Genomic DNA, 129,777 nt, shown 5'->3' on the forward strand with positions numbered 1-129,777 from the left:
AACAGACAAAGGGTGGGAGAAAGGAAGCGTCCTCCATCTGTAAAAAAGGCATACTGAGACAGAGAGATTGAGTAGGATTTTTCAAAAGTGCCTAAATTAATGGGACTTGTGCTCCTAAATCACTTGGGAGTAATGAAAATCTCATCCTAAGTGATGTGCCTAAGGTCCCACAGGAAATTCCTTGAGGCCATACACTCTTTTTGTAATTCACAGAGCAACATCTTTAATCCTGTTACTGATTATAAATTACTGTCATCCAGTCAGCAAACAGGAACAACACCATGTGACTTGTGGTGCATGAACAGAGTTCAGATTTCAAATAGCAACTTCAAATACTTGCTACTTATTGATGATTTGGAGAATAAACTATTCAGGTTTTTTTTTATGCTAAGTACAAATGGTGACAAATAACAATGCTTGAAGACATCCAAATGCAGAAAGAGGCGAAGTGCATTGAATAAATTACACTCGCATTATCAAGACTCTCCATTCCCTCTGGAATTCCAATAATCCCCAAATTATTTGTTTAATTTTGGTCTGTCAGACCATCAATTTTCTGCAGGGGTGGTTGAAGCAGTTACCATGTCAGATTGTTTTTGTCTGACTGTGGTCTGTATTCTGCAGTGCTCTGTTACTGCTCTTGGCAAGGCTGAGGCAAAGGTGGATTTATCTCCAGTTCTGGGCTATGCCAGGGGCGTGTTTGGCTCTCAGACTATTTAGAGCAGTCTTAGGGCTGCAGTAAATTAGGCTAGCTCTAGGCCTGCACTAAATTTGGTGGCTAGTAATGGCGTCTGTACTATAACATCAGCACAGTGGAGCTAGAGCTCAGTGCACTCCAGGCACACCCCAGTCTTTGGCTCCTCACCCGTCTGATGGGGGCAGGGAAGAGGCCTGACAGAGCCATTATGCCCACTAACAAGGTAAGGTCAGTAACTATTCTATAAGATTTTCTGGTACTCACATTTTTAGTCAGTTTTAGCACCTGCAGGTGTCAATTACATTGCTCTTCCATTGCCTTATTTTCTAAAGTAGCTATTTCTTTTTTAAAAAGCACTTTGCAAACTAGAATAGATTAACATTTCCTATAGGAAGTCCCTCACACTAAAGTATTGAGGCTGTTTTGGGTCATTCTCTGTACAGTGTGGGACATGAGAACAACAAGTTGGTCAGGAAGTCAAGACTTAAAAATACAAGGAAGAAGGTGCTGAATGGGGTAGGAGATACAATCAAAGTGTATGCCATCCATCTCACTTACACAGGTTCAGTGACTAAAACGCTACGGAGAATGATAGGTTGGGTTGGAGGTAGGACTGGTGATGTGTTCAAAGCCAAAAGACAGGAGAGATTTATTTATTTTTAGCAAAATGCTAAGTTTTAAAGTATTACTTATGAACATCTGGAAAAGCGGTTGTCAAATTTTCTTGTATTACAAATCACTGTTTAATATAGAGCTTCAGAGTGCAGATCACTACTTATTCAGAGATCCTCACATGAACCAAGCCTCTTATTCCTGTGATGGCTATAGCTACTGCTTACATTAAGGTAATATTAGGGAACTATAAAGAAGACGAGATGACGTTATCTGCTAGGACAGTGTTCTCTTCTCCACCTTCTGTGGGGTTGTATTCTGTAGGCTGTCCTTTACTTTAGTGTGAGGTACTTATGAGCGTAATAGGGTTCTGCAGTGAGTGTTGAGACTGCAATATATCCCCTCTGTGCCACAGAGGAATCTGTGGAGCAGCCTCAGTAGATGTACACCCTCTATTCCCAGCCAGTCCTGATGCTTCCTGTCCCCCGCAGACTGGTAGGTGCAGCCCATGCACAGCTGAGTTATGAACTGTGTAGCAGGCACACACCTAGGCAGGCAGAAAAATCTTCATTCTTCACACAGACAAACTGCACTGTTTCCGCTGCTGGGCATGGTCTGCACCCACAGAGATGAGAGCAGAATCTGCCACTTAGGGGAATTGTTTCCTTTTGCTCCCTTGCAGTGCTAATTTCATTGCCTGGATATGGGCCCCATTAAATCAGCTGGGTCCTTACATTTGGCTACAGTAATAAAGGATATTTGAATGGTGTTCTTCCCAGTCCTCTAATTGAGGACCATTTGAACATTCAAATTTGACTGCAACAGCATTTCAGTAACTGATGTATGCCATTAAATATAAACCACTTTTGTTGGTCAGAAAGGCATCTTTTAAATAGTAACCTTTTTTTTTACATATTTAAATATGCCTAATACTGAAATGTCTGCTCAGTCACTACACTGAAAATTAAATGCAAAAATGTATATTAATGGGATGTGACCACAAACATCAGGAAATGGAAAAATAAGTTTCTTATGGCAGCATTAAATGGGCAACGTTGCATATATTTTGCTTTTTAGGCTTTCTGCATGGCCAAGTTAATATTGCTAAATTAACATTAATTTTTCACTCACTGATATGTCTTAATATTTAATTTACTTGGCGTTGCATGGACCTAGGCATTGCATTCAACTCCCTTTTTGTTTTTAAATGAAATAGGCAAAATGTGCGTTACAAGATGAAAAGTCAACATTTTTCAAACAGAATGTTCATTCAAGTTGACATTTCATTTTGAAAATGTCATCTTGAAACAAAATGTCAAAACAGTTTGTTTTGAAAATGTCACAGCAATTCCACCCCTGCTTTTTTTTCATCCAAAACTATTTGCCGAATTTGACCTGAATTCATGAACACTTTCAAAGCCCCCGAAAATGCATTTTTTGGCAAAAATTTTATCTGCCAAATTTTTTTTGGCCCAGCTTTATAGCAGACACCACTGTGATCTAGTCACTTGTGTGTGACCAAAAAACACTATCAGGGTAGAGTACCACATGTATATATTTACACAGTGTCTGTCCACATATGCACTGAGGATGATTATTTTTTAAATATGGCCTTAGCCAACCTTCCCTTCTGCTCTCATAAGGGCACTCTCAGAGGAATTGCTGTCTGTGGAGGGGAATGTGAATTGCGAAGGGAAAATGCAACGCTGCGCGAATGTGGTTTTATATAAAATTAACTGTTATGCTTTTTGATAAAAAGAGAAATTGTACCATAGATACAATATTTTCATAAGTGAATACCTTTACAAGTGGCCAAAAAATTTCATATTTTGAAATGTTGACAAGGAAAGGAGAAAGGGTCAGAAGCTGCCAATAGTGCTGTGTTAATAAAATTTGCTTTCACTCACACTTGTCCAGTCCCACTGACCTTTATGTAGATGCACAGGTCTAAAAGAGTGCCCAGTTTGGGTCTGTGCTTATCTTTGGTGAATCATTTCACTCATGTGTGCTCCTTTCAGAATTTTACCATGAAAGAAGAGCGTGTGGCCCAAAATATATTCTTTCAGTTGCAACAGCTCTGAACTGCTATTTCAGAATGCAGCAGGAGATTCTAGTTGGAGAAGGGCTGATTCAGCCCCAGGGCCAGATTAAGGCAGGGGCTTTAGGGCCTGCAGTCCAGGGCCCAGCTCAAGGCAGGCAGCGATCTCCACTCCACACCGCTAAAAGTCCTGTGGCACAGCGGGGTGCTCAGGTAGGCTGCCTGCCTGCTGTGGCCCCATGCTGCTTCCAGAAGCGGCTGGCTGCTAGCACGTCTCTGCGGCCCCTGGTGGGGTGGGGCAGAGGGTGGTGGCTCTGCATGCTGCCCCCACCCCCAGCACTGTCCCCAGTTCCTGGCCAATGGGATCTACGGGGACAGTGCTTGCGGGTGTGGGTGGTGTACAGAGACACTCTGTCCCCCTCCTCCCACGGGTCACAGAGATGTGCTAGCAGCCAGCCGCTTCCTGGAGGCGCATGGAGCTATGGCAGGCACCCTGCCTGAGCTCTACTGAGCCACCTGTGGTAAGCGCATCCCAGCCGCAGCCTGCACCTCGCACCCCGGCCCACTGCCCCAGATCAGATCCCCTCCTGCACCCAAACCCCCTCCCAGATCCTGCGTCCCCTCCTGCACCAAACTCCCTCCCAGAGCCCACACCTCTCACCCTCTTCTACACCCCAAAACTCTGCACCAGCCCGGAGCTCCCTCCTACACCCAAATTTCCTCCCACACCCTGCACCCCAACCCCCTGCCCCAGCCCCCTCCTGCACCAAACTCCCTCCCAGGAAAAAGACTTGTATACAGGGGCCCCACAAAATCTAATAGACCCTGGCCTACAGGAGAGTTAATCCGGCCCTGTTTAGCCCTCCCATGGACAAGAATGGCTCAGATACAGCAGCATAAGTAAAGAGGGTGAGTTTTACACACACACACATTCAAAATGTGAGAAGAGTCAGAAGAATTGATCTTATTAACTTAGCTTTACCTGTCTAAAAGATTCAAATAGCGTGACACATGCTAAATCATATTAGATGCTTATCTGACTAGTGTCTAGAATACATTTACCATTATCCTATCTTATACCCTGCTTTTGAAAATATTAAAGGATGCTATGAATATATTGTTCATACTGTATTTTCTAAAGCTGCATAATTTGCTGCCAGCTACCTATTGGTGCCACGTTTAATTCGTTGTGCTAATGAAGTACTTCAGGAAATGCACTCTGCACATTGCAACTGGCAAAGAAATTTTTTTTTAGCATTTTATCTGAACAGCACCTTGGTATGAAAATCCTCATGGCAAAGCACAAGTCTTTGCTTCTAGCGAAAAGCCAGGCAGGAGTCCTGCTATGCTAATGACTGAAAATAATCAGACATTTGCAGGCAAATGAGAAGTATTTCTAATATTTTCTCAGCTGCTCATTTTGCAGCTATTTTATTTTATCCTTGTTTGCACTTTCCTTTTTTCAGATGAGGCTTTCATTTTAGGTACCTCTCTACCTTCAGCGTATTTGACAAATCACAGAGCACTGCTATCTGCTACTGATATTCAGTTTGTGCAAATTCAAATTATTGACCATTCCACCCATCTGCTTATGTTAAAGAGGTCTTGTGACTCAGAAGTAGAGCGTTGCAAATATATATGTGGATATTTCTTCAAATTTTATAACAATCTGCTTTGACTTTATGTTCAGTTTCCAACATATATATATCTCATATTATATGTTATATATATATATCTCATATGTATCATGATATGAGCTATATTATATCTCATATTTCATATTTGCTTTTACTTTTATGTTCAGTTTCCAATGTGTCATATATATCATATCTCATATTTAATTACCAGTAGGATAATTGCGAAAACAGCATATTGAAAGGAAATAATGGTGTAAGCAAATTTCAGATTCTTAGCCTGATGAGTTAGTCACCCAATCAGGAAATAGAAACATACTGTGTGACATACCCAATCAAAATGAGCTGAATTTCAGATTTCATACACTCACAATGAACTGCCTGTGAACAAGCTATGGACCAAGAATTAGTGATAGAGATTTTTTTACCATTTAAAAGAATTAATATATTTGAAAAAAAATCACAATCTGTTCAGACAGTCCACTAATAAAAAGGTATCTAGATTTGTAAAACAATTATATAAGAACTCTTCATCCTGATCTGCTCAGAAGTCATTCCTTCGTTAAAAAGAAAAATAAATCCCCGTAGCTACGACATCAGTAAAAACTAAATATGTTAATGTAGTAAATATTTTGTATGGTATTTAGAAGGTTATATGCCTAACACCATCCTCCATAGTAATTAGTCAACTTCTCAAAGAAGGTGAGGAATATAAGAATGAAACAGTAAAAACAAAATGAATAAATTTTTCTTCACTGTTGGAGAACCCCAGTGTGGAATATAAAAGACTAATTACTACTTCTAATTACAAAGAAGTTTAATTCTTGCCTTCAGTACATTTGAACCTAGCTCTCTAGAAACATAGCTCTCAGATTTAAATCTCACAGTAGGCAGGAACATAGCAAAAGGTAATTTCTTTAAACATAATTAAAAATAAGTTAGAGGAAGATGGCACCTTGGCAGACTATATACTAGAATAAAGAGAGTGTATGTGAATGTATGGGAAAGTAGGGACTTGCACTGTTGGTGCAAAGGTAAATTCTCTTAGGTATTTTTAAAGATTCATTTAAATTAATGAAGTTGTTAACAATGGTAACTGACCTTATTATATCTGAAAATCCTAGCTCTTATCATGCATTCAAACAGGAAATGAATTGTGTGTGCCTAGTCCAGGCTGGAATCTGGTAGTTACAATCCATAAAGCTACGAACACCAGAAAGTGCAAATTTTTATGCCAGAAATTGCACCCATCATTGTCTTCATAGGGTGAGACCTGACTCCATCTGCACAGCAGTGTCTTCTCAACCTGGGCATCTTATAAGGAGTTGTCATTTTGGTGGGATTGTTTGGAGGCAACATAGCTTCTGTAAATTATATGGCAAGTGTCCAGAGCAGACCATCCTGCAAACAGGATCTAGAGGCGGTAGTCAATCTTTTTGGCTATTCCTTTTGAATAAGTCTCCCATAGGTACAGATTTGACTCTTCAAACATCCTAAATCTCTGTGAGGAGTTTGAGAATGTGGAGAGTCACACACATTGGACCCTCTCTTTATTTATGGTGCCCATAATCACCACGGCTCTGGGATTTCTGGCAACAGGATCCTGTCAGGGGCCAACCCAGGGTTCAGTCAGTCTTCCAGCTCCATTGGGCAGCTTCTGTATGTTTTTCTCAGGAAGGTTAATAAATCTATTGACTTCTCCTGAGACTAACACCACCAATAGCAGATCACAATAAACCTAGAATATTGCCCCCTTCCTGTCACCCTTGAGTGCTGTAATTCTTATTCCACTAGGCTGCCATCAAGTGGATCTTTGATCTATAGACTAGTACAGGCTTGGTTAAAGCTGATGGGTGTGCTATGTACCCTTCTTTCAGACTAAATGGAAGAAGCACTTAAATGTCCCATTATGTAGTGATAAATAAAAAGGAATTCACTGAAAAATATACCTGCTTTCAATAATCCATTTTTCTTCCTAATGGAAATAATCCTGCAGGGCCCTGTATATTGGCCAAAGGGACAATATGCTAATGAATATTGGCAATATTGGAAACTGCCTATATTCTCACTAGCTGATTTTCCAAGAGAAGCTTTGTCAGTTGTCTAGCTGAATATTTGTGTGTCACGAGGACTTATACTTTTTGTTCTTTTTTTAAAATCAGTGATTTACCAACATGGGACCCATGGCCGGGGGCCCCCGGCTTCCACCACCTGACGGGTGCATCGGGGATAGCCCCTGCATCCATCCCCGGCAGAAGCCACAGGACAGGGGAAACCTCGGCAGCACCCCCCAACCCCATCTCCGGAAGAAGCCATGGGATGGGGGATCCCTCCCCCAGCAGTAGCCTCCACTAGCCTGTGCCCGGTAGAAGCCATGGGACAGGGCGGAAGCTGCCCAGCAACCCCCCTGACATGGTCCTGGGCACAAGCCATGGGATGGGGAAGCCCCACCCAATGGCTTCCCCCACCACATCCTGGGCAGAAACTGCAGGGCAGGGAAGCCCTCCCAGCGGCTCCCCAACCCCTTTCCTGGCAGAGGAAGCCCCCAGTGCCACAACCCATCTCCGGCAGAAGCCATGGGGCAGCAGGGAAAGCCCCCGTGCCTGACCCCACTCTCTGGCAGAAGCACCAGGCAGGTGAGGTGGGAGAATCCCCAGTGCTCCAATCCTGGTCCCCTGCAGAAGCGCAGCGGGTGGTAGGGAACGTGGTATTAGCCAGACCCCCACTGAGGCCCTGGGACTGGAGAAGCTTTCACTCCTTGCTGTAGCCCCGGGGCCGCGGCACCGGAACAGAGCTGCTGTGGTCTTGGGGCCACAGTGGCAGTGGTGGGGAGGGCAGAAAGGAGCAAATAGGTTGTGGGGGGGGGACTCCGGGTGGAACAGGGCAGGGCCCAGAGGAAGTGTCAAAAAGAGGTGGGGTTGTGGGCAGGGCCATAGGTGAAAGGGGCAGAATGGGAGCGGTACCGCAGGTTGAAGGGGTGGGGAGGGGTCCTCTACTTGCTCTGGCCCAGGGCCCCAGGAAAACTTAATCCACCTCTGGAGCTAGTAAATAATGTATAGAATACTTCCTTTTATGAAATGAAGTTAGGGGGCTATTGCCTGTGGAACATGCCTGCTGTCAGCAGCTTTGGAAACCTGTATTTTTGTGGCCCCAAGAAATTATTCTGAAACCGTAGCACTTTGTATAGGTCACTAGTGAGCTGGTTGTATTCCCTGGCATCTTTTCGTAGGTTGTATATTTACAGAGACAGAAATTGTATGTATGGCAGGAGATTGCTGCCACACACAGTCACCCTACTGTTAAAGCATTTTTGCAGTCCCTTAAAAGTAACAGATTTGGGTTTCATTTCTTTTCCTTTTTTAAACTGTCACTTTTATAAGTAACCACTTTAAGCATTCTCCCACGGTGGGAGGGAACTTGTTTTCATATTCACGCCATATAATTTTGTGGTAACCCTGCTGCATACATCCACAGAAGCATGCACATCAATCAGACTGTAGGTGCTGTTGCCTGGAGGATGTGGACGGTGAGGTGAGGGGGAACAAGCTCTGTATGCTAAATGCTGTATGTATTGTCTATACATTCTGGGAGCTATTTCTTTGGTCACATTGAAGATGTGTTAGCAACCATTGGAATTCATGACATGTTTGCGCTGGAAATGTGTGAGGTTGGGATAGCTGAGTGAGGATATAAGGAGTTCTTTATTTAAAACATGAAACACTTAGTGAGCTGTGAGAATTTGCTTTTGTAATTAAATTATGTAATAAGTTCCTTAGCAATTATATCACATATGAGCATTAAATGTTATAGCCCACAGCACCCATCTGGAGCAAGGCATCGGTCTGTCCCTTCCAGCTGTGCCAGAGGTCTACAGGGCAAGACTTCCCTCGATATTCTACCCAGGCCATTGTACAGGAAATTAACTGTACCTATAATCACCAACTACAGAATTAAAAGCTCTTCCAGTTATTTACTCACAAATAAATACACAGATTCTGGGATGGTGCTAGCTGCTGCCTGGTTACAGTTGAAGCTAACTTTTCCTTAGACACTTGTCCGCTACCAGCTTTCACAAGGAGAACCAAATCTCACCCTGAAATTTCACATGCCATCTCTCATGCCATCTTAGAATTTTCTGGAAAACTCAGAGGAAATCCGAAAATGAGTTTTTGAAAGCTGTGGTGTTTAAAAGGTTTTCCTACCGTTGGGTTTTTTAACACTTTCTAATGGGGGCAGTTGGGGAAAAAGGGAACTCCTCGTATCTCCAAAATCACTAGGCTCACTTGAACACCTCTGCACTCTCGTGATCCTTGGTTGCTGGAGCAGCTCCTTGTGGTTGTGCGCAGGTAGCACAACTTAGAGCAGCCCTGAAGCACCTCTCTGTTGCTCTTCAGGAGCTCATCGGGCACAGAAAGCTCAGGCCTGAGGATCTGGCCCCTTAACTTTGTCCCATAATAGAGAGCCTCTAAGCTACCTAAAGAAACAAACCATAAACCCAAATGTACCAATACACCCTGCACACATACTGGTGTGTCACCATAGTGTGTCCCATGCCTCTCTATCATCCAATCCAAGTAACTACTGAACACCATCACAACAGCCAGTCTTTAAATTCAAGAGTTCAATACTCAGCTAGCTAGCAAGAAGGTTCTCATGACTCTCACAGGTTGTTTCAGAAACAGGTGTTGGATGCACTTTCTGGCTGTTAAGGAGAGGCAGAGTATCATAGTGGAACTGGTACAATATTGTGTTTACCTTGGAAATTAAGTGACGTTGGTTTGTAAGAGTGTAGCAGGGCCATCACCCCACTCTGGCCTTGAAAGGGTTAAGAGCTAGCCCTTGGAGAGGGCTGAGGCTGAGAGCCAATAAGAAAAGGCTGGAAGGCAGCCAATCAGGGCCAGGCTGGGCCCTATAAAACAGCTGCCAGGCCAGAAGGCAAACAGCCTCTCTAGCCTTGGAGGCAGAAGGGACTAGTTGCCTGGGAGCATAGGGTAGCTGAAGCAGTGCGGTAGTGGGGAAGGGTAATAGGAGCTGGGGAGCTCCAGCCTGGCAACTCTCTAGGCTGAGGCCTTGTTTGAGGCCTAAGGAGGTTCTGGGACTGCAGAGGTGCAGCCTGGGAAGAGGCAGAGGCAGCTAGTCCAACCCCCTTGCCAATGATGAATGGTCATTACAGACTGCAGAGAAAGGGGGGTAGATGATGACTGGCAGTAGCCCCTGAGGCAAGGTGGGTGTAGGGGGTTGGGGTTCCCCTGGGAGGGGAGACCCAGAGTGTGGGGGTACTGCTGTGGGCAGAACCCCAAGGTGGAGGGGCACAGGGCCTGAGGCAGGAGGTGCTCCGGGGCTAGAAAAGAGCTAATTCCCAGATGACTAGCAGGAGGCACTGCAGCGGTAAGTGCTCAGTCTGCTACCGAGAGCTTAGCTTGTCTGATGAGCATTGTCTGGATAAGGTCCAGAGTGTACTGTGATCTCCACTGAGAGCTCAAGATCTGTGCTGTTCTTGCCACGCAGGCCAAACACAAGTGTTATTTTGTTTCTTGGCCATTTCTGTGGAATCATTTACTTTAACTGGCTTATTTGTGTCTTTGTGGTTTTGCAACTGCTTTGCTTTATGCTACAGGTAGCTGTCACTTTGGGTTGTCACTGAGTGTGATGGGCGACTCTCAGGAAACAGTAACTCACAGAAGCCGCTACGTTCACTGACATGATGCCAGCTGCTTACCTGGGATGAAAATTCCCAGGAGTGGCTGTGCGCAGGGCAGTGGCTGCTGGCTGGCTGCCTCCCTGGAAGCAAAGAGGGTTTCCATTACTGTGTTTGATGTGTTATGTTAAACAGCAGATTACTGATCTCTGAGGGCCTCTGGCCAGTACGTGGCTGACTGCCCCTTGTCCCACAGAGCCATATCGAGGGTGAGGAGAGGGCTTAGTAGATGCTGCTTGCTAAGAACAGAATCAGCTCAATTTCTTGCAGCTTGCTCCACGCTGTGCACTCCCTGACAGTGGATGGGAGCTTTCATCATGATAGAGCCATGGCCATCTGCTGTCTTATCCATTCTGCATTAGCCTATATCTTCAACATGTTTCTGATTTGGGGTTCAACAAATATTTAACTGATACTAAAATGTTTACTTGTGTAGATGTCTGGCTTGCTTACAGACCCTGTCCATCACAGATGTGTAACCATGATGCTATGTGGTGTAGTGGATAGGACACACAGTTGGGAATAGGATCCAGGTATCCTGATTCCCATCTCTTCAACTGACCTACTGTGTAATCTTGAACAATGCCCTTCACCTCTTTCCTCTCCCACCCTTTGCTATCTGGTCTGTTTAGACTATAAGCTCTTCAGAGCAGGGATTGTCTCACTGTATATTTGCAGTGTCTCCATAATGAGACCCCAGTCTCAGACAGGCCCTCTAAGCATTAGTGTAATACAAAAAATGATCTGACTAGGGACACTTCACACAACTCCTGCTGTTGGTGGCATTTCTTGTGTACCATCTGAACAGTTAATTTCATATGCACTGGAAAAATTTCTTTTAATATAGGTCATGGTTGTGTGCTACCAGTACAGTCTGCTTAAGTTCCATACAGTTGTCAAGCTGTATATCCACATTTTCAGAATATCTATCTGTTCATTTTGTGCATTTTGGCTCATCTGCAGAGTAACATAGACATGATCATCCTGCTTAATATATTGTTTTCAAATGATATGGCTGTTAATGCACCAGTAATATTTTAGCCTATGCACACATCTACAAAGGCAGCTTTGTACGTTGAAGCATGGAGCCTTAAGCATTTACTCTCCAGTGATCTGTCATAACACATTGTGGTTTTCGTTTAAATGCAGCTTTCTGGAGGGAAGACAAAGCAGTTTGATTAACCATTGATTTCTGTGATTTATTACATGCTCTGTCTGATTTCATTTAAGTAAAAGCTCAGTCTAGGCATAACACATACGGCACTTGTCACACACAGCTTCACAAAGCACTTCTCAACAAGAACATACATCTTTGAGTAAATAGAATGAAGTACACCCCAACAGAAAAACAATAAAGACACAAACTCTCGCACGCCGCCAGGGACACAGCGGGGATGGATCATCAGGAGAGGTCACAGACTGCTCAGTGTTCACAGGATTGTTAGGCAGCCATCTTTCACACGCTCTCCCTAGAGAGGTAGGGAACTTGAGTCTTGTCTTGAAGCTCTGATTGGCTAGTGACATGGCATGAGGAGTAAGGATGGAACTTAGTGCTTCAGGCTCTTTTCAGTGTAAGGGAAGCTAACTTTTTATTTTGCCTATTCTGTGTTCATTTGTGATTAAAAGTGACTTTGTATCTTGGTTTCATTCCTGCTTCCATTCCCCCTCCTTGCATATGGAACTCCTTCCCTCATGGTGGCTGTGATTCACCATCTAGCCTTTTCAGGAAGACACTTAAACACATGTTAAGTCCCATTGGCCTCAGTGGCCTTTGAGCAAGTGCTTAAATGCTTTGATCAATAGAAATGGTTTTAAGCACGTTCTAAACATTCTGATCAGCTGGAGCCATTGTGCTCCAGCTACTTTCCTTAAACTGCAACACTTCTCTGAACCTAACCAGTGGTTATTCAACAGAGCAAATAATTCATAACTGAACAATTGAAAGGGGAAATTATACCACTGCTTTGGGATGTCATCACTATCTAAAGTATTGAGTCCTGTTATGTCAAAGGTGCAGCTTCACTGCTATTGTTGTTTGATCTAGCAGGTTCAAATAATAGCCAAGAAGCTGCAGCAGCAACAAGCCTACCCCAGACCTTCACTGCTATTGGTAGAGATAGCTAGATCAAAGCTAGGTTGGGTATGTCTACACATGCTGCAGTCACAGCTCTGATTGCAGTGTAGACATACCCTGAGTCTCAAAATGCAGAAAATATTCTAATCCAAAGTGAAACCTCCCCAGAGTTCAAATTCAGTGTAGTGGTTTAATTCCTCTCTGTACCATAGGAGTCACAATAAAAAGGTAGCACAACTAAGGGCTAATCTACACTACAAAGGCTTTGCCACTATAGCTATATAGGTATAGCTATAGCAGAGGTCCCTAATGGAGACTCAGCTTATAGTGAGATAAGGAGTTATTTTGCCTGTATAGTTAAACTACCTCCCCAAATGACACATGCTACACTGTCAAAAGGACTCTTGCCAGTATTAGCTGCTTCTACAGTGGGGATGTTGCTAGCATAGCTATATTGATTATGGGGTGTGATTTTGACAATCATTTTAGTGTAGACCTGGCTTGAGTAGCTAGCAAAGGATTGGTTGTATTAGTCACAGAGCAGATCCAAAAATTGAGGTAAAAAAGCAACAGCTCACCAAAGAGAAACTCAGCATGTACATAATATAGCATGTAATGACTGAATTCCACAGACCAGAGGAGTGTAATGGCAAAGCTCAGTTTCTTTCCATATCAGTACTGACAGGGATTATATTTGAGGATGATATGGGACCAACAAATCACTTATATAGGAAGAAGCTCTAGAAGTTTAACAATTGACAGTATATATAATTGCTAGCCAGTGCAATGCTTTCAAAGGCAAAGTAAAATTACCAAGTTAAAGTATCAGCGTTTTGTTCTGCCTCTAACTGGTCAAACTGGTTTTTAGTACATGAAACTTCACTGTCTCACAAGCTAAACAGTTAGGAAGGCTGTATCTGTCTTTTTTTACTGCTCATATAAGCAGAAACTACTGGAAGCCAAGACATTTTTCAAAGAAGTGTGTGAGGCCTTGAGTTTTCCTTTCTTAACTTCATGGCTTCCATGACTAGGAGATAGATATATAGATATAGTTATAGCTTATGATACAGAAAGTCCCCCTTAAATAAGGCATGCTAAGGGGTTATGACACTGGTGCAGACATATTAACATTAACAGCAAAATGAAGCATTTGAGTTGCGTAGACTAGGGATACCCATAGCTGCTTTTGTTCACCGGGAGTGTAGAAATATTATTACACAAGCTTGTCACTCCTGAAGAATATCATCAGGATGAACAACCTACTGGTTTCCTTGGCGCTAAAGGTACTGGGAATGAAATTCAGTCCTGTTCTTGGTGAGATCTGCTTACCATCCAATGTGTACTCAAAGTACCACACTAAGGGCTGTTAGTGGGAAGGTGAAAGAGTAAGGAACACTGTGTTGTGCATCCATTGAATAGCTTGGTTTCTTGAAGGCTAACTTGGAAAAGTTCCTAGGTAATACAGCTCTGCCTCTAATGTAATCTGCAGAGGGTCAAGCTGAATAAGAACAAATTGAGCATTAGTGGATAACTGTGACAGACTCCGTGGTGGTCCCTTTGCCCACTCCACACCCACATAAAATGTATTTTTTTGCCTACCAGGCTAATGTGAATTAATGCTCTGCAAGTTTATATGTAGCTATCAATTAAACTGAAGAACAAGCCAGATGCTTTCTTGGGGACCCACAGGGGAAACAGTGAATAGTACATTTAAGAACCAACATAATGTTCTTACTCCTTCCCTTTGAACGTCTCTTCTTCTAAAATTGGTGACCCATAACTTTAACAAAAGACTTAGTTCAACTGCAGCCTTCCATTCTGACCTGATTTTGTTAGGGTACTAGGTGGGAAGATATCTGAGGGTAATTTACGTACAGGTCTAGCTTTGAACATAGGAATTGCCTCAGTGGATCAGAGACAGGGTTCTTCTAATTACATATTATCTATCATCCTCTTATCATTTGTTTACCTTAGAAAAGAAGCAAATAAGAGGGGACCTCATAAGAAGTATATAAATCAACAATCAGTTTTTTACAGTCCTTCATGTGAGACTGTCATTGCCCTTAATCAGTATTCTCATCACCCTTCTGTGAACTCTCTCTCATTCTACAATATCCTTTTTAAATGGGTCAACCAGTATTGCACACAATAAATTCCAGATGAGGCAGCACCATTGATTTATATAAAGGCTTTAAAATATTTTCTCTATTTTCCATCTCATTCCCTATGTATCCTAAACTCCCCTTTGTTTTTCTGACTGCAGCTGCATATTCAATCGAGGTCTTCATTGAACTTTAAGCACAAAGCAAGTGACAGTTGGGGCATGGTTTGTTTGCTTTTTTTAAACCCTTCATCTCATGCAAATGTCTAATCTCACTGTCTAAACTACTTTTACTCTCTGGTCAAGGGACTAGAAGGGGAAGAAGTAATTCCTTTATTGTTCTCTTATCCTTCAAAGGCAACTAATAGCAAGATATTCACTTCCAATAACTTAAGACCAACCATGTTGAGTTCCATGTGCATGTTAAGTATTTTAAGCTCTGGCCCATCTGTTTACTTTTGATAAAACTTATTTATTAAATTAACTACTGGAAAAGGTGACAATACATTAGATAGGGTTTTTCATGCCAGTGATATGTGATGTGACAATTCTTTCAAGTGCACCATTTACTTTTTGGAAAGAACTGAAGCAAATGCCAGTATTTCAATGTACCGGATGTTATAAGAAATGTAAATCTTAACAATATCCTTATTCCCTTCCCCTTCATTTGAGACACAAGCCACATATTAAGTTAATTGATTTTCTAAAAAGGATCCCTAAAAGCACCAACAAGGTACATGCTTAACTGGCATATTTAATAACTATTGCCAAAGGTGGTGGCGGTTTTATTTATTGTATTCATGTAGGTCTGCCGAGTCCTAGTGGTGGATCAAGATTTCATCGAAGCCGCCTTATTTTTTCTCTTCATGTATTGTCATCTCCTGCTAGGCTAAGTCTAAATTCAACTATAAGTTTGAATTCAACTGTAAGTTTGGGGGAGGTTTGAGCACTGGCCTGCTAAAGCCAGGGTTGTGAGTTCAATCCTTGAGAGGGCCATTTAGGGATCTGGGGCAAAAATTGGAGATTGGCCCTGCTTTGAGCAAGGGGTTGGACTAGACGACCTCCTGAGGTCCCTTCCAACCTTGATATTCTATGATTTTTGTAAGGCAGAATCTGACATTTTATTTATTTTAAAATACTGCACACAGCTATCCTGCATTTTGTTATTTGTTTCATAGCCTATCATTTTGCACTTGAGATTTTACCTGGACTATGTTTTCTTCATTCCAGTTCCAACTTTACAATCTTCCATTTGTATTGTACAAACTATCAGTGCTCAGAAAACTGTCTTTGAAAGTTCTTTATTGTTTCTATTTAAGCTCCTAGGCTACAAAATGTTGCACTTTTTTGGCCATCTGAGTGCAGTAACAAAAGCAATAGTTCTCAAACCGTGGGTCATGACCCCAAAGTAGTTCATGACCCCATTTTAATGGGGTTGCCAGGGTTGGCATTAGACTTGTTGGGGCCCTGGGCCAAAGCCCAACCCCCCCTGCCCAGGGCAGTAAGGCTCGGGCTTTGGCTTCGGTCCCCCCTGTCTGGGGTGATGGTGTTTGGGCAAGCTCAGGCTTCGGTCTCCCCTCCTGGAGTCGTGTAGTAATTTTTGTTGTCAGAAGGTGGTCGTGGTGCAATGAAGTTTGAGAACCCCTGAACTAAAGGAGTGCCTAATAGCATCTGAGTGAGCCTGTCTTAGCAAGGAAAACAGATGTAGTTTCACAAGTGTGAACATTTTACTGTATGTTTAAACTTGCCCATATCCTACTCTGCATTCACCTAGATCTTTTTCATTTCTTTCTTTTCATTCTGAGCCCACATACAAAGCTGAACAAATTCAGGCATGGTTAAAAGAAAAAGTCATGATTTTCTCAGGATAGTGTGAGTGAATCGGGCGCTGTAAAACTAAAAGGTTCAAAATAGAACTAAGTAAATTCGTGGCGGATAGGTCCATCAATGGCCATTAGCCAGGATGGGCAGGGATAGTGTCTCTAGCCTCTGTTTGCCAGAAGCTGGGAATGAGCAACACGGGATGGATCACTTGATGATTACATGTTCTGTTCATTCCCTCTGGGGCACCTGGCATTGGCCACTGTTGGAAGACAGGATACTAGATGGACCTGTGGTCTGACCCAGTATGGCCTGGCCATTCTTCTGTTCTTACGTTCTTAAAGGAGTGGAAGCCCCTTTCCCCTGTCCTTTGGTTTGTACTCCATACATAGAGAGAGATAGGAAGACATGGGGCATTTCACATACGGTATATTAATGTATTTAGGGTTCAAAGACACTTGTCAGGTAGGGAAATTCTACAAACCCCACTTGCAGATGGGTAGCAGACTTTGGCCTAGTCTGCACTTAAAAGTTAGGTCAATATAGCTATGTACTCATGGATGTGGAAAATTCACACCCTTGAGGGCCGTGGTTAAACCAACCTAACCCGTACAGGAGACATGGCTAGATCAATGGAAGAATTCTGCCATTGTCCGAGCTACCGCTGCTCAGAGAAATGGATTACCAATAGTGATGGAAAAACCCCTTCTGTCACTGTGGGAAGCATCTGCACTATGGTGCCAAAGCAACACAGTTACTGTAGTGATTAGTTCAAGTTCACACAGGTAGGTTAGCATGATTGGAAACTGCATCTAAATATTCTGAGTCGCAATGCAGTGCCTTAAACACAATCTGATCTGTCCACCAGTACCTCCTCTCAGAGGTGGTGATAGGAGGTCAGCTGAGCTTCTGAACTGCACTCCATCATGAATTAAGAGTGGTAGAAGAAGGAAGCCACTGAGGGAACAAAAGTTGGTTGGCTAAAGGGAATGAAGCATTTAGAGGAGCTAAGGCAGGAGTCAGAGTTGGAAGGGAGCGAGAGTACTCTGCTCTCAGGCCCCTATTACAACCCAATCTCTTCATTCATCTTTGAACAGTGTTGGCGCAAAGCCCTAAGTACTCAGAAACTAGCTTTTGGATCTAAATGTTGTGTCAGGACCCCTTTATTTCCATTAAATTTTGGTGCAGTAATCTGAAAAATCTGCTGCAGGTTTAGCTATAACTTTAAAATTTGAGGCACTCAGAATTCAGTATGAAGTTTAACAACCATTTCATAGTCCCTTGTGCTGAAATTCCATTTATTTTTAACCTGCCCCCACATTATCAATTTTCAATGGGCCACAGCTTTTTATTCTGAAAGTAAAGAGCTGCATTGTAGAAGTTGCTGGAGGATTGAAGACCTGCATCGGGAGCAGCTGCGGCTTTTGGTTCCCAGGAAGGTGTGGGAAGTTTGTCTTTGTGACACCCAAAAGACAGTGGGGTATACATGTAACATCGACAGACCCCAATCATCGTTGGGTGGGATTGGACTTGGGGCCTCTGGAGCTTAGTGTATGAGCTAAAAGCCAACTGGCTGTTAGCTAAGTCTGTAGAGCACACTCAATAGCTCTCGCTCTCTCTAAGTGGTCTCAGTGCCACTGGATGGGACAGACCACCACACCCAGGAGGTGTGCGGGTTACATACTTCCCCCTAGCTGAGGAAGCGCGTCCCAAGCTTCAGACTGCCCAGTTGAAATCCTGGATGAGCTTCCACTTGTAACACCGTTAGACCCTGGTTGTTGGCAGATGGGATCAAACCTGGGGTCTCTGGAGCTTAGTGCATGAGCTACCACGTGAGCTAAAAGCTCTCTCTCTCCCTCCCCCACTATGGGACAGAACATCACACCCAGGAGGTGTGTGGGTTAAATATAGTTTTGCAAAATATGACAACAAAGAGCTACCCCACTATACCCCATCTCAACATCTGCCTCTTCATCTTGAAGTGATGGCTAAACAATTTAATTTGATTCAATTAAATATGATCAGCAGAGGGATCATGAATGCTGCTGATATTTAGATTGTCAACATTAGGGTGAATAGGGCCAGTTTACACCTCTCTTAGAACTATTATTTCAGGCTACCTGAAGATTTATGAAGGCATTATGACATCATTCACTTGGATCACATTTTGAAGTCTTTCTGCAAGACCATAAATGGCCTAATCTACTTCAAACCAGCTTGAGTCAATCCTTGGTGTCTATTCTCCCAGCCAGCCATGTTTCCTCAGTAGAATAGAGGTAGATAATATTGGGAAACAGGTGTATTTAAGTTCTGGATGACCTCACCTTTGTTACTGCACATTTAGGTAACATGGGATGTTCCATAAACACTACATTGACAATAACCAAATAGACTAGAGGAGAGGCGGTCTGCATGTCTGGGGAAGAAATAATATTTAGGACAAAACCACAACAAAATATCAGATGTCTACATGATCCATAATCTATTTAAATAAAATGCCCATGTACTGTTCCTTTAGAACAGCTAGTGAATAGTGAAATTCATCTGACCACTGTGATTTACTGGTCTTTCTGTAGTTTTTGAGTCCCCAATTCAAGCAAGCTGCCTTATCCAGGGCACTTAATTTCAATTGGATTTGGGGCCTAACTGCCTTAGCTGCCTTTAAAAATCCTAGCCTTCATTTTCGTAGGGCTTCATGGAAGAATGAGAAGTTACTGGTAGCGTCTGGCTGTCGTTCTAATTTATTCTGCAACCCGAGAGTGCTGAAAAACTGATCATTTACCTTCAGAAATTACCTAGAGGGTCACATGTACTTAGACAACGCTAATAAGATGCCATGTGCATAGAAAAACTATTTTATCATTCACTTTTACCTTAACGCTCAATTTGGAATGTACTTCTCTATTTGCAGGGTTTATGTACCCACTAGCAGCATTTCCGTATGGGAATTCATTATTAAATGAGGCAACCCACTGAATTCCACAGAAAGATCATCAAAACAAGCAATTTAAGTGTTTGTCATGTTGGTGTCCCAAAATGTAATAACAGTGAGCAGGATTACATTTATTTATTTATCCTTTCTAGGTGCTGTATGATGTAGAAAGGTACAGTCACTCTTTGGAAAAACTTAAAATCTAATGCTCCAATCTTGTAATCATGTCTGCAATGGTGGACCCCAGAGACCAGCCAGCATCCCACTTCAGTGGGATTCTGGACAGCACAGGGGTCAGGCCATGCACATCTGGTTGCAGGATTTGAGGCCCAGGAGCTTGATCTTTCACTGCTGGTTTCTGTGGAAATAAAGCTGATCCTTAAATAGCTTTTACAGCCTAATAGTTTTAGATGTAACTGTCAAGGCTTGTCCTACAAGGTGTCTGGGAAATCTCAGTTTGTCATTTTGCATGACTTTTTTATTTTACATCATTGATACAAGAAGATTTAAAAGGTAGACAGAAATTGAATTATTTAGGGCTCAAAGGCTTTCCACTGAGAAAGAAGAGAAAAATCTGTCCCTAATGCTAAGGACTGGTATTTGGACATGAGAGTAGTAGCCAGATTTGATTAATAAAATGCAAGGTAACTTGAACAACAGATGAGACTTTAATTTAATGAATTAATGCCAAATTGCTCTCTTTCATTCAAGTTGGGCTAATTAGTAGATCAGAGGGATGATCTGTATTCAGGTTCCATAGTTTTTCTCCATTCTGTTATAGTGTCTATTTATTTGGAGTATTGTTGCCTTCTTTTGTTTGACCATCTTTTTCCTCTTCTCTTTTTGTGAGCTTGAATCCTTGGTTCACAATGTAGGCAGGCAGAATAAATATCTAAGCCAGCAGCTCTCTAATTGGGTTGTGGTTATAAATAGCAATGACACTATCTGATGCACAACCATGCCAGTTAAAGGTTTATTGAAATGTGTTACTAATGGCTACAGATTAATACAAAATATAATTTTCAATATTTGAGGAGCTGGAGAAGATTCATAAAGACTCGAGCTTTGGAGTAGGTTATTTAGGAGAGGGCAGTTTTTTTCTCCTACCATCACCTTGGAGTCTGAGCAACTAGATACTACATAGGCATGGCTTCCAGACCTCCGGCCAGTGACTTTCTTTAATAAACACACCTTTAGAAAGTCAGCATAAACCCTCTAAGGCCCTGCTTCTGTCACTGATAGTTCACTGGCAGATCACACACAAATTCCCACTGAAGTTGATGGAGTGGGGGCAGGCATAGCACTCCTCCTGGATGCTATCAGTTGTAGGACTGGAATCCAATCCATGAGGATTCCCACCAAATCATGTAAAAATGCATATATTTGGCTCTCTTTGGGGATTGTTTGAGCATCTCTACAAATTCTATGAGGAGTCCTTGTGGCACCTTAGACTAACAAATGTATTTGGGCATAAGTTTTTGTGGGCTAGAACCCACTTCATCAGATGCATGGAGTAGAAAATACAGTAGAAGGTATACATCGTACATGAAAAGATGGGAGTTGCCTTACCAAGTGGGGGGGTCAGTGCTAATGAGACAATTCAATTAACAGTAGAATACCAAGGAAGGAAAAATCACTTTTGTAGTGGTAATGCGGTTTGAAATGTCATTTCAAACAGTTGACAAGAAGGTGTTGAGTAACAGTATGGGGAAATTAGTTTTTGTAATGATCTATCCACTCCCAGTCTTTATTCAGGCCTAATTTGATGGTGTCCAGTTTGCAAATTAATTCCAGTTCTGCAGTTTCTAATTGGAGGCTGTTTTAGAAGGTTTTTGGTTGTTAAAGAATTGCCACTTTTAAGTCTATTATTGAGTGTCCAGGGAGATTGAAGTGTTCTACTGGTTTTTGAATGTCATAATTCCTGATGTCAGATTTGTGTCCATTTATTCTTTTGCATCTGATGAAGTGGGTTTTAGCCCATGAAAGCTTATGCCCAAATAATGTGTTAGTTTCTAAGGTGCCACAAGGACTCCTCACTGTTTTTGCTGATACAGACTAACACAGCTACCACTCTGAAACCTGTCTTCAAATTCTAATGTACTTTCTTCCATCACAAGGAGCATAAGAACAGTTATGCAAATTGTTTGAAAAGTTTTGTTCATTACAGAGACAAGCGATTTCTGGCAGCTTAAATGCTTCTCATCCATATTTCATGGAATGATTTTATGACTTTTTTAATCTGTGGAAAAATGGGCATACAGCATTACATTAAAAATAGGGGGAAAGCAAGATAAAGCAACTCTTTTGCATTAGGTGACTTAACTTTTTTACTATTCAGGAGAAGATGTACATCTGGAAATAAACTGTTACGTAGTATTAATGCTTTTAAGTCTTATCTGAAAATACAAGCACACAAATAAAAATAGCAGTGTACTTAAACCATGGTGCCAGATTTAGATGCTTGGTGTGGTAAGCACATGACAAAACTGTTTCATGTATTTTTCCTGTGATGAACTCTACATTACCCAAAAATGGAAATCAAAGAGGGCCATCAGCAAGAGAATAGGTGAGGAAGAATCCTAATACAAATCATGTGAGAGATTGGAGTATAAAATGAGAAATAGTTTTAAGACTCTAGGAAAAATCTGGTATCCCTGGAAAGACCTTATGTCATACACACAAAGAGGAAGCATAGTCCAGCAGGCAGAACACAACTCTGATTCAGGAGACATGGGTTCTAGTTTTGGTTCTGCCACTGACCTGTTGTATGACCTTGGGCATGTCACTTCACCTTCTGTACTACTTTTTAAATTCCCATCCTTGATCTGCCCTGTCTGTTTAGAGTGTAAGCTATTCTAGGCAGGGATTGTCTTTTTCTATGTGTTTGTACAGTGTCTTGCACCATGGGGCTCTAGGCATTCTGTACAATGGTAACACGCTGCTGGGGATATCTAGAGCAGTTAGTCACTGTGATACCTCACTAACTCAATAAGAGTGAGTTTGCTGGCAACAAGAAGGTGTGTCAGCTCCCTGCCACACCAACCTGTCTTCCTCACTAGCATATTCCTGAAAGCTCTCCCAGTCCAAATTTTGGCCAAAAGGTAATCATCAGTGAACAGAGCCCTTACCACTGGACATTCACAGAAGATCATAAGTTCGCTGCTCTGTTAAAGAGTCAGTACGTCATAGCTTACTAATGTAACGGGGCAAATACAGGGCCGAATTTCCAAGTAGGCACATGCCTTAAGTTAAAAAAAAAAAAAAAGACAAACAGGAATACACATTCCATTCAGTACTGTGTATTTACCAGCCATTAAACAAAAGGAAATTTAATGCATTTCTAGCTAGATTACTTACTAACTTAAGAGTTTGAGACTGCATTCCTGATCTGTTCCCAGCAAAAGCATCACACAGACCCTTTGTTCCCCCCATCCCGATTTGAAAGTATCTTGTCCCCTGTCATAAATATAAAGGGAAAGGTAACCACCTTTCTGTATACAGAGCTATAAAATACCTCCTGGCCAGAGGCAAAACCCTTTAACCTGTAAAGGGTTAAGAAGCTAAGATAACCTCGCTGGCACCTGACCAAAACGACCAATGAGGAGACAAGATACATTCAAAGCTGGAGTGCGGGGGGAGGAACAACGGGTCTGTCTGTCTGTGTGATGCTTTTGCTGGGAACAGATCAGGAATGCTCTTTAGAACTTCTGTTTAGTTAGTAAGTAATCTAGCTAGAAATGCATTAGATTTCCTTTTGTTAAATGGCTGGTAAAATAGGTTGTGCTGAATGAATGGAATGTATATTCCTGTTTTTGTGTCTTTTTGTAACTTAAGGTTTTGCCTAGAGGGATTCTCCGTTTTGAATCTGATTACCCTGTAAGGTATTTACCATCCTGATTTTACAGAGGTGATTCTTTTACTTTTTTCTTCAATTAAAATTCTTCTTTTAAGAACCTGATTGCTTTTTCATTGTTCTTAAGTTCCCTTGGGTCTGTGCTCACCTATGCAAATTGAGGATTTTTATCAAGCCTTCCCCAGGAGAGGGGGTGTAGGGCTTGGGGGGGATATTTTGGGGGAAGAAGTCTCCAAGTGGGCTCTTTCCCTGTTCTTTGTTTAACACGCTTGGTGGTGGCAGCATAGGGTTCAAGGACAAAGCAAAGTTTGTACCTTGGGGAAGTTTTCAACCTAAGCTGGTAAGAATAAGCTTAGGGGGTCTTTCATGCAGGTCCCCACAACTGTACCCTAGAGTTCAGAGTGGGGAAGGAACCTTGCCATCTCCTCATTGGTCATTTTGGTTAGGTGCCAAAGAGGTTCTCTTAGCTTCTTAACCCTTTACAGGTGAAAGAGTTTTGCCTCTGGAGGCAGGAGGGATTTTATAGCACTGTATACGGAGAGGTTCCCTTTATTTTTATGACTATTTTGAAATGTGCTAGACAAACATGGACTTTTGGGACAATACATATTAAGTGGGCTTCCTGGGAAATCCCTGGATAGTGAGTAATGTGACAACTATGTCATGCCAAAAAACAAAACACCCAACCTTTTTGAAGCTACACCCTGAGGAGAGGCTACACCCTGAGAGGAACATTGACTGGTGATTATCTGCTCTCAGAGATTGGACATCAAAAGCCCAAACTAAAAGAAAGGGCCACTCTACCCAGCTTTCCTTCTGGTTCCCGATCTAAAGACTGATATGAATGTCTAACCACAAGAAAAACCCATTTGTGGGGTTTGAAGGACTGACACCTACCAGAGCCCTTCGTTGGAGTTGTGGGTGACCTTTGGTGAACTTTTGAGCATGTGTGTAAGTTCGTTCTTTGTTTTATATGTATATGCTTTCTCTGTGTGGCTTTTACCTTAAGAATAAATAGGTGTTCTTAAAAGGAGCTGTGTGATGATTTGTAACTGCTGGCAATACACTCTTCATAGCTCTCAGAGAAAAAGCAAAGCACAGACTCTGGCTTTTAGGCAGACTGGCTTGATGGGAACCTCGCAATGTAAGGCAGAGAGCTGTGCAGCTTTCAAAACCCCAGTCAAAAGGCTGTGAGATACGTGTCCCCTCCCAAGAGAGGGGATGTCTGGGAGCTGGAAACCTTTAAGTGGGTGCTCTTGAGACCACAGAAGGGGAAATACAGGTGCACTTAACCTGAAACTATGACACACACCTTCCTAGTGGGTACTCCTCAAAGGAACTGCAGAGATACTCTTGGGAAAGGTGTATCTTAATTTGCTATATCCTGTTTGCTAAACTCACATTTATCCCCAAACGTGTTTAGGCAAGTACTTCTAGAGATCCTAACCTCTGGACTATAGCAACAATGGCTTCAGAGTCTCCAGACACCATTTCTCAGCCAGCTTATGGTCCAGGGTGGGGACATTATGGAGTGGAAACTTTGGATGGAGTGATTTATATAGACAGTTTGCTGAGCCAATGAGGCGCTAGGACTGCTCAGTGGCAGGGGACAGGCTGCTGCAGAGACAAAGGGGTTAGTTTTGGTTTCACTTTGGGGCTGTTTGACTGACCGAGTTTGGAGCTGAGAGAGGAGCTGCACAGTCCGTGGAGTCTCTAATCAACTCCCACTCACTGCACACAGAGATTTTGAACTATTGTGGGATTTAGTATGTGATCAGGGAGACAGAGAACCAGCCCAGTGCTGGCTGCCTACAGCCAGCCGAGACCTGCACAAAAGGTATCTTTTTAAATTAAAAAATGAAAATGTTCACAATATTTTGAATGAAAGAAAAAACTTTTTCTCAATTTGCTTTTACAAAACATTCTTACCATTTTTGTCCAGCTCTGTTCACAGCCTGCTATACCAATATATAAATATGTTAAATTGCTTTTGGGAATTTTGAGTAGAGGATAATCCATCATTTTAATAAAGTAATTATTTTCACACATTATTTCTCATCAGCTTTGCCCTCTTAAGTATAAGGCAGAATGAATCTAAGACAGTTTAGAGACTGTTAATGTTAGTGTGATGTACACCACCTTCTGGCTGCCTGAGTATACATGTTAAACCAACTAAGGCTTTGTCTACACTAGCGCTTTTGTTGGCAAAACTTTTGTCAGGCAAGGGTGTGGGGGGAAAAAAACAAAAGTGCTGGTGTGGACAGTGCTATGTTGGCAAGAGAGGCTCATTGGGGGTGATTTAATTACGACAGCAGGAAAGCGCTCTCCCACCAGCAAAAAGTGGCTATGCAGGAGACCTTACAGCAGTAAGTGCCGCTGTAAGGGCCGTAGTGGAGACATAACCTTAGAGTATGTTTACATTTACGGCTTATGAACACTTAAAACTGTATAGCTCTTCAATGAAGAGGCTATGCCAACAGGAGGGGATCTCCCATCAGAGGAGATCCCCACCAGAGAGGCAGCAGCTAGGTAGACAGGAGAATTCTCCCAGTCACATAGAGTTAGGTCAATTTAACTGCATTGCTTGGGGAGGTGGATTTTTCACACCTCTGAGCGACCTAGTTATATTGACCTAATTTACAACTATAAACTGGGCCTTAAAATGCTACAGCAGTATAGCTACAGTGCTGTAACGCTGCTGCTGTAGCACTTCAGTGTAGACAATACCTACCCCAAGAGGAGGGTGTCGGTTCTCCCATTGGTGTAGGTAATCCACTTCCCCGAGAGGCAGCAGCTGAGTCAACAGAAGAATTCATCAACTGAGCACTGTCTACACCAGGGGTGGGCGAACTTTGTGGCCCGAGGGCCACATCTGGGTTGGGAAATTGTATGCAGGGCCATGAATTTTGGGCTGGGGCAGGGGGTTGGGGTGCAGGAGAGGTGCAGCAGGAGGCTCAAGGTAGGAGGTTAGGGCACTCAAGGCAGGGGGGTTGGGATGTGGGGTGCAGGGAGGGGTTTGGGGTGCAGGCTCCAGCCTAGCACCACTTACCTTGAGCGGCTCCAGGGTAGCAGCAGCGTGCAGTGGGGCTAAGGTAGGCTCCCTGCCTGCCCTTGCTGCGTGCCACTCACAGAAGTGGCTCCTGGGGGTAGGGTGGGGCAGGCGGCTCCACTGCACGCTGCCCTCACCTGCAGGTACCACCCCGAAGTTCCCATTGGCCATGGTTCCCCATCCCCAGCCAATGGGACCTGCTGGGGGCAGTGCCTGCAGGCGAGGGCAATGCATGGAGCCCTCTGCCCTCCTCTCCCCTAGGGGCCACAGGGACATGGTGCCGGCTGGTTCCGGGAGTGGTGCAGGGCCAGGGCAGGCAGGGAGCCTGCCTTAGCCCTGCTGTGCCACAGGGCTGGCAATTGATGGCAATTGAAAGCCCTGATGGCTGGATCCGGCCCGTGGGCCATAGTTTGCCCTCCCCTGGTCTAAACCCAGGGTTAGGTCAGTATATCTACGTCTTTCAGGAATGTGGATGAGAGCTGAACCTGTACTGATGTAAGTTTCTAGTGTAGACCAGCCATTAGAATCTCTCTGAGTTGCCTTAGACCAACTGAGTTAGACTCACTTGATCTTACCAACATGAAACTCGCACCCACTCTTTGCCATCATTGCTGAGCAATGCAGTTATATTGACCTAACCTCCGGTGTAGACAGTTCTATGCCAACAGGAGAGCTTCTCCCATGACATAGCGACTACCTCTCACGGAGGTGGATTACGCCAATGGGGGAAGCTCTCCCATTCGTGTAGTAGCATCTTCACTAAGACCTGGTCTACACTACAGAGTTAGGTTGATGTAAGCTGCCTTTCATCAACCTAAGTGTTTACACTAAAATTTGGCTCCTACCAACGTAGCTGCCTCACTATGCCAATTTAGGCCTGGTCTACACTACAGTTAGATTGACATAAGGCAGCTTACGTCAACGGAACTCTAAGGCCTGGGCTACAGTGGGGGCGGGGGTTCGAACTAAGATATGCAACTTCAGCTACGCTATTCGCGTAGCTGAAGTTGAAGTAGCTTAGTTCAACATACCTGGCAGGCCTCACGGTGGCGAGTCGACCGCGGCGGCTCCCCCATCCACTCAGTTTACTCCTCCTGTTGAGGTGGAGTACAGGCGTCAATTCGGGGATCAATTTATTGCGACTAGACAAGAAGTGATAAATCGATCCCCGATAGATCGATCACTACCCGCTGATCTGATGGGTAGTGAAGACGTAGCCTAAGTGTCTACACTAAACCGTAGCTCCCACCGATGTAACTCACCCACTACACTGACAATAACTCCATCTCCGTGAGAGGCATAGCACTTAGGTTGATGTATTTAGGTCAGTGCAGTGTCAGTATAGACCCTGCGTTGCTTACGTTGACTATTACTGGTTTTCAGAAGCTTCCCACCATGCTTCACACTGACAGTTAAATTGGTGGAAGTGCTACTGGTGAGGATGCACACCGCTGACACAAGGAGCATAGTGTGGACACACACAAGTGATTTAATTACTGCAGCACCTGTATGCAGACATAACTTGTACATAATATAACATAATTTTTAGTGTAGACATGCCCTGAAGCACGATAGCAGTGCAGCTGCATCACTGCAGCTTTTTAAGTGTAGATCCGCCCTAAGTGTGAAGGATTCTAGACTGGTGTAATTCAGCTTTTCTTGCTGGTATAGCAAGAAAAGCAACTAAAATGATGTTGCGAGAATGTGTAAATTAAATTAGGCCGCTGCTGCTTCCATTTGCATCTTCTTCAAGTTTCTTGAAGACTAATTACACTGGCTTAAACTACCTTACAATCATTTACATATCAATAAGTGGGTATAAAATGGCCTATGTATAACTAGATAGAGATGTATAACTAAGCGTATTGGAATATGAATGACAAGGTGGCTAAGGTAATTTTTTAATAGACAACTTCCCTTGGTGAGAGAGAAGCTTACACAGAGCTCCTCTTTGGGTCTGGAAAAGGTACTCAGTGTCATAGCTAAATACAAGGCAGAAAAGATTGGTAAGCGTAAGGAGTTAACATGTTGCAAGAGAACATTCACAATGCGGTGGGCAGTTAACACCTTCGCAGCTGTAGGACAAAGGTGGGCTACTGGGTTACAGACTGCTGTAATGAGCCATAAATTCAGTCTTTACTGAGTCCATGATTTTTAGTTTCTCGCAAAGTTATGAGTTTAGCTCCAGATACATCTTTTGAAGGTGTTTGTGCAGGTTTCCTTTGAGGCTGAGAACTGAGGACAGATATGGAGTCATCCTTTTGTGAAAAGTGTTCGCCTCTGGGTGATATGGTGCTTTTATCTTTTATTTTTCTGTGTGAATTCACTGGGGAGTGCAGTGATTGTGACGTTGGCAGGCAGATGCCCGCTCATGCCAAAGTACCCATGTCTCAAATGAACACTGACAAATACATCCAAGTGAACCAGATTGTGTTAGTATTGTTGAAATAGGTATTCAAATTATAAGAATGTTGTGTTGTGTTGTAGCCATGTTTGGTCCCAGGATATTAGAGATACAATGTGGGTGAGGGAATAGCTTTCTTTGGGTCAAATTCTGTCCATATATTAGCTCACCCACCTTGTCTCTTTAGTGTGTAGACTTTATTTAATGCTTGTGAGTTGCTCCATGCATTAGTCTTACTTATAATATCTATATGCCACACTATAAGGTTATATTTGAGTGGTTGTATTGTGAGCCTCTGAGACTCTGTAAATCACCAGAGAGAAGAGAGACGTTAAATAGTGTGAACTGCTGACCTGCAACAGAGTCTTATATCCTTCTCAACAGGAAAGGCCATTCAACACTAGATGGACTCCTGGGGGAATTCTGCGCCAAAAAAATAAATTCTGTACGCAATATTTTAAAATTCTGCAAATATTCTTTGTCAAAAGAATACTACATAATCATTCCAGTTCCAATTATTCTGGTAATGTATTACAAAATACCTGTAAGCAAGTATGTCTGTAACAATACAGACACACACAAATTCCCCCAGGAGTAGAGAGTTAAAGAAACCCTTATGACAATCCAGTTCCTGTTTCTCTGCCCTCCCCAGAGCCCAGCTAGGGGACCAGACACCCACAACCCTTCCCCCCAAGTCCAGCTGTGGGGGCCCCCCTAGCCCAGATACCTGCACTCCCTCCCCTCCAGAGCCCAGTGGTACCCCACCAGCCCCCTCCCTCCCAGAACCCAGCCATGCCCCCCCAGCCCAGACACCTGTCACCCTACTGGCCAGGGATCCAGAAGGAGAAACAGCCTGCTTCTGTGTCCCAGGCTTGTGTGGAGTTCCCTGCACACCACTGTCTCCTTCCGTCAGGGCGTGCTGGGAACTGCAACTGTGAGGAACCCTCTAGCTCCCTCTGCCCCACCCCCCCTCACAGTGTCCTCTATGTGTGAGCTGGGCTCTGCCAGGTCCAGCAGCCCCTAGTGGCAGCTAGCAGTACTGCAGCCCATTTCTGTGGGAGGAAAGGAAATTATGCAAAAAATTAATTTCTGCAAAATTCTCCATTGCACAGTGATGCAGAATTCCCCCAGGAGTAAAAAGACTTTGTTGTTCTGCGCTTCTCACGATGAAGATTAGTCATGCAAATGGATTCCTCCCATCAGCTGAGTTTGCATCTCAGAGCATGTGGCAAGAGGGGGATAAAAATCCCACACAAAAGGAACTAGGAAGCTCTAAGCTGCTTGGACTCTGGGGACAAGATTTTCTAGACATACGCAAGAGATCTCCAGCTGCTTATCCTGGGTTAGCCCTAAAGGACAGATAAAGCTTCCTTTATTATAAAAGCTTCTATTACCATTTGAAAATTAAGATTGTGACTTACTTGTGTATATGTTTACATGCTTTAACCTTCTAAATAACTCTCGTTTCCCTTTCCTATTAAATTTCTATAGAATTTCCTATAGAATTGGCTACAACTGTTGTCTTTGGAGTGAGGTTTAAGGTGCAATTGACCTAGGGTAATCATTCTTTGGGACTCGGAGTAAACTTAATATTGCTTCAATCTTGGTGTAAAGGACAGACCAGGGAGCCAGGAGAGGACTCTGCCCCACACAGGGGTGAAGACCTCATAAGGGAACTCCTCTTTTTGTTTACACTGGCCGGCGTTCACAGCCCTGCAGCATTCATTGCGGGACTTATACTCAGAGTCCCATCTGCAAGGAAGGGTGCTGGGAGTTGTGTGCAGTGCTGAATGTAGGGAGGTGAGGAGCATGTTTTATTGTTGATGTTTTAGTATTTTTGTTAATCTTAATCCTTTCCTTCCCTAGAGCCTCTGTGTCCTGTCCCCAGCTAAATTCCCTGTGTAATGTTATTCTGTGTGTGGCACTTCATTGGTTGGGGCTGGTATTAATCTGTTGTGGTGTTCATGTACTGGGTTATATTCCTGGCAAATAGGATAGTAGTATTGGTCATTTTCCCAAGGGAGGGCACCCCTTTTGTCCCAGGCACACAGAGGAGTCACTTTGGCTGTGGGCACCAGGTGCCAAAATAAAGAACCAAGGACTCAACCCTGTGAGGTGGGGAGAGAAGCCACAGGTTTCTGATTAGCAAGCACTGGGGGAGAAGGCTTGAGGAATGCCTGGGGAGAGTGGTTACATTTAAATTACAGAACAACATGAATTCATGCTGCAGCAAGTGGGAGGCTGAAACAAATGACAGCCTGAAGAATGGATTGTTAACCTGTGCATTGTCCATTTTAAGGTGTATAGATTATCACATTCTTTTTTCTAAAAATCACTTTGTTGGTTATTTTATTTTTAATAGAATGCCCTAGACACACAGGAAATTGCAGCTATTACTCTCCCTTTATTTAATATTAATTTATATTAATTAGGCTGTAGGGATTTACAGAATGCCTCTTTTGCCAGCCTTTCTCTTCTGCATTCCCTCTCTGTTTTCTCCCTCTTCCACAATATATTTTATTTGAGGACAGCCCGCTGCTTCTCAGAAACTGCTCAGTGCTGCTGCCAAAGAAGCAGTGGGATCTGTTTGACGCATCTCTTAAAGATAAATGCTACCAGTGGTACTTCCTTGCAGCTTGGCCATGGTGTTAAATGGCAACTGCAAAACAGGCAGGCTATTGAGAGGTGTATATAGAGTAGGAGAAGAGGGTGAAATTAGAGCAGATTTCCATGGCTACCTTCACTGTGGTCCCAATTCAGCAGTCCATCCTTATTCAGCAGCACAAGCTTAAGTGCTTTGCTGAATCGGGATGGACCTAAACACATGTTCAGATGCTTTGCTGAATTGGTGTCCATAAGCTCATATGATCTTTAAGCAGTAGTTTGTGGACTTCTAACAAGTTGAAACTTGCTTTCTGTTGTGAAAAATCAAATCTGGTGCCTCATTCAGTATGCTGTCAAGTTAGTGCAGAACTAAATCTTTCAGTTCTTTGTCATATAGATTTAAAAATGAAGAGGCTGATCTGTAATGTAGGAAGAGATGTTGCTTATTTGTGTGATAAATATGTCTGCCATAAAATGTATACTAGCAGGGGGAAAATGTACTTTGAAAAAAAAACAACTGGACTCTGAATTGGGGCTATATTGTCTTATCTCCCAGTGAACGATGGCAATGTCTTTGAGATATCAGAAGCTATAAAACAAAAATTAATCTGGATTCATATTTATATGGTGTAATATATTGTGTGCGTAACATCATAAACTGAAAGATACAAGGCATTTTACTAGGAATGATAGATTTATTTCAATATTGGTGGAAATTTAAATTAATGGTTATAGGTTAGGTTTGCATAAATCAGTCTCTTTTTTTTTTCTTTCACCTAAATGAAGTACCAGACATTTTCCTCAATGGGGGAAATGGTTGACAGATATAAATGGGAATTTCTGCTTCTTAATGCAGATTTGATATATTCTCTGTAGGCTTATAAATCTGGAAATATCACTTGTTACAGAAGTTTCGTACTGATAAATAAGAAACTGAGAGTTAAATGCATTGGGCATTTACAGTTCACATGCATGTACAAGAATAGGGTTTAAATCACATTAGTCTTGATAGAAATGGTGTAATAAAATATATAAACATGCAAATGCAGCGGGTTAAGCTATTATGCTGATATGATTTGGGAATGTCCTAAAATGTAATAACTAGAGCTAGTTTAAAAAAGTGTTTCCACTACCCGCTTCCCCCCCCCCCCCCCGCCGACTACTGAAATGAAAACTAACAATGAAAATTAACAACTTTCTGTGGAAAATTTCAGTAGGACAACATATATTAAATAAATTTTCCTGGGGATTGGGTAATTCTACAATTTCAGGTATGTGAAAAATCCAGTCTTTTTAAGCTACACCTCGAGGAGGTGCTACAGCCTGATGGAGCCATTGTCTGATGAATACCATTTAGGAACTGGAGTCAAACTGTGAGATTGGATTGAAGTGTCTGACCAGCATGCTGAGACAACAGATGTAACTGATTGGAAGTTTCATGGGTGGATGAAAAGCAAGTTTAATGAGGTAAGGATACCAAGCTTACTCTTGTCCAAGTCAGTGCAATTAAAATGACCCGGGCCTTGTCCATGAAATAAGGAAGGTACCCCTTAGTGCTAGACTGAACTGGTTTTATAGCCCCTACATGTAGAAGAGTAGTGACTTCCGATCTCAGCAAATGATTGTTAGAGGAATCCCTGACAAGGGACATGGAAAGGGGTTGGGTGGGAGAGATGGAGGCAAAATGAATGAATAACAGGATGTGTTTACTTCCAAAGCCCATTTGTTGGATGTTGTTCTCTCCCATGCAGGCTGTATCCAGAGTGGTGGAGGAGGGGAGGATAGTGCAGAAGATGGTTCAGGCTCTCAACCAAGCCATCAAAATTGTCATTTAGCTGACATGGATGGCTGGGATAAAGTAGCTGTGGCAGCTGGTTGGCTTCTTTGAGTATCTTGGTCTCTTGGCTGGTTGTTCATGTGGCCTGTGGAAATTCGAGAAATGAATTGGCAAGATCAATGGGATATTTGAGACTTGCTAAATTTTCTTTTATTTGCAGGTGTATACATTTTGAGGGATCTAAGGGTAGCCCTCGAGTCCTTCAAAATTTGAAGCAACTCATCAGTTGATTTAGAGAATACTTGTGGCCATCCAAAGGGAGGTCCTCAGCAGTATTCTGCGATTCCCAAAAGAAACTGGACACCTAGCGCCAAGATGGTTGTCACATCGTGATCATGGTGGAAATGGACCAGGCTGCCATATCAGCTGCATATAAGGAGGACTGTAATAATGTTCTCATTAAGAGTTGCCCTTCATTGATGTCCTTAAATTGTTTGCAGTGTTCCTCTGGCAAATGCACAATAAAGGTGTTGAATTTATTGTAATTCAGATATGTCAAAACAAGGCTGAGCACTTGGTGGTTTGAAATGCAATGTTACAGATGAGTAACTCTTGCGACTGAAGAGATGAAGTCACTTCTGCTCCTTGCTGTAATGAGAGGACTTTGTTTTGTGCTGTCTATCACACTTATCTACTGTTTCCACAAGCAGAGAATTCAGTAAAAACTCTGAGTACTTGGCTAGAACATAATATTTTTGTTGGCACGTTTACAGGTAGTGGATGCTGTAGCCAGAGTCTGCCAGATAGTCTTAGCAAGTTCTAATAAAGCCAGATTCACAAGAAGGGCTGAAGGTGCAGAAGCTGAAGCATGTAAAATGTCCAGGAGCTTATGATGAGTCTTGGACCTTCGCTATAGTGATTTGAAACATATATCCACTATGCACTTCATCAGCTCCTGAAATTATCTAGTTATTTGCCATGGATGGTGGTGGAGGCATTAGACTCATCCATCAATGAGGAGAGATTCATGTGAGGTGTTACCTCCTTGTCTGCCCTTGCCTCCTGCTCCTCAAAATTTTTCTCTGGTTGGTGGGGTGTGAGTGAGGGCTCAGGGGAATGGATCTGCCTATTTGCCCTAAAAAAGTGACTCAGAACATTTAGGAATTGTTGGCAGTACATGACCCAGGGGTCCCAATAAGGACACCTGGGAGAGCCCATAAGGTGAAGGAGGAGCCGTCCACCATTAGTAACACCAGGGAGACAGAGAACAAGGTCATCAGAATAGGTAAAAGAATGGTGTCTTGCAGACTATACCATTGAATTGAAATCTGAGAATCAGAAAACTCATCAACGTTTTCGGGGAAGGGATGATAACTGTTTGCTCTGGATTGTCAACACTGGGGTAAAAGGAGGTCTTAAAGAAAAGTGTGGAGTCTGGGACCTAGATCTCCATTACTGCTGGGGGAATTCTGCACCACTGTGCAATGCAGAATTTTGGAGAAATTAATGGGTTTTGCGCATAATTTTCTTTCCCCTATAGAAATGGGCTTCAGTGCTCCTGGCTGCCACTAGGGGCCACTGGACCCAGCAGAGCCCAGCTTGCACATAGACACGACTGAGGGGAGATGGAGAGTGTAGAGAGTTCTAGGCAGTTGCAATTCCCCGCACGCCCTGAGGGAAGGAGATGGCGGTGCACCAGGAAACTCCATACAAGCCTGGGTCCCAGAAGCAGACTGTTTCTCCTTCTGGATCCCTGGGCAGTAAGGGGGCAGGTGTCTGGGCTGGGCGGGGGGCAGTGGCTGGGTTTAGGGAGCGAGGGCATGGGTGTCTGGACTAGGGGAGGCCACAGCTGGCATCTGGAGAGGAGGAGGGTGGATATCTGGGCTGGGGGGCCCTCACAGCTGGACTTGGGGAGAGGGGTTGTGGGTGTCTGGACCCCTAGCTGGATTCTGGGTGGTGAAGGGGGCAGAGAGTTTCTTTAACTCTCTACTGCTGGGGGAATTTTCATGTGTGTCTGTATTGTTACCTGTCAGCACGTCTGTATTTTTAAATTACCAAAATAGTCGAAACTGGTGTGATTGTGGCTGTGATTATGTGATTATTTTGACAAAAAAACATTTGCAGCATTTTAAAATATTGTGTGCAGAATTTTTAATTTTTTTGGCACAGAATTCCCCCAGGAGTACTCAGTGCACATAAGTCATGGAAATTCTGGCTGATCGGCACAAGATCCTTTAGAAAATCTAAACTTCTGTGATACTGATGCATAAGTAAGAGTTGGACACAATCCTGTGGAGGCGAACATTGGTACTGAGGTAGGGACCTTTCCTGGATGTGTTGGTGCAGCAGATGAGTGAGTACATCCAGACTCTGACAATATCAATGTAATGGTCCAGCTCACTGGGATGGGTAGAATCATAGGACTAGAAGAGACATTGAGAGGTCATCTAGTCCAGTCCCCTGCCTCGTGGACTAAGTATTATCTAGACCAGGGATTGGCAACCTTTGGTATGCAGCCTGTTAGGGAAATCTGCTGGCGGGCCAGGCCTGGCTGGTTTGTTTTCCTGCAGCATCTGCAGGTTCGGCTGATCGAAGCTCCCACTGGCTGCGGTTTGCCATTCCAGGCCCACAGGGACTGCGGGAAACAGTGGCCAGCACATCCCTCGGCCCACGCCACTTCCTGCATAGGTCATGTTTTCTAGACCTTTAATCATTTTTGTTGCTCTTCTCTGGACTTTCCAATTTGTCCACATCCTTCCTGAAATGAGGCACCCAGAACTGGACACAATACTTCATTTGAGGCCTAATCAGCGCAGAGTAGAGCGGAAGAATTACTACTTGTGTCTGCTTAGAACATGCTTGCTAATATATCTCAGAATGATGTTCACGCTTTTTTTTTTTTTTTGCAAGAGCATTACATTGACTCATATTTACACTTGTGGTCCACTATGGCCCCCAGATCCCTTTTCACAATGCTCCTTCCTAGGCAGTCATGTCCCATTTTGTATGTGTGCAACTGATTGTTCCTTCCTAAATGGAGTACTTTGCATTTGTCTTTATTGAATTTCATCCTATTTACTTCAAAATGGTCTGAATTTTAATCCTATCCTTCAAAGCACTTGCACCCCCTTCCAGCTTGGTATCATCTGCAAATTTTATAAGTGTACGCTATGCCATTATCTAAATTATTGATGAAGATATTGAACTGAACCAACCCGAACTGATCCCTGTGGGACCCCACTCATTACGTGCTTCCAGCATGACTCTGAACCACTGATAACTACTCTCTGAACAGTTTTTTCCAACCAGTTTTGCACCTACCTTATAGAGTAGTAGTTCCATCTCAGTTGCATTTCCCTAGTTTGTTTATGAGAAGGTCATGTGAGACAGTATCAGAAGCTTTACTAAAGTCAAGATATACCATGTCTATCGCTTCCCCCACCCCACCATCCACAAGACTTGTTACCCTGTCAAAGAAAGCTATCAGGTTGGTTTGATAGGATTTGTTCTTGACAAATCCATGCTGACTTTTACTTATCACTTTATTATCTTCTAGATGTTTGCAAATTGATTGCTTAATTGTTTGCTCCATTATCTTTCCAGGTACAGAAGTTCAGCTGACTGCTCTGTAATTCCCTGGATTGTCCTTATTTCCCTTTTTATAGATTGGCACTAGATTTTTCCCCTTTTCTGGTCTTCTGGAATCTCTCCCAGTACCACAGCTACCAAAGAGTCTGGCGTTCTAGACCTTTTTGAAGTAGAATGTCAGCTCATATAGAAATAAACACTTGAAGCAGAAGAGGTCTTCATCATTGAGCCTCATTTGGCAGAAACGAGGCTCTTGGAGAGCCTTACACATTTTCCCAGTACTAGAATCACTTGGAGCCTCGCTATTACTCCCTTTGGTACCTGATGTCTCCAGAACCTTCTTCATAATCAGCAATCCAGACTTCTTGGAAGGAGATAGATCATGCCTGCTCCTTTTGTTGGTACCCATACACTTAGAGTACTGGGCTTTTGGTACTTCCAGCATGGACATAGGTGCCACATCTCCCAATGCTTTTGTGACTGAGACCCAGAGGTGGATAGGGTACCAGTCTACATACCTCTCAAGGGTCTTGGTGAACAGGATCTGGAGGTAGACTGAGCACTATATATGCTCAGATGCTGGTGGCCAGGGGGGTCCTTGGATCCTGGATCAGAAGCCAATCCTAGAGCTTGCTCCATCGTCAATGGTTTGACTTTATTTCCCTGTTTATGAAATCTGCTGTTGAATGGGGAGCAGATCTTACACTTAACCGGTATGTGTATGTCTCCTAAACACCAAAGGTGTCCAATGCTAGCTGGGATAGCCTCCTATCAGGAAAAACAGCACTTTAAGCATGGGGATCCCAGGGTACCCCAGATAGTAAAAACGTCCAGAACAAACCCTCAAAAGGTAGAAACAACAAATCCCAACTAAACTAACTATGACTAGGCAAAAGGGAAGTAGGCATGATCAACATTCCATCTCAGGCTGAAGGCAGTTGAGGGTGGTTCACTTGTGCAATCCTATATATCCTTGGTATGAGGCATGAGGATATGTAGGATTGCATGCACAGGCTGAACGGGCACTGCTATCAAAATCTCAGATCAAAGATGCAGGAACACATGTGCCTCTGAAGTAGAGCACCCATTGGGACACTATGCAAAGAAGATTTCCACATCTACTTTAGCCGCTTACCCAGCAGGACTTGAAGGGCTTTCCGAGTCACCAGCCACTGATTTCAATAGCTCCCCCGATTCCATCTCATCTGCTGCTGCTCTTTTTTCTCCAAAATTGAAGTTTTAGTGATGTTTAAAGCTGGAACAGGACAGGGGAGACGTGGTGGGGGTACAGAGAGCAGACTGCTAGGGAAACTTGGGAAGAAAGAAAACTGGGGTCACAGAAAGGGGCATGAGAGGAGGGACAGTAGCATAAGGAAGGGTCTGTGGAGCTAGGGAGGGCAGTTTTGGAGCATCAAGGACAGGTGTAAATGTATGTCTAAGGATTCCTAAATGTGAGACACACATTGCATGAGCACACTTGTATATACGGGCAGTGAGGCAAGTGCACTCTTACTTACAGGTTGGATCACATATACTCTCACATTTGGAAGCAAACTGCCCGCTTCTCCTTCTCCCCCCAAGGATTTACTGTGTATTGCAGATTCTGTGCCAGAATGATGCATTTGTAAGCATATGCTGTACCGGCTCCTGTGTCACTGCAGCCTCTGATGCCAAGTCCTCATTCCCTCTCCCAGAGCTGCTGTATGTGCATCTTTGCTGGGAAGCTGCAAAGGTAGTAGGAGAAGTTGCAGAGTAAAAGGCTTGGTCATCATTGGCTCTAACTTTTTTCATTCTTTTTCTTCTTTTCATTACACATCACCAGTGTAAATGGATGGGCTTCACAGAAGCTTGAAGTACTGAGAGGTTTTGATCCAGACCCAAGCTACAACCAGTGATGTCTGAGACCAAACTGGATGATCCCCCTTCTTGTAGGAACTGGTCTTCTGTTCCAGAACTGAATGATACTCAGGAGCGTTTTTCAATCCCCTCTGTTGACTACGATGATGAGGAATTTCTGCGATACCTTTGGAAGGAATATTTACATCCCAAAGAATATGAATGGGTCCTGATTGCAGGGTATATTGTTGTATTCATTGTGGCTCTCATTGGAAACATCCTGGGTGAGTATTGCTCTACATTCCTCCCCAGAAGAGTTGTAATATAACCTGTTTGGATTGTTTTTCAAACTGCTTAAACTGTGAATAAAGAACAGCAGTGTAGTGGTGGCATTTGGGAACATTGTTTTTTGCATCTGAGAGTGAAAGTTAGATTTAGACAAACAGATGAGATGAATGTGTGTGTACCTGACAGTTTATTTTGAAATGAAAATTGCTAACTCTTCATGCCATTTGTCATGATTGTGGTATTTAACAGGCTGGTAGCATCATGTGCTACAGTCTTTTGAGACTGCTAAAAGCAGCTTTTGAGTGTTTTAATTTAGAGAGCAACATTAAGACATCCAGGTTTTTTAGCTGTTTACTAACAATTAGTTGCAGTTGTAATTAGAATCCCTAAGTAATCCTAGTATCCAAGCTAGGAAGGTTGTGTCAATGAAATGTTAATTTTCTAATCTCTGTCCAGGTGTCAGAGGTGCTGAAATTCTCCAGCCCCATTCAAATCTTTACAGATAGATGTTTTCCCTCATACAGTGCTGACAGCTGCTCTTCGACAGCACTTCTCTGCCTGGTCGTCATGCTTTTTTCATTCAGATATTCTCAACCGAGTTGGTAGAGTTTAACTTTCACATTTAAATGCATAGGCGGTCATTACTCACCTGACAGGAGCTACTCTTGGCATTGATAAATGTAGAAAACGGATCGAGAACTTGGTCTCATATCTTCAGGTTGAATCGATTTCTGTGCATAGAATGAATGCTAGGATCCAAGGGTGTAACTATGGAGAATAGGGCACTCCCAACTTTCAGTCCAGGAGGGAGAGGAGACAGAAATATCTGTCTCTCCACACATCCCCACTCATATTTCATTCATCTGTGAAGGAGGAGGGGAGGTAGCACAGCAGAAAGCAAAGAACAGTGGCTGCAGCTTCATGCAGAATTGCTGAGCAGACCCCTATCAGGGAAAAAGTGAAGGGGGTGCTGTTCAAGGGGGACTTGGAGGCAGGTACCATGGGTAATTTATGGGAGGTGAACTGCGGGGCAGGGGAAGGCAGAGAAAGAGGGGGAAGATATAGGGATCTAGAGGAGTAGGAAGGTAAGGCAGAGCAAAGGGGGAGGTTGGAGGTACTATAGTAGACCAACTGAGGGAGAGAATGTCAGAGTGACTGAGGGAGGCAAGGAGGATGTGAAGAAGGGGATGGAGCAAAGCAACATCACAAATGAAAGTTTTAGTGAAACCTTAGGGCACAGAGTTATTGGGACCTTAAAAGAGTAAAGACGGGAATCTGGGGAGGGAGGAAAAACGGTGAGTGGAATAACTAGGGGAGAGAATGGCCTTTGGGAGGAGGTGACCAAAGGGATGTGGAAAGAGGAGGAGGTATGGGAATAAGAAGAGGTTTTGAGGTAGGGAGGGGAGAAGAGGGGTTTGAGGAGAGAAGTGGATATTTGAGAGAATGAGGAAGAGTTTGGGAAAAGATGCTGAAAAAGTGAAGTGCAGAAAGAGGGGAAGGTTGACTGAAGGATATGGAGGTTGGGCAGAGTTTGGTGAGAAGTTTGAGATAATATGGGTTTGGGAAAGAGGAGAGATTGGAGATTTGGAAGTAGAGGGAATATTCAGGGAGAGGGAGGGAGGTTTTACAGAGCAATTGGGAGGAGGACAGTGTAAGGTGTTTGAGACAGATGGGTATTGTGGAGCAGTGGGTAGGGCAGGAAGCTTTGTGGAAAGGTACTAAAGTGAGATTCAAAGACTTGGATGTGTCAAGAGGAGAGTAAAGAGCCTGGGAAATGAGGAGGTTGGGGGAAGAGGTAGCACAAGCTGATAAATTTGAGGTGGAGGATGGTAGGAGAAGTGCAGAGCCATGGTGTGGAAGGAGCAGACAGTAAGGACAGGCAGGAGTCTGGAGGTAGAGAGAACAGCGAAAGTGGTTGGACAGTAAAGGCAGAGGAAACTTGGGGGGGATAGGAAGGATGGAGGAAGAGGAGCTTGTGCATAGGTAGCAGATTTGAAGATAGAGGAGAGAGAAGAATGATGGGGGAGAAGGAAAATGCCTTTAAAATAAGGAGAAGAAGCTGGGGAGCATGAGGAGGCTTAGGGGGAGCTGGTAGTGACTGAAGAGAGAGAATGTGAAGGGATTAATGAGGAGCCAACATCCTTGGAAACTAAAAGTACCAGCCAAAGGGTAGCTCTCAGGAGAAATAATTGAGTAATATCAAGGAAAAATATATATAACTCTTTAGAATCTAATGTAAGCATAGGTTTATAAAGAAATGTTCCAGCAGTTATGTCCAGGGCTTAAATGCTAGGACAAGTAAATCATGCCACACAATTGGAGGAGAATTAAGGATGCATTCAGGGACCGATTCTCCAAGTACTTGAAACCACAGGATACTGGACTCCTGGGGGGAATTAAAATACCCAGATGTCTGTTGGGTGTTGGTTACAACCAAACATACACCATCAGCAAGTATCCTGAGTTACACACAGGAAAGGGTTATAATCCATGAGCTAAAAAATGCAGCCGCAAGAGAAATCATCTTGGACTGACTTGCTACTGATCAGGAGGAACGGATTGAAAATGTGAGGCAAATAGAGGCACGATAAGGAGTGTTCACAAGCTACTTGATTTTAACAGAGTATCAAAGGGTTAATAAAAGCTAGCACTACAGAGGGATTAGATTTCAAAAAAAGCACTTAAAATTTCTATTGAACAGAATGAAATGGGAGGAATTATTCAAATCTTGACTGTGGAAAAAGGCAGAACACTCTAAACATACCGCAATAAAGGCTTCTCAGGTGGGGAGTGGGGGAAGAGAAGAAAGGACGACTGCCAGAAACAAGAAGTGGCTAGTGTAGTGAGACTTGGAAAGGGGAGGAAGCCACCCAAACAAGACTGCATAATTAAGAGTTGTAGGAAAAAATTTATGGACACAAAACATAGTGCTAGGCATAGGAATCCAGAATCTGAAAGGCTTTTGTATTGTTACAAATATATTAGAGATAGTGTAACGGGGAGAAAATTTCCATACTGAATCTTTTAATTTCTCCTCATGGTTTCAATTTTTCTAGGTCCCTTTGTGTAATTTCTCATGATAATTCACATAACATGGTAAATTTTAAGTAACTTCCATTCTAAGTATGGGAAATTCCATCATGGATAATTGACTTTTGTTTTCATTCTGTAGTCCACTTTATAAAATAAATCCTTTTATGGATTCAGTGCATTTCCCAATAGCTTCATCCCCTCACATGTGGTATCCACTAAAAAAACCCACTAAGATGTTCCTGCATTAATCTTTAAAATGATGTCCTATATCAGTAGTTCTCAAACTTTTGTACTGGTGACCCCTTTCACAAGCCTTCGAGTGCAACCCCTCTTATAAATTTAAAAACACCTTTTAATATATTTAATACCATTAGAAATGCTGGATGCAAAGCAGTGTTTGGGGTGGAGACGGACAGCTTGCGACCCCCTCCATGTAATAACCTCGCAACCCCCTAAGGGGTCCCGACCCCCAGTTTGAGAACCCCTCTTCTATATTCATCCTGTATTGTAGCTGCCAGTGGTAAGCAAACTTCTGCATAAGTAGCTTGGCCTTCTGGCATTTCAAATTGTTTTTCCTCATCTTAGCATTAGTGTCTCTTGGCCCATTGCATAAGGACATAAGATGTCATTGACAGAAATGTTTTGTAGTGGGAATTGGAGAATTGCAGCAACAACTGAAGAGACACTGGATCTCTGGCAAGGGTGCTGGAAAGCTGTGTGAGACCCAGATTAATAACCAGGAAGTGTTAGAAAGTTTGAATAGTAATATACAGACTTAAGGGTGTAAATTACACCATTTGAAGGTATGCCAATAATGCGTTCATGTTCTTTTCTGTTTCTTTAACAATCCTCTTAACCTGAATAGAAACCCAATAAAATTTCAGTTGAACTTTTTGGTCATGGTGTTAGCCATGGAGATAGGAGTGGCAGAGAACGAGCAGCTTGGAAGACTCCTAAGATCTGATTCCCCTCTCACCTAAACTACTTTTACATTGATTTAACTCTTTGGGCGTCAGGGGAATTACCTTGGTGCCCGTGAGATCAAAATCTGGCCCATAAGCTTGGGATTTGATGTATTTAGCCATAGCTAGACCCACAGTTTGAATTAAAGCTTTTGAGATGCAGTGCTGACAAAGACTCCTGCGTATCTCCTGAATAGAAAAAAAGACAAGTACCTATGTTAGAAATATTGTTGGAGAGAAGCAGACCCTGATGTTGGAAATCGGCAGACATAAACTTATGTACTTTGGCTATGCTAGGTGCAGAGATGGAAATGCCCTGGAGAAAATTACTATAGAAGAAACGGTGGAGGGTCATCGTAGTAGGGGATGACCAGTGATGAAATGGGTGGATGGTGTGCAGCAGATCACTGGAAGATCAGCTGCTGAGTGCTCAAAGTTAGTGATGGATCGTGAAGGTTTTAGAATATTCTACTATCATGTCACTGATATTCAGACATGAATAAATGGATTTATTTACTAGAGCCAGAGTGGCAACATGAATACAAAGGGTATCCTACTATGAAGCACATTTCAGACAGCTCTAGCACTGTTATTTATATTGCAGTTGTGCTCAGAGGACCCAACCAAGATCAGGGACCCACAGTGCTAGGTGCTGTACAAACACACATGAAAGTTCAGCCCTGGTCCTAAAAGGACAAGTAACATGAAAACGGAGAGGGAAGGGCAATACAATCAAACATACAATTTGTTTATGCGTCTGCATTTTATAATTTTTATAATGAAGAATTAGTTGCAGATGTCCCCTTTTGCCCCTCAATCTAGCCATCATTAACTACCAGTTTTTTTTGTAGTGCTGTAGTGTGAAGTGGGTCTTGAGGGAAATTTGGAGAAGAAGGTAGTGGATTTATAATGCTATAGGACTGTTTTCAACTCCTACACCAAATTTCCATGGGTACTGATCACTGCTACAGCTAGACTGTTCCCTGCCATTGAGTTTAAAAAGTTCATCTTCTGTATGATACGTTTAAATTGAGCAGACTGTCTGCGAAGGACATTCTGGTCATGCTGTGGTGTTGTATTTCTGTAGCCCACCCCCAATGTGGCATGAGTCTCCTCCCTGGTGCTTGCTACTTGGAGTTGCTTCTCCCTTCTCCTCCCATGGATGTGTCAGGAATCGGAGCCTGCAGCAGAGCCAGTCTCTGGGAAAACTGTCAAGTGCAGCTAGCCTGTAGTAGGCTGCCTAATTGGCTACACCACCTGATTGGCTGGAAGAGTCGGAAGATCAGCTCTGAAGCCAGCAGTCGTGGCAGTGGAGCAGCTGCTCGAAGCAGTTTCCCGCTTTGTTCCAGCCTTGGCCCCAGCCCTGCACCCGTCTTGCCTCACTCCCAGTGACCCGGTTCTTACTCTCAGCTCTGATTCCTGACTTCTGACTTCGGCTCTGACCTCTGACTCTGGCACTGATCCTAAACTCCACCTCCTGACTCCAACTCTGCCCCGGGCTCCAATCTCTGGCTGCCTGATGCCTGCTTCGACCACTACACATCACCACCCACAACCCGGTCCCTGGCTCTTTTTTGTGACGCTTGGTGGCTCCATGCAAGGTGACTCTTCCCTGTGCCCGAGACACAAGGGGTGCTACCCACTGGGGAAATGAATAATGCTACCATTGATGGCAAGGAATATTAAACCAGTACATATGAAACAACAAAAATACATTAACACAAATCCCATCAAAGAAATGACACACCCAAAACCAACAATATTACAAAGGGAGATTTTTATTGGGAGCAGGAAAATAGGATCCGAGGAAGGAAAGGGTTATGGTTAACTAAGTACTAAAACATCCACAAATTTCCCACCTCCCTTCAATCACAGCTCTTCCCCAGCTCCCTCCCTGCCCCTTTGCCAGGCTGGAGATGAGTGCGGCAGCACTGCAAATGCTGGCTGGCTTAAACAAAACCTCTTACAGTGGGTTTCCCCTGGGTGGGGCAGGGTCCTCTCCTGGCTCCATGGTCTGGAGTCCTGTGCAAATTTCAGCTGGCTCTTGGTAGTCTTTGCCTGGTCAGTTCTCTGCCTCTCTGAACACTGGTCTCCTCAGGGCTGGAACTGCCTGATGCACCAGATCCCACCGCAGTTCAAAGACTGCCTTTGTGGGAAGGGGAGTTAATCGGGGGCTCCCTGAGATGTTCTGCTTCTCTCTCAGCTCTCAAATTCAAAACTCTAAAATGAGCCTCTTTCTCTTTCAGCTAGGCTGGCCCCTCCCCCGGGGGTATGTCTGCACTGCATCTGGAAGTGAGCCTCCCAGCCTGGGTAGACAGACTTGTGCTCACAGGGCTCATGCTAGTGCACTGAAAATAGCTGTATAGACACAGGGGCTTTGGCTGGAACTCAGGCTCTCAAGCTTTCTGGAGCTGCAACAACAAAGCAACATCCACACTGCTATTTCTAGTGCACTAGCGTGAGCCTTGCTAACACAAATCCATGGCCCCAGGCTGGGAGGCTCGCTCCCAGATGCACTGTAGACATACCCTGAGGGGCTGAAAAGCCCTGGTTCATCGCTGGGCCAGTATACTGGTTGTCCATATCAACCCATGCAGTAGCCTCCCTATTGGCCTCAGCAGTAGTTTCTATTCCATTTTGTTGCCATCTGTTACACCAAGTGGGCTGGGAAATGTCAGAGGACTCTGGTAGCTGTTATTATCGTAATTCATAGGGTAGGGGCCCCTAGAGGCTCAGTCCAGAATTCCAGAAGCTGGCAAACTCCATGTGGGGTTACATTTGAAGGCCAACAAGTTTGTGATTCAAATAACTTAATAACTTTTCCCCATATTTTTCTTCTAAGGAGTAAGGCCTTGCATTCTTCGTTCATTGACTGATACCATGATCGTTTTCTATCTTCTGCTACTGTAGTTCAGATCAGAGACATAATTAAATTCATGTTTCACCATCAAATTCACTACCAATTTGATTATTTCTCAGGGATTGTAATAATTTATACATGCTCCCTAGGGCATCTGTGTCTTGATTAATTGTTCTTCAGTAGTTTACACTCCATTTTACTTTTACAGTTAGATCAACTAATAATTAATTAAGACTAATTTATTATATATTTCTAAATGAGCAGAGATGCAACATGAATGCCAGAGACCCAGTTAGGCTCTGAGGATCAATTCACTTTGAGGCATGTCTGTCTGGATTTTCATTTACTTGACAGAAGCAGTATTAGGGAGCAGTGGAGCAGTAGAGCAGTAGTTTATCTTTTTGACTCTTCTTACATTTTGCGTGTGACTTCTTTTTCAGGTCTGCTTTGTAGGGATTTGTGTGTCACCATTGTTTAGTGTCATTGTGATATACCATCCTATGTAGATTTATCTAGCGTGGGTTGCATGGATAAATCCAAAAGCAGAATTTGGCTCTGAATTTTTTTAATTGACTGGTATGGCTGTTAATTGGTTTCTAATACTGTATGTTTATCATGTGCTAATTATTGATGATTCCGCAGTCATACTGATGTGAACAATGATTCTTTAGCCAAAAAGTTTGCATTAAACCTACTTAGCAGTATCTGAAGTCTGGTTACCTCACCTGTTGCTCATTGTTAAGTTGGCAGATAGAGCAAAAATTATATATAACCCTTCTCAAAGACTAAATATCATCTACCCTGATCCTGAGCAATAAGGGACTAGGAGTGTTGTGTGTGATATATGATTCTTCTGCACTTTCACATGCTTTCTAGAAAAGGTGTCCATAGCCTTCTGAAAGGGAGAGCTGATCATGGCCGAATCCTATGCATTATATTGCAGGATGTTTTTCTCTGAAACCGGTGTCAAAAATAGCGTTGCCCCTTTCTGCACATAAGAGTGCAGCTTATGTTGGTGCCAGTGTGGGGTTGTTGCTCTTTGCTATTTTACAGGGCATGAAAGGGATGCATGATGGGATTCCCACTGTCCAGCCATCTTCTACCCTTGTACCATGAGTGTCTGCTCCTGCTGATGTGGTTTGCTGCTTTATGCTTTCTCTGTGTTTGGCGTAACAGGAACCTCACACACCAGAACTGATTGCTGTTTACAGGCAATAAGCTCTTGGTTGGCTCTCCTGTTAAAGCATCTGCACCTGTAATTAGATAATCATTGCCTCAGCTTTATGTGACACATCCATATACAAGATGCATCTTTACGAATTACAGACTTGCATGGTTTTTAAATTGATTTTACTGAAACCTCGATGGGCAGAAACTCTCAATTCTAGGGGGAGCTCCAAAATCCCCCAGTGCTTTAGGGTGCCATCTTAAAGGAACCATCCATTAGGATGTTATAGTGAGCCCCCTCTACCTGTGCCTAGCTGGTGTTGCTGGGCTAGCATGGAGGAGCAGGAAGATCAAAGCTTTGGTCCCACTTCCCTCCACCCATTCAGGCTTGTATGCATCCCCTAGGGTATCATGAGAGAGCTCTCCCTGCTATCCCTGGAGTTCAGGGATTAAAGTTCTCAAGAGTGCAAAGTGGTTCATTGTACCTACCTCAGCAACACTTGTACAAGTAGAAGGCACAATGTATCCCTCAGAGATTAGCACTAAAGTGGATTGAATAATCCTCATGGTTAGTTACCAATCAAGTGTAGAGTCAGAGACTTGAACTGTGATTGACTTCTACTGGGTTCCTTGCTCACCTGTGCCACGGTTCTTGGACTTCTCCTCTTTAACATCAGAACAGGACATAGTCTGCGTTACCATTCATCGCTAATCCTAATAAGGAAGGAAGATAAAGACATTCCACAGTACTGAAAATACTAAATCCTTCAAAACTGCCATCAAGTCATTATGTTGGAATGCAAATCTGGTTATGACATTTAAATGATTGAATCTACTAAAGCACAGAACTCCAAGAATGTGAAGCTAACATGTTGCGTATTAACTTCTTATTTTCACCTCCAGGCAGTTACTGTTTATCACCTGCTGCCTTTTAGAGGCTGGAGAACAATTTTAATACAATCCGTTAGGACCCCTGAATTCTATAAGTTGCCAAGGAAAGCATAACAAAACCAGTAGGGCAATTCTACCCTATCAGATGCCTATCCTGCATTGTACTAGAGAATGTAGGCTTATTTCTATGATGATTCAGTCTGGTGAGTTAGGTGGTTATCTGCAGGAGAATGAAACTTGGGTCTTCATTTAAAGCATGATTTTCTAGTATTTGAGCTAAAGGAGCAGACTCATAAACCCTCAATATGTGGTGTAGGCATTACAAAGGGACACAGTCATACAGTGGTAGTATGGTCAGACAAGATTTCCAGTAGAGGAGAAGATTCAGGGCACTTTGTAATAATTGTTGCATCTTACAGTGGTAGAGAACAAAACTGGGTCACGGTATTAAATGTTGACAATACTTGGGAATACTTTTAGCAGAAGTTGTCATTGTTGTTCACCACTGGCCCTGGCTGTCGGATGCAGAGAAGGGCTCAGTCTCCTGAATGGGGAGTCCCTATATTTATGCCCCCCAGTCAACTTTCCCCAATGCCATTTCACCCTAAACCCTTCTTCCTGCAGCAAATGGATGAGTCTCATTAGGCTTACCAGGTGTTAGTGATACTTGGGAAGGACACCAGGAGGAATGGGGTGTGTGTGTGTGAGACAGAGAGAGTGAATGAGTGAGTTAGGACTTTCACTCAAAACCTCAATAGTGACTTCAACAATGTCAAAGCTGAATCACTTTCCAAATGAATCCATTAACATTAAGGTGTGTCAAAACTGTTGATGCTAAAGAATGTGATGTCACCATCAGGGTTTTGCATTTGGGATTGTCAAGGTTCCTCCCCCACTCTGAACTCTAGGGTACAGATGTGGGGACCTGCATGAAAAACCTCCTAAGCTTATCTTTACCAGCTTAGGTCAAAACTTCCCCAAGGTAACAAATATTACCCCCGTTATCCTTGGAATGGCCGCTACCACCACCAAACTAATACTGGTTACTGGGGAAGAGCTGTTTGGACGCGTCCTTCCCCCCAAAATACTTCACAAAACCTTGCACCCCACTTCCTGGACAAGGTTTGGTAAAAAGCCTCACCAATTTGCATAGGTGACCACAGACCCAGACCCTTGGATCTTAAGAACAATGAACAATCCTCCCAACACTTGCACCCCCCCTTTCCTGGGAAATGTTGGATAAAAAGCCTCACCAATTTGCATAGGTGACCACAAACCCAAACCCTTGGATCTGAGAACAATGAAAAAGCATTCAGTGTTTTACAAGAAGACTTTTAATAAAAAATAGAAGTAAATAGAAATAAAGAAATCCCCCCTGTAAAATCAGGATGGTATATATCTTACAGGGTAATTAGATTAAAAAAACATAGAGAACCCCTCTAGGCAAAACCTTAAGTTACAAAAAAGATACACAGACAGAAATAGTTATTCTATTCAGCACAATTCTTTTCTCAGCCATTTAAAGAAATCATAATCTAACACATACCTAGCTAGATTACTTACTAAAAGTTCTAAGACTCCATTCCTGTTCTGTCCCCGGCCAAGACGACTACAGACAGACCCTTTGTTCCTCTCCCTCCTCCCAGCTTTTGAAAGTATCTTGTCTCCTCATTGGTCATTTTGGTCAGGTGCCAGCGAGGTTACCTTTAGCTTCTTAACCCTTTACAGGTGAGAGGAGCTTTCCCCTGGCCAGGAGGGATTTCAAAGGGGTTTACCCTTCCCTTTATATTTATGACACGCCCCCCAAATCTCAGCTAGGGTGAAACACTGGCTGGGATTTCTTCCTGGAGCTCTAGGAAAACAGAGTTAATAAGACACATGCATCTCTAAATATACTACCAAGTACATAAAGACTAACAATATTTTCCACATCTCAAGGACGATTTTAACCAGTTGATTCTGGGAAACTTTCACGGGAGAGTGCATCAGCCACTTTGTTAGAAGCTCCTGAGATGTGTTGGATGTCGAAATCAAAATCTTGGAGAGCTAACCTCCACAGAAGAAGTTTTTTGTTAGTTTCTTTGACGGTGTGAAGCCACTTTAGTGCAGCATGGTCGGTTTGCAGGTGGAAACGCCGTCCCCAAACATATGGGCGTAGCTTTTCCAGAGCGTAGACAATGGCATAACATTCTTTTTCAGTGACTGACCAGTTGCTTTCCCTCTCAGACAGTTTTTTGCTGAGAAACACTACAGGGTGGAATTCTTGATCAGGTCCTTTCTGCATTAAAACTGCTCCCACACCACGCTCGGATGCATCTGTGGTTACTAGGAACGGTTTGTCAAAGTCTGGGGCCCTTAGTACAGGGTCAGACATGAGTGTCGCTTTAAGCTTGTTAAAGGCCTTCTGACACTTTTCGGTCCACTGAACAGCATTTGGCTGTTTCTTTTTGGTTAGGTCTGTCAGTGGGGCAGCGATTTGGCTGTAGTGCGGTACAAATCGTCTGTAATAACCGGCCAAGCCTAAGAAGGATTGAACCTGTTTCTTTGACTTTGGGACAGGCCACTTTTGGATAGCATCCACTTTGGCCTGTAGGGGGCTGATAGTTCCTTGACCCACCTGGTGTCCAAGGTAAGTCACTCTGTTTAGGCCTATTTGACACTTCTTAGCCTTAACAGTTAGTCCTGCCTCCCTTATGCGCTCAAGGACTTTTTGTAGATGTTCCAGGTGGTCTGCCCAGGAATCCGAAAATATGGCCACATCGTCAAGGTAGGCGACTGCATATTCTCCTAATCCCGCTAGGAGACCATCTACAAGTCTTTGGAAAGTGGCGGGTGCATTTCGCAGCCCGAAAGGGAGTACATTAAATTCATACAGCCCGAGATGTGTGATGAAGGCTGACCTTTCCTTGGCAGATTCATCTAGCGGTACCTGCCAGTACCCCTTGGTTAAGTCCAAGGTAGAGATGAACTGGGCCCTTCCCAGTTTCTCTAATAGTTCATCTGTGCGTGGCATGGGATAGTTGTCTGGGCGAGTTACAGCATTTAGCTTACGGTAGTCCACGCAAAAACGTATTTCCCCATCTGGTTTGGGAACTAGAACCACTGGAGATGCCCATGCACTTTCAGAGGGGCGGATTACACCCATCTGTAACATATCCTGGATCTCCCGTTCTATAGCAGTTTTAGCTTGAGGAGACACCCGGTAAGGTTGGACCCTAATTGGGTGAGCATTACCTGTGTCAATGGAGTGGTATGCCCGTTCAGTCAGTCCTGGGGTGGCTGAGAACGTTGGCGCGTAGCTAGTGCACAGCTCCTGGATCTGCTGTCGCTGCATACGCCCAAGGGTCATGGAGAGGTTCACCTCTTCCACACCACCAGCACATTTCCCTTCGTAGTAAACACCTTCAGGCCACTCAGCGTCGTCTCCTCCCTGGGCTGTAAACTGACAAACCTTTAATTCTCTGGAATAAAAGGGCTTTAGAGAATTAATATGGTACACCTTAGGCTTTCGGTTGGAGGTGGGGAATGCTATGAGATAATTAACAGCTCCCAGGCGCTCCTGGACCGTGAATGGCCCTTCCCATGATGCTTCCATTTTATGGGCCTGGAGTGCCTTTAAGACCATGACCTGGTCTCCTACTTTGAAGGAACGCTCTCTGGCATGTTTATCATACCAGGCTTTTTGCTCTTTTTGAGCATCCTGTAAGTTTTCTCTAGCAAGGGCTAAAGAGGTTCGGAGGGTGTTTTGTAGGTTGGTTACAAAGTCCAGAATGTTAGTTCCTGGAGAAGGTGTAAATCCCTCCCATTGCTGCTTCACCAACTGCAATGGCCCCTTAACCTCACGGCCATATACAAGTTCAAATGGGGAAAACCCTAAACTGGGATGTGGTACAGCTCTGTAGGCAAAGAGCAACTGCTGCAATACTAGGTCCCAATCATTGGAGTGCTCCTTTACGAATTTACGTATCATGGCCCCCAAAGTTCCACTAAACTTCTCCACCATGCCATTTGTTTGCTGATGGTAAGGAGTGGCAACCAAGTGATTTACCCCATGAGCTTCCCAAAGGTTTTTCATAGTTCCTGCCAGGAAACTAGTCCCTGCATCTGTGAGGATGTCGGAGGGCCAACCTACCCTGGCAAAAATGTCTGCTAGTGCCTGGCACACACTTTTAGCCCTGGTGTTGCTTAGAGCTACTGCTTCCGGCCATTGGGTGGCAAAATCCATGAAAGTCAGTATGTACTGCTTTCCTCTGGGTGTCTTTTTCGGAAAAGGACCCAGAATATCCACAGCTACTCGCTGAAATGGAACTTCAATGATGGGGAGTGACTGGAGAGGAGCTTTGACCTGGTCTTGGGGTTTTCCCACTCTTTGGCACACCTCACAAGACTGGACATAGGTAGAAACATCCTTGCCCATTCCCTCCCAGTGGAATGACCCCCCCAAACGGTCTTTGGTCCTGTTCACCCCAGCATGGCCACTAGGGTGATCATGGGCTAAGCTCAAGAGCTTGGCCCGGTATTTAGTTGGAACTACCAACTGTCTCTGAGGATGCCAGTCTTCCTGGTGTCCCCCAGAAAGAGTTTCCTTGTATAAAAGTCCTCTTTCTACAACAAACCTGGATCGATTAGAAGAGCTGAGAGGCGGTGGGTTGCTCCGTGCCGCCGTCCAAGCTCTCTGGAGGCTTTCATCTGCTTCCTGTTCGGTCTGGAACTGTTCCCTTGATGCTGGAGACATCAGTTCCTCATGGGATTGTGGACCTAGGCTTGGTCCCTCTGGAAGCGATATAGGGGATGGAGCTGTTTCTGTTGACTGTGAACCGCTCTCCGCTGGTGTACTATGTTGGGATTCAGGCTCCGGCTGAGCCTCTTGTGTAGGGTTATCGGCTGCTGCCAGTTCAGGTTCGGTGGGGCCCTCTGGTGTTGAGGTTGCAAGTACTGGATTCAGTGCTGACACGGGGTCTGGTGTTGGTTGTTCGGCTGGTTCCGGTTCTGGGACTGGTTCCGTCTGGGTCTCTGGGACTGGATCCACTACTGCTGTTGCAGACATTGGCCTGGGGTCCAGGTCCATCACCTCTGACTGGGTCCTGATAGAAGTTTCCGGAACAGAGCTAGGCCTCACGGCTTGTTTAGCCTGGTTGCGGGTGACCATTCCCACCCTCTTGGCCTGCTTCACATGATTGGCCAAGTCTTCCCCCAACAGCATGGGGATGGGATAATCATCATAGACTGCAAAAGTCCACATTCCTGACCAGCCCTTGTACTGGACAGGCAACTTGGCTGTAGGCAAATTGAAAGAGTTGGACTTGAAGGGTTGAATCGTCACTTGGATCTCTGGGTTGATTAAATTGGGGTCCACTAAGGAAGCATGGATAGCTGACACTTGTGCTCCGGTGTCCCTCCACGCGGTGACCTTCTTCCCGCCCACACTCACAGTTTCCCTCCGCTCCAAGGGTATCTGGGAGGTATCTGGGCCTGTGGACCTCTGGTGTGATTCCGGTGCAATGAACTGTAATCTGTTGGGGTTCTTGGGGCAGTTGGCCTTTACATGCCCCAGCTCGTTACACTTAAAACATCGTCCAGCTGACGGGTCACTGGGGCGAGGAGGGTTGCTGGAGAACGGGGTGGTGGGACGATAAGGGGTCCAGAGGGTTCTTTGGGAGGTAGGTGGGGCTTTGGGCGGCCCCCGGTAATAGGGTGTGGTCTGGGGTGGTCCCTTCTGGTCTCCGCTCCAACTGCGACCAGTTTTCTTCTTCTCTGCCACCTCCACCCATCTGGCTCCAATCTCTCCTGCCTCAATTACAGTTTTGGGTTTCCCATCTAGGATGTATCTTTCTATTTCCTCAGGAACACCCTCTAAGAATTGTTCCATTTGCATTAGGAAGGGCAAATTTACTGGAGATTCAACACTTGCTCCTGATATCCAGGCATCCCAATGTTTTACAATGTGGTAGGCATGTCGGGTAAATGACATGTCTGGTTTCCACCTTAGGGCTCTGAACCTCCGACGAGACTGCTCGGGTGTTATCCCCATTCTGACTCTCGCCTTGGATTTAAACAGTTCATACTTGTTCATGTGTTCTTTAGGCATTTCAGCTGCCACCTCAGCTAAGGGTCCACTGAGCTGCGGCCTCAGCTCTACCATGTATTGGTCAGTAGAGATGTTGTACCCAAGGCAGGCCCTTTCGAAGTTTTCTAAGAAGGCCTCAGTATCATCACCTGCCTTGTAGGTGGGGAACTTTCTGGGATGGGAAGTGGTACCTGGAGAAGGATTGCTAGGGTTTGTTGGTATATTCTGCTGGGCCTTTATCCTCTCCATCTCCTCCACATGCTTCCTCTCTTTTTCCTTCTCCTCCTCCTTCAGCCGCATGAGTTCTATCTGTCTTTCATGTTCCCTTTGTTTTTCCTCAGCCTGCAATTTGGCTAATTCCAGCTGTAGTCGAGCTGAGGATTTGGCCATTCTAACCTCTCTGTTTTTAACTAACTTTACACCCGAGGTTTAGAAATAAACAAACAAAACTTGGCTGTAAAATTTTGCTGTGCTGGAATAGAATACCTATTCTCTGATAGTGATTGTCAGCCTACAGAAAAAGACAATTCCCTTGTCTCTGCTCTGGGCCCAAATTAAAGCAAAAAACCTCCAACTACTTGGAAAACTGCTTACCCAGCCCAAAGAAAAAAAAAATTTCTTTTCAAACCTGTGCTCCTTGTAAAACAAAAAAAAATCAAAATCCTAAAAAAACCCTGCCACTTTTGTCTCCAGGCAAATGGGTAGAGCACACACCCCCTATTTACTTTTAGGAAGAAAAGAAAAAAAAACCTCTGGGTTGGAAGACTGTGAATTTCCCTGCAGGAGTTAAGTACCCTGCCTCTAGGCAAAGAAAACCTGCAATTCACAAGATAATCCCCTTTTGTCTCTGCTTGGCCACAAAGCAGAGAGAAACCAAGCTGCTTTCAGTTTCAAAGCTGCCTTCTGGACTTCCTAAAAATTCCTTTTTAAAATCTGTATTTCTAGTTCAAAAAATCTCAACTGGATCTCAAAATGATTTCAGGTTAATCCCACCACTGTGCCACCATGTCAAGGTTCCTCCCCCACTCTGAACTCTAGGGTACAGATGTGGGGACCTGCATGAAAAACCTCCTAAGCTTATCTTTACCAGCTTAGGTCAAAACTTCCCCAAGGTAACAAATATTACCCCCGTTATCCTTGGAATGGCCGCTACCACCACCAAACTAATACTGGTTACTGGGGAAGAGCTGTTTGGACGCGTCCTTCCCCCCAAAATACTTCACAAAACCTTGCACCCCACTTCCTGGACAAGGTTTGGTAAAAAGCCTCACCAATTTGCATAGGTGACCACAGACCCAGACCCTTGGATCTTAAGAACAATGAACAATCCTCCCAACACTTGCACCCCCCCTTTCCTGGGAAATGTTGGATAAAAAGCCTCACCAATTTGCATAGGTGACCACAAACCCAAACCCTTGGATCTGAGAACAATGAAAAAGCATTCAGTGTTTTACAAGAAGACTTTTAATAAAAAATAGAAGTAAATAGAAATAAAGAAATCCCCCCTGTAAAATCAGGATGGTATATATCTTACAGGGTAATTAGATTAAAAAAACATAGAGAACCCCTCTAGGCAAAACCTTAAGTTACAAAAAAGATACACAGACAGAAATAGTTATTCTATTCAGCACAATTCTTTTCTCAGCCATTTAAAGAAATCATAATCTAACACATACCTAGCTAGATTACTTACTAAAAGTTCTAAGACTCCATTCCTGTTCTGTCCCCGGCCAAGACGACTACAGACAGACCCTTTGTTCCTCTCCCTCCTCCCAGCTTTTGAAAGTATCTTGTCTCCTCATTGGTCATTTTGGTCAGGTGCCAGCGAGGTTACCTTTAGCTTCTTAACCCTTTACAGGTGAGAGGAGCTTTCCCCTGGCCAGGAGGGATTTCAAAGGGGTTTACCCTTCCCTTTATATTTATGACAGGGATGAATTGCTTTTTGGTATGTGTGGGAGATGGAACTAAATGTTCTTTTATCCAATGGCAGATGCAGTATCCATCACACATCAAAAGTCCAATTTGAAAAGTAAGGGCTATGTGACCAGGTGCTTGGAATGGACCATACTGAGAGAGCCACCTCAGGGCAGACAATCCCCCCCAAACAAGTGGTTTATTCTATAATTAGGGTCAGTAACAAGCCAGTAACAAGAGAGTTTTTATAGCAGCACACTGGTTAACAAGAAGCCAAACAGAGCTCCATTTAGGTATTCCAGCCCTTGGTTCTCATCCAGACAAATTGATCTAATATAGTGAGAAGTTACTGAAAACCCAATTCATCGTACGTGAGGTTCTAGTGATCCCAAAGGATCAGACACTTAACCCCCCCGGTCAATATGTACTTCAGATCTTACCCAAATATCACGCGGTCAGCCAATCCTGATAGTAAATTAACTAAAGATTTATTAAGAAAAGAAGAGCATTATTGAATGATTAAGATATTATATACATTACAAATGCTTGCAAGGTCCTTGTAGCAGATTTGTAGCAGTGATGGATGTGTCTGCTGGCTTACAAAAGTCTCTCTGGAATCATCCCAAAAGGTTAGAATTCAAATGCAGCTTAGATGTAGAGTCTGTTAGAGTCTTTCCTTGCATTTTCCAGGGTAACTACATGGAGATTCTAGTCCTACAGTTTGAATCTTTCCCTTTGTAGACTTCAGCAGACTAGAGATGCAAGATCAGACCTTAGGTTTCACTTTTATAGCTGAAGCAGGTGGTCAACTGTTTTGAGCATAGCATGTGAGTGAGGATTCTTCTACGTTGAGCACCCACTGACCCACCACTTTGAAGTTAACATTAAATTTCCTATGCATACAGTATCCGAGGGGTAGCCATGTTTAGTCTATATCCACAAAAACGGCGAGGAGTCTGGTGGCACCTTAAAGACTAACACGGGTTCTCAAACTGGGGGTTGGGACCCCTCAGGCGATCGCAAAGTTATTACATGGGGGGTTGCAAGTTGTCAGCCTCCACCCTAAACTTGGCTTTGGCTCCAGCATTTATAATGGTGTTAAATATATTAAAAAGTGCTTTTAATTTATAAGTGGGGTCACACTCAGAGGCTTGCTATGTGAAAGGGGTCATCAGTACAAAAGTTTGAGAACCACTGGACTAACAGATTTATTTCAGCATAAGCTTTCGTGGGTAACCCCCCACACTTCTTCAGATGCATGTGTAATCCCTTGGGGTTTAGAGAGTATGGCCCCTTTAAGTCTTTTTTCCTTGTGGGGAGGGGGAGCAGTGAGAGAAAGGAGGGAAACTGGGGTGTGTGGCTGGGGAGCCGGGAGAAAGAAGGGCTGCAGCCGGGAAGCCCTGGACAGAAAGTGAAACCCAGAGAACCTGCCTGAAGTCTGGGAAGGACAGGGCAGCCAGTCAGGGACACCGCAGGACAGGAGCCAGGAGGAGCACTGTGCCAGGGAGGAATCACCCAAAAAGGACAGGCTGGAGCTGGACCCAGTATAACTGCCTCCCAGAGTTGCATGGGGCTGTGAGTACTGGGGCTTGTGACTCTGCACTGGGAATAGGGAGGGAGGCTCCTAGTTAGTTAAGTGGGGAGGTTGTTGCTCTGTGTGGCTTTGCAGAGAGCGGCAGAAGAGGGCACCGGAGGGGTTTGTTGGGCAAAGTTCACTGGCACTGAAGACGACCAGGAGCACCCAAGACTCAGCACTGAACTGGAACTCTGTGCTCAGACACATTGCTCGGTGTCTGCCCTTTCAGACTGTGCTGCCACGGGGCCTTGGTTTGGATGCAACCTTTTTCTACTGCTCCCCCTATACTTCCCCTTGTTTTCTCCTCTCATCCCTCTGTAAATAAATATCTCCCTTTATTATATCCATTTTACTTTTCCTGTGGATGTGTGTGTTCACTCGGGGGGTTTGGAACAGGTGCCCCTGGGGAGGAGGGAATTTTTCCTGCTGCATTCCTGCGCGCGCAGTCTCTTGGCCAGAGCTGCCTGCAGAGCAGACTCCATCTTGGCCACGAGGGTGCTAAAGTTACACATGGAGTGAATATTACAGATACAGACATAAATATACTGGCACATGAAGAGAAGGGAGTTACCTTACAAGTGGAGAACCAGAGCTGACAAGGCCAATTCAGTCAGGGTGGATGGGTCCACTCCCAATAATTGAGGAGGAGGTGTCAATACCAAGAAAGGGAAAATTGCTTTTGTAGTGAGCCAGCGACTCCCAGTCCCTATTCAAGCCCAAATTAATGTTGTTAAGTTTGCAAATGCATTGTAGCTCTGCAGTTTGTCTTCGAAGAATGGCTACTTTTAAATCTGTTATTGAATGTCCAGGGAGATTGAAGTGTTCTCCTACTGGCTTTTGTATGTTACCATTCCTGATGTCTGATTTGTGTCAATTTATCCTTTTACATAGAGACTGCCCAGTTTGGCCAGTGTACATGGCAGAGGGGTGTTCAGAGTACATGCACTGTGCATTGCAGAAGGGTACATGGCAGAGGGGCATTGCCAGTATATTTACACCTGTATCTGTAATTTTCACTCCATGCATCTGAAGAAGTGGGGTTTTTTTCATGCCCAAATAAATCTGTTAGTCTTTAAGGTGCCACCGGACTCCTCATTGTTTTTATGCATACACAGGTAATCTAGTTCATACTCAGAAGGCAACAGCCAGTCATTAATGGTAACAGGGAAAGATAAACTGAAGACATAGATAATATTATTAGTTTCCTGCAGTATCTCACATCTTTGACCTTAAGGTTAACAGAACATAGTTGCATACCTAATGTAAGGCAATTAAGACCTGAAAAGGATTTAGCATCTAAAAGCTAATTTGGTTACACTGGTAAATTTCTAACAGGATACAAATACAAACACATTTAGCATCTACCCTTGATTTCTATTACTAAAATGAATGGGTTAGTGATTGCTGGTCTAGTATATCTTTGATATTCACATACAAGTGAATTGTCCTGATACAATTGTAATGCCTCTTGTTGTCATGGGTCATACACAGGTTAGCTGGTTTTCCAGTGTCACAAGCTGTACATTAGTTAAATTTTTGGTCTATTACTTCTGCAACAGATGTGTCCTATCTGAAAGTAGGGTGCAGGAAAACAGAATTGTAAACACACCGACTGTATTTTCATATGTTTACATCTGAAACCTATTAAAACATTTGTGAATTTCAGCACATTTTTCAGTGCTGCAGAAGGCATAATAATAGGTGAGGTATAATCTGCCTGCTCGTGTACCTGCAAAATAAAATATTTGTGTATGGAAAATACCAGTTCTTCCACAGCAATTAGACACTGCCTATAGCTGCATTTTTTTTCTGGGACACTACTTTAAGCCGTGGTCCAGAAGGTAGGTTAATGTACAGTCCTGCCTTTTTATTGGGTGTTTGGTGTGAGATCATATCACAAAAATGTCAGTTTATGAAAATCACTGTAAATAAACATGTCACTTCCCACATTTGTAAATAACACCATTTGAAGATGGTATAGGTCCACCTGTCTACCCAAATAAGCAAGCGGATTTTGTGACTTTGACAGTGGTTGCTAGTGTTATTAAACTGAAAGTGAAATGTCAGAAGAGACAAGCATGCATTCAACTACTGCAGTGAACGGTTCTTGCAAAAGAAAATGACTATATCGTAACAGGATTCCTTTTTATAGGAGTAGGATGGTAAACAATTTGGCTAGTCATCCTCTAATGTCATTCTGAAAGTCATTAGTTCTGCTGGAAATATGGTCAGTGTCAAAAGAAGAAAATTGAATCCTGAACAAGTGGGAAAGATCACATTCCTAAAGATTACAAGTCTATGGGCTACAATTAGATTTTGACTCTTCTCATAGTTTGGGTTACATATATGTAACCCACTCTTTAGCAATGTAGGACTTCTCTGACAGACCCTCTTTCTCCTCCCCTTAACACTGCTGAAGATGAAATATTTCTTACTGACAAATAGTGAGCACTTACTTGCAGGCTATCTATGCAGCAGTTCCTGTACAACATAGGTGTGTGTTTGGTGTTCAGCTGGAAGTGAACTTCAAAAGGGATCTTACTGTGACAGGGGAAAATGCACTGCATGTGTCCTTAGCTTCATCTACTTGATAGGTTACCCAGAAGGCAAATACCAAATTTTCAGCTAGATTTGTTTTTTGATGCTCACATTTAATTAGTTATACTTCTGAAATTTAGGGGGGATTATGTAAACAGAACCTGTCCTTTCTGAATTAGTTTAGTACTGGTGAAAAGTGTTGGAGTAACAATTCTAGTAATCAAATCCTCCATTTACCCCCTGAACAGATACAGCATTGACACAGGCACTGTAATGTCCCCCATACCAGCTTTATGGTGTACCTGAACCTTGTACCTTGTTCTGGAGGAACCACTTCTGCTGGGAACAAGGTAGCTAAATCTCCATGTCTCTTCAGTCATTCGGCCCCTCTGCTGAGATTGCTGAAACAATTATTTGCTGGTGGCTTTGTGGTGTGGATCATTGTTCAACAGGAACTGAACAGAAACTCCCCTCTCTATCCAGACTCATCAGCTTTTCAAAATATACCTTGGTTCTAGATCCTTGTACAGTTCTTACCGCCTATACCACTTTTTGAAATCAAGTGAAACAAGACTTTTTTGTTGGGTAGTAGTTAGCTGTTCGTTTACACCCCTTCATTTTCTATGCTTCTCAGATCTGGAATAGCCTTCTGGGTGCTGCTTCCCAAGGAGGGGCACGGTCAGGGTTTTCAATCTAATTCTGGGAGCGTGGATTTGTTTAATCTTCATTGTCAGAGCAGTAGTCATGATGTTGAACAGTGATGTGGTTTGTGATTCATAGCTTGAAATACTTTATGCAAAGCTTTGTGCATGCATATATCTGCAGTAGCACTCAGCTTGTATGGAGAAGTGTACCTTCCTTTGTATGGTCCTTCTGTCTGCACTTAAATACGCATTTGAGTATTGCCCCATTATCCGCCTCCTATGCCTCTACATAGATGTGTATTGAAGGATACGGTTTCAAAGGTGCACAGCATTTCAGCCCCAGAATTCCCCTTGACTTTATTATGAGTTGTGCAGATAAAACCTCGCAGTGTTTTAAGCATGTAGGGCTTGAATGTGTGTGTTACATTGTGATGTGTACTGTGATGTTCTATTTAAAGATCCCTACAGATCTAACATCAAATTGTGCATCAGGATGCATTGGGCTCTTGCACCGACATCTTTTTATTGTTTAAATCTAAATAAATACATTAAATGTAATGATATCTGTGTCCACTTGGTACTTGTCAGCTCTGCAGAGATGACCAATAACTGTCAGTTAGTACTGGTTGTAATTGTTTTTGTGTATGTGATGTGGAGATGAGAAACTGAACAACTGAGTTGTCCTCCATCATTCTTCCCAAGGCCTCAGGCGCAGAAGTCAAATGGTACCAATCATCCCTACCTTGGGCTCGGTTTTTCTGGTGTTTTTTATCGATATGAAATAATGCTACTACATTTATTATTATTATTTATTTATTATTATGCTATGGAGTGTGCCTCTAGGTCAGCCTCTCCATCACTGATTCCATCCCTGGAATCAACAAAGAAACCCTTGTTTAGGTAGCCTATTATTGGGTATTCTTAAAAGGTGTCCCAGATATGTCCATCTCTTCTTCTATACTACTTGTATTGTTGTAGGTAGTTGTGCCTTTTCTATGACTTCTTAATTACTTATTTTATCAGTCCATTTTACTTTGATTATTCTAGGCAGACACCTGCATTGAAAGCTATTCAGTTTGCATACCATAGACTTACTATTTTCCTAGGACACTACTCTATATAGGAAGATACTGAGGACATTGCTTCCAAAGATCTTAAGTTTTGGTGTTTTTGCTAATCACGTTGAATGTCCATAAATATTGAGGTTTTTTTTTTTTTTAAATACAGCACTTACTTTTTCTATTCTGGACTTTATGTCAAACATAATCATCAGTATCATGAATGACCTGAGATAAGTGAAATTAATAATTGTTTTTAAAGCTTTACCTTCCGAGTAGATACAATCAGCGGCAGGTAAATTAATTTTCATAACTTCCAGCTTTGATTTATTGATAAGACCAGTTTGCTTGTCAGAATTTGCAAAAACATCTGTTTTTCTGCTTGTCTTCAACTGATTTATTTATACGACAGATATTGTCTGCAAATCAGTCTCCAAGCTCACCATCTATCTGTTAATACCTGTTGCCATGCTTATGGTCTGTCACATAACAAAATGGGGACAAGATACTAGCTTCCCTGACACAAGTGTAAACATTAAGCCAATTGATTAGCTCTTAGTTTATCTGAACTGCACATTGAGTGTTCTGATGCCATTTTTTTTATAACCTGAATGATTTTACTGGGGACTCCACAGACTTGTATTATCTGCCACAGTGATTCTCTAGCTGCATTATCAAACACCTTTTGGAAATTCACAGAATTCAGGACTACTGACGGTTACCATATGTTACTTTGCTTTACAATATTGCACAGGTTGAAGTTCTGGTTTACACAATATTGATTTGGGCAAAAACCATCTGGTTGTCCTCTGTCTGTTATCTATATGACCACTCTAATTCTATTTAGGTGGGTGATTACACAGAAAGCTTTCCCTGGAATTGAAAGCAGCAAAATCCCATGCTACTTATTACAATCACTCTTATCGCTTCCTTTGGGGAGTTTGATTATAATCCCTCTCTTCATTCTTCTGGGGTGTGTTCCTTCCCTCCTGCCAAATTCGAAGAGGCATAGCAGGATTTTGATGTTGACTTCTCCACTTACATTAAGCAGTTCTTCTGTGATTTGATCTTCACCTGGTTATGTATTGTTCTTTAATCTTACAATGGCTACTTTCAATTAATCCACTTTCATCTTCTCTCCCTTGTCAAAGTCAAATATTATTCCTGAAGGAGGGGGGGTTCTGTTAAGGATACCATGGAAATGTTCTGTCCATCTTTTGCTCTGCTAAGTTAAGGGTTTTCCCTTGTTTATCTTTATTGGACTTTCCCCATTGCAGCTAAAATCTCCAAGTCATTTAGTAGTTTGATAAAGAGCTTACATCTCCTTATCATAGTTGCCATTTCTGCTTCCAATATCTGTCTATTGATATATGCTCTTTTTATCCTTTCTGGCTGATTGATTTTTTTTAAACCATTTCCTCTTTATCCTCTTTATTCCTTGTTTATCTTCTTCTGGACATAAGTAAGGCTGCGAGTCTGTCACGTAGGTTACGGAAGTCAGAGTCCATGACTTTCTGTGAACTCCATGACTTCTGCAGCAGCCAATGCTGGCTTAGGGGCTTCTGGAGCCAGGCAGCCCATGGGCCAGCAGCAGTAGTTTGGGTGTGTGGGAGGGGGCTAGGAGCGGGGGATTGAGCAGCGTGTGGTGGGGGCCTCCCCTTACCTTGGGGTGGGGGCCTCGCCAGCTCCCACTGGCATGGCTCTGCAGCTCCTAGGCGGAGGGGTCAGGGGCTCTGCACGCTGCCTGCCCTCACAACTCCCATTGGCTGCAGTTCCTGGCCAATGGAAGCTGAGCAGCTGGCATTTGTGGTGGGAGCAGCGCGCGCAGTCCCCTGGCCCTTCCACCACCCAGGACCTTCAGGGACACACAGTCAAGTAGGGAGTCCCTGTCAGCCCTGCCTAGCCTCACCCCGCAAGCACCAGCAAGGGTGCCGGGCCATGTGCTGCAGCCCCCCAACCCCAGTTTCAGTTAGGAATATATAGTAAATGTCATGGACAGGTCTTGGCCCATGAATTTTTGTTTACCGCCCATGTCCTGTCCATGACATTTACTAAAAACACCCATGACTAAAACGTAGTCTTAGCCATAAGGAATTGAGTAGATTTAATTTAGCCAGTTTTCATTCTACAGCAGGTTTCACGTGCCATTACTAATCTGCCATTAACCTTCCTACCTTTGCTAAATCCAAGGATAATCGTTGTTGTATTTATACAAGATTGTTTCCATACTATTTCTTTATCTTAAAAGACTGCCTTCACCGTATTTGAGAACTTGTTTGAAAGCTGAAATTCAACATCTGAGTGCACCAACTCATTTCATGGAAGTCTCTGAACAACAGTGAAATGGTAACAACTTTCAGTTCCTACAAACCTGACCATCCTATGAATCTTTGGCAGGCTCCATATTGCATAGCCAATCCCCTGATATATTCAGCCCCCCTAGCTTGCTCATGGCCAAAGATTATCCAGTTGACCAATTTAATGAACAAGTTTTATGCAGAAAGATCATTATCCCACTACTCTAATTTCTAATTAACAGAGGAGGACTTCCACCCTCTAGAATTTGTTTTTTGTCTCTAAGCTCTCACGTACCATACTCCTGAGGCACTATATATGAACCTAGATATGCTCGATAAGAGAACATCAGAGCAGCTAGCAACATCTCAAATCATGGATTTCTTTAAAAGTTAGAGATTTATACACATTAGTTGATGGAAAACAGTGAAGTAGTTGTCTTGCCCATGACTACCAATGCAGGATTGTTCCCGCATGTATATTTTTGAATGCAAGTGGGAATTACAGTGTGTAACATCGGGGACTATTCCACACTAATAAATTTCAGTTAGCTTGGCAATCAAGAGTAGATCCCTAAATTTTCCTTCATTCATTTTAATTCAGTCTTAGTTTCTTATAGGATTAATGGAATGGTATCAAGCACCAGAAGCAGGCAGTGGTTCCTTCAGATCTGGACTTGACTGAGAATTCGTGGGAATACCTATATTAAAATATGTTTTAATGTTCTGTATGGCGCAAAGGGAGCATAATCTAGCTACTTACTCCTTTTGTCACTCTTCTATGAATTTGTTCCAATTTGTTGACATTTTTCTAGTGTTGAAAACCCCAGAGCAGGATGTGCCCATATAAAAGAGTGATCACCTCCATGGTGGTTGATGTGATGCTTTTGTATATGTAGCCCAAAATTGCATCAACCTTTTTTGCCAGCATGTCATATTACAAGGTTATCATATCCTGTCTATTGTGGATTTCAGCATTATTGTTTTTCAACTATCTTATTTCTTTTGCATCTCTGTTTTTATTACTTTTCTGAGTTGTATCTCATTTTATTTTGCTGTCCTATTTTTAGATAAGTTTAGTTTAAAAGTTGAGTGCTCATTACTCATAAAAGTTGCCAGATTGACAGCCCCAGAAGCTCATATCCTTTTTCTCCTTAGTAGAGGTCTCTTTGTGTTCTCTTTTGTCCCCAGTGCTGTTTGCAAAACCTCCCAATTTACTGTCCTCTGCCTATTTAATTAACATGCTCCTCCTCCTTTTTTTCATATCATTAGTAAAAATCACTGATGTCTTTCCTGAAATAAACATAGAGTGAAACTGCTCTTTACTGACCTTATCATGCTACTGATACTTCATAACCCATTTTCAACTTCTTTTATTCCATTATTTTAGGAAGGAAAATTGTTCACTGATACCCCATCAACAAAATGAGAGAAGTTGAAATGGGTTATGAAATATTAATAGCATTACAAGCTCAAGAAAGAGCAGACACTGGTTTTGGTTTTTGGCCTTTTGTTGGATAAAAAAATCTTTAGATTCATAAAATGCTGGACCTCAATTACACCTACCCCTTCATCGTCTTCCCTTGCCCCAAGTTCCCTCTTTCCTTCCTCTGCCTATTCATGTATTTCTTCTCCTTTTTTATTACTGTTACCCCCCCACTCTAATATGTTATCTCTATAAAGCATTGTCTGTTTTTGCAGTGGCTGGTTTTTCAACTTTGACAAGTTGTTAAATTGTGTAATTGCATAATTCTGTCAGCGCCTGTGAAACATGCAATATTTGGAGACATATACAGGCTGTAAGATATTTACCTTTTTTTGTACTTTTCATTGTCTGTTTCTTTTTGAAAATCAATAAAAATGTACTGTGACATGTTCAGTCACAGAAACCCGCCTTGGGACTTTCAACTGAGGTGCTGAAATTACCTCTGAGCCCATTTTCCCTGCCAGCTTGAGACTTTCAGAACCCTGTCTTGATGAGCCAGACACACTAACCTGCTGCAACACAGACCTAGGGTCTGGTCCATGCCCCTAAAGCTGCAAACTAAACTGAAAACAGTTCAGCAGGTTACCTGTCTCCAGCACCCAGACAGTCAGTTCCCAATGAGATCCAAACCCCAAATAAATCTGTTTTACTCTGTATAAAGCTTACACAGGGTAAATTTGTAAATTGTCCACCCTCTATAACACATAGAGAGAGAGAGATGCACAGCTGTTTGCTCCCCCAGATATGAATCACTTATTGTGGGTTTATTAATAAACAAAAGTGACTTTATTAAGTATAAAAAGTAGAATTTAAGTGGTTTCAAGCAATAACAGACAGAACAAAGTAAGTCACCAAAGTAAAATAAAGCAAAAATATGCAAGTCTAAGCCTAATACATTAAAAAAGTAATTACAGGTAATATCTCACCCTCAGAGATGTTCAGTAAGCTTCTTTCATAGACTGGACTCCTTCCTAGTCTGGGGCCAATCCTTTCCCTGGTACAGTCCTTGTTAGTTCTAGCAGACATCTCAGGTGGTAAGCAGGGGTTTTCTCATGACTGGCAGCCCCTTTGTCCTGCTCCACCCCCTTTTTATAGCTTTTGCACAAGGTGGGAGTCCTTTGTCTGTGCTTGGCACCCACCACTCCCTCTGAATGGAAAAGTACAAGGATAGATTCCAGTATCAGGTGACATGGTCACATGTCCCGTGAGACCCCAGCCTCCATTCATAGAGTTAATCATAGAATATCAGGGTTGGATGGGACCTCATAAGGTTATCTAGTCCAACCTCCTGCTCAAAGCAGGAAAAATCCCCAACTAAATCACCCCAGCCAGGGCTTTGTCAAGCCTCACCTTAAAAACCTCTAAGGAAGGAGATTTCACCACCTCCCTAGGTAACCCATTCCAGTGCTTCACCACCCTCCTAGTGTAAAAGTTTTTCCTAATATCCAACCTAAACCTTCCCCACTGCAACTTGAGACCATTACTCCTTGTTCTGTCATCTGCTACCACTGAGAACAGTCTAGATCAGGGGTCGGCAACCTATGGCATGCGTGCCAATTTTTAATGGCATGCTGCTGTCTGCCGGACCCAGGCAGACAGCAGCGTGCACTAAAAATCCTGCCCGGCCAGCTCTTTTCTGCCCACCGCTCTCTCCTTGAAGAGTAGATAAGCTTCCCCCTCCCCCTGCCTCTTCCCCGAGCGTGCTGGATTCCTGCCCCTCTTTCTCTCCCTCCCTGCGGCCGATCAGCTGATGGCTCTTGCTATGGAGGGGGAGAGGTAAAAGTGGAATTGCAGTGTGCTCTTTGCTTTGGGGACCTTGGGGAAGGGGGTGGAATCAGGATATATCCCCTCCAGCTCCCTGCCGTGAGCCGCTCACACACCCCAGCCCTCTGCCCTGACCCCTGCACCCCCCTCACATACACCCAGCCCTCTGCCCTCACCCCTGAACTCCCCACACACCCCAGCCCTGACTCTGACACTCCCCACACATACCCAGCCCCCTGCCCTGGCTCCTGCACCTTCCCCACACACCCCCAGCCCCTACACAGCCTATATCCTGACTCTTGCACCCACCAAATACCCACTCCCACCCTGAGCACCAAACAGGAGGTCTGGGACACACACACACACACACACACCATTCCCACCTGCACCTCTCGCACCAAATGGGAGCTGCCCAGGTAAGCGCTCCACACTCAAACCTCCTGCCCCAACTCTGAGCCCCCTCCCTCATTCTAGCTCCTGGCCAGACCCTGCACCCCAACCCCCAGCCTGCTCCTTCACCCCCAGCCCTGTTCTCAGCGCACTCCCACCCTCATCTCTGTACAGAGAGAAGAAGAGAAAAGCTAGAACCAGGGAGAAGGTAGGTACCTACTCTATGTGGACAGGGCCGGGACTCCAGACCGGCAGCGGGCTGAGCGGGCCCGGCAGCTGGGTCCCTGGCTGGCAGGAGCTGGCGGACAGCACCCCAGACCAACAGGGCTGAGCAGCAGGCCCCGCTCAGCCTGCTTCCGACCTAGGTGAATGGAACCCCAGGCTGGCAGTTGGCTGAGTGGGCCGGAGGCGTAAGATCAGCATTTTAATTTAATTTTAAATGAAGCTTCTTAAACATGTATGTAAACAAGGTTTTCAAAGACAATAGTTTAGTTATATATAGACTTATAGAGAGAGACCTTCTAAAAAATGTTAAAAAGTATTATTGGCACGCGAAACCTTAAATTTAAGTGAATAAATGAAGACTCGGCACACCACTTCTAAAAGGTTGCCGACCCCTGGTCTAGATCCATCCTCTTTGGAACCCCCTTTCAGGTAGTTGAAAGCAGCTATCAAATCCCCCCCTCATTCTTCTCTTCCTCAGACTAAATAATCCCAGTTCCCTCAGCCTCTCCTCATAAGTCATGTGCTCCAGCCCCCTAATTATTTTTGTTGCCCTCCGCTGGACTCTCTCCAATTTTTCCACATCCTCCTTGTACTGGGGGGACCCAAAACTGGACACAGTACTCCAGATGAGGCCTCACCAGTATTGAATAGAGGAGAATGATCGCGTTGCTTGATCTGCTGGCAATGCCCCTACTTATACATCCCAAAATGCTGTTATCCGTCTTGGCAACAAGGACACTCTGTTGAGTCATATCTCGCTTCTAGTCCACTGTAACCCCTAAGTCCTTTTCTGCATCTTCCTTCTTCCATTCTTCCTGGTTTGGCGCACACACACACAGGAAGGTTTGCAAGTAAACAGAGCCATTTACAGGTCATTGATTCAGAAGCACCCTTAATAGCTTCCACTTAATATGTTTACATCAGTAATATAAGTTTATAGCTTATTCTTCTAACTCCAGACATAGAAATAATACATGCAAACAAATAGGATGAACACACTCAGTAGATTATAAGCTTTGTAATGATACCTTACAAGAGACCTTTTGCATAAAGCATATTCCATTTACATCATATTCACATTCATAAGCATATATTCATAAAGCATATGGAGTGCAACGTCACATGTACGTCACAAAAAACCATCATGATGTATTTAGAAATGTATGTGGCCTCATCAATGTAGAAACTCACTTGGTTATGAGATATATAGAAGATATCTAATTAACTTTTATAAGATATACAGAATGGAGCTATTAAGTTATCTGAATGTTTGGAATAATTAAGAAAGGGATAGATAATAAGACAGAAAATATCATGTTGCCTCTATATAAATCCATGGTACGCCCACATCTTGACTACTTTGTGCAGATCTCATCACCCCATCTCAAAAAAAATAAATTGGAATTAGAAAAGGTACAAAAAAGGACAACAAAAATTATTAGGCGTCTTGAACAGCTTCCATCTGAGGAGAGATTAATAAGACTAGGACTTTTCAGCTTAGAAAAGAGATGACTAAGGGGAAATAAGATAGAGGCCTATAAAATCATCACTGGTGTGGAGAAAGTAAATAAGGAAGTGTTATTGACTCCTTCTCATAACACAAGAACTAGGGGCCACAAATTAAATTAATAGACAGCAGGCTTAAAACAAAGAAAAGGAAGTATTTCTTCATACAACACACAGTCAACCTGTGGAACACTTTGCCAGAGGATGTTGTGAAAGCCAAGACTATAACAGGGTTCAAAAAAGAACGAGATAAATTCATGGAAGATCGGTCCATCAATGGCTATTAGCCAGGGTAGGCAGGGATAGTGTTCTTAGCCTGCTTTTGCCAGAAGCTGGGAATGGGCAACTGTTCTGTTCATTCCCTCTGAAGCACCTGGCATTGGCCACTGTCAGAAGACAGGTTACTGGGCTGGACGGACCGTTGGTCTGACCCAGTATGGCCATTCTTACGTTCAAGTCCACCTCCTCGCTAATGCCCATTCAAATGACATGCAGCTTTGAGGGAAAATTTGTACGGTTCATTTCACTGTGTCTTTAAAGCTTTGTTAATAAACACTGATATGATGTGCCCAAATAGAGAGAGGCTGGTTGAGACACTGGAACTGAGAAGATCTGAATCCAGGTGTTTGGTTCTGTCACATACTTCCTGTGCAATTTTTTTAAGTGACTTAGGGAACTGAATCACAAAGAAACTATCTGTAAACTAGTTTAATAGTTTTGTGTTTCTTCCACCAGGCATCTGTCTTGTCTATTTAGATTGTAAGCTCTTGAGTGTAGGATCTGTTTTTTTACTCGATGTTTGGATAATATCTAGAACAATGGGGCCCCAATTATCACCGGGTCTTTTGTACATTGACCAAACTGGACAGTCTCTACGTAAAAGGATAAATGGACCCAAATCAGACATCCGGAACAGTAACATACAAAAGCCAATAGGAGCACACTCCCTGGACATTCAATAACAGATTTAAAAGTAGCTATTCTTCAACAAAAAAACCTTCAAAAACACAAGAACTAGGGGCCACAAATGAAATTAATAGACAGCAGGCTTAAAACAAAGAAAAGGAAGTATTTCTTCATACAACACACAGTCAACCTGTGGAACACTTTGCCAGACTTCAAAGAGAAACTGCAGAGCTACAATTCATTTTCAAACTTAACACCATCAATTTGGGCTTGAATAGGGACTGGGAGTAGCTAGCTTTTTACAAAAGCAATTTTCCCTCTCTTGGAATTGACACCTCCTCATCAGTTATTGGGAGTGGACCACATCCACCCTGACTGAATTGGCCTTCAACACTGGTTCTCCACTGGTAAGGTAACTCCCTTCTCTTCATGTGCCAATATATATTTATGCCTGTATCTGTAATTTTCACTCCATGCATCTGAAGTAGTGGGGGGTTTTTTACCCATGAAAGCTTATGCCCAAATAAATCAGTTAATCTTTAAGGTGCCACCGGACTCCAAAGAATATAGGCCACACATACAGGTTGGGGGACTATACCTGGGAAGCAGCAACTCTGAAAAAGATTTAGGGGTTGTGGTGGATAATCAGTTGAACATGAGCTCTCAGTGTGATGCTGTGGCCAAAAGAGCAAATGTGATCTTGGAATGCAAAAACAGGGGAATCTCAAGTAGGACTAGAGAGATCTATTTACCGCTGTATTTGGCACTGGTGTGATAGCTACTGGGATACTCTGTCCAGTTCTAGTGTTCTAAAGTTCAACATGGGTGTTCATAAATTGGAGATGGTTTAGAGAAGAGTCATGGGAATGATTAAAAGATTAAAAAACATATTTTACTGTGATAGACTCCAGGAGCTCAATCTATTTTGCGTAACAAAGAGAAGATTAAGAAGTGACTTGATGAGTCCATAAGTACCTACAGAGGGAACAAATATTTAATAATGGGCTTGTCAGGCTGACAGAGAAAGGTATAACCTGATCCAATGACTGGAAGTAGAAGCTGCACAAATTTAGGCTGAAAATAAGGCATACATTTTTAACAGAGAACGTAATTAACCATTGGAACAATTTACCATGGGTTGTGGTGGATTCTCCATCATTGACTGTTTTTAAATCAAGGTTGGATATTTTTGTAAAAGATCTGCTCTAGGAATTATTTTGGGGAAGTTCTCTGGGGTGTGTTATACAGCAGGTCATACTAGATGATTACAGTGGTACCTTCTGGCCTTGGAATCAGTGAATCTGCAAATGTCTGTGTGCCATTTGGCTGTTTAATTAGCACACAGTTTAGCACACACTGTTTAATTAGCACACAGTATTTCTTTTTATATCGCTTTGGATGAGATGCTCAAATTTTGTAAAATGAGCTTTTGTAATATCTGACTCTGGCACCAGCTCCAGATATAACAATCTTGTTCTTACTGCCCCCAAGGTATTTTTGGATACCTTTATTTAAACATGCCTTTATTTTTCATTATTTGTACTTCTTTGCTTACATAAATTGGACTACATGTTTCATCCCTTTTAAGTTCATGGATATGTCATGAAGTGGCGTGACTAGCCGTATGTCTACACAGCAATGTAAGCTTCAGGTTAGTGGGACTCGAGTCAGCTGACCTGTGTCAGGGAACCCTGGGCTTGAGAATCTACATTGCATTTTAATCCTAAAGGATTAAAGGATTTCTGACCCGTGCTTGAACCTAGGGCTCTGGCGTCCACGCTGCAGTGCACAGACCCAAGTCAAAGTAAACATATCCCAAAGTGCCTAGCGCCTCCCACCAATGTTTACACTCTAGCCCTAGGATCATGGTGCACTGTGGAAAAGCTCTGCTGTCCACCTGCTTCCTAACTGAGTCAGTGCTATTGATGGGACTCATGTGTCCATAAGGAGCACATGAGAACATAAACTGCATAATTGGCTCCATTGATGGCAGTCTCAGAACGACTGTGGTTTGAGAAGGCTTTATACTGAACTACCATCTAATCCAGTGGTGGGCTACCTGTGACCCAGCACGTGGCCCGTCCGGTTAATCCACTGGTGGGCCGCAAGACAGTGTTTACATTGACCATCTGCAGGCACAGCCACCCGCAGCTCCCAGTGGCCACTGTTCACCATTCCCGGCCAATGGGACCTGCGGGAAGTGGCGCAGGCTGATCTAATCTGAGAATTGGGCTCTGCACCTCTAGGATGAGTCACATTGGCAGGAAGATGCCCCTGTGCACCTGTTCTGAGGACAGTCAGGACGTTAGTGTCCAGGGGTGTCAAACTATTAAAATGAACCTTTGCAATTCTTCATTTTTAAAATGGGACCTTCAGTGAAGGAGTTTTTATTTGGCTGCTTTTTTATTTGTTTTTGTCCATCTGTTTTGAAGTGTGACATAAAATATAGGTTTCAGAGGAAAAACACACGCACTCCCCAGCCTGGCTGTACTGGATGCAGAGCGGTGAAGTGCACCCCCAGGGCTTAGGGTGCAGTGTACACCAGCCACCCACAAAGATCACTTATCTCTGCACTATAGCAACCCAGGAGGTTGTGGGGAAGTTTTGCCCATGCACCTCTGCACACGCAGCCGCGGCCTGCCTAGGAGCAAGGGACAGAGAATGGAGTGTGGAATCAAGTGGCTGCCCAGCAGGAAGGGGAAGCAGCAGAGTTCCTGGCTCAGCATGGGTGGGGGGAGGGATGATCACCAACATCCTTGCAGTAGGGAGCCACCTCCTGCCTGTCAACTTTATTCCATGGTCTGGGCAAGCTCTGTATAGCAGTAACAAAGAGCTGGAGCCACCAGCACAGGAGGCTGTGGGGAGGTTTTGGGGATGGTTCCCGCTCCTTGCCCCGACATTGCACGCTACCCTGGAACCCCTGCACATGTAGCCCAAGGGAAGAGAGCAGAGTGGAGACCAAGTGGCTGCCTTGCAGAAAGGGGCAGCAGCTGGCATGCTGGGGGCCACCCTTGCTCAGCCATGCTAAGCCAGGAGCTCTGCTGCTCCCCCTCCTTGCAGGGCAGCTGCTTAGTTCTGGCTTTGCTCTCTGTCCCTTGCTCCAGCCCTGCCTGGGGCTGCATGTCCAGGGGCACCTGAGCCGCATGCACCAAAATCAGGCTGTTCTTTTGTGACCAGGAAGCAGCTCTCTTTGCAAAAAGTTTCTTCTGATCAGTCTCAGTTGAAAACCCTGCAGGCTCTCTGAGAGTGTGCTTGCAGACCCGTGTTCAGCAGACAATGGGCTCACACTGATCTGAGCTGCTGCTGTTTGCAATTAGAGTGCAACAGTCTTCACCACAGATTGTTAGCATAGAGAGGACTAAGGAAATTGACCCAAGGAATTCTGGGATACAAGACTTCCAGGACTTGAGTCAAGCTGGGGTTGTGTGCACACACGAAAGCAATAGGGCTCAGACCTTAGGTCCCAGCTTAACATGGTCTTGGACTCTCCAGCCCTGCTGGTCCTGGAACCCTAGGTTCAAGCCTTAGGTTAACACAATTGTTGTGTAGACTCAAGGGGGGTTAGGCTTGGGTCCAGGCTCAAGCCTACACTTACATTGCTGTGTAGACATATGTTAGGTGGTATTTGTCTCAACTGGATTTCTTGGTGCCAGAGTGTAAGGCTCCTGCTGTAGTACATTCACTTGGCTAGTATGGTGAGTACTCCACCCTCCCCTTCCTTGTGAGCAGTGGGTTATCTTACAAGTGAAGATGGGGTGCTGTCAAGGGGTCGACTACTCACTACTCCGTTGAGCCTCCTTGTGGCTCACCTGGGGAATTAGCTTGCCCCTCTTTGCACCCTGTCTGGCAGTTGTTCACCCTCTTGCCCCAGAAACTTGTTCTGCAGCTGCTCTCTCGCTCGTCCAGAGCTGCAGCACCTCTTCTTCATGGCTTAAACCTCCAACCGAGTCACAGTCGTCTTCCTCTTCCTGGGTCTCAGCAGAGTCTCTTTCCACAAAGTTTCAGGCAGTCTCCATCTCCACTGTGCCACTCCCGCAGTAGCTGCTAGGGGAACCCGAGCCCACCCTCTACATGGGGTTCCAGTCCAAACCAGCAGTTCAGGTCTGTTCCTCTCAGACCTGACTGCTTCCTACGCTGCCTTTTTTAGGCGCCACCTCTCCCCCTTGTACCAGGGTGTGTGACTGCAAGCTCACCTCACTGCAGCCCCCTCTACTGCAAACCTTCACTCTTTATAAACCCCACCCAGCTCCTCTCCCAGGTGGATTTCATCAACAATTAGGCCTTAGCACTCCCTGGCTTTCCTCCAAGTGCAGGGCTTGTGTGGGGTGGACACGCCATCACAAGTACCGAATACAACTCACTTCAACAGAATTTTCTAGTGTTAAGGACCAGAATTGGGCCAAATATCTTTAACCGTGACCAAGGGCCCTCTGTATATTGTGATTCTTGGAGCACAAACGTTGCCGTATAGTCTGTCCCTTGCCATAGAATTGTCTAGTATCTAAACTTTCATTTTTTAAAGTTTCTCACCTTTAAAACATGAGCCAAATGTTACCACAGCAGTATTATCTCTGTGCAGACAGCCTCACAATGCACTGGGAAAGAAGGGACAGGTTAGAGTTGCATTGGCTCCCTGTGACTTGTGATCCTTTTACTTCCTTTCCTGACTTGCATGAAAGCATGCATCACAGGGAATTTGGCCCTGACCACACCTCTCTTATTTCCAGCATCAAGCCTGCTTTTGTTGTGATATAGTGCATATACAACTGCTTCTGCATGTCATCACAGTCCACTGCAGTGTAATATCACACAATTTTTGTTGTACTTTATAGCGCTTTGCATCTTAAGACATAGAATCATAGGACTGGAAGGGACCTTTACACTCATGGTAGGACTAAGTATTACCTAGACCATTCCTGATAGGTGTTTGTCTAACTAGCTCTTAAAAACTCTAGTGATGGAGCTTCCACAACCTCCCTAGGCAATTTATTCCAGTGCTTAACCACCCTGACAATTAGGAAGTTTTTCCTAATGTCCAACCTAAACCGCCCGTGCCGTAATTAAAGCTCATTGCTTTTCTTGTCCTATCCTAAACCTCCCTTGCTGCAATTAAAGCTCATTGCTTTTCTTGTCCTATCCTCAGAAGTTGAGAAGAACAATTTTTCTCTCTCCTCCTGTAACTTTTGCTCCCTCACATGTAACTTTTGATTCTTTTTTTCCTGTTGTGTCATTGTATGGGATGAAAAGGCCATAGAAATTATTTTTAGAAGAGAATATAAGCATTTTAAAGCTTGGTAATGTGTGGGTGTGTCTCATGCTCGCTCGCTCTCTCTCTCTCTCTGTCTTCATACATTCTACTACAGGAACATGAATGTTCTTTACATTGTAGCACTTTATGTATATCTGATGATTTCATTGGGGGGAAAAATGACATTTTGTAAAGTTAACCTAAAGATGATGATGAGCATACCTTTGCTGGTAAAACTACCAAATCATTCACATGGAAATCTCATTGGAGAAGACTTTCTTGCAGTATTTCTAGTGCTGCTTGATTCAACTTGTTTTGATAAACTGTGAGAGTGACATTCTGCTATCATCCCAACCCACATCAGGAAATGCAAAAACTTAGTTTTTACAGTTCACCAAATGTTTGTGAATAAACGTGGCTTTGGTCTGTTTTCAGCTATGGTTTTCAACTGAATGCTATTTTTTTCCTTTATAATTTTGTATCAGAAAGAAGCATTTCATAGTCACTGATTCTTATTACAGTAAATGGTAAGGGTTCTTTCCTAAAAACAACCCCTACTAATTAACTGCTGTTTGAATACTCTTTTAGATAACAAGTGAAACGATGAAAGATGAAAGGGGCCTCAATCCAGAATCTCATTTTGTTTTTGTAATCAGTTTCAGAAACACTTAGTATAATTTAGACAGCTAACTAACTTGTGCTGTCTAAAAACAATCATTTGCACCTATAATTATGCCCCCAGTGTATAATGGGCACAATATTATAGACTTTTTAAAAATGTATGCTGATTTATGCTGAGCTGTTTTTATATAAATATGTGCACACAATTATATAGTGTTGTGTAAGAATCTGAAAAATCATACTACAGTTATCGAAAAAGGTTGTAAAATCATGTATGTATGAGATATATGCACTAAGGACACAAAATCATTTTAGGTAATGATACAATCTTTCAATATAATCTTTCCTAAGTAACATTACCTCGGTAGTAGCAGTGTTCCCTATATCCTACAAATACTGACAGTGTTATTTAGTTACTACAGCAGATGACCAGTTAAGTATGACCATTGTTAAAGCTTGTGGGTTGTTTTTTAATTAAGCATTGCCTAGACTGCAGCCATGCCACCTTCTGATGTGATTCGTTAGATCTCACAAGCAGAACAAGGTTGAGCTTACAAGGGGCCCCTAGAGTAGAGCACCAGGAAATGGTATGGTGGTAATATATCAGTAAAGGCATTTTTCCTCTAACAGAATTCATTTATCTCATTGTTGCTGATTATCAGATTGTGCGTGTGTAAAATTGAAGCTTTTTCCTCTTTTCTTCCTAACTGATACATTTGGAGATGCCACCAACCCGTGTTTGTAACATAAGAATCACTTCCATGGGAGTTTGTTGTAACATTTCAACCAGTGAATTGTGATGTCATTGAATAAATTGGAGAGGAGGAAGTAAAGGAAGCATGTGATAAAGAAAGAAGAAAATAATAATTCTTTGTATGTATCCAGATTTGTACATAGTATCTGTCAACAAAATAACTCAGCATTGCACCTTTCACAATATATACTATGACAATTATGGTAAAAATATGCCAAAGAGTTACAGTTTTATTTGGGTTTAGAGGTCAAATTGGAAGGAAACACATTGAATGAGAGATTAGTTGGACCCTTCTGAAGTGTTACTGAACAGGTTTAGGATTAGTGTCTAAGAGTATGTCTACATGTGTAGAGTTTTTGCACTGTAAATTTCACTGGTGATAGGGAACCAGTGAAAGTAAAGCACTGGTTTGTGTACTCACTTACTTCTTCAGGCGGCAGAGTATTTACATGAGCAGCACACTGAGGGCCGCTATCCCACAGTACAGCTCTCTCCAGTTTGACGATGAGTCTTGTGGGGGGGTGATCACGGGGCATCCTGGGTCCGTGCACAGCCTCCTCTCTCCAAACACTGATCACCTCCAGTAGCTCAGCATTGCTCCAGGCAGGAGATTGTTGGCTCCGTGGAACAGCCATTGTCACCTGGCCAGATGATAAGTGAGCACTTGCCAAGAAAACAGGAAGGGGAGTTTCAAAGTTCCCAGGGCTTTACAGGGGGAGAGGTGGATGTCTGTTTACCTGGCAACAGAGCAGCAGAGCTGCTGGCCAGAGTGGTCACCTAGGCACTGTGGGATGTCCTGTGGAGGCTAAAAGCTGTGTAAACAGGAAGAACGTGTCTTCACTTGCACATCACCACAAAAGCATCACCAGTAAGAGCTGTACGCCTCTCGTTTTCTTTTTGTGGTGACGCTTCTGTGCTTCACCGCAAAAAGTCATTGGCAAGTGTAGATGCTCCCATGGATTTTGCTCAAAAAAGGTACTTTTTCTGCTTTAAATGGCAGGTGTCGACATGGCCTAGATCACAGATTAACAGCAGAAGCATAGTAGAAGTCAATGGAAGGACTATAGCACATAATCTGTGTACTGATAGCAGCCTAAATCTTGGAGGAGGTAGGCAGCTGCATTTTACATTAACCTGGAGTCTTCATGTTGTTTTCATATTCAACTTCATATACAATGTACTACAGTGATCAAATATGTAGCATTGCACAACTATAATGAAAATATCCCAGGACATTTAAAACCACTGGGAGCACGTCTCTTGTTGCAGAACACAGGATCTAAAAGCCCCAATATACTGTCACATCTGAGGTTTTGTAATAGAATGTAATGAGGTAGCTAAAGCCTTTTTTACTCACACAATATGGACTTCAGACTATCTTTCTTAAATTTAATCTTTGGTATGGATTTGTTGTGCACTTGTAAATTCTAGTCAAATCCCTCATGAGATTTCCCTGTAAGCCATTTTCTCTGTACTCATAAATATTTTCTGGCAAAAGTTGCATTCTTCCACAGTAATCTATTTCCCTTCATTGTGCTCCCCTTGAAGAGAGTGAAGTTTTCTGCATTCTGTGTGAATAATGGCCAGAAACCACAATTGTATCTTCTCACCAAACTTCAAACTCAATGCAATCAACTCTCTGAGAAACAGTCTTACAGATGGATTCATTTGTTAGAGCTGCAACGCATCTTCTAAACAGGGCACAGCATGGTAACTCATTTTAGTTTCCAAGCTTTTACTGACACTATGTGGCAAAGATAAGAATAGCAGTCACTTTGAGGAAGGATTGAGTTCCTTTTTTATCTTGTTTCTTGTTGTAAAATCAAAACGAAAATGGGGGCGGAATTGCAGAGGAGATTCGAGTAGAGTATTATTGCAGTGAGATGTTTACAGTTTGGATAGGATTGTGGTTTCAAAGGGAACTTCTCTCTCTTACTTATTCCTTTCCCGACCTTTTTTCTCTCCTTTTTGAATCTCTTCTCCTCTCGTCTTTTTCCCCATCTTAAACTCTCTTCCTTCTCCACTTTCTGTGTCTCTCTCAACTCTTTCTTTTGCACTACCATGTGTCTAGGGCTGTGTGAAAGGCTTGTATCAAACATTAAATCATGGTTTGTTCAGGGATCCTTTTATTGTTTCAGTCATCATCAGGGATCCTTGTTTTGCATGACAAAAAAACCAAAATTCTCTGATTAAAAACCCCATAAAAATCTGTGTTTTTTCTGTGATTAAAATGAAATGCTTAACTTTAGTTTCCCTAGACACAGTATATATAGGTATAAATTGAACACAATGTTTTATTGATAAACAGTAGAACCCCATTTAGCCGAGCCTCCATAATCCTGCTTTCAGTATTGACCAAACCACCTGCTGCCTGGGTACTCACAGTGGCTGGGGCTCAAGTAGTCAGCCCCAGGCTGCTGGGTCTGACTGCCTGAGCCCCCTTGCCCTGCAATCTTAACATAAGGAATAAAAAGCTTTTTGCCAGTTCTCTGGATTATCCCAATTTTTGACTGTCTGATCTGACCCTGATCCCAATTCAACTGGATAATGGGGCTCCACTGTAAATGTAAAGGACATTCAAAAACAACCTCAAGAGGAGGAGGATACATGCATTGAATAAGTGTAAATTTCAGTAAAATTTAGTTAATAATTAATAAATGTAAAAATGAAAGATTCTCTGTAAAAATGCAAATTCCACGATTTTCAATGGCAAATGGATTTCTAGGATCCCTGATCATCATCAGCCAAAGTCCAAACAAGTTTGGTGGAGTTGGACAGATTCTTATTGCATAGCTGGTACCCTCGTCTCCTGAAACATGACCCTTCCAAATCTTCATTCATCTACAGGGCCCATATACCTTTCATCTTCATACTATTTAGCTTGGTGCTATGTGCCACTCCCTAGAGATTCCTTGTCCAGGGTTTTCAGGGAGGCCAGATGGCCACTTTGCCTGTCTTGTACTTTGAGGTTGCTATAGAGTAAGATCCATTCTCTTTCAACGCCAGAATCCTTGGGGACAGAAGCCACTGTTTTCCCCACCCCACTCCCCAGCTGGGAGGGGTAACAAAGATATACTCTCTCAGCTGTGCAGCTAGCTATACATTGCAGTAAGGACAGATAGCATTACCTAATTCATACCATTTTTGCTGGGTTACTTTTATTTTTGTTTAAGGGAAATAACAAAAGTAAAAATCATATAGTCTGGAGCAGGAGTTCACAACCTGTTTCTTTCTGGGCCCCCCGCAACATGCTATAAAAACTCCATGGCCCACCTATGCCACAACAACTGATTTTCTGCCACAACAAAAGGCAGGGCCAGCATTAGTGGGTAGCAAGCAGAGCAATTGCCTGGGATCACATGCCACAGGGCCCCCTGTGAAGCTATGTTGCTCAGGCTTTGGCTTCAGCCCCGGGTGGCAGAGCTCAGGGCCTCATGTGGTGGGACTTCAGCTTTCTGCCCTGGGCTGCAGCGAGTCTAATGCTGGCCATACTTGGAGGACCCTCTGAAACCTGCTTGCGGCCCCCCCCCCCGGGGGACCCCAGACCCTTGATTGGGAACCGCTGACCTAGAATACCTTGAGCTTCGGTGTTAACACCAGTTAATCTGAAGTGGTGTCAGCAACAATCTTATAAATTTGCATCATTTCTCTAGTGTGAATAAGGCTCATGAGAGAGCATAGTGTGCATCTCTGTAACCTGCTGAATCTCCTCTGCCATAATCTTCATGGTTACCAGCTACAGATCCCACAACTACATTGGTATTATGCATCAAGTAAAAATAGTAGGGTTAAAAACAGTTATTTTTGTAACTTAACTCACCGAAGTAAGAAATACTCTCACTCAAGACTGTGTTCTCCTTAAACCTGAGGTCTGAACGCTGTGTTTTAGTGAGCTCAGGACCAGAGCTGTCTCCAGACTAAAACTCTGAAACCCTGCTTTGATTATTGGGAGAGTTCAGATTCAGATCTGCACTTCTCATCTAGCTAATATATCTAAATTGGACCAAACACCAAGTCCCTGAAATTAAGGAAAGTTTGGATCCAGCCTGAGATTTGAAGACATGACCCATCTCTGCTCAGGACAGAAGGACATTCTGTGTACAAAGGATTAATAAATTTGCTGTTGCGGTAAAATTGTTGAGATGGTAGATTGGGGTATTGTAGGAGTCAGTTTTAAAAGAGGGAATGGAAATCTTTCTAACACCTGAGAAGTCAAAATATTCAGAAACCTAGTCTCTTAAGGTTTTATGTCCTAGGTTATTACACAAAGCTATTTTTTCTCAAGTTGGTTTCCACAACCTCAGTTTTTACTTTGCTAGCTTACTGACTTATTGATTTACTGCACTCAGATGTAGTGATTTGCCTGGTTTATAAAGCTTTACAGCTTGGATCAATAGGAAAAACAAACTAATTTATACGAGCCTTATACTGTATAAAATTTACTGCATGCTGTTGTACCTGTAATAAAATAGACTGATCTACGTATCAAACCAACAATGCCTAAACTGTAGTCTGTGGAGAATTGATTAGTCACATGACTTTGTCTCCTCCTTGTTTCTAGCTGTTTCTCCATGCTTCCAGGCTGTTCACTGTAAAAGAAAATTAACTGTCCCTACATATTTACATTATACTACATATTTAAAACCTTCTTCAGAAAATGTTTCTGCATCCTCCAATTACTAGTTGCTCCTATAAAGTGTTGTCCCATTGAAGTGTTCCTTCCACATGTTGTTTCAAATGTACTAACCCTTCTTTGTAAATTCAGTTTGTATTGCAGTGTGGAAGAACCATCACATGCGGACAGTTACCAACTACTTCATAGTAAACCTCTCCCTGGCTGATGTTCTTGTCACAATCACTTGTCTTCCAGCCACGTTAGTAGTGGATATCACAGAAACTTGGTTCTTTGGGCAGACCCTCTGCAAGGTGATCCCCTATTTACAGGTATTGTTCTCCATACCACTGCTGTTGTCAAAAAGGAACAGTACGGTAGAATCTGCTTAATTGGAACTTCCTAATGGAAGGGGTAGACATTGTGATTTAAGTGCTTCTCCACTTCCAAATGCCCAACTACATAACATTAAGTAAAATTCTTAGCTGAATAAGTATTATTCTAAGTATTTTTTCTCTTTTTTTTTTTTTAGGCAATAAACACATGGGACAGATTCTGTGATACTCTTCACCTTGTGTAGTCATTTACATCAATAAAGTGGACATAAAGCATTAAAATATCAGAACAGTGATATTTTGTGCCCACTTTGCTTGGACATAATGACTACCCAAGGTGCCGGGTGACAGAGCATCGGGCCCTCTGTAGTTAGAAAGTGGAGTTCAGAATTCCATATGCCTTACTAAGTGCTATGTAGAAATAACCAAAGATCCCCACAAGCAGCAGAAATTGTTCATACTCTCCCAGTTAAGCCTCAGTTATTGCCATTCGTAATTATTAAGTTAAATCAGTTCTGAAGCCCTTTCCAGTGAAGTGATTAACAACTGTGCCTTCCTTTCCTTATCAGACTAGATGGGCCAGTGGGGCATTCCAGTATGGTAAATCTTTGGACCTTTTCACTGGTGTAAATCCAAAGTACCTCAGTTGAAATCTGGGTTTACAGTGGTGTAACTGAGGTCAGAATCAAGGCCCCCAGTGCACACAAATTTCAAAGGGAGCAGCATGGGCCATAGTATTGGTTGGGTATAATAATTCCATGAATTGATCTGTGGATATGTGTTGCCCTCTGCTCCAGTGCATTGAATCAGAATGGCCCAACTTATTTCAGAGGCACAACACTGCTACAGGAGATTTTTGTTGGTACGTTAACTGTTGGCCTGTACCTGGTTCGGAAGACCCCACTGAATGCAGAAAGGACATGAAACTGTCACCCAGTGTATTGAATGGAAGAAAATGAACAATGAGTTTATTGTTTGTAGCCAGTGGAAAAATCCAATGATCCTATTTTTATCAACTGCAAGCGGATTTTTTTTTAATGTGACTGTGATTTCCCCTTGCCTTTGTGAAAATTGGGAAGACACAATGATGATATATGTTCGTAGCACATCAAATGAGATAATGTCTCCTACAAAGCAAGATGTAGTTAGTGGGTTTAAAGCTTTATTTTCATATTGTAAAAATATACACTTTTATAAATAATGCTTACAAAGTCTAAAATGGATGAGTTTATTCTTATGAGGCCTGATTCTGCCACACTTATTCAAACTGAGTGGTCTGTGAGTTGTCCTGTTGATTCAAGTGGGATTACGCATAGATTGGCTCATTAGCATTGACCCCCCACTTGGTAAGGCAACTCCCATCTTTTCATCTGATGTGTATTTATACCTCTCTACTGTATTTTCCATGCATCTGATGAAGTGGGTTTCAGCCCACGAAAGCTTATGCCCTAATAAATTTGTTAGTCTCTAAGGTGCCACAAGGACTCCTCATTGCTTTTTTTTCTGAGAATGAGTTAGGCTAGCAGACTCAGACCTATGAGAATTTTGTGACAAGTGATATAAAAAGGAATTTGTTTTTCTTGGAAGAATCACTATTTAACAGCCCTTGATCATGGAATATCAACTCTAAATAGATTTCTGATCGTGTTGAAAATATAAATTGTATTCAAAGTTAAAAATCAGAAAAGTTTACACAATGTTTCCTTCTTTCCTTAGACTGTGTCAGTCTCTGTGTCTGTACTAACACTTAGCTGCATCGCTTTGGATCGCTGGTATGCAATTTGTCACCCTTTGATGTTTAAAAGCACAGCCAAGAGGGCAAGGAATAGCATTATCGTTATCTGGATTGTATCCTGCGTTATAATGATTCCTCAGGCTGTTGTTATGGAATGCAGCAGTGTGTTCCCAGGATTAGCTAACAAAACAATCTTATTCACAGTTTGTGATGAGCACTGGGGAGGTAAGTGTGTTATTGATCATAAGAATGGAACTTATACTGCCAGGATATAATGAAAATAGCTTGGCATGTTAATTATATGGTGGTTCTTGAAACTACTAGTTTTCAGAAACTGTTACATTCCATCTTCCTCTGCCTTGCTAATGTTCAAAGTCAATTGGAAGCCAAGTTCAGATGGATGTGCAATAAGAGGCTCTCTGTGTCTTGGTCATCTTAATGTTCTCCATTGGAACAAATGTTCCCATCCTGTAATGCTTATACTTATACAACACCTATTGATCAAAGGAAGGTAGAGGTGTACAAGGACTGCAGAAATCAGGCCTGTGGAATTTATCTCCAGAGAATAGACCATTGGTCCATTTTCCTGGGACCCTGAATTTGACAGTTGTCTGCATTATATAAATTCCTCAGAAATCTCCCAGATTTACAATTCAAATTGCATACAACTACAGAATTTATAAACCTGCCAGCAATATCGGAAGCAGTTCATTCCACAGATTGAAATTTGGCCTGGACAGCATTACTAACGTTATTTGGAAAACATGATCTATTACAAATGATTGCATCCAAAAAGTACAAATCAGTCCTTCCAGATTACTTCTGCACTGTGCAGTTTTGGAATTTGGGCTACTTTCATGTAGTCTGACTTCCTGTTGCAGTTAGTCCTGGCCACTTCCTTGAACTATTGGGGCTCAACTCTGGTGGGCCCTGGAATAATTCCAGCACTAATAGTGCATGTGAGTTGCGCACTGGGATTCTGACAATGTGTACAATCAACACCTTAATAATACTTAATGATATGTAGTAATCATTCATACTCGGGAAAGTAATGCCAGGATTGCCAAGACATGTAGCTAAAAGGAACGTGGTTAACAGCTTCAAGTTAATAGACTAAAATACAATCAGATCCTTTCTCAAGGTTGTATTTTTTTTTAAAAGCAGTCCAATCGCTGCGATCAGTTTTGTTGCATTGTAATCAGGTTGTGTTTTCATGTATTATTGTAATTGGTTACTTTACGCAACCTTGGGCATTAACTGATGAGGGCTCTTTGATGTGATGTTTTGAAGGTTCCATCTTGGTCCTGGTATAATAATTGAGCCTACAAATTTATCCTAATTGTAAACTCAATTGTAAAAAGTATGTAACAATTCATAAGATATCACAGTAACCTATAACAATAAATACAAGGAGTACTTGTGGCACCTTAGAGACTAACCAATTTATTTGAGCATGAGCTTTCGTGAGCTAAATTGGTTAGTCTCTAAGGTGCCACTAGTACTCCTTTTCTTTTTGCAAATACAGACTAACACGGCTGTTACTCTGAAACCTATAACAATAACTGTTAATGGAAAATATGCGAAAGGATGTCTCAAAGACTGGATTAGTCTAGACCAGTGGCAGGTAACGAGCAGGCCGCATGCAGCCCATCAGGGTAAGCTGATTTTGGGCCGTGAGACATTTTGCTGACATTGACCGTCCGCAGACACGGCCCCTCACAGCTCCCGGTGGCCACAGTTTGCTGTTCCCGGCCAATGGGAGCTGTGGGAAGTGGTGGGCTGCAGGGATGTGCTTGTTGCCACTTCCCACAGCTCCCATTGGCTGGGGACGGCGAGCCGTGGCCAAAGAGAAATACCCAGATGACATCACAACCTCCACCAGCTCCAGCTAAATCCCAACACCACTGGGATGTGGGATTTTGTCATCCCTGTCCCTTGTGTGTCCATTTCCTTCCCCACCTTATTTCTTCTCTTTCCTTTCCCTCTCTGCCTTCTGGTTGGTAAGTGTGTAGCTTAGTTGACCAAGATTGCACATTGTGCCACATCGCTGTAATCCTGTGACCAGAAAGATGCCTAGAAGTAATGCCCTAAATAGCCAAATGCTGCTACAAGTTGGCCAGATCTTGGAGTGCTGCTAAGACCACGTGCTGTGCCTGTGTTCCTCTAGCAATGAGGTTGCAAGTAAGTCAGTGCCAAAGACAGGCGCTGCACTTGTCCTCCTTTCTCTCCCCTTCTGTGTGCATCTGTCTTGTTTTGTCTTCAGAAAATCAGGATGGGACTTTGTCAACAACAGCAATGACTGCTCCAGCCCATCTCAACTAACTTCTTCCCTTTCCTCCATTAGGACAGTTATTACCGTCTTTAACACTGTCTGAAAGACTCTCAAACAGGGTGGAGGTGTTTCATGTGCCTTATGAACATTCTCTACAGCTAAGGGAAGAGGGAACAAGGGGCACTGCTAAAATAAAAGCCTTATTCAACACTTCACATTTACAACTGTTTTTCTATCCTTTCTGGATCTTTAATTAAAGGCTTAAAGATATTTAATGGCATGTTTGCCATGGTACTAAGCAGGGTGAGGTCTCTGTATACCAAACCCTGCACCTTGTTTGAAACCTTTTAATGCTGGACAGTGGCAGGGTCAAGTTAACACCTTTGACTCTTTGGGCCCATTCATTCCATCAAAATTAATACAATGGTCCCTGCTTCTTGTGTATGCAGGCCCATGGTGTTTTCAGTATGTAGATGATATGAACTCCTGTTCTCTATCTCCTCCAACCCAGCCACTCCTCTTTAACGCCTTATCCAGAGGGGCAGAGATGGGAGCTGGTTGGCTCAATCCAGATAAAACTGCAGTGAGTTTCATAGGAGGAGGGAGATGTCCTGCAGATGTGGCATGAATGATACCAGCACTTTTAACTGAGGGAGCAGGTCTATCATTTGTTACTAGCTTTCTCCATCTGAGGACATTGCTGGAAATATTCATCTCACCTGGAGATTCTAATTTCTGTTTATAATTGCAGACCTGACCATCATAATCATGAATTTCTCTCTTCAAGTTTAGATTTACATGTTAAATCGACCCAGAAATAGAAAATGATTAAAGAAAAGATCAGCAGCTCAATAATTACATAGGGTATCTTGCCAACAGCTTGCGATGCCAGTGTTCCAGGACCTGCGCTGGCAGCTTGTTGGTTTACAAGAGAAATGTAAAGTGTTGATATTAATCTGTAGGGCCCTAAATGGCTCAGGAGCAGCCTATTCTAGAGACTGCTTCTCACCCCATGCCTGGCTGCTGCGCTGCAGATGTAATCCACAGAGGCTCAGGAGCTGGAGCCCCCTCAGTATAAACGATAGGGAGCTGCCTGGAGAGCATTCTCCAGAAAGGGCCCATAGTATGTAATGAACTCCCTCCTTTGGTCCAAGATAGCCAGAATCTGCTGACCTTCATGGTATGTTACAAAGGCTGCCACATTTCACAGGCTTTGTGGAAGGTAGGAAGGGACTTGACAAAGGCTGGTATTTGTGCATAGAACAAGGTTTGGTTTGTGTCTGAATAATTTCTGATAGTTGTTTTCAGGTTTGGGGTGAGGGGAAGCCGTTATCTTTATTTCTTATGTGATTGTACTGTTAATGACGTCAAAGGTGCCTCATCTCCAAGATAGATATTTTATTCTGGGTATAAAATATAAAACATGCCTGGAAGTTTTTTTTGAAACCAGAAGCTTTTTTCACTCCACTTAAAGATCATACAGTCCTAGTTTGTACTGCTGGCTTTTCCATTAAATTATGCATCTAACCATAGGACATTCACTTCCATCAAACAGAATTCATACACAATTGAAATTTGATGATGTCACCTCAGTGCTAATTAGTCTACTGGCAAATGGTAGATGCACCTAAAATAATAATCCTCTATTTCAAATTGCTCTATTTTGGTCAGCACCTTCCCACCATGGCTTGGACTCCTTCACAATGAACAAAGAGTGGCAACCTCTATTAATAGATATCTGTGTGTGCCTATTGGAGTTATTGCTAGTAACTGCAAGGGGTGCAGTTGCTCAGCCTCTGTCAACATCCAAGTTCTTTCTAACTGCTTCAGGCTTTCACTCCAGAACAGGAGGAACATTCATGGCCAATTCTAGGCTGAGGATTTTTCAGTCCTAGCCCAGACTAATAATAATAATTTATTTGGGAATGCAAGAGAGTCCCACCTATGAACTGTGTGGAGTCACTTAAGGAACCTGTTTTTACCATGGGTTTTATCATAGTCCATAGTTATCATATGATGAATGTGATGATAAAGACCCACAATTAAAGAAATGTAAATTAAAATGGCTGCATCATGTGTCCAAATCAGCTAACCACACTCTTTTGGTACGGTTGATTAAAAAGGTTAGCAACCAATGTATACTAACCAAACCCACTCCAAGCACTCAAGAGAATATGGAGAGAATCCTCACTTCCACTGCATGGGTGAAGGGAAGACTTTGTGTTCCTTTTCCTCCTAGGTTACTCACAGTAAAGGGCAGCATTCTGCCCTCCAAATCTGAACACTGTAACAAAATTGGAAGTCACTAGATGGCGCCATTAAAGATAAGGTTATAAATTCTGCTTTATGTGAATGTTTAGCAGTTAACACTTAAAATAAATGCTTATTGTCCACTGTGGTGCAGGGTTAGGGGTTTTGTTTTTTGATTCTGAGAATTGTCCAGTAAAGCTTGTTCCCTGGCTAAGCCCGCTCATATTAACTTTCTCAGCAGCTGCCTACAGCGCAAGCAAAACATTGCTTTACATGGGGTAGCATCAAGAAGTTTGCTAGAATTCTGATGTCCAAAGTGAAATTGGCAAAAATGAATCCGAGGAGTGGAAAAGTTCCAGCAACATTCACCGCTTGTTTTCAAGGGACCCTGAAATGCAAAAATGAGGAGGAACAATAATGTTACATGTTGATATGGATTGAAGAGAGAGGTTTATATATGTATTTGTATGTATAAGTGTGTGTCTATGTACACACACGCACATGCATGCACGGCCGGCTCTAGGTTTTTTGCTGCCCCAAGCTCCGAAAGCGCAACTGCCCAAGCAAAAAAAAAAAGGGGGGGGGGGTGGCCGGAACGCCGCCCCTGGCATTGTGCCGCCCCAAGCACGTGCTTGCTTTGCTGGTGCCTAGAGCCGGTCCTGCATGTCAGCTGAGGGCACACCTCTGTCACTGATCTGCTGCAATTATGAATACGCAGCAAGGGCACATTACTTTAGATTTGAATATGTCCCCTCTATATTTGCATTCTGTAAATTCTGCAGTGGAGTACAAGGTGCATGTGAACCCCTAGAATTATGTGTGTCAGAGTTAAAGTTGTTGGCTAAAGACTATATGTTTAATAATTCCAGAAATGATAATGTGTGGGGCAAACTTACCAAAAGTCCATGAAAAGCTGATAAATTAGAGAGCTGAGCCGCATCCTCTGTCATTTCACCCCTTGATCATCGCCATTTCTATGCCACTACTTTTGTTCTAACCTGTCCTTTCAGACCCTTCCTCCATTCCCATCCAACAGACTCTCCATCCCTCATTCCTCAAATCCAAACACCTTTTATTCCATTTCTCCCTCCCCCGCAACACCAGTTGAGCGGTAGGTGGAGTGGGGTGAGACTCTGCATCTGTCATCAAGGATCTCAAGTGTGGGATAAGCACATTGGCAAGTACCATCTCCTCATTCTACCCCCATGAATCCTTTTGAGTTTTCTCCCCTCTTTTCAGCAAAGGGGATTAGACATGGAGATCTTCCCTTTCTTCTTGAAGCAGGGACCACCACACCTGTGTGTCCCCCCTTCCTATCTGAAAGCCCAGGTAGTGGTCCATCTAAGATAAGGACTTTTCTCTCCCCCTCGCCATTCCCCACCCCTGGCTTGTGTGGGACGGGCCGAAGGATTGGGGTTTTCGGTTAGGCAGCTGAAATGTCATTGCTGATCTTTATGCAGAACACTGATGGATGTTCCCACTCAGCACCAGTCTGAGTATGGTGGCAGGGACGAAACCATCTGATAAATGACCAGCATCCCAGACCAGTCCCTCCTCCTGCCTGCTGCAGTAATTACTAAGCAGCTTGAAAGCTTTCTTTTAGCTTGAGAAGCTAAACAGATTCAAGCTTCTTAAGTAAAAGTTCTGCAAAGCTCATTGCCCTGGGTGGAGGAGGGACACAGGTTTCCTTTGATGTTCAGCTGCTAGCACTTTGCAGGTGGCTGAACTTCAAAGGAGAACGCTGGCTTCTTCCTCCAACGTGGCCCATCAGCACTTTGTACTTAGCTGGCCTGCTTTAATGTTTCCATTTTACTCAGACTGCTAAATTGGAAGCCATAAACTCCTGATGATGCCTTGCTGCCTGCAGAGCTCTGCTGGGGCAGGTGACAATGCCTCGGGAGCAGGAAGAATCTGGTCTCAGCTTTCTCATTGACCTCCTCTGGTCTCAATAAATCACATAAACTTAATTTCGCCAGCTGTGAAAGGTGAATGACGGTATTTCCCTGTCTCACAGGAGTATTGTGAGGCTTAATTCATTTAAATTCATCGTGTGTAAAACATTTTTGAGATCATGGCAGCTAAACAAGTGCAACATCATTAACAATAAAATAAATGTTCCAACTACTAGAGAAAAGGTGTTGATGGTATAATTGATGTGAGCTCCACAAACCAAAACATGCAGGGTATACTTACGGGACTTGGCAGCTGGTAATAACGGATACTCAAGAAGGGGTGTGCAGCATTAAAGTGGATAAATTAAGCACTCAAAGGTCAGGAAACTCCAGAAATTAAGATGACCACTCATCCTTAACTCTGCCTCATTTAGAGCAGTATCTTGAACCTGGGTCTTCCACCACCCAGATAAGTGTGCAATCACCAACTTATACAACCAATGTCACTCGTGTTCTCTCCCAATAGTTCCAGCAGAGGGACGATTTCTCTTTCTTTATATAGTTATTCATGAAACAATGCAACAGGTCTCATTTTCATTCCACGTTAGAATGAAAACAAATTTGGAAATCCCGAAATCTTTTGCAAAACAGAAGTCTTGTTTTCCCGCCTGCCCTACAGTGTAACTTCCTTTACTAATATCTGAAAAGAGTACAGTGTATCTATGTAAACATGCATTACTTGTCCCAAAAATACATTCTAAAAGAAACACCATTTTTCATAGTTTTTCAACCACCAAAACTTCACCCTTTTCACACATTATAGACACTGATACTTTGTAAATAATATATTGTGGGTTTTTTTAAAAGTGCACTAGGTCCTCTTGTGGGGGAAAAAACAACTAGTCCTTTGTTTCTAAACCATTTGAAAGCTCTGGACAGAGATGAGAACTCTTGAACCCTACAACTGCTTGCCAGGCGTGCCCAATGTGGAGCACAAATGTATTTACTTCTCTGAAACCTTCTAATACTGTCTTATTCTTCCTCTGACTAAAACCTAAACTAACTTACTTATCAGCTGAGACACACAATCAGTTGCATGGTAAAGTGGAAGGGCACATGGGCACAATTTCTGGAATAAATTCAATTTTGGTAGTATATTACATATCGAATAATCTGACAAGCAATATATAATCTAAAGAGGAAATATTGTAATGTATATACTAAGGGACAGAGTTAAGGTAAGAGGCCAAAATTACTTGGGGGAATTTCCTGACTTCTGAGTCTCTGATTTTGTTAATTCTAACTGAATTAAAGGAACAAAAAACATTCCAGCTTGTGTTTTATAGTGGCTCCATTATATACTTCACTCCCAATCGCCACCATTCAGAGTACATCTTATACATTTATCTCAGGAGCAGAAAGACATCTTTATCTGTCTGCCTTAGGTACTTATATGGCCCTCATTGCTATCTCAGTACCAGAACACCTTACAGTCTTGAATGTATTTATCCTCACAACATGCCTGTGTAGTAGGGAAATTCTGTTATCCCCATTTTCCAGTTGGAGAACTGTGACAGAGAGACTATGAGGTGTACTATTGCACTCAAGGGGGGTGCGATTTCTAAAGCATGCTAACATGTCAGTGCATTAAGTGGCCTGTGGAAACCCTGCTGGTGCTGTTTGAAAAAATGCTATGTTAAAGAGCACAAGGGAGCCTTTGGTGTGTACCATCAGGAGCTACACAGACCAGTTAATACACAACATGTTAGTGCATTTTAGAAACCACACGACCATAGGGTGTGTAGATAAGCCCTAAGTGGTCGCACATGATGTCTATGGCAGCACAGAGACTTGAGCATGGGTCTCCCATGGCCTAGGCTGGCACCCGAGTATTAGACCATGCTTCCTCTCAGTGATGTATTAAATTACAATATTCAGTGCAGACAGAGCGTTTGAATACCTGGATAACAGCTTTTAGATAATAATTTTTAATCAGTACACAATGCTAACACACATGTAACAAAGGAGTGTGACATAGCACTTCACACACCAATGTGGCATACTACTATGAAGCAAAAGCCTGTTTAAAATGTATGAACAGAATGAATCTAAAAGCAATGGACTAATTTCTGCCATCAGATGCATGTATATATCTCCCATTATAATCAATGAGCCCTACATTTGAGTATCTGCAGGTATAATGTGACTTAAAGTAATTTTTAAACTATATTTGTATGTACATTCTTTTTCTATTTTGATTCTCTTTCCAGGTGAGGTCTACCCCAAAATGTACCACATGTGTTTTTTTCTGGTGACGTACATGGCACCATTGTGTCTTATGGTGTTGGCCTATTTACAAATATTTCGAAAACTATGGTGCCATCAGGTAAGTCATTGATTTATATTGGCTTACTATGTTTTTCTATTTGAATGGACAACGTTTTTCTCCAGAAACTCCATAATGCCACACAGGACCTGATCAATACAACCTTTTGTACCCAACAAACTTCAGTAGCAGTTTTGGGTGTGAAATTATAGTCTGCATCCTAGTCTCCTATTTCAGAAACGATGGCAGCCAAGCAGAATGAAAAACAATTTGTGCTCCAGTCTAGGGCAGCCATTTAGGAGATGGAGGATTTCGGGGACAGAGGAAGCAAAAAGATCAATTAAGGGAAGAAGATGGATCCCCAGTTGTCCTGGTTGAAGGTTCCTATTGAGAGAGAATAACTGAGCTCCGAGGATGATGTTACACAGATATTTTATATCGCCCTGGAGCTGCAGAGGTGTATGAAAGTTGACATTTTTTTTTCATTTTGTTACAAAAATTTCAGCTCAGTTTTGAGTTTGTAACAGCTCGTGTATTTGTTGCTGAAATATGTGCCACCATTTTCCAGCAATAATGGGCCCAGTCTGAGAAAAGGTTGCCTTACAAATCTAAAGTTCTGTTTGGAAATGTGGCCATTTTCTCAAATTTTGCACTGCAGTGATAGGAAAACAAAATAACAGCAACAAAATCACCTGAGATGGGTCATAGACTATCAGAGTTGGAAGGGACCTCAGGAGGTCATCTAGTCCAATCCCCCTGCTCAAAGCAGGACCAATCCCTAATATTTGTCCCAGATCCCTAAATCGCCCCCTCAAAGATTGAACTCACAACCCTGGGTTTAGCAGGCCAATGCTCAAACTACTGAGCTATCCCTCCCCACTAAAAATTTTTTGGCCCAGATCCCTAAATGTTTCTGAAAATGTTCACACCATTATTCAGTGCTGGGTCATCATCAGAGACTGCTGTAACATTAAGTATATGGCAGAATGTGGGTAAAACAGGGCTCGGGATATAGAATTCTCCCCCCGAGGAGTTCAGTCACAAATTTAATGAATGCAATGTAATGTAAATACCTTGCAATGCTGGTTACAAAAGTGCCATGCGAACACCTGTTCTCACTGTCAGGTGAAATTGTAAATAAGAAGTGGGTAGCAATATATCCTGTAAATGTAAACAAACTTTGTCAGAGCGATTGGCTGTGTTGTAATTAAAATCAATATTTTTGAAAATGTAGAAAAACATCCACAAATATTTAATAAATTTCAATTGGTATTCTAAACAGTGCAATTAAAGCTGCAATTAATTACAATTAATTTTTTGAGTTAATCACGTGAGTTAACTGCAATTAATCAACAGTCCTATTCTGAATCTTTGGTAATAACCCCAAGTAAGGAATCATGCTGTTTATCAGAATGCCATCTAAATATTCTGCTGCTGCAATGTACCAATGATCTTGCTAGACATACATGATGATGAAATCCAAAGTACTAACAGCCAAGGCATTCCCAGGCCTTGACAGAAAACTTCTTGAAGCAGTTTGTTTTAAAATGAGGGCTGTTTCTAAAGTGAATCTTCAGGTGATTAAAAGTTAGCCTCCATGACTCACTCACAAGACATCCCTATTGTGTTTTACTCTCTGTCTGCTCTCCAAACTTATTGATCATGTCTTTGCTTTGCAAAGTCTTTGCAAACATGGTTTTATCATCTCAGAATTAGGAGCTTTATGGAAGCAAAGGGCAACAGCATCAGCCGCCTGGCTTTTAGAGTAACCTATGTTGTTTACTAATAGGCAGGGATCCCTCCTGTTCACAAGGATTTTGTTCCTTTATGAATCATGGAGAAGAGATAAAGCAAGAGCTGAACAATCTCCTTAGGACTGAATGGCTTTATGCTGGACATGCTGACACACATTCAATAATTAAGAGAGTCACATACATGTGCTTAAATGTTTTGGGCCCATTGTGGTTTTGTTTTCAAAATTTTTCCGAGTTTTAAAAGCAAGATTATGATGCTTGGCTTTCCAGCTTGATACACGTGGGGGTGAAAACAGCCCACAACTTCTAGTGCCAGTTCTAACCATTCTAAATGCTGATGTAAAGCATCTGAGGATTTTAGAGAGCTTATTTGTGTTCTACAAATCGTCTCAGCTAAATGTGTCCGTATAATTCAGTTGATAGTAATAATTGGTAAAAGTGTGTGTTGTGCTGGTATGTATGTGATTAAAATATGCATCAGTAGTACATATGTAAGCCAAGCTTTATTCTCTTCAGGCTATAGTACTTTAGCAGCCTGACTGTGAGTATGTATTAAAAATTTTTTTTGCCTGCAACATCTTATGAATTATTTGCTTATTGGCTTAAGGAGGCAAATTCTTGCAATTCTTATAATGCCTCCAAAATGGAGATAGAACAGAAACAGGTTTCTTTAGATAAGTTCTCAGCAGTAACTCCTACAACACTGGGCAGCTTTATAGGATGTACAAGGAGATCAACATTGTACCACAATCTGTATCTGTGATCCGCTCTTGCTATTAGAAGCATTTGAAAAGCAGATTGGTCATCTCTAACCACAGACTCATCAATCATGTCTCGTGTTTCATTAGAAATAAGCCATACAAAGTCTTGAGGCAAGATTCCATTTCTTTGTACCCAAATTGGATGCAAATATCAATAAAGCTTGTCAGAAAAATTTTGTTGAAATGAAATTCTAACAAAATCAAGAGGAGAGGAAATTGTCAACATATTTGGGAGGGGGTTGTTTTCTGATCAGTTCTTGCTACTAATATGGTAACTCAGAAAACAAGATCAGATCGAAATAGAAGGAAAAGCTTCAGTTTTGGCATTAGAAGAACAGAACATCAAAATACTTCCTAGAGCCCAAATTCAGGTTTTTGTGTAGCACCTCTCTGTGTAGTTTCTCAGCAGTGAGATGGAAAAGACCCAATACCATAAATCAGAGTCAATTCTGCCATTAGAGTAGGATAAATCCCCGAGAATAGGACATACTGATTTCAGATACTAAATTGACAAGACTATGGATCTTGGCCAAAAGGCTGTGAATCCTCAGTGGTGTGATGTCAGAGTTCAGATTTTATTTCTTGTGTTTATAAAAACACCTGAAATATACTAAATGTTATCCTGTGTCCCGCGGTTCCCTACAACCCAACTTCACTGATTTCCTGTTTGTCATTATGGATCTTCACTGGAAGGTTACAGTGAACTTGAATCAAGTTTTTTTAAAAAAAATCCTAAATTAAGAGCTTGTCTACACAGGCAAATTTTTCCAGAGTAAGGTCGGGTGCCAATTTGAAGCATGACAGCTATTCCTCAAAACTCCCCCCATGGATTTATTAGAAGTGGATTAAACTGAACTGGAAAAAAGGCTCTTTGATTCCAGAATAAGTATGTCCATACAGGGAGCTATTCTTAAATAATTATTGCAGAATAATGATGCTGGGCACTTTCCCTGTGTAGAAAAAATGTGTATAACGAAGGACTGGATCTTGCAAGCTCTTATACATGTGCATAACTTTATTCATGTCACTAGTCCTGTTGAAGCCAATGGCACTGCTCACAAGTAAAGCCATGCACATGCATAACTGTTTGCAGAACCAGGGCCTAATATTGCCCTCATATTATAAACGCTCACAGTTCTCAGAAAAAGTAGATCTTTTCACATGTAGCCTTTCATACTTGTTCTCACCCCTGAAGTATTTTGGGGAAGTTGAAGCAAAATCCTTTTATGTGTTTGAATTATGGGAGGGTGGGGGAAAAAAAGTCTTTTGGTACATGACAAATTAACTAGTTGGGGGAAATAAACCCAGAAACTCCCTTGCTGAACTTTACAGAATTAGTTGAAACTTTTCAAGTGACCAGTGCTTTAAACAGATTTAAAATGGAGATATAAACAGTGGGAAAATACTGAAGATAGAAACAATTGTTCCTGCACAGTTTGACGTTTTCATTATATTTGTGCTCATGAGATTCTCTGTGAGTGAAGTTCACCTGTAGTTCCGAGGGCCAGCATAAAACCTCTTGGGAGGGGCAGTGAAGGAGATGGAGAGAAAATAGTCCCTGCTTTAGAGATAAATGTAAAAACACCTGCTTTTCAGCCTGGCCTCAGACAGTCCCTTTGTGTGCTGTCCCACAGCATGTATACTTACTGAAAAGAAAACCAAAGCCTGTCTCCTGCAAACAGGGGAGTCAAAGTTTTTAGTCATGGGGGGATCAGAGAGGGAGAATGTGAGGGGCAGGAGGCTATAAAGAGCGAGAAGTATGGAAGCAAGTGTTGGAAAGGACACTATGGGGAAGCAGAGAGGAAGAATGGGAGAGGGCCTGAGCAGCTGGAAGCTGGAGAGTAGCCATGCTTTGTGTGTGTTTTTCAGGTTGAATTTTCAACCCAGAAGGATGACACACAAATAGGGAGTGGGGACTAGCTTTGCCTTAAGTCTCAGAAAGGGGAAGGCCGACACAAACAAGGATTTTTTAATCTCATGCTCAGCCCAGTTTTATGATTTTTAGAGTCCACCTCATGGATATGTAATGCTTTTGGTGAATTCTTCTTCTAGGTAGGGACTAGCACCTCCTCCACAGGAGACATTAACAAATGCTGAGGAGTTTCTGGTGCCCTGCTGCAGGAAATTAAAGCAATGAGACATGTGAGCTGCCTGGGCTGAAGGAGAACTGGGGAAATAGCGAACGTGAGTGCTAGGCAGCAGTGGGGAATTGACCCCATGTACTGTGACAGAGGCCCTGACCAGTGTAGCTGTGTCTCTGCAAGAGCACAGGCTTCCTTTGCAGTTAGTCAGCTGCTTACCCAGAACGTAGATGTCCAAGCTCAACCTGGCACAGCACCAGCTCCTGAGGGATCCAGTGAGTCCATGTCTGCACTGGTGTTGGGACCACAGACCCCTGGCTAGCTGCTCTGACTAAGGAAATGCAATCTTTTCCAACCACAGGAAGTGAGAGAGCAGAGCTCTCCCATTCAGTCTCGATGGGGTGTCTGTGCATGATGAGGTGCCCAACAGATGCACTTTCAGTTAGTCCCACTGAGGCATCAGTCAGAATGCTGAGGAGGCAAAAATGAGCATCTCTTGCCCCACAGGTCACCTTTATACTAATTGAGAAGACTTTAACCTGGTGCCCCTTTCCTTTATTCTGTAACCCTGTCTTAGCTAAAATGTCCTTTTTTCTCCATACTGTCTGGGTTTTCTACCACTGGCCCTCCTTCCTCCATGAGCAGCTTCTCCAACAGCAGGCTCTTGGTGCTTACCAATCTCCAGAGAGCAAAGTGAGCCAGCACCTACTCATTTAGACATGTCGTTGGATAGGCTAACTAGTCATACATCCTGTTATGATTCCCTCTCTCCGCCCAACACGCACACACCATTTGCAAATCTCTGTTAGGAATACCCTGGGCAACGACCACAATGCAGAAAAAATAAGTTCACTCCCCCCAATAAATAGGGAAAGCACAGCTGCCTTATGGACCCTTAGGACACATATTTGAAAATGCAATGAGCATATAAAGCCGTGGATGCACACAGTTATGTGCATAGTTCTGTTCTTACTAAGTCATAGCTGGGATTGTCTGTATAATACCTTTGAAACCCTGTTTCTCTTAAATGAACAGCAGTGTTGGATTAAAGTGTTTGTTTGACAAGCTACTAAACTGTACTGTGTTATCATGGAGCTTTATTTCAGCCTGTCTGTCTTTTTTGTATTAACTTCCTACGATGCTTCTTTTTACGTGGTGATGAATTTCCCTTAGAGAAACAGCATTAACGAAGATTCCATTTACTGTTTAATCTTTTAGATCCCAGGAACTTCATCAGTAGTTCAAAGAAAATGGAAGCCTCTGCCCTCTTTAGCACAGCCCCGGAAACTGGGACAATCAACCAAGTCAAGGATTAGTGGGGTAGCAGCTGAAATAAAACAGATTCGAGCCAGGAGGAAAACAGCACGAATGCTAATGGTGGTTCTCTTGGTTTTTGCACTTTGCTATCTACCAATTAGTATCCTCAATGTCTTAAAAAGGTAAAGTTTGTTCACAAGCAGTAAAGAGTTTGGGGGAAGTTTTCTGTCTAAAAGCATTTCTCTATGATGTGGTTTGCTATATTCTTTTTTTTAGTTTTGAAATAGATACCCACATATTTTACAATAAAGAAACTGAAGCTCAGCGAGCAGCTGTAAGCAAATTGTTAGCTAAACAATTATAAGGGCAGAAATTTGGGGTCAGATTGTAAAACCCGTGTTCACGTTGGCGGTCACTTACTCATGCAAGAAATCTCATTGACCTACACATTCAAACTTATTTTTGCGTGAATGGACTCCGGGAGTGTAGTATCTGATGGAGAACACTGGGTAGGGTAGTATTCAGTAGGACTGCCCTGGTGTATGGCTTGACTCCATGTGAGCATGTGTAGCAGAATTAAGCCCAAACGATTTTGTTCTGGTGTTTCAAATATTAAAATTAATAACTGATCTGTATATAACTATGCAGAAATTTACCAAAATCAGGGAAGCAAGCAAGCTTTTATTGTTTAACGAAAGCAAAAATATAAAGTGTTCCAATTCTTCCAAGCTCGGAAGATGCTCCCAGAATATAATAAAAGTCAAAGGAGAATTTTTATGAAGACTTATTATATTGATATCAGAGTAATCAATGAATCAGTAAATAATAGGCAAATCAATGAATTTTATGTGTGGCTATTTTTGCCAAACAGTATATTCAGTAAACACTCTGTTCTATCAGTTCATTGTCTCTCTCTCACACTCACACACACACACACACACTGACAAACTGGGGAGAAATTATACTGTCTGACCTCCAATGACATTTATAGCTGCGAAGGTGATGAGCATAGTGTCACTGTCTTGGCACGATTACATTAAGTAAAATGTAACAAAAAGAACTTAATTGTATTGCCCTGATGAAAGATAGACATACAAGGTGGATATCTTTTATGGGACCAACCTCTGTTGGTGAGAGGGACAAATTTTCGATCTTACACAGAACTCTTCTTCAGCTCTGTGGAAGCTCAAAAGCTTGTCTCTCTCACCAAAAGAAGTTGATCCAATAACAGATATTACCTCACCCATCTTGTCTCTCTAATATCCTGAGATCAACACAGCTACAACAACACTGCCTACCTGAAAGTCCTCTGGCAAATGTCAGATGCATGGGTGCCACTTCTCTATTTTCTGTGTATTCATATTGTCAAACTGGAGGGAAGCTTGTAATCAGAGAGTTAACATGAACATTTCTGCTATAATCCATAGTGATTAAATGCAGCAGCCTCCTGCACAAGGACATGAGGGGATGCTGCTGGAGCCACTGCAGTCCAGCTATTTTGGGCCAGCAGAGAATCCACAGGCAGCCAGTCAGTGCCACCCTAACTCTACAGCAGCCTCGTTGCGCTAGGAGCTGGGCCCAGAATTGAGAGGCTGGATCCAGAATTGGGAGATTGTCGTATTGGCTTAAAGACACATTTTCCCCCCTTGCCTTGGATGGTATAAATTACCCTTTTGTTATCTAGCTGGGTGCCATGTGTGCATTGAAGACAAAACTGCTTGTGGCTTCTGCGCTGTGCAAAACCATCATGGAAGCTGGTTGTTGGGTGGGAAGAGGTTTTGTATTTTCTTGGGAAAGCTGGATGTGTTGGGCTTTATATGATACCGCAGATAGAATAAAAGTACAGCATTTATATTTAGTCTTATACGCTGTCTTTCAGGCTGGCTTTTTCCTCTTTATTTTGCAGGGTTTGGGGGATGTTTAACTATGCTGATGACAGAGAGACTGTGTATGCCTGGTTTACATTCTCGCACTGGTTAGTGTATGCCAACAGTGCAGTGAACCCTATCATTTATAACTTTCTCAGTGGTGAGTTTCCAGATGATCACTGTGTTACATATTGAAAATGTAGTTAAAGTGTAATGCATAGTAATCAGTTAGGTTAAAGACTGACCTGAAAATTGAGCAGCAGCACAACTGAACCGCTGGGATCTAGGTGCAGGTCCTGATAAGTCCCTCTATCCTCACGGTCTGCTACACTTGTTGAGTAGCACCTTGCCTTCTCAAGTATCCCCATTAATTTTATAGGGAGTGCTCATCTGAATCAGGGTGGGTCTAAATTTCAAGCTGAAGGTGTCACCCCAGCACTAGCTCTAATAGAACTAGCAAGCTAAAAATGGAGCATAGCCACAGCAGTGGGAGCAATGGGAAGGACTAGCCGCTTCAAGTATGTACCCATCCAAGACTCTAGGCACACAGACAGGGTGGCTGTCCCCTCCTGCTGCTCATGCTATTTTTAGCACGCGAGCTTGATCAGAGCTAAGGCGACTATGTCTCCTCAAGCTGGAATTACCCCACTAGCTTGAAGTGTAGATTTTGGGGTGCAATGATAAGGGTTGGAGGCAGGGCCCTAGCCCTCCCACCTTTGGTGCCTGTTGGAGCTGGAAATTTGGCCCAGCTTCCCCCATATGACGGGAGGCAGACATGCCAAATTTGAATGGTGTTGCAACCCCATGCACTGCATTGCAATGCCACTCACTCAAATTTGGCCTGGCCACCTCCCTGTCAGGATGGCAGGTCACTGGGGCCAAATTTGAGCAGAGCTGTGACGCCATGCAGAGGGGAGAGCTAGAAGGTGGGTGTGGGGGAATACCATAGGACTAGGGGCATCAGGAGGGCAGGGGGGAGAGCGCTGGTCAGGGTACAGAGCAGTGGGTAATGTGTGGGTTTGGAAGCAGCAGGAGAGTGGCGGGGAGAGCTTGGGGCTGGGTTCAGGACAGAGGAGGGTGCCTAAGGGTGGCAGAATCTGGCCCTGAGTAAGGGCTACAAGTATTGTGAGGACCTCATAATTAAGGGGGAAATTTTATGTTACTTTCAGTTAATCCTTTCCAGGACTTAAATGGCAGGAATCCCCCTTGGGTGAGGGGAGAAAGGAGGGGAGGTTGCTGAATCTCAGAAGATTCTCTACCTAGATGAAAGAAAAAGGACCTATGTGTTCTTATAGTTTTACTGCTGGGGATTTTTGAAGCTGTGGTGAAAGAGATATTTTCTAAAGATAAATGAAGCAGTAGAAAAATATTACAAAATACAATTTTATATTTTAGTATCTACCTGCTTGTTAGTGTAACAATACTGTGCCTTTGTAAAAATAATATAATGTAGAAATAGTCTTAAAATATTCCTAACTGACATTTATTTACCATTCTCTCTTCTATTACCTTTGATCCTTCTCTATTATTTGTATGAGACTGTTTTCAGTAGAAATATAGTATGTAAAAAAAAAATCACCAAACATTTCTTCAGTCCTCTTACCATTTAGTTTGGTTTGTTGCAGGCTTGATCACAACTAGTGATAGATGAAGTTTAGAGGTGTAGTTCAGATAAGGTTTGGATAAACTTTTGGATGCTCATCTGGGTATCCAAGGTTTGCAAAACTATCCAGGAAATCTAATGAGAATAGGATTTGCTGTTCTTATTATTTCCAGTCAATTCAGCGATATCTAGCAAACAATGACCTGTTAACCAAGATTTCTGGCTACTGTTGTGGCCGTTGGGCCTACAGATTTACCCTAATTGTGAGCTCAATTGTGAAAAGGAAATGGAAGTTCATAAACTGTCACAATAACCTAGAACAACAACTGTTAATGTGGAAAGGTGCAAATGGGAGACAGAGTGAATTAGTACAAAAGAAAAAGACCAACTGAAATAATTCAAGGATGGTGTTAAGATCATGTCTGGTAAGCTAGAGAAGTGAGGGACTAGAAATCAGTGAGCCAAAATTGTTAGAGTTTAGGCCCAATTGGTGGACAGAATAATGAAGGGATGAGCAATTCCATCCATCACTCACTTGGGGTCCATAAAAGAAGAGACTTTGAGAGAAAGTCAATGCTGGCTGACCAAAAGCAGGGAATGTGAATGCTTGCTGACAGAAAAACAAGAGAAGGGGAAGGAGTGAGCTTCACCACCATGCTGCCACCCCCACCGTCTCTTGGGACCTAATCCTGAGGTGGACCAGGCCAGAGAGAGGGTCCCAAAGGACACCTCCACCAGCTTTGGCTAAATCCCAAACACCACCCGGGATGTGAGACTTCCTCCCCTCCCCACACCCCAACTTGTCCTTTTCCTTCCCTACCTTATTTTTCTTTCCTATCCATTTCCTTATTCTTTCTGTCTAATAAGGGTCTGGCTTAGCCAGCCAAAACTGTCTTTTCTGCAACAATGCTGTAACTGTGACCAGAAAGGTGGCTAAAAGCAATGTCCTAAACAGCTCAATGCTGGTAAAAATTTGCCAGGCCTTGGAGTGGCCAATAAGACATGCTGTGCCTGCACTGAGGTTGCAAGCAGTTTTCCAGCAGTGAGGGGGATGCATGTGTGGTTTTGTCCTTTTAGGAAACAGAATCAGACTTTAACAACAGCAGCAATAGCTCTATCCCATCTCTAGTAACCTCTTCTTTTTTTCCAGAAAGGACAATTATTACCATCTCAAAAACAGTCAAACAGGCGTTTTCCTTCTAAAACTCATTACAGCCAAAAGGAAAGGAAATAAGGGATGCTGTAAAAATGAAAGCCTTACTTAAGACTTCACATTTCAAATTATTTAATTTGTTTCCCCCTGCATCTTTTAAATAAAAGATTAAAAACATTTTAAAGGTGTCTTTGCCCTGGCACTAAGGAGGCTGAGGTCTCTATATACCAAATGCCAAACCTTGTTTTAAACCTTTTAATGTTGGACAGTTTTAGGGTCATGGTAACACCTTATCTCTCAGGGTCATTTATTCAATCTAAATGAACACAACATCAGTTATTGGTTCAAGACTCAAAATTTGGATCTAGAGCCTTAGAACACTAAAATTCAGGGTATTTGGATGTGGGACACTCTTATTGCAACACATCTGTTTCTTCTCCCAGCTTAAACTTATTAACACAGAGGCAACATCAAAGAAAAAGGTGTACAAGAGTTAGCCAAACTTTTCTGAATGTGTTTGGTGTTTAATTTAAAGTTTTTACATGGAAATCTGGGGGCTCTTATGCTATCCAAAAGGCTTCATACCAAGCGTCTGTTCTGTTTCTCCTGGTGTTTACTTATATTGTACCATCTCTTTGGTACCTGAACACAAACATTCATTCATTTAGCCTGTTAGGAAAGTAAGTTTTAATATCCCCTCTTTACAGATGAGAAAACTGAGACATAGAGAGATTAAGGGTGTGATTCTGATCTCATTTTACATGGGTGTAAATCAAGTCACCATTGAAGCGACTGTGAAACTGGTGGGAGATGTGAATAATTTGTCCAAGGAAACCTGTGGCAGAATGGGGAATAGAACTTAGGACTCCTGACTTCCAGCCCTGTTCTTTAAATACACACCATCTTTCCTGTAATGAAATTCATTGTAGTAACAATTTCAGTGTGTCCCCAATTATTTCAAAGGTCCTGAAAATGGACAGAATAGGAGCTTCTTTAAATGACCACTGTAATATACAGAAAATCAGATATTTCTTTATCTTTTTAATCCGGTTTCCTTTGTAAAATGTGCAAGGTAAAACAGAAATTAGTTTTGTCCTCGCATTTCACGTCAAGTAATAGCCCAATCATTTCAACCTACTCAAGTTCAATTATTTGTTTTCATAAAATGTGTTTTATTTACTCAACAAACAAACTGGAACATTACCTTAAGAGCCAGTCTAGTCTGCCATGTAAAAATTAATTTAGTATTCCTACTACACCTACTATAAATCCTTATTAAAAGGTGGAATTTTGTTGCCTTTTCCTGAATCACTAAAACTGTTCTTGCCTGCTTTTGTCGTGTTAGACGAGTACTTGATTATTTTGGATTCACTTTGGCACTAGCTAACCATGTCTCTTCCATATGCTAGCTTTATTAAAACACCATTTGTATAATAATGTTTTTGTGCATTCTTTTTTGATTGACAGGAAAATTTAGAGAAGAATTTAAAGCAGCTTTTTCTTGTTGCTGGCTTCGCATTCACCATCACCAGGATGAACGACTCACCAGAGGTCATGCAAGCACTGAAAGTCGGAAATCCTTGACCACCCAGATCAGCAATTTTGATAATGTTTCAAAACTTTCAGAACATGTTGTGCTGACCAACATGAGCACACTCCCAGCAAATGGTACTGGACCTATTCACAACTGGTAGTATACTTGTCCCTGTCTTTTGATGCCTTTGTAAATTAAAATTTGATCTTACATCCAACAGTCTTTTAACCAGTGACCACAAGATTGCAGGGCAAAGAGTGTAGAACTGTGAACTGACAGCAAGTAATATCATTTTACAAAATGTGTTTTATAAATTCACCCACAACTTTGTTTATAAACTTAGAGAGTTATAATTTCATATAATTTGCTTTGAAGCTGTATACATTGGAATTTCAGGGGAGGGTAGTATGTTGTTTAAATATTTTCATTGGATTTCTACTTGTTTTGATCTTGCAGTAAAGAGCAAGTATCTGGAGATGTATACAATATTTGACTTTAAGTCAGAATGTGTGTATGAAATCAGCCAGTATTCAGCTTTGTGTTGATTCTCCGACTGTGCCACGATATAGCAGAAATTTTTTAGAACAGACATTCTCTCCAAACTTGGATGCAAACCTTTTGCATTCCCTGAATGTCAATGAAAATTTCAAAGTATCTTTTCATAAACAGCTTTGAATCTGAGCTGTCTTAGTCATGTGGAGAAGTCATATGATATTTTCTTCTCTTTCTCACATTGTCTGAGACTAACCTAGGTGCTGAGGAGGAGTGGCAAAGCCATTATCATTCAGTTTCTCAGAAAGAGGGTGCTTTTAGATGTGCCCTAATTCTCTCACACAGTGGGCTCTGCTATATATTCTGTTATTTGTCTTATATCCCAATGTAACTTTGCAAGGGAAATCAGGTGTCTAGCTCTGTGGAATAAGGTTTAAGGAAGGCCTTTTGTCCAGTCGTCTAAAAGTCCTACTGGTAGGCATCACTGTTGTTTGTACTTGGACACTGCATTATAGATTTTACTTTAATGGAACTATCTAAGCCTCACATGATTAGGTTTTGTTCAGCAAAGGGATATTACATTGCAAAAAAATCAGAATTCTTCTCTGGAGTCACACTCAGATTCATGTCGGCTCCTACAAAAACTCCTCAAACTATCAGACCTACTGTCTGAAATTATTTTAGTGCCTGATACTGCATCCGTTGAAGACATCAGGTATAGGATGAAGCCTTTAGCTGTTACTGCCTGGGATATATTTTGTTGTTTGATATTATCTTAATCTGTGCTATATAGGTTTTTATACTGTGCTCCTCTTCGTGGTATCTGAGCACCTTCCAGTAATGCATTAAGCAATGTGCCATGTGTCGTTTGTTCCCGTGTCATGTTGGTTTTGATATCAGACATCCTCAAAAATGGAAGAGCAGAGTTGATTTCTTATTTCAGAACAAAGCTCCAAACACGATGAGGCAGTAGCATCAAGAAGAGGGATATAGTCCCGTGATCCCATACATAGGCATAGCATGAGCTATGTATATCCATACCACCTGCAAGCATTACAAACCTATTGCGCACATGTATATCATGAATTTCCCAGACCTACCTAGTACCAACCAACATGTAGGGTGGTGGTGACTCAAACACTGGTCCTCTGGAAAAAGATTGCTGTATTCTCAAGGGAAAGCAGACATGGAAAAGGCTAGTTTATTTGTTGCTCCTACCAGAGTTTATTATTTGATTAAACTTTAATTTGCTCATCTTCCGTCCTGTGGCTGTTTCTGTGTATGTGGCACAGGTGGGGTTCATCGATACTACACATTTACACCAGTGAGAAGGGATTCTGGTTGGGGAAGCCTCTCTAACTGTGTCGCTGCAGATGCTGCTCCTGCTCGAGTTCATTATTTTTCATAATTCTCAACTCTGTGCCTGTGTCTGAGCGCCATACAATTAATAAAAGTCAGAAGTGCTTTGGGTACACGATGGAATCCTGATAAGGACCAGGCCAGTGTATCTACTGATGAATCTACTCATTGGCTGAATGTTAAATAAGTAGCAACTAAAATGTAACAGTTGGGAGAGTGGCTGGTTTGAGCAAAGGTAATATTCCATCCTACCTTTTTAAAGTTCTTACATTACACCCATCTTCAGGGGCTCTGAGTATTGGATATTTTCAGGTAAAATATAACACTGTAAGACTAAATCAGGGTTCTAAATTAACAGCCATTGCGTGTAAATATCATTCAAATGTTTGAAAATATGAAAATTCAGAGAGAAATATTGTGACATGAGGTTTTTTTTTTTTTTTTTAAGCAGAATTCCCCATAGCCTTCAGTGGAGGATTCTGCTGAAAAAATGATGGCAGTGTTTAGAAACTTTTCTCCTAGGTGATGTCAATAGACCTTTGATACTATCGACAGAAGACTCCAGTCTGGCCCCATTTGTAAGCAGTAAAATCCATATTATATGTTACAGGTGTCACGGCCAAACTCAGCCCATTGAAGTCAGTGGAATTGCACCTGCGTACATCAGGGATGAACATGACTTCAAGTTTAGATGAAGCAGAAAGAGTTTCTGTGGAAGACAGTGGCACAACAGAGAATACAAAGTGGGCCAAATTCATCCCTGGTGTAACCAAACTGACCTTACTGGAGTTACACCAGGGATGAGGTTTGCCCTGTACATTTAAAACAACCTGTGAATGGCATTCCAGTAACAACACAACAGTTGGACAAAGGGATTCCCCCAAAATGACTGCTTCTTCAATTCCCAGTCTCATGGAAACTTACTTACCTCCTCATGAGCTAAACATACAGAATTCACGTCCTTGTAAGACGTTTTAAAGAATATATTGCATCATGCTTTGTACATACTGGATATATTTATTTTTAATGTGTTCCAGATGCCATGTAACATTCTCAAATGCATCATGTAAAGAACTCAGTATTTCAAAGCAAGGAGTCATTAACATTTATATTATGTACTGATACCATTAATGACAGTTTATCCTCCTATGCATTAGTGGAATTTTGGAATTACTTTTACATGTGATACACAAATGCATGGAGTCTGGGCAATAAAATGAAAGATCTGGAATACTAGTGCAGGAGGGCAAACCAGACACAGGGATTACAGAAACATGGTGAAACAGCACTCATGACTGGTATTGAAAGGTATGTCTGTTTAGGAGAGCTAGAAATAAAGATGTGCATCTATGAAAACTGTAAAGAAAAAAGAAGTAGCAGTATAGACAAAACAGAAGCTATTTGGGTCAAAATCACCTTGGGGAAGGATTGCAAAAGAGGTTCTATTGGGACAGCTATAAGGGTCTGCTATAGATCCCCAGGGTCGGACTCCGATATGGATAGTAGTATTTATCTTTCTAATAATATTACCATTTTTGAGGATGACAATAAATATTAGAGAGGAAAACACTACTGTGAATTGTGTCATAATAGGAGATTTTATCTTCCCAGATATAGATTAGAGAATAAATGCTTCTTAATACTGGTAGGGCCCAGTTGTTCCTGGATATGATAGATGGCAGTTTTCCTCATCAAATTGTTGCTGAACCAGCTAGGTGTGATGCAGTTTTAAACTTGGTTTTTGTAAGCAGTGAGGAAATCATAGATAAGATGGTCGTAGGAAATTACCTTGGACTGAGTGATCATGAGTTTAAATTAAATGCAAAGGTAAACAAAACCAAGTTGTCAGCTATGTCTTTTTATTTCAAAAGGGTAACCTTTGGGAAATCAAGGGAATTAGTTAAAGAAGTCAACTGGCTTGGAATTTCTTTAAATCAGCCATACAAAAACTATCTGTAACTTGAAAAGGAGTACTTGTGGCACCTTAGAGACTAACCAATTTATTTGAGCATGAGCTTTCGTGAGCTACAGCTCACTTCATCGGATGCATGCCATGGAAACTGCAGCAGACTTTATTTATACACAGAGAATATGAAAAAATACCTCCTCCCACCCCACTGTCCTGCTGGTAATAGCTTATCTAATAGCTTATCTAAAGTGATCATCAGGTGGGCCATTTCCAGCACAAATCCAGGTTTTCTCACCCTCCACCCCCCCACACAAATTCACTCTCCTGCTGGTGATAGCCCATCCAAAGTGACAACACAATGTGCATGATAATAAAGTTGGGCCATTTCCTGCACAAATCCAGGTTCTCTCACCCCCTCACCCCCCCTCCCAAAAACCACACACACAAATTCACTATCCTGCTGGTAATAGCTCATCCAAAGTGACCATTCTCCCTACAATGTGCATAATTAAGGTGGGCCATTTCCAGCACAAATCCAGGTTTTCTCACATCCCCCCACCCCCATACACACACAAACTCACTCTCCTGCTGGTAATAGCTCATCCAAACTGACCATTCTCCAAGTTTAAATCCAAGTTAAACCAGAACATCTGGGGAGGGGGGTAATTTGCATCCCACTGAAGGACAAAAAATTCATAGGGAAAAACTCCAGCCCCAGCTGAATGACTAACCACCTCAAAAAGGTTATTAGGAGTAAGCAGAGAGCCTATAAGGAATGGTAAAAGGGATAGATGAGCAAAGAAAGGTACATCTTGGAGGTTAGACAATGCAGAAATTGCTAAACGTCAAACTGAATTAGCTCTTTCCAAGGAAATTAAAAATAGATCATATGAGTTTTTTAGTTACATAAATAAGAAATAAGGAAGGATGAGGTTGGATGCAATGAGTGAGGCTATAAGAGGAGGAGATTCAAACTAATTTAGGTATGGCCCAAAAACTAAATGAATACTTTGCCTTGGTTTTCAATAAGCATGATAATATGGAACATGGGCATGAAGGCAGGATGGCTGGTGGAAATGAGCATAGAAATGGAAATTACCACATTTCAGATGGATGAAAAACTCAAGAGTTTAATGCATTCAAATGGGGAGGAACAGATAATTTTCATCCCAGAATACTGAAAGATCTGGCACATGAGATTGCTAGTCCAATAGCAAGGATTTTTAATTAATCCATCTATTTTGGGGTAATGACTGGAGAATAGTTAACTTTATACCTATATTTAGGAAAGGGGTGAGGAAAAGTCATTTGGTCAATTACAGACCTAACCTCAGTAGTGTGCAAGACTTCAGAAGGAAAATTAAAATTCATTGTGGGTAAATGGTAAAGGATATGTAAGGCAACATGGGTTTACCAAATGTAGATCATGCCAGATTAACCTGATTTCTTTCTTTGAGAAAATAACTGATTTTTTTAGATAAGGGAAATGCAACCATGCTAATATATTTAGACTTCAGAAAAGCATTTGACATGATACCACATGAGAAATAATTAGTTAAATTAGGCCTGGTCTACACTACGAGTTTGTCGGATTTAGCAGCATTAAATCGAATTAACCCTGCACCCGTCCACACAACGAAGCCATTTTTTTCAACATAAAGGGCTCTTAAAACCGATTTCTGTACTCCTCCCCAATGAGGGAATTAGTGCTGAAATTGACATCGCCATTTTGAATTAGGGTTAGTGTGGACGCAATTCAAAGGTATTGGCCTCCAGGAACTATCCCACAGTGCACCATTTTGACCGCTCTGGACAGCACTCTGAACTCAGATGCACTGGCCAGGCATACAGGAAAAGCCCTGGGAACTTTTGAATCTCATTTCCTGTTTCGCCAGGTGAGCTCATCAACACAGGTGACCATGCAGAGCTCATCAGCACAGGTGACCATGCAGTCCCAGAATCAAAAAAGAGCTCCAGCATGGACTGAACGGGAGGTACTGGATCTGATCGCTGTATGGGGAGAGGAATCCATGCTATCAGAACTACGTTCCAAAAGATGAAATGCCAAAACATTTCAAAAAATCTCCGAGCCCATGAGGAACAGAGGCTACAGCAGGGACGCAACACAGTGCTGCATGAAACTTAAGGAGCTCAGACAAACGTACCAGAAAACCAAAGAATCAAACAGACACTCCGGAACAGAGCCCCAGACATGCCACTTCTACACTGAGCTGCATGCAATTCTGGGGGGGGGCGCCACCACTACCCCACCCCTGTCCATGGACTCCGATGATGGGGTACTCTCCGCGATGCCTGAGGATTTTGCAGACGGAGAAGATGAGGAGGAGGAGGACGAGCTTGAGGAGAGCACACAGCACACTGTTCTCCCCGACAGCCAGGATCTTTTTATCACCCTGACTGAAATACCCTCCCAAGCCAGAGAAGGGACCTCTGGTGAGTGTACCTTTTTAAATATAATACATATTATAAAAGCAAGCATTTTTTAATGATTAAGTAGCCCTGAGGACTTGGGATGTGTTCGTGGCCAGTACAGCTACTGGAAAAGTCTGTTAATGTGTCTGGGGATGGAGCGGAAATCCTCCAGGGACATCTCCATGAAGCTCTTCTGGAGGTACTCTAAAAGCCTTTGCAGAAGGTTTCTGGGGAGAGCAGCCTTATTCCGTCCTCCATGGTAGGACACTATACCACGCCATGCTAGTAGCAAGTAATCTGATATCATTGCATGACAAAACCTGGCAGCATATGGTCCCGGTGTTTGCTGGCATTCAAGCAACATCCGTTCTTTATCTCTCTGTGTTATCCTCAGGAGAATGATATCATTCGTGGTAGCCTGGTTGAAATAGGGGAATTTAATTAAAGGGATATTCAGAGGTGGCCGTTTCTACTCGGCTGTTTGCCTGTGGCTGAAAAGAAATCCTCCCCACAGTTAGCCACTCCGGGGGGGGGGGGCATTGGCGCTGAGCTGTTTGCGTTTGGCTAGCAGGGATCTTGCCTGATGCCAGCCACGCGGTGGGGTGAGGGGTAAAACAATCATCCCAGAGAATTAGATGGGGGGAAGGGTTAGTTTGGTTTCTGCTGCTGCACGTTAACAGGAAAACCGCAGCACTAAATGGCCAACTCAACGTGCTTTGCTTGGTATGGGAGAGGAGGGCGCTGCTGATATGAAGGTTGCAGAAGCCGAAATACTATGGCTTACCCTGGCCGCCTGCAAGCCGAATTCTGTTGCCCGGCACTGCGTGTGTGAGCTCTAACACCAAAGCCGCAGGCACTCAATATAAGATGCAAAATGCGACCTTATACCAAAATCACATGTGCTATGTAATGTGACTAGTGTTGTTCACCATGAAAGAGTATAGCCATTGTTCTGTAAAATGTATCTTTTTAAATACTTCACTCCCTTTTTTTCCTCCAGTAGTTGCAAATGTTTCAAGCCTCCCTCCTCTGTTCCAAAGGCTATCTCAGATAAGGTGGCGAAAAAAATGCACGCACGATGACATGTTCTCTGAGCTCATGCAGTTTTCCGGCACTGACAGAGCTCAGCAGAATGTCTGGAGGGACACAATAGCAGAGTACAGGAAAGTGGCCGATGAACGTGAGGAGAGGTGGCAGCAGGAAGATCAGAGGAGGCATGAGGCAATGCTGGGGCTACTGTGGGATCAAACAGATGTGCTCCGGTGTCTGGTGGAGGTTCATGAATGGCAGCAGGATCACAGACTGCCGCTGCAGCCCCTGTTTAACTGCCCTCCCTCCTCCCCAAGTTCCATACCCTCCTCACCCAGACGCCCAAGAACATGGCGGGCGGGAGAAGGGGAGGCACCCAACCACTCCATCCCAGTGGACAGCCCAAGCAACAGAAGGCTGTCATTCAACAAGTTTTAAAGTGGCCTTTTCCTTCCCTCCTAACCTCCTCCCACATCCCACACGGACTATCTTGTGAGTTCTCTCTATTTTTATAATCAATTAATAAAGAATACATGTTTTTTAAACAATAGAGACTTTATTTCCTTTGCAAGCAAGCTGTGATTGAAGTGGGGAGGGAGGGAGGCTTACAGGGAATTTAGAGTCAACCAAGGGGGCAGGTTTTCATCAAGGAGAAACAAACAGAAGTGTCACACAGTACCCTGGCCAGTTATGAAACTGGTTTTCAAAGCTTCTCTGATGCGCAGTGCTTCCTGCTGTGTTCTTCTAACCGCCCTGGTGTCTGGCTGCACGTATTCAGTGGCCAGGTGATTTGCTTCAACCTCCCACCCCGCCATAAATGTCTCCCCCTTACTCTCACAGATATTGTGGAGCACACAGCAAGCAGCAATAACAATGGGAATATTGGTTTCACTGGCGTCTGAGCAAGTCAGTAAACTGCGCCAACAACCCTTTAAACATCCAAATGCACACTCTACCACGATTCTGCATTTGCTCAGCTTATAGTTGAACAGCTCCTTATTACTGTCCAGGGTTCCTGTGTACAGCTTCATGAGCCAGGGCATTAAGGGGTAGGCTGGGACCCCAAGGAAAACTATAGGCTTTTCAACATCCCCAACAGTTATTTTCTAGTCTGGGAAGTAAATCCCTTCCTGCAGCCATTTAAACAGACCAGAGTTCCTGAAGATGCGAGCGTCATGAACCTTTTCCAGCCATCCCACATTAATGTTGGTGAAACGTCCCTTGTGATCCACCAGTGCTTGCAGCACCATTGAAAAGTAACCCTTGCGGTTTATGTACTGGCTGCCCTGGTGGTCCGGTCCCAAGATAGGGATATGCGTTCTGTCTATAGCCCCACCACAGTTAGGGAATCCCATTGCAGCAAAGCCATCTAGTATGACCTGCACATTCCCCAGGGTCACTACCCTTGATATCAGCAGATCTTTGATTGCATTGGCTACTTGCATCACAGCAACCCCCCGCAGTAAATTTGCCCACTCCAAATTGATTCCCGACTGACCGGTAGCTGTCTGGCGTTGCAAGCTTCCACAGGGTTATTGCCACTCGCTTGTGAACTGTGAGGGCTGCTCTCATCTTGGTATTCTTGTGCTTCAGGGCAGGGGAAAGCAAGTCACAAAGTTCCATGAAAGTGCCCTTATGCATGCGAAAGTTTCGGAGCCACTGGGAATCATCCCAAACCTGCAACACTATGCGGTCCCACCACTCTGTGCTTGTTTCCTGGGCCCAGAATCAGCGTTCCATAGCATGAGCCTGCCACAGTAACACTATGATCTCCAAATTGCTGGGGACCGCGGTTTTAGAGAAATCTGTGTTCGAGTCCTCATCACCGCGCTGCCATCGCCTCCTTGCCTGGTTTTTCAGGTGCTGGTTCTGCATAAACTGCACGCTAATGTGCGAGGTGTTTACAGTGGTCATAACTGCTGCGGTGAACTGAACGGGCTCCAGGCTTGTCATGCTATGGCATCTGCTCGGACAATCCAGGGGAAAGGGTGTGAAATGATTGTTTGCGGTTGCTTTCACAGAGGGAGGGAGGAATGACTGACGACATTTACCCATAACCACCTGCGACAATTTTTTGGCCCCATCAGGCATTGAGAGCTCAGCCCAGAATTCTGATGGGCAGCGGGGACTGCAGGAACTGTGGGATAGCTACCCACAGTGCACCGCTCCGAATGTCAATGCTTGCCACGGTACTGTGGATGCACACCACCGAATTAATGTGCTTAGTGTGGACACATGCACTCTACTTTATACAATCTGTTCCCAAAAATCAACTTCTGTAAAATTGGAGTTCTTTTGTAGTGTAGACATGACCGTAGAGAAAATGGGGATTAGAACAAGAATTATAAAGTGGATAAAAAACTGGCTAAAGGGATGAAAGCTGAAAAGTTCTGTTCAGAAGTGAACTATCTGACTGGAGGGAAGTTACTAGTGGAGTTCTTCAGGACTCGGTCTTGGGACCAATCTTATTCAATATTTTTTTAATGACATTGGGACAAAAAGTTGAAGTCTGCTAATGAAATTTGCTATTTATGCAAAGATGGCAAGCATCATCAATTCAAAGAAGGAACAGACTATTGTACAGGAAGAACTGGATCACCTTGAAGTCTGGAATAATAGAAAGAGGATGAAAGTCAATAGTGCAAAGTGTAAGGTCATGCTCTAATCTATAAGAATTTCTGCTACAAAGTGGAGGTTCATCAATTGGAAACAACAGAGGAGGAGATAGACCTGGGGTTGATCACAGGATGATGATAAACCACTGATGTGATGGTGGCTGCAAAAAAGGTAAATGCAATCCTAGGATGTAGCAGGTGAGGTATTTCCAGCAGAGAGAGGGAAGTATTAATGCCATTGTACAAGGCATTTGGAATACTGTTTACAATTCTGGTCACCCATGTGCAAGAAAGATGAATTCAAACTGGAATGGGTCTAGAGAAGAGCTACCGGGATGATTAGGGGAATGGAGGGCCTGTCTTATGAAAGGACAGTGGAAGAGATTGGCTTCCTTGATCTTGCAAAAAGAAAGATAAGAGGGGATATGGTTGTTCTTTATAAATACATCAAGGGGAAAACATCAGGGAGGGAGAAGAACTATTTAAGATAAAGGACAATGTTGGCACAAGAACCAATTGGTATGTACTGGCCATGAACAATTCAGGCTGGAAATTAGAAGAAGATTTCTGACCACCAGAGGAGTGAGGTTCTGGAACAGCCTCCCAATAGGAGTTGTGGGGGCAAACAACTTAATTAGTTTTAAGAGACAACTCAATAAATTTGAATGGGATTTTATGACTCAGTTGCTTGTGATGGTAGGGAGTAGGGTTCGGCAGCACTGGATCATCCCTTCTGGTTTATGTCTTGTGTTCCTAAAGCTCATGCTTCAGGACCTCAGCCAGGCACTTGCAGGGGTCAGGAAGAGATTATTTTACCCCCAATGTATTCTGCCATCTTTTTGGTCTCCTTCCTTTGAAGTATCAGGGATGGTCACAGCTAGCAAACTGGATGGGTAGGCCAGTGCTCTGAGATGGTACCAAGTATTCTCTCTCTCATGTGTTTAGCTGGCTGGTTCTTGCTTAGGGTTCCAGCTAATTTTCTAGACAGAAGACCTGCAGTAAATCTAATCTAGCTGGATATAAGTAAAGTATCTGATACAGTTTCACATTGGAAATTATTAGTTAAATTGGAGAAGATGTGGATTTATACGAGAATTAAAAGGCAGATAAGGAACTGTTTAAAGAGGAGACTACAGTAGGTCATGCTGAAAGGTGAACTGTCAGGCTGGAGAGAGGTTAGTGGTGGAGTTCCTCTGGATTTGGCTTTTGGACCAATTTTATTTAACATTTTCATTAATGACCTTGGCACAAAAAATGGGAGTGTACTAATAAAATTTGCAGATTTCAGAATGTTGGGAGTTATTGCCAGTATGCAGGAGGCCTGCAATATCATACTGGAAGATCTGGACATCCTTGAAAACTGGAGTAATAGAAATGGGATGAATTTTAATAGTATTTTTAGGGGCTCACAAGAATATTTGCTATAAGGAAGGGACTTAGCAGTTGGAAGTGACAGAGGAGGAGAAAGCAATTGGTGTACTGGTCGACCACAGCATGACTATGAGCCACCAATGAGACACAGTCATGAAAAAGGCTAATGCAATCTTAAAATGCATCACGAGCGGTGTTTTCAGTAGAGATAAGGAAGTGATATTACTGTATACAAGGCACTGGTGAGACCTCATCTGGAATACTGTGTGAAATTCTTGTTTCCCATGTTTAAGAAATATGAAATCAAACTGGAAAAGCTGCAGAGAGGGGTTTCTGATGATCCAGAAGAATGGAGAACATACCTTACGACAGGGGACTTAAGGAGCTTGGCTTCTTTAGCATAACAAAATGGAGGGAAGATATGGTTGCTCTCTATAAATACATCAGAGGGATAAACACTAGGATGGGAGAGGAGCTATTTAAGATAAGGGCCAATGCTGACACAAGAACAAATGTGTATAAACTGTACATCAATAAGTTTAGGCTTGAAATTAGATTAAGGCATCTTAACATCAGAGGAGTGAAGTTCTGGACCACCCTTCTGAAGACAAGTAGTGGGGACAAAAACCCTAACTTGTTTCAAGACTGAGTTTGATAAGTTTATGGAGGGGATATCATGATTAGGTTGTCTACAATGGCATATGGCCCATCCATGACTGCAATTAACAAATATCTCCATATCAGCCTAAGATGGGACACAAGCTGGGGAGGACTCCAAGAGAATTCTTTCCCAGGTGTCTGGCTAGTGGGTCTCACCTATATGCTCAGTGTCTAACTGATCACCATATTTGGGGTCAGGAAAGAATTCCCTCCCCCAGCTCAGGTTGGCAGAGACCCTGGTGGGGGAGGTTGGGTAGCCTTCTTCTGCAGCATGGGGCATAGGTCACTTGCTGGTTAGAACTAGAGTAAATGGTGGATTCTCTGTAACTTGAAGTCTTTAAATCAAGGTTTGAGGACTTCAGTAACTGAGCCAGAGGTTATGGACCTATTATAGGACTGGGTTAATGAGGTTGAGTGGTAAGAGGTTTGCAGGAGGTCAGACCAGATGATCATGATGGTCCCTTCTAGCCTTAAAGTCTATGAAGTCTGTGATCACTATATGCAGGGTCAGGAAGGAATTTCCCCCCAGGTCAAATTAGCAGTGACTTTGGGGGTTTGGTCTTCCTCTGGAGCAGTGAGTGTGGGTCACTCTCTGGGATTATTTGAGGTATATCTCACTTAATAAGTACCCTGCCATTGCAGGAGCTTCAGGCATCAATACACCTCTGTCCCACTTATTGTCTGCCTGTGGCCTGTAAAACTTTGGTCTGGTTTTGGTTGTTGGCTTTAGTGTTGGTATTGAGTGGTGTTGGGAGCCTGTGATACAGAGGAGGTCAGACTAGATGATCTGGTGGTCCCTTCTGGCTTTAAACTCGGATGTCGTTTTCTGCTGTTACAACCAGGATCAATTCTGTTTCGCATTTTTGCAATTTCTGTTCAGATTGTGATATGTTCAGTTATGTTTCCAAGCATGGCTAAGTTCCTCAATCATGAACCCAAAGTGCAGTATGTGATGCTTGCTTTTGCAATGTAATTCTAAATTGAGAATTTGGGGCCAGATTTTTCAAACTTGAGTGCGTAACGTTGGTGACCCCAATAAAAGTGACCTGATTTTCAGAAGTACTGACAACTCCCATGCAAGTCGAGGGAAGCTGCAAGGGCTCAGTGCTCTGAAAATCAGGCTGCTTTAATTTCAGTGGCTAACTTTAGTCAACAATGCTTGAAAATACTGGCCTTCATCGGGTCTTCTGTGGTCTTACAATTAAGTTTAAAATGTTGGTTGGCTTGTTTGTTTGTTTTTTTACAATTTGCTGTCTTTTACTACTGTTTAGGACTTAGGTCTTAGTAGTCATAGAACCGGACAGGAAAAAAAAAATCATGGAAAATTTTGGTTTCAGCAAAAATCAAAAACCAAAACCTAAATATTTCAGTTTTGAAATGCTGATGAGGTATTTGATGTGCATTGTAGCTCAGGTGCCTTGAGCTCCCATTCTCACCTCTGGGATGGGCTCACTGGTCTGATGTCTCCCTGCTTGGTCTGAGAACATAGTGCATCAAGGAAGATTTTGTCTAGCTGGGGAGTCTGGCCCACAGAGGAGGATGGGAGTACAGACACCCCGCTCCCCCGACTTACGCAATCATTCCATTCCGGAAAGCCTTGCGTAACTCGAATTTTGCATAAGTCGGAAACGTATGCCCATACATTACACACAAATTTCCACAACTCGAAAATCCTATTTCTGGCTTATGGAACTTTTTCCATAAGTGGGAATTTGTGTTTGTCAGGTGTTGCATAACCTGGGGAGCGTCTGTACCAGACACCCAAACTACAATGTCCGTAAAACACCATGGCAGCATTTCAGAATCAAAATATTTCAGTTGTCAGATGAAAACTGATTTTGTTGTTTTGTTTTATTTGGGGGCATTCAGGTTTTCAGTAAAATCAAAATTGAACAGAGAAAGCAGACACTTTTCACAGAAACATTCATTTTGTCAAAAACCTAGGGAGGTGGTGGAATCTCCTTCCTTAGAGGTTTTTAAGGTCAGGCTTGACAAAGCCCTGGCTGGGATGATTTAGTTGGTGATTGGTCCTGTTTTGAGCAGGAGGTTGGACTAGATGACCTCCTGAGGTCCCTTCCAACCCGTGTGTGTGTATTTATAAAGCGCCTGTCACTTTGGGCTTGACCCTCCTCTTATTTACATCAGTGCTACAATTGTGTAAATCAGTTGTCTTCAGTGCAGTTACTCCTGATTTACACTGCAAGTCCTGATTTACACTTGCAACTCCACCATAACTTAAAGCCAATACACTCTCTCTCTCTCTCTCTCTCTTTTCTCTCCCTTCCAGTCCCCCACATAGATTACAGCCTGATCGTGGGAATACTCCCAGTGCTGAATACTCCCAATAGATGAGAAGTGTGCTGAGCTCGTTGTGCTGCTCAGCACCTGGCAGGACCAGTGTTAATATTTTGATATTGCTTTATTGGATCACATTTTGCTCCATGCAGATATGCCACTGTGTATATAGGCTTGTAATCATCAGTGCGTGCAGTGGTAACACGAAACTGTAATATGCAGGATACTCTTCTAAGAGTTGCTTAGATATAGAAAACATGAGTGGCAACATAATAAATCCAAAAAAAGATAGAAAGCTGGGAATATTTCCCTACAAACATATGCTGAACTTGGAGTTTAAAATACAATCGGTAATAAAATCTCTATAAAGATAAATCAGAATGAGTAGAGTGAAGAGATTAAATATAATCTGGAGTTCTCAAGTGCATACAAAATGGATGAACTCTTGGTCCCATTGAAGTCAATGGGAAAATGCCCATTGATTTCGATGGGAACTGTACATCTACATCTGCTCTAGGTGTTTTAAAGCATCCTTTATCATAGCATCTGAGCACCAAATTCAATCAAAACGTCATAGAACAAGCAGTGTAGGAAAACTAGACTGACCTCATGCGTCAATACTGTGATTGGAACTATGTCATAAATTTACAAATTTAGCATTTTACTTTGATGTCCTTTGGATGCATTGCCAAATGGCTATGTTGTCGGAGGATTGTTCAGCAACAAGAATGAACTCAACATGCAGCTGTGTGTGTGTTGTGTTGTAATGTTACTTTGACCCAGTCTTTTCAGGGAATACATTAAACACAGGAAGAGGAAAACCTCTTTTGTTTTGTACCTAGTCAACATTGGAAGAGGAAAACATCTTTTGTCGACCTCTTTCTTTACACCTGTATTCATCTACAGGAAAACTGCCTGGACTAATGTGTTGTCAGTAACGTGTTTGTCTTTGTACTCTAGGAAAACCTTAGTTAGGCCAAATTCATTCCTGGTGTAACTCCATCAAACCTCACACTAATGTCAAATTGGTTTAATTTGTTTATATCTGCTCATAATGCTGCCCTTTAACTCCTGTTATTCACTCGTGGTTGATAGGCCAAGAGGGCTATTCCAGATCCAAGATGCTGAGAACAGATTTCAGTTCCTAACATATGCAAATTGCTGACAGAAGATTAACAAAGACAATATTCAGACAGGAGTGGAGGGTTGGAGGGACTTCTACAAATTACATGATGTGAAAGAAGACCCTGTTCTAATAATATCATATGAAAGGACTATGGAAAACTAATCAGAGATTTTCCAAATGTGACTAAACACAGGTAAGAACCGCTCCCCCCAATTCGTCACCCCTCCAGGATAAAAATCAAATTAAAGGGCTGTGGAAGAAAGGAGCACGAAAGTAGTAACAAAAAAAATGGGAAAATGAATAAAGAATGGATCAGGTTAACAAAGGGGGAAATGAGAAGACAAAAATCCTAAGGCAAGACATAAGACTTTAGCAAAGCTCTTGTGTATCGCTGTAGACTGGTCTAAGGATCTGCAGAGCCCCAGAGCTACTCGACCAGGGGAAAGAGCAGGAAACTAGGCTAGGCTGTGAATTGCCTCCCTCTCTTATGCTGCAGCTATTGGGAAGATCTGGGAGCAAGTACCCAGCCTACAGCTGTCAGAGAAGGAAACTTCTGTTGTGCAGAGGATTTCAAAATTTGGGTTTTGTTCTGATTCACAACAAAATTTCCATGAAAGAAAAATCAGTGTGTGTGTGAAGCATTGGATTTAGACAGAACTGCATTCTTGGATGGAAAATGGTTCCATGAGAGGTTTTCTTCCCGTTCTAATCCAATTTCTCCTGTCCCATTGTTCCATGGGAAGATCGGGAACCTCCCATGCATTAAAGAGGCTCTCTTAAGTATGGGGCTGGTGGTATGTGCCCAGGGACAACCCAAGAGAGCTCAGCTACAAGAGCTGCCATAGCACTGGGGTTAGCGGGCACGTGTTGCGCTGCATTAGATTTAAGACTGGTCTTATTTGGTGCATTAACTGGCTTTTCACTGTTAATTTGTCTCCTTGACATCGGATGTGTTGCCTGAAAGTGTATCCAGTGCATTTCAAGTCTTATCAGTACAGCACACTAACTTAAGGGGAAACTAACCAAGCTAAACTATCATTCTTTTCCCTCTTCCTCTTTTCCAGGTCCCTTCCTTCACGGTCGGATGTTCTTTGTACAAATGTTAAAGAAAAGCAGACGTAAAGTAAAAGATGAACGCTTTATAGCCAAGCCCTAAGGTCTGCGCCAGGCTAGCCGCACTGGAAAAGTTTATCCCTCCACTGTGTAGAAGTCCCGTGGGCGGAATACCACCGCTGCATTACAACCTGCACCCTTCAATATTGTGCAGCTGGGGGCGGGGAGGGGTCCCTAATCTGCCTCGATCTGCTGCGAGTCTTTCCCTTTAGCACCTGCAGTAATTTCTTTCAGCGCCACTCCGCATGTTTCTTTCCTAAAGCTCGCTCTCTGCTGGAGTCTAGTGCCAGGACTTTCAAACCCCAGCCCGGCAGAATCTGCGGTGGCATCATCTTGCCTAACGCACGTGCAGCATCTGCGCCTAAGTGGCAAACGGACTTGACTTTGCTTTTCACGGGTTGCAGCTGTGGAAAGTAGCGTGGGCCCCCTTTTTTTTTTTTTTTTTTTTTTTTTGCAGCCAAGGGCCATTTCCCTTGGCTGGATCAAGCCGCCCGCCTGATCATTCGCGCTCTCATTGGCAGGGGATTTGATCCGGTTAAAAACCCAGCCCCCCACCAGCGCGTCCCTGGGGAGGCGCATAGATCAAGGGGAAGGGGCAGCAGGGTTGCGCGGGGCGGCCGGAGTGCCAAGCGGGGCTGGGTTCTCTCGGTGCGCTCTGCGGAGCAGGGGCCTGGCGAGGCAGGGCTGAGCGCGGCGCCCCGCTGCCCAATCGCCGCCCTTGGGCAGGGCAGCCGAGCGCTGTTCCGCCACCCGCGGTGCTGAAAACAGCCTGAGACCCGAGCCGGTGCCTGGCCTTCACCCGCAGTCCACTCCGCCCAGCGCCCGCAGCCGCCGCAGCCGCACGATGAGCTCTCTCCTGTTCCTAGGTAAGTTCGCCCGGTTTGTCAGTGCTGGGGAGGAGGCAGAACCTGCTACCAGCCGGCTGGTCTGCAGGCGCCCGCCGCTGCCGCTGCCTCCCCTGCCCCGGTCTCACCTGGCTGGCACTCACCTGCCGGCTCCCGAGCTCCCTGCATCGCGCCGGGATGCACAGCGCGCGTGTGTGCATGGCTAGCTCGCGAATGAACCTCCCCCGTGGGCCTGCCTCTCCCCCGTGAGGCACCCACGGGGTGTACGCACCTCATTTGGGTGCATCAGCGCCCACCTGCCCATCTCATCCCTACCTATCTCTTCTGTCTGCATCTCCCTTTTGTGCATGCATCCTCACCAGTGTGCGTGGCTTGCCTTTAGAAGGGAGAAGATTTGCTCTCTTGTAAAAAGTAGTTTTACTTTTGTGTTCCAAAGTCCCCACTCTGATTGCATGTAGCTATTCAAATCATCATTTACTAGCATCATGCCTAGAGGCTGCCTTTCCATGAAATAACATAATGTAAGAATTGCATCTTCAAAACGGGGCATGGACTCGAACTGAACCCAGAGAGGTAGTTTTCCCCCCAGGCTCGCATAGATTTGTATTTGATGCTTTCCAGTTTGAGAAGTCTATTCAGATTCGCTCTGTGTTGAACATGGGATTTGTCAACTATGCTACTAGCCGTCAGTGAAGTGAGCTTAATTCTCTACACACCATTATTGATGCTTTATGTGTCAGATGAATTTCCCTTTCCTGGAGCTCATGCCTGATTTGATCCCTATTTATTTATTCTCGCTGCTGCTGGAAAACTGCAAGGTGTGGATGAGCAGGTGCTCACTTCACACTCAAGTGTGATCTCTAGGGTTGTACTTTGCTGAACAGGGCACCTAACAAACTTATTCAAACGAGTCCCTGGTAATATGTTCAAGTCTGTAAACACCACACAGGAACAAGAGTGTTCTTTTGTGATCTAGCATGAGCATTGATAAGAAACTCAGCCATCAAGAAGACCTGCAAATGGGATGCCTTGTCTAAACAAACAGTCACTTGTTTGCTGAGTGGAAAGCATAAGTGCAGGTAGTACCATAAGAAGAGTTATTGACATTTCCCTTTGGTTTTGAATGGAAAAAGAGAAATCAATAAAGCTGGTATATAGGAAGCTGATAGAAGAGAATAAGATGAAATGCTGTTCCTATACATTTAACTCTTTGTTCCTGCTCATTTTTATCCTTCATTTTCCCACTATGTTCTGCATATCGGTACTCTCAAAGCCATTAACTTTCTATTCTGCTGTTTAAAACAACATTCCACTTAGTTACTTCTGGCTTTAGAGCTACTAGCTTCAAAATTCACACAATATACGGTACATCACTCCCTTTTGTAGCCTACCCTTACTTTTTTCTATCTGTCTAGCTGTTTATATAGCTAAAGCACTGGATCAGGACTCAGGAGATCCTGGTTCAATTCCTAGCTCTGCCAGAGATATCTTTTGTGACCTTGGGCAAGTAATTTAATACCTCTGTGCCTCAATTTCCCATCTTTAAGATGGAGATGATACTTATTTCCTTTCTCTTGCCCTTTGTCTGTTTGACTTGTAAGTTCTTCAGGGCATGGACAGTCTCTTACTTCATGCATGCACAATATCAGGCACAATGAAATATGAATTTTGTTTGAGGCTTTTATGTGCTACTGCAATACAATTGTATTAATTGTAATCTAGCTCCGGATGGATCCCCCTCAGGTTACTAAGAGAGGTGGTTGTGGTAGGACATTCTCCCTGAATGTCCAAAAAATCTGGAGTTCACTACTTACTGTAACAATGGTGACAGGCTGTGAAAATGTTTAGGGAAATTAGCAAAATTAGGTGGGTCTGTTGCACATCAGAAAGTTCCAGTTACTGGCCCTAACGTTGTATAGTACAGAGGAGTCAAGAGATAATCTAGAGCCACTGTCATGTCATTAGACATGGAGAAGCCGTTTGATAGGTTTAATGGCTTTAGAGATTTTGATTTTGGAAAGGCAGCTCAGTTTAGTAGGAATCAGAAGAAAGTCTGAGCTGGTAACTGGCTGCTCCCCCTGTCCAAGCTCTAGCTGTTCATGTGCAAGGAAGGGTTCTGAAGGGCTAGGTTGGCAGGAGGGAGATTAAAGATACAGTGACCATGTTCACAGAGCTTTGGTGGTATTGAACCCAGCTGGAGTCTTAAGTCCCCCCACTGCAGGAGGAACAGGCTAATGTCTGAACTGTCCATTCAATTAGGCTCACTTCCCAGAGAAGTTTCTGTGACCCTGATTCTCCACTGGCTTACCCCATCAAAGTGTGTGCAAAATGCTTTCAAATCAGAAATAGGTCTAAATGACTTTACAAGGGGAAGACCATAAACAGACCCCTGACCCACAGCTGGTATATATGGCAGTTGGAGTCATCCCTTAGGGGAGGTGGTATTGTCCTCCTTGTCCCAGGGACAGGTTTGGGTTCCTTCTGGCTGAATGCAAGCTGCAGAAAGATGACTGAATGGGCGGTACTGAGCAGAGGTAGCTGTCCTGGCTATGAACTCAGATTGGATCCAGCAGCTAGGAAGGATGTCCATGAATTCGTTTTCTCAGTACCAGCTCTGTTAGCTTAAGGTAAATGTATGTGATGTCACTAATGAGATATTAAATATTGGTGCACCTGCCAGTGATGGAAAGTTAAATGTTAATACACTTGTAAACCTAAACATTCCCTATAGTAACAATATTGCCTCACAACACAGCACCATTTCCAAAATACATGACATCAGTGCTAAACAGGAGCAGTTGTTTAAAATTGTTCTCTTAACAGAACCATGTTAAATGTGTGAAAGTCATCCCAGTGCAGAGGGCCTGGGCAAGCCCCTAGAAAACATTAATTGCCCTTTTCAATCTGGGGTTAAGGAGCACAGAGCATTCTTTGAATGGCCACATAAGATTCTGTGAATGTCACCTGGAATGAACAGTAATCTCTGATCCTCTGAGGGACTGCCAATGAAACCACTCCCATGAAGTGCTCAGCTACTTGCATGATCAGGCCCTAAATTAATGTCTGAAAGTTAATTTAACAGAAAAAATAAAATAACGTGTTATCATAGTAAAGATAGTTTTATCATAGGAATGCATTATCTCAGACCGTCTCTTCTCCTCCAGCAAGGCCAATCTAATTTCCTGCTGATAAGATAAGCAACAGGAGACATTTAGATATACGTCTCTACCATGCAACTGACACCTCAGTCTTCAGTTTTTCATGCTAGGTGCGCAGTTCAAAAACAGGCTTTAAGTTCAGTATATTTGGTACCACTGTAAAAGAATTTAAAATTTTGTGTTTTACCCAAAATTGATGCATCCCCCCAAATAATGTAAATAGAAGGAAACATTTTATGTAATAAGAAATACACTGTATCATCGTTCAGTTCTACAGCTGTTAAATTTTTTTTTAATATTGATTGATATGAGTATCCTGTAGCATCTGGCTTTAGCAAACTGCAGTGGAAGTTTCAGAGTGGTAGCTGTGTTAGTCTGTATCAGCAAAAACAACAAGGAGTCCTTATGGCACCTTAGAGACTAACAAATGTATTTGAGCATAAGCTTTTGTGGGCTAGAACCCACTTCATCAGATGCATGGAGTGAAAAATACAATAAGCAGTGTATATATATATATCACAGCAGATGAAAAGTTGGGAGTTGCCTTACCAAGTGGGGGGTTCAGTGCTAATGAGGCCAATTCAATTAAGGTGAAAGTGGCCTATTCTCAACAGTTGACAAGAAGGGGTGAATATCAAGGGAGGGAAAATTACTTTTGTAGTGCTAATGAGACCAATGCAATCAAGGTGGACATTATCCATGTCCAACAGCTGACAAGAATTGAATTGACCTTAATTGAATTGGCCTAATTAGCACTGACCCCCACTTGGTAAGACAACTCCCATCTTTTCATGTGCTGTGATATATATACTGCTTACTGTATTTTTCGCTCCATGCATCTAATGAAGTGGGTTTTAGCCCACAAAAGCTTATGCCCAAATAAATTTGTTAGTCTCTAAGGTGCCACAAGGACTCCTCTTTGTTTCTGAAGTGGAAGTGAAATCCAGTGTTTCTCTGAGTTTTATACTTCCCTTTTACTTTAACGCTTTGTATAAGGACTGCAATGCCCTTACATTTCTGTATTGTCATGAACTGATGAAGAAAGTAGTTCTTGAAAGCTTGTATAACATTATTTTTTCCATTAGGTCAGACAGAAGATCCTGGGTCAAATTCTGGGCTCACTTATGCCAACACAAATCTGAAATGACACAACTGAATACAATGATGTTACTCTGGATTTACCCTGAAAGCTCCCACTGGATCAAACTTAAGACACTGGAGTTGTATCAGTGCCAAGTCTGCCGAATCACAATTGTTTTGTGATTGGAAAAATAATAGGAAATTTTGTATATTGCTAAGTAATAAAAAGCTAACTTGTTCATTTGTCATTACATGCAATCTATAATAAATCGCACTGTACAATTCATAGCATGAATGCAAGCAGGCAGATGTTTACCTGTAGTACTAACTAATCATTATTATCTACTTTTACAGTATTAGTTGTATACTTCAAAAACACATCTGCTTCCCAGACCACTGACTGTCTGAACCTGAGAGAGCAATGCATTCGTGCTGCAAATGGATGTGAAAGTGTCTGGAATGTAATTGAAGATGCCTGTAATATTTCAGGTAACAGTTACAGTCTATACTGCCATGGTTTTTTGATTGCGATAAGTCAAACAAAACTCTTTGTCCATATTATATCAGGTTATTTTATATCTTATTCTGGTTTCACATGAGTGTAGAACTGGAGTGACTCCACTGATGTCAAGGAGAGTCCACATGTGCATGCGACATGTAAAAGCTGTGCATGTGACAGCAGAATCAAAGATAATTACAGGCCTAGGGATTTCAGGACCAGGCCTACAATTGTGAAGTCCTTAGTAGGGATCAAATTCTGCCCTCCGTTTCACTCATGCAAACTCCTTTTCAATGCAGTGAATGAGGTTTCAGAGATCAGATTGTGAATCCCAGTCAACAAGTTCAGTCCAAAGGGAATTTTGATACCATATAAGAGCTGAGTAAAAACTAAGTAGTGATTCCAGAATGTAGCCCTCAACATTTTCAACTTGAGAATCATTTTCCAATAAAATACCATCTTCCGTAATTCAGCAATAAGAGAGTAGAACGCTTCAGGCAATGTCAGCGTTACTTAGAATAATTTTGAAGTAATATTAGAATATGAAATAAATAAATTCTGACATGCATGAAAGAAATATGCAGAGGTGTCATATTAATGTTGTTCAGTTAACTGGCACCAACATGTCAGAATGAATCATTTCTAGGGAATGATAATACAATAAATTGCAGGTGCTGAATATGACTGATCTCCCTTCAGTTGTTTAATGCATAACACAGATTTTCACCTACACAAGAACAGGAAATCAGTCTCACTGTCTCTGCTTATTACCTTAAGGAATAGGAAAATCATTTTTTATAAACAGTTTAATACTTTCTACAGTATTGTGTATATACATAAAACATTCATATTAGAGCCAGTCATAAGATTATTTGAAAACATTTTCAATAAAGAATGATGTTTTAAATCCAAATTTTGGTGGAACATTTTCATTTCATTGAGAATTTTTGGTTTTTCAATAAAAAGCCAAACAATTTTCATTTAAAAAAAATTAGGGAGAAATATTTTGGTGCAAAACAATTACCATTTTTGACTAATTCTAATATATATCTGATTAGTGCATCCAAAGGCTCATGGAGCTTTGTACTAGGTACATCTTATCTTAATAAATATGATTACTTTTTAATTGGGGGTGAATCAGGTAATACTGTCTGAATACTACCAGTAATACAATTGGCCTGCAACTCAGCCTAATCTCTGTTGTAAAGCAAATGTAAAACTTTTTAATAGCTCAAATCAAAAAGTTCTCCCCTCTTGCTGCTTATTGTCTTCTTGAACCTACCACATAAAATTCCTTCTGAGTCAGTCAACAACCCATTTCTTTTTAAAATGGATCCTAAAAACTCACTTCCTTCTGTGAGGACTTTCAGTGTTAGCTCCCCAAATAGAGTGGATATGGAGAAAGAGAATAAATTATGGGGTGGTGTGCTATAAAGGGTTTATTGGCATGAGTTTGGAGTGAACTTCATTGCTGATAAAGGGTAAAGCCATGAGTGAGTGCAAACACTTAGCCCTACCAGTGGAGATGCACATCACACATCAGGAGATTCTTTGTGAACTAGATTTAAGACCATATTTTGTCCTTCATCTTCAATGAAGAAGATTAAATTCCCATTGACAATGATGGATTCTGCTTGTGGCTGGGGGGACAGATTATGACCTAGAAAGTGTCAGCCACAGCTATTTGTCAGAAGTCTTGCAGTCATATTTATACAAATTGTGTGTGTGTGTGTGTATATATATATATATATATATATAAGCTAAATCATTAGTAGGTCCCAAAGCTGAAATTATGCTTAGATTTTAAATCAAGAGGTCATTTTTGTAAGTGCCCTTGTAATGCATATATATATTATAGTTGGAATGTGTTATCTTCTGCTAATCAGTAATAAAAGGAACAAGAATTAAAAAAACAGCAACAAAAATATTGTGACATACTCACCACACAGCTGAATCAATACTGTGTATAAACACAATAGTCCTGGTAGTAGAAACATACTTGTTTAGTACATGGTCTAACTTGTTATATGAAGCCTGCTTAATCCTTTTGTACCACATGATTTTTGACTTCATTGGAGCTAGGATTTCACCCTGGTAACTGATATCTCTATCTACTTCATGGTAGCTGAATGCCTTACAGAAATTACCGTTGGGCAAAAATGTCCCAAGTGCTCTCATAAGAAAATAAGAACAGTCATAGTGGGTCAGACCAAAGGTTCATCTAGCCCAGTATCCCAGTAGCCAATGCCAGGTGCCCCAGAGGGAATGAACAGAACAGGTAATCATCAAGTGATCCATCCCCTGTCGCTCATTCCCAGCTTCTGGCCAACAGAGGCTAGGGACACCATCCCTGCCCATCTTGGCTAATAGCCATTGATGGACCTATCCTCCATGAATTTATCTAGTTCTTTTTTGAACCCTGTTATAGTCTTGGCCTTCACAAAATCCTCTGGTAAAGAGTTCCATAGGTTGACTGACATAGTGTGGAAAAAAATACTTCCTTTTGTTTGTTTTAAACCTGCTGCCTATTAATTTCATTTGGTGGCCCCCACTTCTTGTGTTATGAGAAGGAGTAAATAACACTTCCTTATTTACTTTCTCCACACCAGTAATGATTTAACTCTCTCCCTGTTTTCCAAGAGCACAGATTTTGGAGCAATTTTATCTTCATAATCGTTATTCTGGAAAGGCTATATGGATTTCACCTTTATTCCTAATGTGGCAATGACATACCAACATGCTTAGTAGTTGTAGTAGGGAGTTTTATAGTTGAGGGTCAGCTAGTGAGAAGGCTGTGCCTTCTGCTCCTACAAATCCCACCTTTGTTGCTCACTTTTCAGTTGTTCCTAATAAGCACAATTGGCATGCTAAGCCGCCAGTGAAACTGACCCAATAAGCCAAAAATATAGTAAAGTATGCACAATTTTTGTCAAAAGTAATTGTTACAAACAGATTATATGCCCTCAAAATGAGAACTTAAAATAGACATTTTGGCAATGGGTCAAAAATATCCATCAATATAAATGAAGACAGAATTGTACCCACACTTTCATCATGTCATCCCAAAGATGATGTTAAATTTGTGAATTATGATATATTTAGAAACAAAACCATCTTCTCTTATTGTACTGCAATTGACTTGTTTTATGTAGCCTTGTTGAATAAATATTAACAAAATTATATTCTTGACGACAAACCTAGGCAACAGCTGCAAGGCAAAAGATTCAGTTGGCTGTAATACAACCATCCAATTCCTGGCTAACCAGTATCCACAGTTTAAAGACTGTATCTGCACCAAAGATGATTTTTGTAGCACCAAACTGTTGCTTGGGAAACAATGTGCCGTTAAAAAAGGTAACTATTGTATCTGATGCCTTAATAATACAAAATAATGGAAGTGGAATTTTAACTCTGTCTGAAGATAGAATGTAATTCCTCAGCATAAGGAAG

The 129,777-nt window shown here is 42.7% G+C and overlaps 1 protein-coding gene across 2 annotated transcripts; it reads left to right on the plus strand.

Moving 5' to 3' along the window:
- Positions 1 to 38,221: 38,221 nt before the first annotated feature.
- Positions 38,222 to 107,146, plus strand: HCRTR2 (hypocretin receptor 2). Of its 2 annotated transcripts, XM_084623603.1 has the most exons (9): positions 38,222 to 38,311; positions 38,705 to 39,002; positions 81,676 to 81,854; positions 83,574 to 83,817; positions 92,277 to 92,392; positions 98,147 to 98,367; positions 100,092 to 100,213; positions 104,277 to 104,477; positions 106,805 to 107,146. In XM_084623603.1, the coding sequence occupies exons 2-9, from the start codon at positions 38,777 to 38,779 to the stop codon at positions 106,996 to 106,998; spliced, it is 1,503 nt and encodes a 500-aa protein (XP_084479729.1). In that variant the 5' UTR covers positions 38,222 to 38,311; positions 38,705 to 38,776; the 3' UTR covers positions 106,999 to 107,146. The 2 variants fall into 2 exon arrangements, with proteins under 2 accessions (XP_084479729.1, XP_084479730.1); XM_084623604.1 differs by lacking the exon at positions 106,805 to 107,146 and having other exon boundaries at positions 104,277 to 104,656.
- The last annotated feature ends 22,631 nt before the right edge of the window (positions 107,147 to 129,777 follow it).

The sequence above is a fragment of the Lepidochelys olivacea genome (genome assembly GCF_965140295.1).
Source record: "Lepidochelys olivacea isolate rLepOli2 genome assembly, chromosome: 3".
Classification (NCBI taxonomy): Eukaryota; Metazoa; Chordata; order Testudines; family Cheloniidae; genus Lepidochelys; species Lepidochelys olivacea.

Excerpts from the sequence above, each read along its gene's own strand:
- HCRTR2 (XM_084623603.1), top strand. The coding sequence starts at position 38,777 with ATGTCTGAGACCAAACTGGATGATCCCCCTTCTTGTAGGAACTGGTCT. Across the intron at positions 98,368-100,091 it reads ATCCTCAATGTCTTAAAAAG|GGTTTGGGGGATGTTTAACT; the intron begins GTAAAGTTTGTT and ends TTTATTTTGCAG. Across the intron at positions 104,478-106,804 it reads GAGCACACTCCCAGCAAATG|GTGTCACGGCCAAACTCAGC; the intron begins GTACTGGACCTA and ends TATATGTTACAG.